We start from the raw sequence: 144,179 nt of genomic DNA, 5'->3' as shown, positions 1-144,179 counted from the left end.
CAAGGCCCTGTCTCTGTTTATATTACACTAGATCCTGTCACTGTTTATATTACACTAGATCCTGTCTCTGTTTATATTACACTAGATCCTGTCTCTGTTTATATTACACTAGATCCTGTCTCTGTTTATATTACACTAGACCCTGTCTCTGTTTATAGTACACTAGACCCTGTCTCTGTTTATATTACACTAGACCCTGTCTCTCTTTATATTACACTAGATCCTGTCACTGTTTATATTACACTAGATCCTGTCTCTGTTTATATTAGACTAGACCCTGCCTCTGTTTATATTACAGTAGACCCGTCTCTGTTTATATTACACAATGCCCTGTCTCTGTTTATATTACACTTGACCCTTTCTCTGTTTATATTACACTAGACCCTGTCTCTGTTTATATTACACTAGACATTGTCTCTGTTTATATTACACTAGACCCTGTCTCTGTTTATATTACACTGGGCCCTGTCTCTGTTAAGATTACACTAGACTCTGTCTCTGTTTATATTACACTAGACCCTGACTCTGCTTATATTAGACTAGACCCTGTCTCTGTTTATATTACACAACGCCCTGTCTCTGTTTATATTGGACTAGACACTGTCTCTGTTTATATTACACTAGACCCTCTCTCTGTTTATATTACACTAGATCCTGTCTCTGTTTATATTACACAAGACCCTGTCTCTGTTTATAGTACACTAGACCCTGTCTCTGTTTATATTACACTAGACCCTGTCTCTGTTTATATTACACTAGATCCTGTCTCTGTTTATATTACACTAGATCCTGTCTCTGTTTATATTAGACTAGACCCTGTCTCTGTTTATATTATAGTAGACCCGTCTCTGTTTATATTACACAATGCCCTGTCTCTGTTTATATTACACTAGACCCTTGCTCTGTTTATATTCCACTAGACCCTGTCTCTGTTTATATTACACGAGACCCTGTCTCTGTTTATATTACACTAGACCCTGTCTCTGTTTATATTACACTAGACCCTGTCTCTGCTTATATTACACTAGAACCTGTCTTTGTTTATATTACACTAGATCCTGTCTCTGTTTATATTACACTAGAACCTGTCACTGTTTGTATTACAGTAGATCCAGTCTCTGTTTATATTACACTAGCCCCTGTCTCTGTTTATATTACAGTAGATCCTGTCTCTGTTTATATTACACTAGATCCTGTCTCTGTTTATATTACACTAGATCCTGTCTCTGTTTATATTACACCAGATCCTGTGTCTGTTTATATTACACTAGACCCTGTCACTGTATATATTACACTAGAACCTGTCTCTGCATATATTACACTAGACCCTGGCTCTGATTATATTAGACTAGACCCTGCCTCTGTTTATATTACACAAGGCCCTGTCTCTGTTTATATTAGACTAGACACTGTCTCTGTTTATATTACACTGGACCCTGTCTCTGTTTATATTACACTAGATCCTGTCTCTGTTTATATTACACTAGACCCTGTCTCTGTTTATAGTAAACTAGACCCTGTCTCTGTTTATATTACACTAGACCCTGTCTCTGTTTATATTACACTAGATCCTGTCTCTGTTTATATTACACTAGATCCTGTCTCTATTTATATTAGACTAGACCCTGTCTCTGTTTATATTACAGTAGACCCGTCTCTGTTTATATTACACAATGCCCTGTCTCTGTTTATATTACACTAGACCCTGTCTCTGTTTATATCACACTAGACCCTGTCTCTGTTTATATTACACTAGACCCTGTCTCTGTTTATATTACACTAGACCCTGTCTCTGTTTATATTACACTAGAACCTGTCTTTGTTTATATTACACTAGGTCCTGTCTCTGTTTATATTACACTAGAACCTGTCACTGTTTGTATTACAGTAGATCCAGTCTCTGTTTATATTACACTAGCCCCTGTCTCTGTTTATATTACAGTAGATCCTGTCTCTGTTTATATTACACTAGATCCTGTCTCTGTTTATATTACACTAGATCCTGACTGTTTATATTACACGAGACCCTGTCACTGTTTATATTACACTAGACCCTGTCTCAGTATATAGTACACTAGATCCTGTCTCTGTTTATATTACACTAGACACTGTCTCTGTTTATATTACACTAGACCCTGTCTCTGTTTATATTACACTAGACCCTGTCTCTGTTTATATTACACTAGAACCTGTCTCTGTTTATATTACACTAGATTCTGTCTCTGCTTATATTACACTAGACCCTGTCTCTGTTTATAATACACTAGAACCTGTCTCTGTTTATATTAGACGAGATCCTGACTCTGTTTATATTACACTAGACCCTGTCACTCTTTATATTACACTAGACCCTGTCTCTGTTTATATTACACTAGACCCTGACTCTATTTATATTACACTTGGACCTGTCACTGTTTAAATTACACTAGACCCTGTCTCAGTTTATATTACACTAGATCCTGTCTCTGTTTATATTACACAAGACACTATCTCTGTTTATATTACACTAGACCCTGTCTCTGTTTATATTACACTAGACCCTGTCTCTGTTTATATTACACTAGATCCTGTCTCTGTTTATATTAAACTAGACCCTGCCTCTGTTTATATTACACTAGACCCTGTCTCTGTTTATATTACACTAGATCCTGTCTCTGATATATTACATTAGACCCTGTATCTGTTTATTTTACACAAGACCCTGTCTCTGTTTATATTATACTAGACCCTGACTCTGCTTATATTACACTAGACCCTGGCTCTGATTATATTACACAAGATCCTGTCTCTGTTTATATTACTCTAGATCCTGTCTCTGTTTATATTACATTAGACCCTGCCTCTGTTTATTTTACACTAGACCCTGTCTCTGTTTATATTACACTAGACCCTGACTCTGCTTATATTAGACGAGACCCTGTCTCTGTTTATATTACACAAGGCCCTGTCTCTGTTTATATGACTAGACCCTGTCTCTGTTTATATTACACTAGACCCTGTCTCTGTTTATATTACACTAGATCCTGTCTCTGTTTATATTACACTAGACCCTGTCTCTGTTTATAGTACACTAGACCCTGTCTCTGTTTATATTACACCAGATCCTGTCTCTGTTTATATTACACTAGATCCTGTCTCTGTTTATATTACACTAGATCCTGTCTCTGTTTATATTAGACTAGACCCTGTCTCTGTTTATATTACAGTAGACCCGTCTCTGTTTATATTACACAATGCCCTGTCTCTGTTTATATTACACTAGACCCTTTCTCTGTTTATATTCCAATAGACCCTGTCTCTGTTTATATTACACTAGACCCTGTCTCTGTTTATATTACACTAGACCATGTCTCTGCTTATATTACACAATACTCTGTCTCTGCTTATATTACACTAGAACCTGTCTTTGTTTATATTACACTAGATCCTGTCTCTGTTTATATTACACTAGAACCTGTCACTGTTTGTATTACAGTAGATCCAGTCTCTGTTTATATTACACTAGCCCCTGTCTCTGTTTATATTACAGTAGATCCTGTCTCTGTTTATATTACACTAGATCCTGTCTCTGTTTATATTACACTAGATCCTGTCTCTGTTTATATTACACCAGATCCTGTGTCTGTTTATATTACACTAGACCCTGTCACTGTATATATTACACTAGAACCTGTCTCTGCATATATTACACTAGACCCTGGCTCTGATTATATTAGACTAGACCCTGTCTCTGTTTATATTACACAAGGCCCTGTCTCTGTTTATTTTAGACTAGACACTGTCTCTGTTTATATTACACTAGACCCTGTCTCTGTTTATATTACACTAGATCCTGTCTCTGTTTATATTACACTAGACCCTGTCTCTGTTTATAGTACACTAGACCCTGTCTCTGTTTATATTACACTAGACCCTGTCTCTGTTTATATTACACTAGATCCTGTCACTGTTTATATTACACTAGATCCTGTCTCTGTTTATATTAGACTAGACCCTGTCTCTGTTTATATTACAGTAGACCCTTCTCTGTTTGTATTACACAATGCCCTGTCTCTGTTTATATTACACTAGACCCTGTCTCTGTTTATATTACACTAGACCCTGTCTCTGTTTATATTACACTAGACCCTGTCTCTGTTTATATTACACTAGACCCTGTCTCTGTTTATATTACACTAGGCCCTGTCTCTGTTTAGATTAAACTAGACTCTGTCTCTGTTTATATTACACTAGACCCTGACTCTGCTTATATTAGACTAGACCCTGTCTCTGTTTATATTACACAAGGCCCTGTCTCTGTTTATATTAGACTAGACACTGTCTCTGTTTATATTACACGAGACCCTCTCTCTGTTTATATTGCACTAGATCCTGTCTCTGTTTATATTACACTAGACACTGTCTCTGTTTATATTACACTAGACCCTGTCTCTGTTTATATTACACTAGAGCCTGTCTCTGATTATATTACACTAGATCCTGTCTCTGATATATTACATTAGACCCTGTCTCTGTTTATTTTACACTCGACCCTGTCTCTGTTTATATTACACTAGACCCTGACTCTGCTTATATTACACTAGACCCTGGCTCTAATTATATTACACGAGACCCTGTCTCTGTTTATATTACACTAGATCCTGTCTCTTTTTATATTACATTAGACCATTTCTCTGTTTATTTTACACTAGACCCTGTCTCTGTTTATATTACACTAGACCCTGACTCTGCTTATATTAGACTAGACCCTGTCTCTGTTTATATTACACAAGGCCCTGTCTCTGTTTATATTAGACTAGACACTGTCTCTGTTTATATTACACTAGAACCTGTCTCTGTTTATATTACACTAGATCCTGTCCCTGTTTATATTACACTAGACCCTGTCTCTGTTTATAGTACACTAGACCCTGTCTCTGTTTATATTACACTAGACCCTGTCTCTGTTTATATTACACTAGATCCTGTCTCTGTTTATATTACACTGGACCCTGTCTCTGTTTTTATTACACTAGACCCTGTCTCTGTTTATATTACACTAGACTCTGTCTCTGTTTATATTACACTAGACCCTGTCTCTGTTTATATTACACTAGACCCTGTCTCTGTTTATTTTAGACTAGACACTGTCTCTGTTTATTTTACACTAGACCCTGTCTCTGTTTATATTACACTAGATCCTGTCTCTGATTATATTACACTAGACTCTGTCTCTGTTTATAGTACACTAGACCCTGTCTCTGTTTATATTACACTAGACCCTGTCTCTGTTTATATTACACTAGATCCTGTCACTGTTTATATTACACTAGATCCTGTCTCTGTTTATATTAGACTAGACCCTGTCTCTGTTTATATTACAGTAGGCCCTTCTCTGTTTGTATTACACAATGCCCTGTCTCTGTTTATATTACACTAGACCCTGTCTCTGTTTATATTACACTAGACCCTGTCTCTGTTTATATTACACTAGACCCTGTCTCTGTTTATATTACACTAGACCCTGTCTCTGTTTATATTACACTAGGCCCTGTCTCTGTTTAGATTAAACTAGACTCTGTCTCTGTTTATATTACACTAGACCCTGACTCTGCTTATATTAGACTAGACCCTGTCTCTGTTTATATTACACAAGGCCCTGTCTCTGTTTATATTAGACTAGACACTGTCTCTGTTTATATTACACGAGACCCTCTCTCTGTTTATATTACACTAGATCCTGTCTCTGTTTATATTACACTAGACACTGTCTCTGTTTATATTACACTAGACCCTGTCTCTGTTTATATTACACTAGAGCCTGTCTCTGTTTATATTACACTAGATCCTGTCTCTGATATATTACATTAGACCCTGTCTCTGTTTATTTTACACTCGACCCTGTCTCTGTTTATATTACACTAGACCCTGACTCTGCTTATATTACACTAGACCCTGGCTCTGATTATATTACACGAGACCCTGTCTCTGTTTATATTACACTTGATCCTGTCTCTTTTTATATTACATTAGACCATTTCTCTGTTTATTTTACACTAGACCCTGTCTCTGTTTATATTACACTAGACCCTGACTCTGCTTATATTAGACTAGACCCTGTCTCTGTTTATATTACACAAGGCCCTGTCTCTGTTTATATTAGACTAGACACTGTCTCTGTTTATATTACACTAGAACCTGTCTCTGTTTATATTACACTAGATCCTGTCTCTGTTTATTTTACACTAGACCCTGTCTCTGTTTATATTACACTAGACCCTGTCTCTGTTTATATTACACTAGATCCTGTCTCTGTTTATATTACACTAGATCCTGTCTCTGTTTATATTAGACTAGACACTGTCTCTGTTTATATTACAGTAGACCCGTCTCTGTTTATATTACACAATGCCCTGTCTCTGTTTATATTACACTAGACCCTTTCTCTGTTTATATTCCAATAGACCCTGTCTCTGTTTATATTACACTAGACCATGTCTCTGTTTATATTACACAAGACCCTGTCTCTGTTTATATTACACGAGACCCTGTCTCTGCTTATATTACACTAGAACCTGTCTTTGTTTATATTACACTAGATCCTGTCTCTGTTTATATTACACTAGAACCTGTCACTGTTTGGATTACAGTCGATCCAGTCTCTGTTTATATTACATTAGCCCCTTTCTCTGTTTATATTACAGTAGATCCTGTCTCTGTTTATATTACACTAGATCCTGTCTCTGTTTATATTACACTAGATCCTGTCTCTGTTTATATTACACCAGATCCTGTGTCTGTTTATATTACACTAGACCCTGTCACTGTATATATTACACGAGAACCTGTCTCTGCATATATTACACTAGACCCTGGCTCCTATTATATTAGACTAGACCCTGTCTCTGTTTATATTACACAAGGCCCTGTCTCTGTTTATAGTACACTAGACCCTGTCTCTGTTTATATTACACGAGACCCTGTCTCTGTTTATATTACTGTAGACCCGTCTCTGTTTATATTACACAATGCCCTGTCTCTGTTTATATTACACTAGACCCTGTCTCTGTTTATATTACACTAGACCCTGTCTCTGTTTATATTACACTAGACCCTGTCTCTGTTTATATTACACTAGACCCTGTCTCTGTTTATATTACACTAGGCCCTGTCTCTGTTTAGATTACACTGGACTCTGTCTCTGTTTATATTACACTAGACCCTGACTCTGCTTATATTAGACTAGAACCTGTCTCTGTTTATATTACACAAGGCCCTGTCTCTGTTTATATTAGACTAGACACTGTCTCTGTTTATATTACACTAGACCCTCTCTCTGTTTATATTACACTAGATCCTGTCTCTGTTTATATTACATTAGACCCTGTCTCTGTTTATTTTACACGAGACCCTGTCTCTGTTTATATTACACTAGACCCTGACTCTGCTTATATTAGACTAGACCCTGTCTCTGTTTATATTACACAAGGCCCTGTCTCTGTTTATATTAGACTAGACACTGTCTCTGTTTATATTACACTAGACCCTGTCTCTGTTTATATTACACTAGATCCTGTCTCTGTTTATATTACACTAGACCCTGTCTCTGTTTATAGTACACTCGACCTTGTCTCTGTTTATATTACACTAGACCCTGTCTCTGTTTATATTACACTAGATCCTGTCTCTGTTTATATTACACTAGATCCTGTCTCTGTTTATATTAGACTAGACCCTGTCTCTGTTTATATTACAGTAGACCCTGTCCCTGTTTATATTACACTAGACCCTGACTCTATTTATATTACACTAGGCCCTGTCACTGTTTAAATTACACTAGACCCTGTCTCAGTTTATATTACACTAGATCCTGTCTCTGTTTATATTACACTAGACACTGTCTCTGTTTATATTACACTAGACCCTGTCTCTGTTTATATTACACTAGACCCTGTCTCTGTTTATATTACACTAGATCCTGTCTCTGATATATTACATGAGACCCTGTCTCTGTTTATTTTACACTCGACCCTGTCTCTGTTTATATTACACTAGACCCTGACTCTGCTTATATTACACTAGACCCTGGCTCTGATTATATTACGCTAGACCCTGTCTCTGTTTATATCACACTAGATCCTGTCTCTTTTTATATTACATTAGACCCTTTCTCTGGTTATTTTACACTAGACCCTGTCTCTGTTTATGTTACACTAGACCCTGACTCTGCTTATATTAGACTAGACCCTGTCTCTGTTTATATTACACAAGGCCCTGTCTCTGTTTATATTAGACTAGACACTGTCTCTGTTTATATTACACTAGACCCTGTCTCTGTTTATATTACACTAGATCCTGTCTCTGTTTATATTACACTAGACCCTGTCTCTGTTTATAGTACACTAGACCCTGTCTCTGTTTATAATACACTAGACCCTGTCTCTGTTTATATTACACTAGATCCTGTCTCTGTTTATATTACACTAGATCCTGTCTCTGTTTATATTAGACTAGACCCTGTCTCTGTTTATATTACAGTAGACCCATCTCTGTTTATATTACACAATGCCCTGTCTCTGTTTATATTACACTAGACCCTTTCTCTGTTTATATTCCACTAGACCCTGTCTCTGTTTATATTACACTAGACCCTGTCTCTGTTTATATTACACTAGACCCTGTCTCTGTTTATATTACACTAGACCCTGTCTCTGCTTATATTACACTAGAACCTGTCTTTGTTTATATTACACTAGATCCTGTCTCTGTTAATATTACACTAGAACCTGTCACTGTTTGTATTACAGTAGATCCAGTCTCTGTTTATATTACACTAGCCCCTGTCTCTGTTTATATTACAGTAGATCCTGTCTCTGTTTATATTACACGAGATCCTGTCTCTGTTTATATTACACTAGATCCTGTCTCTGTTTATATTACACCAGATCCTGTGTCTGTTTATATTACACTAGACCCTGTCACTGTATATATTACACTAGAACCTGTCTCTGCATATATTACACTAGACCCTGGCTCTGATTATATTAGACTAGACCCTGTCTCTGTTTATATTACACAAGGCCCTGTCTCTGTTTATATTAGACTAGACACTGTCTCTGTTTATATTACACTAGACCCTGTCTCTGTTTATATTACACTAGATCCTGTCACTGTTTATATTACACTAGACCCTGTCTCTGTTTATAGTACACTAGACCCTGTCTCTGTTTATATTACCCTAGACCCTGTCTCTGTTTATATTACTGTAGACCCGTCTCTGTTTATATTACACAATGCCCTGTCTCTGTTTATATTACACTCGACCCTGTCTCTGTTTATATTACACTAGACCCTGTCTCTGTTTATATTACACTAGACCCTGTCTCTGTTTATATTACACTAGACCCTGTCTCTGTTTATATTACACGAGGCCCTGTCTCTGTTTAGATTACACTAGACCCTGACTCTGCTTATATTAGACTAGACCCTGTCTCTGTTTATATTACACAAGGCCCTGTCTCTGTTTATATTAGACTAGACACTGTCTCTGTTTATATTACACTAGACCCTGTCTCTGTTTATATTACACTAGATCCTGTCTCTGTTTATATTACACTAGACCCTGTCTCTGTTTATAGTACACTAGACCCTGTCTCTGTTTATAATACACTAGACCCTGTCTCTGTTTATATTACACTAGATCCTGTCTCTGTTTATATTACACTCGATCCTGTCTCTGTTTATATTACACTAGACCCTGTCTCTGTTTATATTACACTCGACCCTGTCTCTGTTTATATTACACTAGACCCTGTCTCTGTTTATATTACACTAGACCCTGTCTCTGTTTATATTACACTAGATCCTGTCTCTGTTTATATTACACTAGATCCTGTCTCTGTTTATATTAGACTAGACCCTGTCTCTGTTTATATTACAGTATACCCTGTCCCTGTTTATATTACACTAGACCCTGACTCTATTTATATTACACTAGGCCCTGTCACTGTTTAAATTACACTAGACCCTGTCTCAGTTTATATTACACTAGATCCTGTCTCTGTTTATATTACACTAGACACTGTCTCTGTTTATATTACACTAGACCCTGTCTCTGTTTATATTACACTAGACCCTGTCTCTGTTTATATTACACTAGATCCTGTCTCTGATATATTACATGAGACCCTGTCTCTGATTATATTACGCTAGACCCTGTCTCTGTTTATATCACACTAGATCCTGTCTCTTTTTATATTACATTAGACCCTTTCTCTGGTTATTTTACACTAGACCCTGTCTCTGTTTATATTACACTAGACCCTGACTCTGCTTATATTAGACTAGACCCTGTCTCTGTTTATATTACACAAGGCCCTGTCTCTGTTTATATTAGACTAGACACTGTCTCTGTTTATATTACACTAGACCCTGTCTCTGTTTATATTACACTAGATCCTGTCTCTGTTTATATTACACTAGACCCTGTCTCTGTTTATAGTACACTAGACCCTGTCTCTGTTTATAATACACTAGACCCTGTCTCTGTTTATATTACACTAGATCCTGTCTCTGTTTATATTACACTAGATCCTGTCTCTGTTTATATTAGACTAGACCCTGTCTCTGTTTATATTACAGTAGACCCATCTCTGTTTATATTACACAATGCCCTGTCTCTGTTTATATTACACTAGACCCTTTCTCTGTTTATATTCCACTAGACCCTGTCTCTGTTTATATTACACTAGACCCCGTCTCTGTTTATATTACACTAGACCCTGTCTCTGTTTATATTACACTAGACCCTGTCTCTGCTTATATTACACTAGAACCTGTCTTTGTTTATATTACACTAGATCCTGTCTCTGTTTATATTACACTAGAACCTGTCACTGTTTGTATTACAGTAGATCCAGTCTCTGTTTATATTACACTAGCCCCTGTCTCTGTTTATATTACAGTAGATCCTGTCTCTGTTTATATTACACGAGATCCTGTCTCTGTTTATATTACACTAGATCCTGTCTCTGTTTATATTACACCAGATCCTGTGTCTGTTTATATTACACTAGACCCTGTCACCGTATATATTACACTAGAACCTGTCTCTGCATATATTACACTAGACCCTGGCTCTGATTATATTAGACTAGACCCTGTCTCTGTTTATATTACACAAGGCCCTGTCTCTGTTTATATTAGACTAGACACTGTCTCTGTTTATATTACACTAGACCCTGTCTCTGTTTATATTACACTAGATCCTGTCACTGTTTATATTACACTAGACCCTGTCTCTGTTTATAGTACACTAGACCCTGTCTCTGTTTATATTACACTAGACCCTGTCTCTGTTTATATTACTGTAGACCCGTCTCTGTTTATATTACACAATGCCCTGTCTCTGTTTATATTACACTCGACCCTGTCTCTGTTTATATTACACTAGACCCTGTCTCTGTTTATATTACACTAGACCCTGTCTCTGTTTATATTACACTAGACCCTGTCTCTGTTTATATTACACGAGGCCCTGTCTCTGTTTAGATTACACTAGACCCTGACTCTGCTTATATTAGACTAGACCCTGTCTCTGTTTATATTACACAAGGCCCTGTCTCTGTTTATATTAGACTAGACACTGTCTCTGTTTATATTACACTAGACCCTGTCTCTGTTTATATTACACTAGATCCTGTCTCTGTTTATATTACACTAGACCCTGTCTCTGTTTATAGTACACTAGACCCTGTCTCTGTTTATAATACACTAGACCCTGTCTCTGTTTATATTACACTAGATCCTGTCTCTGTTTATATTACACTAGATCCTGTCACTGTTTATATTAGACTAGACCCTGTCTCTGTTTATATTACAGTAGACCCATCTCTGTTTATATTACACAATGCCCTGTCTCTGTTTATATTACACTAGACCCTTTCTCTGTTTATATTCCACTAGACCCTGTCTCTGTTTATATTACACTAGACCCTGTCTCTGTTTATATTACACTAGACCCTGTCTCTGTTTATATTACACTAGACCCTGTCTCTGCTTATATTACACTAGAACCTGTCTTTGTTTATATTACACTAGATCCTGTCTCTGTTTATATTACACTAGAACCTGTCACTGTTTGTATTACAGTAGATCCAGTCTCTGTTTATATTACACTAGCCCCTGTCTCTGTTTATATTACAGTAGATCCTGTCTCTGTTTATATTACACGAGATCCTGTCTCTGTTTATATTACACTAGATCCTGTCTCTGTTTATATTACACCAGATCCTGTGTCTGTTTATATTACACTAGACCCTGTCACTGTATATATTACACTAGAACCTGTCTCTGCATATATTACACTAGACCCTGGCTCTGATTATATTAGACTAGACCCTGTCTCTGTTTATATTACACAAGGCCCTGTCTCTGTTTATATTAGACTAGACACTGTCTCTGTTTATATTACACTAGACCCTGTCTCTGTTTATATTACACTAGACCCTGTCTCTGTTTATATTACTGTAGACCCGTCTCTGTTTATATTACACAATGCCCTGTCTCTGTTTATATTACACTCGACCCTGTCTCTGTTTAGATTACACTGGACTCTGTCTCTGTTTATATTACACTAGACCCTGACTCTGCTTATATTAGACTAGACCCTGTCTCTGTTTATATTACACAAGGCCCTGTCTCTGTTTATATTAGACTAGACACTGTCTCTGTTTATATTACACTAGACCCTCTCTCTGTTTATATTACACTAGATCCTGTCTCTGTTTATATTACACTAGACCCTGTCTCTGTTTATAGTACACTAGACCCTGTCTCTGTTTATATTACACTAGACCCTGTCTCTGTTTATATTACACTAGATCCTGTCTCTGTTTATATTACACTAGATCCTGTCTCTGTTTATATTATACTAGACCCGTCTCTGTTTATATTACACAATGCCCTGTCTCTGTTTATATTACACTAGACCCTTGCTCTGTTTATATTCCACGAGACCCTGTCTCTGTTTATATTACACTAGACCCTGTCTCTGTTTATATTATACTAGACCCTGTCTCTGTTTATATTACACTAGACCCTGTCTCTGCATAAATTACACTAGAACCTGTCTTTGTTTATATTACACTAGATCCTGTCTCTGTTTATATTACACTAGAACCTGTCACTGTTTGTATTACAGTAGATCCAGTCTCTGTTTATATTACACTAGCCCCTGTCTCTGTTTATATTACACTAGATCCTGTCTCTGTTTATATTACACTAGATCCTGTCTCTGTTTATATTACTCTAGATCCTGTCTCTGTTTATATTACACCAGATCCTGTGTCTGTTTATATTACACTAGACCCTGTCACTGTATATATTACACTAGAACCTGTCTCTGCATATATTACACTAGACCCTGGCTCTGATTATATTAGACTAGACCCTGCCTCTGTTTATATTACACAAGGCCCTGTCTCTGTTTATATTAGACTAGACACTGTCTCTGTTTATATTACACTAGACCCTGTCTCTGTTTATATTACACTAGATCCTGTCTCTGTTTATATTACACTAGACCCTGTCTCTGTTTATAGTACACTAGACCCTGTCTCTCTTTATATTACACTAGACCCTGTCTCTGTTTATATTACACTAGATCCTGTCTCTGTTTATATTACACTAGATCCTGTCTCTGTTTATATTAGACTAGACCCTGTCTCTGTTTATATTACAGTAGACCCGTCTCTGTTTATATTACACAATGCCCTGTCTCTGTTTATATTACACTAGACCCTGTCTCTGTTTATATTACACTAGACCCTGTCTCTGTTTATATTACACTAGACCCTGTCTCTGTTTATATTACACTCGACCCTGTCTCTGTTTATATTACACTAGACCCTGTCTCTGCTTATATTACACTAGAACCTGTCTTTGTTTATATTACACTAGATCCTGTCTCTGTTTATATTACACTAGAACCTGTCACTGTTTGTATTACAGTAGATCCAGTCTCTGTTTATATTACACTAGACCCTGTCTCTGTTTATATTACACTAGACCCTGTCTCTGTTTATATTACACTAGACCCTGTCTCTGCTTATATTACACTAGAACCTGTCTTTGTTTATATTACACTAGATCCTGTCTCTGTTTATATTACACTTGAACCTGTCACTGTTTGTATTACAGTAGATCCAGTCTCTGTTTATATTACACTAGCCCCTGTCTCTGTTTATATTACAGTAGATCCTGTCTCTGTTTATATTACACTAGAGCCTGTCTCTGTTCATATTACACTAGATCCTGACTGTTTATATTACACGAGACCCTGTCACTGTTTATATTACACTAGACCCTGTCTCAGTATATAGTACACTAGATCCTGTCTCTGTTTATATTACACTAGACACTGTCTCTGTTTATATTACACTAGACCCTGTCTCTGTTTATATTACACTAGACCCTGTCTCTGTTTATATTACACTAGAACCTGTCTCTGTTTATATTACACTAGATTCTGTCTCTGCTTATATTACACTAGACCCTGTCTCTGTTTATAATACACTAGAACCTGTCTCTGTTTATATTAGACGAGATCCTGACTCTGTTTATATTACACCAGACCCTGTCACTCTTTATATTACACTAGACCCTGTCTCTGTTTATATTACACTAGACCCTGACTCTATTTATATTACACTAGGCCCTGTCACTGTTTAAATTACACTAGACCCTGTCTCAGTTTATATTACACTAGATCCTGTCTCTGTTTATATTACTCTAGATCCTGTCTCTGTTTATATTACACCAGATCCTGTGTCTGTTTATATTACACTAGACCCTGTCACTGTATATATTACACTAGAACCTGTCTCTGCATATATTACACTAGACCCTGGCTCTGATTATATTAGACTAGACCCTGCCTCTGTTTATATTACACAAGGCCCTGTCTCTGTTTATATTAGACTAGACACTGTCTCTGTTTATATTACACTAGACCCTGTCTCTGTTTATATTACACTAGATCCTGTCTCTGTTTATATTACACTAGACCCTGTCTCTGTTTATAGTACACTAGACCCTGTCTCTCTTTATATTACACTAGACCCTGTCTCTGTTTATATTACACTAGATCCTGTCTCTGTTTATATTACACTAGATCCTGTCTCTGTTTATATTAGACTAGACCCTGTCTCTGTTTATATTACAGTAGACCCGTCTCTGTTTATATTACACAATGCCCTGTCTCTGTTTATATTACACTAGACCCTGTCTCTGTTTATATTACACTAGACCCTGTCTCTGTTTATATTACACTAGACCCTGTCTCTGTTTATATTACACTCGACCCTGTCTCTGTTTATATTACACTAGACCCTGTCTCTGCTTATATTACACTAGAACCTGTCTTTGTTTATATTACACTAGATCCTGTCTCTGTTTATATTACACTAGAACCTGTCATTGTTTGTATTACAGTAGATCCAGTCTCTGTTTATATTACACTAGACCCTGTCTCTGTTTATATTACACTAGACCCTGTCTCTGTTTATATTACACTAGACCCTGTCTCTGCTTATATTACACTAGAACCTGTATTTGTTTATATTACACTAGATCCTGTCTCTGTTTATATTACACTTGAACCTGTCACTGTTTGTATTACAGTAGATCCTGTCTCTGTTTATATTACACTAGCCCCTGTCTCTGTTTATATTACAGTAGATCCTGTCTCTGTTTATATTACACTAGAGCCTGTCTCTGTTCATATTACACTAGATCCTGACTGTTTATATTACACGAGACCCTGTCACTGTTTATATTACACTAGACCCTGTCTCAGTATATAGTACACTAGATCCTGTCTCTGTTTATATTACACTAGACACTGTCTCTGTTTATATTACACTAGACCCTGTCTCTGTTTATATTACACTAGACCCTGTCTCTGTTTATATTACACTAGAACCTGTCTCTGTTTATATTACACTAGATTCTGTCTCTGCTTATATTACACTAGACCCTGTCTCTGTTTATAATACACTAGAACCTGTCTCTGTTTATATTAGACGAGATCCTGACTCTGTTTATATTACACCAGACCCTGTCACTCTTTATATTACACTAGACCCTGTCTCTGTTTATATTACACTAGACCCTGACTCTATTTATATTACACTAGGCCCTGTCACTGTTTAAATTACACTAGACCCTGTCTCAGTTTATATTACACTAGATCCTGTCTCTGTTTTTATTACACTAGACACTGTCTCTGTTTATATTACACTAGACCCTGTCTCTGTTTATATTACACTAGAACCTGTCTCTGTTTATATTACACTAGACCCTGTCTCTGCTTATATTACACTAGACCCTGGCTCTGATTATATTAGACTAGACCCTGTCTCTGTTTATATTACACAAGGCCCTGTCTCTGTTTATATTAGACTAGACACTGTCTCTGTTTATATTACACTAGACCCTGTCTCTGTTTATATTACACTAGATCCGGTCTCTGTTTATATTACACTAGACCCTGTCTCTGTTTATAGTACACTAGACCCTGTCTCTGTTCATATTACACTAGACCCTGTCTCTGTTTATATTACACTAGATCCTGTCTCTGTTTATATTACACTAGATCGTGTCTCTGTTTATATTAGACTAGACCCTGTCTCTGTTTATATTACAGTCGACCCGTCTCTGTTTATATTACACAATGCCCTGTCTCTGTTTATATTACACTAGACCCTGTCTCTGTTTATATTACACTAGACCCTGTCTCTGTTTATATTACACTAGACCCTGTCTCTGTTTATATTACACTAGACCCTGTCTCTGTTTATATTACACTAGTCCCTGTCTCTGCTTATATTACACTAGAACCTGTCTTTGTTTATATTACACTAGATCCTGTCTCTGTTTATATTACACTTGAACCTGTCACTGTTTGTATTACAGTAGATCCAGTCTCTGTTTATATTACACTAGCCCCTGTCTCTGTTTATATTACAGTAGATCCTGTCTCTGTTTATATTACACTAGAACCTGTCTCTGTTTATATTACACTAGATTCTGTCTCTGCTTATATTACACTAGACCCTGTCTCTGTTTATAATACACTAGAACCTGACTCTGTTTATATTAGACGAGATCCTGACTCTGTTTATATTACACTAGACCCTGTCACTCTTTATATTACACTAGACACTGTCTCTGTTTATATTACACTGGATCCTGTCTCTGTTTATATTACACTAGGTCCTGTCTCTGATTATATTACACTAGACCCTGCCTCTGTTTATATTAAACTAGACCCTGTCTCTGTTTATATTACACGAGACCCTGTCTCTGTTTATATTAAACTAGACCCTGTCTCTGTTTATATTAAACTAGACCCTGTCTATGTTCACATTACACTAGACCCTGTCTCTGTTTATATTACACTAGATCCTGTCTCTGATATATTACATTAGACCCTGTGTCTGTTTATATTACACTAGATCCTGTCTCTCATATATATTACATTATACCCTGTCTCTGCTTATATTACACTAGACCCTGACACTGTTTATTTTACACTAGACCCTGTCTCTGTTTATATTACACTAGACCCTGTCTCTGTTTATATTACACTAGACCCTGTCTCTGTTTATATTACACTAGACCCTGACTCTGCTTATATTAGACTAGAGCTGTCTCTGTTTATATTACACAAGGACCTGTCTCTGTTTATATTAGACTAGACCCTGTCTCTGTTTATATTAAACTAGACCCTGTCTCTGTTTATATTACACGAGATCCTGTCTCTGATATATTACATTAGAACCTGTCTCTGTTTATTTTACACTAGACTCTGTCTCTGTTTATATTACACTAGACCCTGACTCTGCTTATATTACACTCGGCCCTGTCTCTGTTTATATTACACTAGACCCTGTCTCTGTTTATATTACACTAGACCCTGACTCTGTTTATTTTACACTAGACCCTGTCTCTGTTTATATTACACTAGACCCTGTCTCCGTTTATATTACACTAGACCCTGACTCTGCTTATATTAGACTCGACCCTCTCTCTGTTTATATTACACTAGACCCTGAGTCTGCTTATATTACACTAGACCCTGACTCTGCTAATATTACACTAGACCCTGGCTCTGATTATATTACACTAGACCCTGTCTCTGTTTATATTACACTCGATCCTGTCTCTGTTTATATTACATTAGACCCTGTCTCTGTTTATTTTACACTAGACCCTGACTCTGCTTATATTACACGAGACGCTGTCTCTGTTTATATTACACAAGGCCCTGTCTCTGTTTATATTAGACTAGACCCTGTCTCTGTTTATATTACACTTGGCCCTGTCTCTGTTTATATTACACTAGACCCTGTCTCTGTTTTTATTTCACTAGACCCTGTCTCTGTTTATATTACACTAGACCCTGTCTCTGTATATATTACACTAGATCCTGTCTCTGTTTATATTACACAAGACCCTGTCTCTGTTTATATTACACTAGATCCTGTCTCTGTTTATATTACACTAGATCCTGTCTCTGTTTATATTACAGTAGACCCTGTCTTTGTTTATAGTACACTAGACCCTGTCTCTGTTTATATTACACTCGATCCTGTCTCTGTTTATATTACACTAGATCCTGATACTGTTTATATTACACTAGATCCTGTCTCTGTTTATATTACACTCGACCCTGTCTCTGTTTATATTACACTAGACCCTGTCTCTGTTTATATTGCACTAGAATCTCTCTCTGTTTATATTACACTCGGCCCTGTCTCTGTTTATATGACACTAGACACTGCCTCTGTTTATATTACACTAGATCCTGTCTCTGTTTATATTACACTAGGTCCTGTCTCTGATTATATTACACTAGAACCTGCCTCTGTTTTTATTAAACTAGACCCTGTCTCTGTTTATATTACACGAGACCCTGTCTCTGTTTATATTACACGAGACACTTTCTCTGTTTTTTTACACTAGACCCTGTCTCTGTTTATATTACACCAGATCCTGTCTCTGATATATTACATTAGACCCTGTCTCTGTTTATTTTACACTAGACCCTGTCTCTGTTTATATTACACTAGTCCCTGTCTCTATATATATTACACTAGGCCCTGTCTCTGTTTATATTACACTAGATCCTGTCTCTGTTTATATTACACTAGATCCTTTCTCTGTTTATATTACACTAGGTCCTGTCTCTGTTTATATTACACTAGATCCTGTCTCTGTTTATATTACACGAGACCATGTCTCTGTTTATAGTACACTAGACCCTGTCTCTGTTTATATTACACTAGATCCTGTCTCTGTTTATATTACACTAGACCCTGTCTCTGTTTATATTACATTAGACCCTGTCTCTGTTGATAGTACACTAGGCCCTGTCTCTGTTTATATTACACTAGATCCTGTCTCTGTTTATATTACACTAGACCCTGTCTCTGTTTATATTACACTAGACCCTGCCTCTGTTTATATTACAATAGGCTCTGTCTCTGTTATTTAATACACTAGACCCTGTCTCTGTTTATATTTCACTAGACCCAGATACTGTTTATATTACACTAGATCCTGTCTCTGTTTATATTACACTTGACCCTGTCTCTGTTTATATTACACGAGTCCCTGTCTCTGTTTATATTACACAAGGCCCTGTCTCTGTTTATATTAGACTAGACCCTGTCTCTGTTTATATTACAGTAGACCCTGTGTCTGTTTATATTACAGTAGACCCTGCCTCTCTCTATATTACACTAGACCCGTCTCTGTTTATATTACACAAGGCCCTGTCTCTCTTTATATAAGACTAGACCCTGTCTCTGTTTATATTACACTAGACCCTGTCTCTGTTTATATTACACTAGACCCTGTCTCTGTTTATATTACACTAGACCTTGTCTCTGTTTATATTACACTAGACCCTGTCTCTGTTTATATTACACTAGACCCTGTCTCTGTTTATATTACACTAGGCCCTGTCTCTGTTTATATTACACTAGATCCTGTCTCTGTTTATATTACACTAGACCCTGTCTCTGTTTATAGTACACTAGACCCTGTCTCTGTTTATATTACACTAGATCCTTTCTCTGTTTATATTACACTAGACCCTGTCTCTGTGTATAGTACACTAGACCCTGTCTCTGTTTATATTACACTAGACCCTGTCTCTGTTTATATTACACTAGACTCTGTCTCTGTTTATAATACACTAGACCCTGTCTCTGTTTATATTACACTAGACCCTGATACTGTTTATATTACACTAGATCCTCTCTCTGTTTATATTACACTTGACCCTGTCTCTGTTTATATTACACTAGACCCTGTCTCTGTTTATATTACACTAGACCCTGTCTCTGTTTATATTACACTAGACTCTCTCTCTGTTTATATTAGACTAGGCCCTGTCTCTGTTTATATTAGACTAGACACTGTCTCTGTTTATATTACACTAGATCCTGTCTCTGTTTATATTACACTAGCTCCTGTCTCTGATTATATTACACTTGACCCTGCCTCTGTTTATATTAAACTAGACCCTGTCTCTGTTTATATTACACTGGACCCTGTCTCTGTTTATACTACACTAGACCCTGTCTCCGTTTATATTACACAAGACCCTGTCTCTGTTTATATTACACTAGATCCTGTCTCTGATATATTACATTAGACCCTGTCTCTGTTTATTTTACACTAGACCCTGTCTCTGTTTATATTACACTGGACCCTGTCTCTGTATATATTACACTAGGCCCTGTCTCTGTTTATATTACACTAGATCCTGTCTCTGTTTATATTACACTAGATCCTTTCTCTTTTTATATTACACTCCGTCCTGTCTCTATTTATATTACACTAGACCATGTCCCTGTTTATAGTACACTAGACCCTGTCTTTGTTTATATTACACTAGATCCTGCCTCTGTTTATATTACATTAGACGCTGTCTCTGTTTATATTACATTAGACCCTGTCTCTGTTTATAGTACACTAGACCCTGTCTCTGTTTATATTACACTAGATCCTGTCTCTGTTTATATTACACTAGACCCTGTCTCTGTTTATATTACACTAGACCCTGTCTCTGTTTATATTACACTAGACTCTGTCTCTGTTATTTAATACACAAGACACTGTCTCTGTTTATATTTCACTAGACCCTGATACTGTTTATATTACACTAGATCCTGTCTCTGTTTATATTACACTTGACCCTGTCTCTGTTTATATTACACTAGTCCCTGTCTCTGTTTATATTACACAAGGCCCTGTCTCTGTTTATATTAGACAAGACCCTGTCTCTGTTTATATTACAGGAGACCCTGTGTCTGTTTATATTACAGTAGACCCTGCCTCTCTCTATATTACACTAGACCCTGTCTCTGTTTATATTACACAAGGCCCTGTCTCTCTTTATATTAGACTAGACCCTGTCTCTGTTTATATTACACTAGACCCTGTCTCGGTTTATATTAAACTAGACCCTGTCTCTGTTTATATTACACTCGACCCTGTCTCTGTTTATATTACACTAGACCCTGTCTCTGTTTATATTACACTAGACCCTGTCTCTGTTTATATTACACTAGGCCCTGTCTCTGTTTATATTACACTAGATCCTGTCTCTATTTATATTACACTAGACCCTGTCTCTGTTTATAGTACACTAGACCCTGTCTCTGTTTATATTACACTCGATCCTGTCTCTGTTTATGTTACACTAGACACTGTCTCTGTTTATGGTACACGAGACCCTGTCTCTGTTTATATTACACTAGACTCTGTCTCTGTTTATATTACACGAGACTCTGTCTCTGTTTATATTACACAAGGCCCTGTCTCTGTTTATATTAGACTAGACCCTGTCTCTGTTTAAATTACAGTAGACCCTGTGTCTGTTTATATTACAGTAGACCCTGCCTCTGATATATTACATTAGACCCTGTCTCTGTTTATATTACACTAGACCCTGACTCTGCTGATATTACTCTCGGCCCTGTCTCTGTTTATATTACACTAGACCCTGACTCTGCTTATATTACACTAGACCCTGACTCTGCTTATATTACACTAGGCCTTTCTCTGTTTATATTACACTAGATCCTGTCTCTGTTTATATTACATCAGACCCTGTCTCTGTTTATTTTACACTAGACCCTGTCTCTGTTTATATTACACTAGACCCTGTCTCCGTTTATATTACACTAGACCCTGACTCTGCTTATATTAGACTAGACCCTGTCTCTGTTTATATTACACTAGACCCTGAGTCTGCTTATATTACACTAGACCCTGAATCTGCTAATATTACACTAGACCCTGGCTCTGATTATATTACACTAGACCCTGTCTCTGTTTATATTACACTCGATCCTGTCTCTGTTTATATTACATTAGACCCTGTCTCTGTTTATTTTACACTAGACACTGACTCTTCTAAAATTACACTAGACGCTGTATCTGTTTATATTACACAAGGCCCTGTCTCTGTTTATATTAGACTAGACCCTGTCTCTGTTTATATTACACTTGGCCCTGTCTCTGTTTATATTACACTAGACCCTGTCTCTGTTTATATTTCACTAGACCCTGTCTCTGTTTATATTACACTAGACCCTGTCTCTGTATATATTACACTAGATCCTGTCTCTGTTTATATTACACAAGACCCTGTCTCTGTTTATATTACACTAGATCCTGTCTCTGTTTATATTACACTAGATCCTGTCTCTGTTTATATTACAGTAGACCCTGTCTTTGTTTATAGTACACTAGACCCTGTCTCTGTTTATATTACACTCGATCCTGTCTCTGTTTATATTGCACTAGATCCTGATACTGTTTATATTACACTAGATCCTGTCTCTGTTTATATTACACTCGACCCTGTCTCTGTTTATATTACACTAGACCCTGTCTCTGTTTATATTGCACTAGACTCACTCTCTGTTTATATTACACTCGGCCCTGTCTCTGTTTATATGACACTAGACACTGTCTCTGTTTATATTACACTAGATCCTGTCTCTGTTTATATTACACTAGGTCCTGTCTCTGATTATATTACACTGGACCCTGCCTCTGTTTTTATTAAACTAGACCCTGTCTCTGTTTATATTACTCGAGACCCTGTCTCTGTTTATATTACACTAGACACTTTCTCTGTTTTTTTACACTAGACCCTGTCTCTGTTTATATTACACCAGATCCTGTCTCTGATATATTACATTAGACCCTGTCTCTGTTTATTTTACACTAGACCCTGTCTCTGTTTATATTACACTAGTCCCTGTCTCTATATATATTACACTAGGCCCTGTCTCTGTTCATATTACACTCGATCCTGTCTCTGTTTATATTACACTAGACCCTGTCTCTGTTTATATTACACTAGACCCTGTCTCTGTTTATATTACACTAGACCCTGTCTCTGTTTATATTACACTAGACCCTGTCTCTGTTTATATTACACTAGTCCCTCTCTCTGCTTATATTACACTAGAACCTGTCTTTGTTTATATTACACTAGATCCTGTCTCTGTTTATATTACACTTGAACCTGTCACTGTTTGTATTACAGTAGATCCAGTCTCTGTTTATATTACACTAGCCCCTGTCTCTGTTTATATTACAGTAGATCCTGTCTCTGTTTATATTACACTAGAACCTGTCTCTGTTTATATTACACTAGATTCTGTCTCTGCTTATATTACACTAGACCCTGTCTCTGTTTATAATACACTAGAACCTGTCTCTGTTTATATTAGACGAGATCCTGACTCTGTTTATATTACACTAGACCCTGTCACTCTTTATATTACACTAGACACTGTCTCTGTTTATATTACACTGGATCCTGTCTCTGTTTATATTACACTAGGTCCTGTCTCTGATTATATTACACTAGACCCTGCCTCTGTTTATATTAAACTAGACCCTGTCTCTGTTTATATTACACGAGACCCTGTCTCTGTTTATATTAAACTAGACCCTGTCTCTGTTTATATTAAACTAGACCCTGTCTATGTTCACATTACACTAGACCCTGTCTCTGTTTATATTACACTAGATCCTGTCTCTGATATATTACATTAGACCCTGTGTCTGTTTATATTACACTAGATCCTGTCTCTCATATATATTACATTATACCCTGTCTCTGCTTATATTACACTAGACCCTGACACTGTTTATTTTACACTAGACCCTGTCTCTGTTTATATTACACTAGACCCTGTCTCTGTTTATATTACACTAGACCCTGTCTCTGTTTATATTACACTAGACCCTGACTCTGCTTATATTAGACTAGACCTGTCTCTGTTTATATTACACAAGGACCTGTCTCTGTTTATATTAGACTAGACCCTGTCTCTGTTTATATTAAACTAGACCCTGTCTCTGTTTATATTACACGAGATCCTGTCTCTGATATATTACATTAGAACCTGTCTCTGTTTATTTTACACTAGACTCTGTCTCTGTTTATATTACACTAGACCCTGACTCTGCTTATATTACACTCGGCCCTGTCTCTGTTTATATTACACTAGACCCTGTCTCTGTTTATATTACACTAGACCCTGACTCTGTTTATTTTACACTAGACCCTGTCTCTGTTTATATTACACTAGACCCTGTCTCCGTTTATATTACACTAGACCCTGACTCTGCTTATATTAGACTCGACCCTCTCTCTGTTTATATTACACTAGACCCTGAGTCTGCTTATATTACACTAGACCCTGACTCTGCTAATATTACACTAGACCCTGGCTCTGATTATATTACACTAGACCCTGTCTCTGTTTATATTACACTCGATCCTGTCTCTGTTTATATTACATTAGACCCTGTCTCTGTTTATTTTACACTAGACCCTGACTCTGCTTATATTACACGAGACGCTGTCTCTGTTTATATTACACAAGGCCCTGTCTCTGTTTATATTAGACTAGACCCTGTCTCTGTTTATATTACACTTGGCCCTGTCTCTGTTTATATTACACTAGACCCTGTCTCTGTTTTTATTTCACTAGACCCTGTCTCTGTTTATATTACACTAGACCCTGTCTCTGTATATATTACACTAGATCCTGTCTCTGTTTATATTACACAAGACCCTGTCTCTGTTTATATTACACTAGATCCTGTCTCTGTTTATATTACACTAGATCCTGTCTCTGTTTATATTACAGTAGACCCTGTCTTTGTTTATAGTACACTAGACCCTGTCTCTGTTTATATTACACTCGATCCTGTCTCTGTTTATATTACACTAGATCCTGATACTGTTTATATTACACTAGATCCTGTCTCTGTTTATATTACACTCGACCCTGTCTCTGTTTATATTACACTAGACCCTGTCTCTGTTTATATTGCACTAGAATCTCTCTCTGTTTATATTACACTCGGCCCTGTCTCTGTTTATATGACACTAGACACTGCCTCTGTTTATATTACACTAGATCCTGTCTCTGTTTATATTACACTAGGTCCTGTCTCTGATTATATTACACTAGAACCTGCCTCTGTTTTTATTAAACTAGACCCTGTCTCTGTTTATATTACACGAGACCCTGTCTCTGTTTATATTACACGAGACACTTTCTCTGTTTTTTTACACTAGACCCTGTCTCTGTTTATATTACACCAGATCCTGTCTCTGATATATTACATTAGACCCTGTCTCTGTTTATTTTACACTAGACCCTGTCTCTGTTTATATTACACTAGTCCCTGTCTCTATATATATTACACTAGGCCCTGTCTCTGTTTATATTACACTAGATCCTGTCTCTGTTTATATTACACTAGATCCTTTCTCTGTTTATATTACACTAGGTCCTGTCTCTGTTTATATTACACTAGATCCTGTCTCTGTTTATATTACACGAGACCATGTCTCTGTTTATAGTACACTAGACCCTGTCTCTGTTTATATTACACTAGATCCTGTCTCTGTTTATATTACACTAGACCCTGTCTCTGTTTATATTACATTAGACCCTGTCTCTGTTGATAGTACACTAGGCCCTGTCTCTGTTTATATTACACTAGATCCTGTCTCTGTTTATATTACACTAGACCCTGTCTCTGTTTATATTACACTAGACCCTGTCTCTGTTTATATTACAATAGGCTCTGTCTCTGTTATTTAATACACTAGACCCTGTCTCTGTTTATATTTCACTAGACCCAGATACTGTTTATATTACACTAGATCCTGTCTCTGTTTATATTACACTTGACCCTGTCTCTGTTTATATTACACGAGTCCCTGTCTCTGTTTATATTACACAAGGCCCTGTCTCTGTTTATATTAGACTAGACCCTGTCTCTGTTTATATTACAGTAGACCCTGTGTCTGTTTATATTACAGTAGACCCTGCCTCTCTCTATATTACACTAGACCCGTCTCTGTTTATATTACACAAGGCCCTGTCTCTCTTTATATTAGACTAGACCCTGTCTCTGTTTATATTACACTAGACCCTGTCTCTGTTTATATTACACTAGACCCTGTCTCTGTTTATATTACACTAGACCTTGTCTCTGTTTATATTACACTAGACCCTGTCTCTGTTTATATTACACTAGACCCTGTCTCTGTTTATATTACACTAGGCCCTGTCTCTGTTTATATTACACTAGATCCTGTCTCAGTTTATATTACACTAGACCCTGTCTCTGTTTATAGTACACTAGACCCTGTCTCTGTTTATATTACACTAGATCCTGTCTCTGTTTATATTACACTAGACCCTGTCTCTGTGTATAGTACACTAGACCCTGTCTCTGTTTATATTACACTAGACCCTGTCTCTGTTTATATTACACTAGACTCTGTCTCTGTTTATAATACACTAGACCCTGTCTCTGTTTATATTACACTAGACCCTGATACTGTTTATATTACACTAGATCCTCTCTCTGTTTATATTACACTTGACCCTGTCTCTGTTTATATTACACTAGACCCTGTCTCTGTTTATATTACACTAGACCCTGTCTCTGTTTATATTACACTAGACTCTCTCTCTGTTTATATTAGACTAGGCCCTGTCTCTGTTTATATTAGACTAGACACTGTCTCTGTTTATATTACACTAGATCCTGTCTCTGTTTATATTACACTAGCTCCTGTCTCTGATTATATTACACTTGACCCTGCCTCTGTTTATATTAAACTAGACCCTGTCTCTGTTTATATTGCACTGGACCCTGTCTCTGTTTATACTACACTAGACCCTGTCTCCGTTTATATTACACAAGACCCTGTCTCTGTTTATATTACACTAGATCCTGTCTCTGATATATTACACTAGACCCTGTCTCTGTTTATTTTACACTAGACCCTGTCTCTGTTTATATTACACTGGACCCTGTCTCTGTATATATTACACTAGGCCCTGTCTCTGTTTATATTACACTAGATCCTGTCTCTGTTTATATTACACTAGGTCCTGTCTCTGATTATATTACACTAGAACCTGCCTCTGTTTTTATTAAACTAGACCCTGTCTCTGTTTATATTACACGAGACCCTGTCTCTGTTTATATTACACGAGACACTTTCTCTGTTTTTTTACACTAGACCCTGTCTCTGTTTATATTACACCAGATCCTGTCTCTGATATATTACATTAGACCCTGTCTCTGTTTATTTTACACTAGACCCTGTCTCTGTTTATATTACACTAGTCCCTGTCTCTATATATATTACACTAGGCCCTGTCTCTGTTTATATTACACTAGATCCTGTCTCTGTTTATATTACACTAGATCCTTTCTCTGTTTATATTACACTAGGTCCTGTCTCTGTTTATATTACACTAGATCCTGTCTCTGTTTATATTACACGAGACCATGTCTCTGTTTATAGTACACTAGACCCTGTCTCTGTTTATATTACACTAGATCCTGTCTCTGTTTATATTACACTAGACCCTGTCTCTGTTTATATTACATTAGACCCTGTCTCTGTTGATAGTACACTAGGCCCTGTCTCTGTTTATATTACACTAGATCCTGTCTCTGTTTATATTACACTAGACCCTGTCTCTGTTTATATTACACTAGACCCTGTCTCTGTTTATATTACAATAGGCTCTGTCTCTGTTATTTAATACACTAGACCCTGTCTCTGTTTATATTTCACTAGACCCAGATACTGTTTATATTACACTAGATCCTGTCTCTGTTTATATTACACTTGACCCTGTCTCTGTTTATATTACACGAGTCCCTGTCTCTGTTTATATTACACAAGGCCCTGTCTCTGTTTATATTAGACTAGACCCTGTCTCTGTTTATATTACAGTAGACCCTGTGTCTGTTTATATTACAGCAGACCCTGCCTCTCTCTATATTACACTAGACCCGTCTCTGTTTATATTACACAAGGCCCTGTCTCTCTTTATATTAGACTAGACCCTGTCTCTGTTTATATTACACTAGACCCTGTCTCTGTTTATATTACACTAGACCCTGTCTCTGTTTATATTACACTAGACCTTGTCTCTGTTTATATTACACTAGACCCTGTCTCTGTTTATATTACACTAGACCCTGTCTCTGTTTATATTACACTAGGCCCTGTCTCTGTTTATATTACACTAGATCCTGTCTCTGTTTATATTACACTAGACCCTGTCTCTGTTTATAGTACACTAGACCCTGTCTCTGTTTATATTACACTAGATCCTGTCTCTGTTTATATTACACTAGACCCTGTCTCTGTGTATAGTACACTAGACCCTGTCTCTGTTTATATTACACTAGACCCTGTCTCTGTTTATATTACACTAGACTCTGTCTCTGTTTATAATACACTAGACCCTGTCTCTGTTTATATTACACTAGACCCTGATACTGTTTATATTACACTAGATCCTCTCTCTGTTTATATTACACTTGACCCTGTCTCTGTTTATATTACACTAGACCCTGTCTCTGTTTATATTACACTAGACCCTGTCTCTGTTTATATTACACTAGACTCTCTCTCTGTTTATATTAGACTAGGCCCTGTCTCTGTTTATATTAGACTAGACACTGTCTCTGTTTATATTACACTAGATCCTGTCTCTGTTTATATTACACTAGCTCCTGTCTCTGATTATATTACACTTGACCCTGCCTCTGTTTATATTAAACTAGACCCTGTCTCTGTTTATATTACACTGGACCCTGTCTCTGTTTATACTACACTAGACCCTGTCTCCGTTTATATTACACAAGACCCTGTCTCTGTTTATATTACACTAGATCCTGTCTCTGATATATTACACTAGACCCTGTCTCTGTTTATTTTACACTAGACCCTGTCTCTGTTTATATTACACTGGACCCTGTCTCTGTATATATTACACTAGGCCCTGTCTCTGTTTATATTACACTAGATCCTGTCTCTGTTTATATTACACTAGATCCTTTCTCTTTTTGTATTACACTCCGTCCTGTCTCTGTTTATATTACACTAGACCATGTCCCTGTTTATAGTACACTAGACCCTGTCTTTGTTTATATTACACTAGATCCTGCCTCTGTTTATATTACATTAGACGCTGTCTCTGTTTATATTACATTAGACCCTGTCTCTGTTTATAGTACACTAGACCCTGTCTCTGTTTATATTACACTAGATCCTGTCTCTGTTTATATTACACTAGACCCTGTCTCTGTTTATATTACACTAGACAATGTCTCTGTTTATATTACACTAGACTCTGTCTCTGTTATTTAATACACAAGACACTGTCTCTGTTTATATTTCACTAGACCCTGATACTGTTTATATTACACTAGATCCTGTCTCTGTTTATATTACACTTGACCCTGTCTCTGTTTATATTACACTAGTCCCTGTCTCTGTTTATATTACACAAGGCCCTGTCTCTGTTTATATTAGACAAGACCCTGTCTCTGTTTATATTACAGGAGACCCTGTGTCTGTTTATATTACAGTAGACCCTGCCTCTCTCTATATTACACTAGACCCTGTCTCTGTTTATATTACACAAGGCCCTGTCTCTCTTTATATTAGACTAGACCCTGTCTCTGTTTATATTACACTAGACCCTGTCTCGGTTTATATTAAACTAGACCCTGTCTCTGTTTATATTACACTCGACCCTGTCTCTGTTTATATTACACTAGACCCTGTCTCTGTTTATATTACACTAGACCCTGTCTCTGTTTATATTACACTAGGCCCTGTCTCTGTTTATATTACACTAGATCCTGTCTCTATTTATATTACACTAGACCCTGTCTCTGTTTATAGTACACTAGACCCTGTCTCTGTTTATATTACACTCGATCCTGTCTCTGTTTATGTTACACTAGACCCTGTCTCTGTTTATGGTACACGAGACCCTGTCTCTGTTTATATTACACTAGACTCTGTCTCTGTTTATATTACACGAGACTCTGTCTCTGTTTATATTACACAAGGCCCTGTCTCTGTTTATATTAGACTAGACCCTGTCTCTGTTTAAATTACAGTAGACCCTGTGTCTGTTTATATTACAGTAGACCCTGCCTCTGATATATTACATTAGACCCTGTCTCTGTTTATATTACACTAGACCCTGACTCTGCTGATATTACTCTCGGCCCTGTCTCTGTTTATATTACACTAGACCCTGACTCTGCTTATATTACACTAGACCCTGACTCTGCTTATATTACACTAGGCCTTTCTCTGTTTATATTACACTAGATCCTGTCTCTGTTTATATTACATTAGACCCTGTCTCTGTTTATTTTACACTAGACCCTGTCTCTGTTTATATTACACTAGACCCTGTCTCCGTTTATATTACACTAGACCCTGACTCTGCTTATATTAGACTAGACCCTGTCTCTGTTTATATTACACTAGACCCTGAGTCTGCTTATATTACACTAGACCCTGAATCTGCTAATATTACACTAGACCCTGGCTCTGATTATATTACACTAGACCCTGTCTCTGTTTATATTACACTCGATCCTGTCTCTGTTTATATTACATTAGACCCTGTCTCTGTTTATTTTACACTAGACACTGACTCTTCTAAAATTACACTAGACGCTGTATCTGTTTATATTACACAAGGCCCTGTCTCTGTTTATATTAGACTAGACCCTGTCTCTGTTTATATTACACTTGGCCCTGTCTCTGTTTATATTACACTAGACCCTGTCTCTGTTTATATTTCACTAGACCCTGTCTCTGTTTATATTACACTAGACCCTGTCTCTGTATATATTACACTAGATCCTGTCTCTGTTTATATTACACAAGACCCTGTCTCTGTTTATATTACACTAGATCCTGTCTCTGTTTATATTACACTAGATCCTGTCTCTGTTTATATTACAGTAGACCCTGTCTTTGTTTATAGTACACTAGACCCTGTCTCTGTTTATATTACACTCGATCCTGTCTCTGTTTATATTGCACTAGATCCTGATACTGTTTATATTACACTAGATCCTGTCTCTGTTTATATTACACTCGACCCTGTCTCTGTTTATATTACACTAGACCCTGTCTCTGTTTATATTGCACTAGACTCTCTCTCTGTTTATATTACACTCGGCCCTGTCTCTGTTTATATGACACTAGACACTGTCTCTGTTTATATTACACTAGATCCTGTCTCTGTTTATATTACACTAGGTCCTGTCTCTGATTATATTACACTGGACTCTGCCTCTGTTTTTATTAAACTAGACCCTGTCTCTGTTTATATTACTCGAGACCCTGTCTCTGTTTATATTACACTAGACTCTTTCTCTGTTTTTTTACACTAGACCCTGTCTCTGTTTATATTACACCAGATCCTGTCTCTGATATATTACATTAGACCCTGTCTCTGTTTATTTTACACTAGACCCTGTCTCTGTTTATATTACACTAGTCCCTGTCTCTATATATATTACACTAGGCCCTGTCTCTGTTCATATTACACTCGATCCTGTCTCTGTTTATATTACACTAGATCCTTTCTCTGTTTATATTACACTAGGTCCTGTCTCTGTTTATATTACACTAGATCCTGTCTCTGTTTATATTACACGAGACCATGTCTCTGTTCATAGTACACTAGACCCTGTCTCTGTTTATATTACACTAGATCCTGTCTCTGTTTATATTACACTAGACCCTGTCTCTGTTTATATTACATTAGACCCTGTCTCTGTTGATAGTACACTAGGCCCTGTCTCTGTTTATATTACACTAGATCCTGTCTCTGTTTATATTACACTAGACCCTGTCTCTGTTTATATTACACTAGACCCTGTCTCTGTTTATATTACAATAGGCTCTGTCTCTGTTATTTAATACACTAGACCCTGTCTCTGTTTATATTTCACTAGACCCTGATACTGTTTATATTACACTAGATCCTGTCTCTGTTTATATTACAGTTGACCCTGTCTCTGTTTATATTACACGAGTCCTTGTCTCTGTTTATATTACACAAGGCCCTGTCTCTGTTTATATTAGACTGGACCCTGTCTCTGTTTATATTACAGTAGACCCTGTGTCTGTTTATATTACAGTAGACCCTGCCTCTCTCTATATTACACTAGACCCGTCTCTGTTTATATTACACAAGGCCCTGTCTCTCTTTATATTAGACTAGACCCTGTCTCTGTTTATATTACACTAGACCCTGTCTCTGTTTATATTACACTAGACCCTGTCTCTGTTTATATTACACTAGACCTTGTCTCTGTTTATATTACACTAGACCCTGTCTCTGTTTATATTACACTAGACCCTGTCTCTGTTTATATTACACTAGGCCCTGTCTCTGTTTATATTACACTAGATCCTGTCTCTGTTTATATTACACTAGATCCTGTCTCTGTTTATATTACACTAGCTCCTGTCTCTGATTATATTACACTTGACCCTGCCTCTGTTTATATTAAACTAGACACTGTCTCTGTTTATATTACACTGGACCCTGTCTCTGTTTATACTACACTAGACCCTGTCTCTGTTTATATTACACAAGACCCTGTCTCTGTTTATATTACACTAGATCCTGTCTCTGATATATTACATTAGACCCTGTCTCTGTCTATTTTACACTAGACCCTGTCTCTGTTTATATTACACTGGACCCTGTCTCTGTATATATTACACTAGGCCCTGTCTCTGTTTATATTACACTAGATCCTGTCTCTGTTTATATTACACTAGATCCTTTCTCTGTTTATATTACACTCCGTCCTGTCTCTGTTTATATTACACTAGACCATGTCCCTGTTTATATTACACTAGACCCTGTCTTTGTTTATATTACACTAGATCCTGTCTCTGTTTATATTACATTAGACGCTGTCTCTGTTTATATTACACTAGACTCTGTCTCTGTTATTTAATACACTAGACCCTGTCTCTGTTTATATTTCACTAGACCCTGATACTGTTTATATTACACTAGATCCTGTCTCTGTTTATATTACACTTGACCCTGTCTCTGTTTATATTACACTAGTCCCTGTCTCTGTTTATATTACAGGAGACCCTGTGTCTGTTTATATTACAGTAGACCCTGCCTCTCTCTATATTACACTAGACCCTGTCTCTGTTTATATTACACAAGGCCCTGTCTCTCTTTATATTACACTAGACCCTGTCTCAGTTTATATTACACTAGACCCTGTCTCGGTTTATATTAAACTAGACCCTGTCTCTGTTTATATTACACTCGACCCTGTCTCTGTTTATATTACACTAGACCCTGTCTCTGTTTATATTACACTAGACCCTGTCTCTGTTTATATTACACTAGGCCCTGTCTCTGTTTATATTACACTAGATCCTGTCTCTGTTTGTATTACACTAGACCCTGTCTCTGTTTATAGTACACTAGACCCTGTCTCTGTTTATATTACACTCGATCCTGTCTCTGTTTATGTTACACTAGACCCTGTCTCTGTTTATGGTACACGAGACCCTGTCTCTGTTTATATTACACTAGACCCTGTCTCTGTTTATATTACACGAGACTCTGTCTCTGTTTATATTACACAAGGCCCTGTCTCTGTTTATATTAGACTAGACCCTGTCTCTGTTTAAATTACAGTAGACCCTGTGTCTGTTTATATTACAGTAGACCCTGCCTCTGATATATTACATTAGACCCTGTCTCTGTTTATATTACACTAGACCCTGACTCTGCTGATATTACTCTCGGCCCTGTCTCTGTTTATATTACACTAGACCCTGACTCTGCTTATATTACACTAGACCCTGGCTCTGATTATATTACACTAGACCCTGTCTCTGTTTATATTACACTAGATCCTGTCTCTGTTTATATTACATTAGACCCTGTCTCTGTTTATTTTACACCAGACCCTGTCTCTGTTTATATTACACTAGACCCTGACTCTGTTTATATTACACTAGACCCTGTCTCTGTTTATATTAAACTAGAACCTGTCTCTGTTTATATTAAACTAGACCCTGTCTCTGTTTATATTACACTAGACCCTGTCTCTGTTTATATTACACTAGACCCTGTCTCTGTTTATATTAAACTAGACCCTGTCTCTGTTTATATTACACTAGACCCTGTCTCTGTTTATATTAAACAAGACCCTGTCTCTGTTTATATTAAACTCGACCCTGTCTCTGTTTATATTACACCAGACCCTGTCTCTGTTTATATTACACTAGATCCTGTCTCTGATATATTACATTAGACCCTGTCGCTGTTTATATTACACTAGATCCTGTCTCTGATATATTACATTAGACGCTGTCTCTGCTTATATTACACTAGACCCTGACACTGTTTATTTTAAACTAGACCCTGTCTCTGTTTATATTACACTAGACCCTGTCTCTGTTTATATTGCACTAGACCCTGTCTCTGTTTATATTAAACAAGACCCTGTCTCTGTTTATATTAAACTAGACCCTGTCTCTGTTTATATTACACTAGACCCTCTCTCTGTTTATATTAAACAAGACCCTGTCTCTGTTTATATTAAACTAGACCCTGTCTCTGCTTATATTACACTAGACCCTGACACTGTTTATTTTACACTAGACCCTGTCTCTGTTTATATTACACTAGATCCTGTCTCTGTTTATATTGCACTAGATCCTTTCTCTGTTTATATTACACTACGTCCTGTCTCTGTTTATATTACACTAGACCATGTCTCTGTTTACAGTACACTAGACCCTGTCTTTGTTTATATTACACTAGATCCTGTCTCTGTTTATATTACACCAGACCCTGTCTCTGTTTATATTACATTAGACCCTGTCTCTGTTTATAGTACACTAGACCCTGTCTCTGTTTATATTACACTAGATCCTGTCTCTGTTTATATTACACTAGACCCTGTCTCTGTTTATATTACACTAGACCCTGTCTCTGTTTATATTACACGAGACTCTCTCTCTGTTATTTAATACACTAGACCCTGTCTCTGTTTATATTTCACCAGACCCTGATACTGTTTATATTACACTAGATTCTGTCTCTGTTTATATTACACTTGACCCTGTCTCTGTTTATATTACACTAGTCCCTGTCTCTGTTTATATTACTCAAGGCCCTGTCTCTGTTTATATTAGACTAGACCCTGTCTCTGTTTATATTACAGTAGACCTGTGTCTGTTTATATTACAGTAGACCCTGCATCTCTCTATATTACACTAGACACTGTCTCTGTTTTATTACACAAGGCCCTGTCTCTCTTTATATTAGACTAGACCCTGTCTCTGTTTATATTACACTAGACCCTGTCTCTGTTTATATTAAACTAGACCCTGTCTCTGTTTATATTACACTAGACCCTGTCTCTGTTTATATTACACTAGACCCTGTCTCTGTTTATAGTACACTAGACCTGTCTCTGTTTATATTACACTAGATCCTGTCTCTGTTTATGTTACACTAGACCCTGTCTCTGTTTATAGTACACTAGACCCTGTCTCTGTTTATATTACACTAGACCCTGTCTCTGTTTATATTACACGAGACTCTGTCTCTGTTTATATTACACAAGGCCCTGTCTCTGTTTATATTAGACTAGACCCTGTCTCTGTTTAAATTACAGTAGACCCTCTGTCTGTTTATATTACAGTAGACCCTGCCTCTGATATATTACATTAGACCCTGTCTCTGTTTATATTACACTAGACCCTGACTCTGCTTATATTACTCTCGGCCCTGTCTCTGTTTATATTACACGAGACCCTGACTCTGCTTATATTACACTAGACCCTGGCTCTGATTATATTACACTAGACCCTGTCTCTGTTTATATTACACTAGATCCTGTCTCTGTTTATATTACATTAGACCCTGTCTCTGTTTATTTTACACTAGACCCTGTCTCTGTTTATATTACACTAGACCCTGACACTGTTTATATTTCCCTAGACCCTGTCTCTGTTTGTATTAAACTAGACCCTGTCTCTTTTTATATTAAACTAGACCTGGTCTCTGTTTATATTACACTAGACCCTGTCTCTGTTTATATTACACTAGACCCGGTCTCTGTTTATATTAAACAAGACCCTGTCTCTGTTTATATTAAACTAGACCCTGTCTCTGTTTATATTACACAAGACCCTGTCTCTGTTTATATTAAACAAGACCCTGTCTCTGTTTATATTAAACTAGACCCTGTCTCTGTTTATATTACACTGGACCCTGTCTCTGTTTATATTACACTAGATCCTGTCTCTGATATATTACATTAGACCCTGTCTCTGTTTATATTACACTAGATCCTGTCTCTGATATATTACATTAGACCCTGTCTCTGCTTATATTACACTAGACCCTGACACTGTTTATTTTACACTAGACCCTGTCTCTGTTTATATTACACTAGACCCTGTCTCTGTTTATATTACACTAGACCCTGACTCTGCTTATATTAGACTAGACCCTGTCTCTGTTTATATTGCACAAGGCCCTGTCTCTGTTTATATTAGACTAGACCCTGTCTCTGTTTATATGAAACTAGACCCTGTCTCTGTTTATATTACACTAGATCCTGTCTCTGATATATTACATTAGACGCTGTCTCTGTTTATTTTACACTAGACCCTGTCTCTGTTTATTTTACACTATACCCTGACTCTGCTTATATTACACTAGGCCCTGTCTCTGTTTATATTACACTAGACCCTGTCTCTGTTTATATTACACTAGACCCTGACTCTGCTTATATTACACTAGGCCCTGTCTCTGTTTATATTACACTAGATCCTGTCTCTGTTTATATTACATTAGACCCTGTCTCTGTTTAATTTACACTAGACCCTGTCTCTGTTTATATTACACTAGACCCTGTCTCTGTTTATATTACACTAGACCCTGACTCTGCTTATATTAGACTAGACCCTGTCTCTGTTTATATTACACTAGACCCTGAGTCTGCTTATATTACACTAGACCCTGACTCTGCTTATATTACACTAGACCCTGGCTCTGATTATATTACACTAGACCCTGTCTCTGTTTATATTACACTCGATCCTGTCTCTGTTTATATTACACTAGACGCTGTCTCTGTTTATATTACACCAGACCCTGTCTCTGTTTATATTACACTAGACTCTGTCTCTGTTATTTAATACACTAGACCCTGTCTCTGTTTATATTTCACGAGACCCTGATACTGTTTATATTACACTAGATCCTGTCTCTGTTTATATTACACTTGACCCTGTCTCTGTTTATATTACACTAGTCCCTGTCTCTGTTTATATTACACAAGGCCCTGTCTCTGTTTATATTAGACTAGACCCTGTCTCTGTTTATATTACAGTAGACCCTGTGTCTGTTTATATTACATTAGACCCTGCCTCTCTCTATATTACACTAGACCCGTCTCTGTTTATATTACACAAGGCCCTGTCTCTCTTTATATTAGACTAGACCCTGTCTCTTTTTATATTACACTAGACCCTGTCTCTGTTTATATTACACTAGACCCTGTCTCTGTTTATATTACACTAGACCCTGTCTCTGTTTATATTACACTCGACCCTGTCTCTGTTTATATTACACTAGACCCTGTCTCTGTTTATATTACACTCGGCCCTGTCTCTATTTATATTACACTATATCCTGTCTCTTTTTATATTACACTACACCCTGTCTCTGTTTATATTACACTAGGACCTGTCTCTGTTTATATTACACTACACCCTGTCTCTGTTTATATTACACTAGATCCTGTCTCTGTTTATATTACACTACACCCTGTCTCTGTTTATATTACACTAGATCCTGTCTCTGTTTATATTACACTAGACCCTGTCTCTGTTTATATTACACTCGGCCCTGTCTCTGTTTATATTACACTATATCCTGTCTCTTTTTATATTACACTACACCCTGTCTCTGTTTATATTACACTAGGACCTGTCTCTGTTTATATTACACTAGACCCTGTCTCTGTTTATATTACACTAGACCCTGTCTCTGTTTATATTACACTAGGACCTGTCTGTTTATATTACACTCGACCCTGTCTCTGTTTATATTACACTAGATCCTGTCTCTGTTTATATTACACTAGACCCTGTCTCTGTTTATATTACACTAGACCCTGTCTCTGTTTATATTGCACTAGATCCTGTCTCTGTTTATATTACACTAGACCCTGTCTCTGTTTATATTACACTAGACCCTGTCTCTGTTTATATTACACTAGACTCTGTCTCTGTTTATAATACACTAGACCCTGTCTCTGTTTATATTACACTAGACCCTGATACTGTTTATATTACACTAGATCCTGTCTCTGTTTATATCACACTTGACCCTGTCTCTGTTTATATTACACTAGACCCTCTCTCTGTTTATATTTCACTCGTCCCTGTCTCTGTTTATATTACACTAGGACCTGTCTCTGTTTATATTACACTCGACCCTGTCTCTGTTTATATTACACTAGATCCTGTCTCTGATATATTACATTAGACCCTGTCTCTGTTTATTTTGCACTAGACCCTGTCTCTGTTTATATTACACTAGATCCTGTCTCTGATATATTACATTAGACCCTGTTTCTCTTTATTTTACACTAGACCCTGTCTCTGTTTATATTACACTAGACCCTGTCTTTGTTTATACTACACTAGACCCTGTCTCTGTTTATATTACAGTAGACCCTGTCTCTGTTTATATTACACGAGACTCTGTCTCTGTTTATAATACACTAGACCCTGTCTCTGTTTATATTACTCTAGACCCTGATACTGTTTATATTACACTAGATCCTGTCTCTGTTTATATTACACTAGACCCTGTCTCTGTTTATATTACACTAGATCCTGTCTCTGTTTATATTACACTAGACCCAGTCTCTGTTTATATTACACTAGACTCTCTCTCTGTTTATATTACACTAGGCCCTGTCTCTGTTTATATTACACTAGACACTGTCTCTGTTTATGTTACACTAGATCCTGTCTCTGTTTATATTACACTAGGTCCTGTCTCTGATTATATTACACTAGACCCTGCCTCTGTTTATATTAAACTAAACCCTGTCTCTGTTTATATTACACTAGACCCTGTCTCTGTTTATATTACACTAGACCCTGTCTCTGTTTATATTACACTAGACCCTGTCTCTGTTTATATTACACGAGATCCTGTCTCTGATATATTACATTAGACCCTGTCTCTGTTTATTTTACACTAGACCCTGTCTCTGTTTATATTACACTAGACACTTACTTTGCTTATATTACACTAGGCCCTGTCTCTGTTTATATTACACTAGACCCTGACTCTGTTTATATTACACTAGACCCTGTCTCTGTTTATATTAAACTAGACCCTGTCTCTGTTTATATTAAACTAGACCATGTCTCTGTCTATATTACACTAGACCCTGTCTCTGTTTATATTACACTAGACCCTGTCTCTGTTTATATTAAACTAGACCCTGTCTCTGTTTATATTAAACTAGACCCTGTCTCTGTTTATATTACACTAGACCCTGTCTCTGTTTATATTACACTAGATCCTGTCTCTGATATATTACATTAGACCCTGTCTCTGTTTATGTTACACTAGATCCTGTCTCTGATGTATTACATTAGACCCTGTCTCTGCTTATATTACACTAGACCCTGACACTGTTTATTTTACACTAGACCCTGTCTCTGTTTATATTACACTAGACCCTGTCTCTGTTTATATTACACTAGACCCTGACTCTGCTTATATTAGACTAGACCCTGTCTCTGTTTATATTACACTAGACCCTGTCTCTGTTTATATTACACTAGACCCTGACTCTGCTTATATTAGACTAGACCCTGTCTCTGTTTATATTAAACTAGACCCTGTCTCTGTTTATATTACACTAGATCCTGTCTCTGATATATTACATTAGACCCTGTCTCTGTTTATTTTACACTAGACCCTGTCTCTGTTTATATTACACTAGACCCTGACTCTGCTTATATTAGACTAGACCCTGTCTCTGTTTATATTACACAGGGCCCTGTCTCTGTTTATATTAGACTAGACCCTGTCTCTGTTTATATTAAACTAGACCCTGTCTCTGTTTATATTACACTAGATCCTGTCTCTGATATATTACATTAGACCCTGTCTCTGTTTATTTTACACTAGACCCTGTCTCTGTTTATATTACACGAGACCCTGACTCTGCTTATATTACACTAGGCCCTGTCTCTGTTTATATTACACTCGACCCTGTCTCTGTATATATTACACTAGGCCCTGTCTCTGTTTATATTACACTAGATCCTGTCGCTATTTATATTACACTAGGACCTGTCTCGGTTTATATTACACTTGACCCTGTCTCTGTTTATATTACACTAGATCCTGTCTCTGTTTATATTACACTGGATCCTGTCTCTGTTTATATTACACTAGGCCCTGTCTCTGTTTATATTACACTAGACATTGTCTCTGTTTATGTTACACTAGATCCTGTCTCTGTTTATATTACACTAGGTCCTGTCTCTGATTATATTACACTAGACCCTGCCTCTGTTTATATTAAACTAGACCCTGTCTCTGTTTATATTACACTAGACCCTGTCTCTGTTTATATTACACTAGACCCTGTCTCTGTTTATATTACACTAGGCCCTGTCTCTGTTTATATTACACTAGACACTGTCTCTGTTTATGTTACACTAGATCCTGTCTCTGTTTATATTACACTAGGTCCTGTCTCTGATTATATTACACGAGACCCTGCCTCTGTTTATATTAAACTAGACCCTGTCTCTGTTTATATTACACTAGACCCTGTCTCTGTTTATATTACACTAGACTCTCTCTCTGTTTATATTACACTAGGCCCTGTCTCTGTTTATATTACACTAGACACTGTCTCTGTTTATGTTACACTAGATCCTGTCTCTGTTTATATTACACTAGGTCCTGTCTCTGATTATATTACACTAGACCCTGCCTCTGTTTATATTAAACTAGACCCTGTCTCTGTTTATATTACACTAGACCCTGTCTCTGTTTATATTACACTAGACCCTGTCTCTGTTTATATTACACTAGACCCTGTCTCTGTTTATATTACACGAGATCCTGTCTCTGATATATTACATTAGACCCTGTCTCTGTTTATTTTACACTAGACCCTGTCTCTGTTTATATTACACTAGACACTTACTTTGCTTATATTACACTAGGCCCTGTCTCTGTTTATATTACACTAGACCCTGACTCTGTTTATATTACACTAGACCCTGTCTCTGTTTATATTAAACTAGACCCTGTCTCTGTTTATATTAAACTAGACCATGTCTCTGTCTATATTACACTAGACCCTGTCTCTGTTTATATTACACTAGACCCTGTCTCTGTTTATATTAAACTAGACCCTGTCTCTGTTTATATTAAACTAGACCCTGTCTCTGTTTATATTACACTAGACCCTGTCTCTGTTTATATTACACTAGATCCTGTCTCTGATATATTACATTAGACCCTGTCTCTGTTTATGTTACACTAGATCCTGTCTCTGATGTATTACATTAGACCCTGTCTCTGCTTATATTACACTAGACCCTGACACTGTTTATTTTACACTAGACCCTGTCTCTGTTTATATTACACTAGACCCTGTCTCTGTTTATATTACACTAGACCCTGACTCTGCTTATATTAGACTAGACCCTGTCTCTGTTTATATTACACAGGGCCCTGTCTCTGTTTATATTAGACTAGACCCTGTCTCTGTTTATATTAAACTAGACCCTGTCTCTGTTTATATTACACTAGATCCTGTCTCTGATATATTACATTAGACCCTGTCTCTGTTTATTTTACACTAGACCCTGTCTCTGTTTATATTACACGAGACCCTGACTCTGCTTATATTACACTAGGCCCTGTCTCTGTTTATATTACACTCGACCCTGTCTCTGTATATATTACACTAGGCCCTGTCTCTGTTTATATTACACTAGATCCTGTCGCTATTTATATTACACTAGGACCTGTCTCGGTTTATATTACACTTGACCCTGTCTCTGTTTATATTACACTAGATCCTGTCTCTGTTTATATTACACTGGATCCTGTCTCTGTTTATATTACACTAGACCCTGTCTTTGTTTATACTACACTAGACCCTGTCTCTGTTTATATTACACTAGATCCTGTCTCTGTTTATATTACAGTAGACCCTGTCTCTGTTTATATTACACTAGACCCTGTCTCTGTTTATATTACACGAGACTCTGTCTCTGTTTATAATACACTAGACCCTGTCTCTGTTTATATTACACGAGACCCTGATACTGTTTATATTACACTAGACCCTGTCTCTGTTTATATTACACTAGACTCTCTCTCTGTTTATATTACACTAGGCCCTGTCTCTGTTTATATTACACTAGGTCCTGTCTCTGATTATGTTACACTAGACCCTGCCTCTGTTTATATTAAACTAGACCCTGTCTCTGTTTATATTACACTAGACCCTGTCTCTGTTTATATTACACTAGACCCTGTCTCTGCTTATATTACACTAGACCCTGTCTCTGTTTATATTAAACTAGATCCTGTCTCTGATTTATTATATTAGACCCTGTCTCTGTTTCTTTTACACTAGACCCTGTCTCTGTTTATATTAAACTAGACACTTACTCTGCTTATATTACACTAGACCCTGTCTCTGTTTATATTACACTAGACCCTGTCTCTTTTTATATTACACTAGACCCTGTCTCTGTTTATATTACACTAGATCCTGTCTCTGATATATTACATTAGACCCTGTCTCTGTTTATTTTACACTAGACCCTGTCTCTGTTTATATTACACTAGACACTTACTTCGCTTATATTACACTAGGCCCTGTCTCTGTTTATATTACACTAGACCCTGACTCTCTTTATATTACACTAGACCCTGTCTCTGTTTATATTAAGCTAGACCCTGTCTCTGTTTATATTAAACTAGACCCTGTCTCTGTTTATATTACACTAGACCCTGTCTCTGTTTATATTACACTAGATCCTGTCTCTGATATATTACATTAGACCCTGTCTCTGTTTATATTACACTAGATCCTGTCTCTGATATATTACATTAGACCCTGTCTCTGCTTATATTACACTAGACCCTGACACTGTTTATTTTACACTAGACCCTGACTCTGCTTATATTAGACTAGACCCTGTCTCTGTTTATATTACACAAGGCCCTGTCTCTGTTTATATTAGACTAGACCCTGTCTCAGTTTATATTAAACTAGACCCTGTCTCTGTTTATAATACACTAGATCCTGTCTCTGATATATTACATTAGACCCTGTCTCTGTTTATTTTACACTAGACCCTCTCTCTATTTATATTACACTAGACCCTGACTCTGCTTATATTACACTAGGCCCTGTCTCTGTTTATATTACACTAGACCCTGTCTCTGTATATATTACACTAGGCCCTGTCTCTGTTTATATTACACTAGATCCTGTCGCTGTTTATATTACACTAGGACCTGTCTCTGTTTATATTACACTTGACCCTGTCTCTGTTTATATTACACTAGATCCTGTCTCTGTTTATATTACACTAGATCCTGTCTCTGTTTATATTACACTAGACCCTGTCTTTGTTTATACTACACTAGACCCTGTCTCTGTTTATATTACACTAGATCCTGTCTCTGTTGATATTACAGTAGACCCTGTCTCTGTTTATATTACACTAGACCCTGTCTCTGTTTATATTACACGAGACTCTGTCTCTGTTTATAATACACTAGACCCTGTCTCTGTTTATATTACACTAGACCCTGATACTGTTTATATTACACTAGATCCTGTCTCTGTTTATATTACACTAGACCCTGTCTCTGTTTATATTACACTAGATGCTGTCTCTCTTTATATTACACTAGACCCTGTCTCTGTTTATATTACACTAGACTCTCTCTCTGTTTATATTACACTAGACACTGTCTCTGTTTATGTTACACTAGATCCTGTCTCTGTTTATATTACACTAGGTCCTGTCACTGATTATATTACACTAGACCCTGCCTCTGTTTATATTAAACTAGACCCTGTCTCTGTTTATATTACACTAGACCCTGTCTCTGTTTATATTACACTAGACCCTGTCTCTGTTTATATTACACTAGACCCTGTCTCTGTTTATATTGCACTAGATCCTGTCTCTGATATATTACATTAGACCCTGTCTCTGTTTATTTTACACTAGACCCTGTCTCTGTTTATATTACACTAGACACTTACTCTGCTTATATTACACTAGGCCCTGTCTCTGTTTATATTACACTAGACCCTGACTCTGTTTATATTACACTAGACCCTGTCTCTGTTTATATTAAACTAGACCCTGTCTCTGTTTATATTAAACTAGACCCTGTCTCTGTTTATATTACACTAGACCCTGTCTCTGTTTATATTACACTAGACCCTGTCTCTGTTTATATTAAACTAGACCCTGTCACTGTTTATATTAAACTAGACCCTGTCTCTGTTTATATTACACTAGACCCTGTCTCTGTTTATATTACACTAGATCCTGTCTCTGATATATTACATTAGACCCTGTCTCTGTTTATATTACACTAGATCCTGTCTCTGATATATTACATTAGACCCTGTCTCTGCTTATATTACACTAGACCCTGACACTGTTTATTTTACACTAGACCCTGTCTCTGTTTATATTACACTAGACCCTGTCTCTGTTTATATTACACTAGACCCTGACTCTGCTTATATTAGACTAGACCCTGTCTCTGTTTATATTACACAACGCCCTGTCTCTGTTTATATTAGACTAGACCCTGTCTCTGTTTATATTAAACTAGACCCTGTCTCTGTTTATATTACACTAGATCCTGTCTCTGATATATTACATTAGACCCTGTCTCTGTTTATTTTACACTAGACCCTGTCTCTGTTTATATTACACGAGACCCTGACTCTGCTTACATTACACTAGGCCCTGTCTCTGTTTATATTACACTAGACCCTGTCTCTGTATATATTACACTAGGCCCTGTCTCTGTTTATATTACACTAGATCCTGTCGCTGTTTATATTACACTAGGACCTGTCTCTGTTTATATTACACTTGACCCTGTCTCTGTTTATATTACACTAGATCCTGTCTCTGTTTATATTACACTAGATCCTGTCTCTGTTTATATTACACTAGACCCTGTCTTTGTTTATACTACACTAGACCCTGTCTCTGTTTATATTACACTAGATCCTGTCTCTGTTTATATTACAGTAGACCCTGTCTCTGTTTATATTACACTAGACCCTGTCTCTGTTTATATTACACGAGACTCTGTCTCTGTTTATAATACACTAGACCCTGTCTCTGTTTATATTACACTAGACCCTGATACTGTTTATATTACACTAGATCCTGTCTCTGTTTATATTACACTAGACCCTGTCTCTGTTTATATTACACTAGACCCTGTCTCTGTTTATATTACACTAGACTCTCTCTCTGTTTATATTACACTAGGCCCTGTCTCTGTTTATATTACACTAGGTCCTGTCTCTGATTATATTACAGTAGACCCTGCCTCTGTTTATATTAAACTAGACCCTGTCTCTGTTTATATTACACTAGACCCTGTCTCTGTTTATATTACACTAGACCCTGTCTCTGCTTATATTACACTCGACCCTGTCTCTGTTTATATTACACTAGATCCTGTCTCTGATTTATTACATTAGACTCTGTCTCTGTTTATTTTACACTAGACCCTGTCTCTGTTTATATTAAACTAGACACTTACTCTGCTTATATTACACTAGGCCCTGTCTCTGTTTATATTACACTAGACCCTGACTCTGTTTATATTACACTAGACCCTGTCTCTGTTTATATTAAACTAGACCCTGTCTCTGTTTATATTAAACTAGACCCTGTCTCTGTTTATATTACACTAGACCCTGTCTCTGTTTATATTACACTAGACCCTGTCTCTGTTTATATTAAACTAGACCCTGTCTCTGTTTATATTAAACTAGACCCTGTCTCTGTTTATATTACACTAGACCCTGTCTCTGTTTATATTACACTAGATCCTGTCTCTGATATATTACATTAGACCCTGTCTCTGTTTATATTACACTAGATCCTGTCTCTGATATATTACATTAGACCCTGTCTCTGCTTATATTACACTAGGCCCTGTCTCTGTTTATATTTCACTAGACCCTGACTCTGTTTATATTACACTAGACCCTGTCTCTGTTTATATTAAACTAGACCCTGTCTCTGTTTATATTAAACTAGACCCTGTCTCTGTTTATATTACACTAGACCCTGTCTCTGTTTATATTACACTAGACCCTGTCTCTGTTTATATTAAACTAGACCCTGTCTCTGTTTATTTTACACTAGACCCTGTCTCTGTTTATATTACACTCGACCCTGTCTCTGTTTATATTACACTAGACCCTGACTCTGCTTATATTAGACGAGACCCTGTCTCTGTTTATATTACACAAGGCCCTGTCTCTGCTTATATTAGACTAGACCCTGTCTCTGTTTATATTAAACTAGACCCTGTCTCTGTTTATATTACACTAGACCCTGACTCTGCTTATATTAGACGAGACCCTGTCTCTGTTTATATTACACTAGACCCTGACTCTGCTTATATTACACAAGGCCCTGTCTCTGTTTATATTACACTAGACCCTGTCTCTGTTTATATTACACTAGACCCTGACTCTGCTTTTATTACACTAGGCCCTGTCTCTCTTTATATTACACTAGATCCTGTCTCTGTTTATATTACATTAGACACTGTCTCTGTTTATTTTACACTAGACCCTGTCTCCGTTTATATTACACTAGACCCTGTCTCTGTTTATATTACACTAGACCCTGACTCTGCTTATATTAGACTAGACCCTGTCTCTGTTTATATTAAACTAGACCCTGAGTCTGCTTATATTACACTACACCCTGACTCTGATTATATTACACTAGACCCTGTCTCTGTTTATATTACACTCGATCCTGTCTCTGTTTATATTACATTAGACCCTGTCTCTGTTTATTTTACACTAGACCCTGACTCTGCTTATATTACACTGGACGCTGTCTCTGTTTATATTACACAAGGCCCTGTCTCTGTTTATATTAGACTAGACCCTGTCTCTGTTTATATTACACTTGACCCTGTCTCTGTTTATATTACACTAGACCCTGTCTCTGTTAATATTTCACTAGACCCTGTCTCTGTTTATATTACACTAGACCCTGTCTCTGTATATATTACACTAGATCCTGTCTCTGTTTATATTACACAAGACCATGTCTCTGTTTATATTACACTCGATCCTGTCTCTGTTTATATTACACTGGATCCTGTCTCTGTTTATATTACACTAGACCCTGTCTTTGTTTATAGTACACTAGACCCTGTCTCTGTTTATATTACACTAGATCCTGTCTCTGTTTATATTACACTAGACCCTGATACTGTTTATATTACACTAGATCCTGTCTCTGTTATATTACACTAGACCCTGTCTCTGTTTATATTACACTAGACCCTGTCTCTGTTTATATTACTCTAGACTCTCTCTCTGTTTATATTACACTAGGCCCTGTCTCTGTTTATATTACACTAGACACTGTCTCTGTTTATATTACACTAGATCCTGTCTCTGTTTATATTACACTAGGTCCTGTCTCTGATTATATTACACTAGACCCTGCCTCTGTTTATATTAAACTAGACCTTGTCTCTGTTTATATTACACTAGACCCTGTCTCTATTTATATTACACTAGATCCTGTCTCTTTTTATATGACACTAGACCCTGTCTCTGTTTATAGTATACTAGACCCTGTCTCTGTTTATATTACACGAGATCCTGTCTCTGTTTATATTTCACTAGACCCTGATACTGTTTATTTTACACTAGATCCTGTCTCTGTTTATATTACACTTGACCCTGTCTCTGTTTATATTACACTAGTCCCTGTCTCTGTTTATATTACACAAGGCCCTGTCTCTGTTTATATTAGACTAGAACCTGTCTCTGTTTATATTACAGTAGACCCTGTGTCTGTTTATATTACAGTAGAACCTGCCTCTCTCTATATTACACTAGACCCGTCTCTGTTTATATTACACAAGGCCCTGTCTCTCTTTATATTAGACTAGACCCTGTCTCTTTTTATATTACACTAGACCCTGTCTCTGTTTATTTTACACTAGACCCTGTCTCTGTTTATATTACACTAGACCCTGTCTCTGTTTATATTACACTAGACCCTGTCTCTGTTTATATTACACTAGACCCTGTCTCTGTTTATATTACACTAGGCTCTGTCTCTATTTATATTACACTAGATCCTGTCTCTTTTTATATTACACTAGACCCTGTCTCTGTTTATATTACACTAGACCCTGACACTGTTTATATTACACTAGATCCTGTCTCTGTTTATATTACACTTGACCCTGTCTCTGTTTATATTACACTAGACCCTGTCTCTGTTTATATTACACTTCGACCTGTCTCTGTTTATATTACACTAGACCCTGTCTCTGTTTATATTACACTAGATCCTGTCTCTGTTTATATTACACGATACCCTCTCTCTGTTTATATTACACTAGATCCTGTCTCTGCTTGTATTACACTAGACCCTGTCTCTGTTTATATTACACTAGACCCTGTCTCTGTTTATATTACACTAGACCCTGTCTCTGTTTATATTACACTAGATCCTGTCTCTGTTTATATTACACTAGACCCTGTCTCTGTTTATATTACACTAGACCCTGCCTCTGTTTATATTAAACTAGACCTTGTCTCTGTTTATATTACACTAGACCCTGTCTCTGTTTATATTACACTAGATCCTGTCTCTGTTTATATTAAACTAGACCCTGTCTCTGTTTATTTTACACTAGACCCTGTCTCTGTTTATATTACACTCGACCCTGTCTCTGTTTATATTACACTAGACCCTGACTCTGCTTATATTAGACGAGACCCTGTCTCTGTTTATATTACACAAGGCCCTGTCTCTGCTTATATTAGACTAGACCCTGTCTCTGTTTATATTAAACTAGACCCTGTCTCTGTTTATATTACACTAGACCCTGACTCTGCTTATATTAGACGAGACCCTGTCTCTGTTTATATTACACTAGACCCTGACTCTGCTTATATTACACAAGGCCCTGTCTCTGTTTATATTACACTAGACCCTGTCTCTGTTTATATTACACTAGACCCTGACTCTGCTTTTATTACACTAGGCCCTGTCTCTCTTTATATTACACTAGATCCTGTCTCTGTTTATATTACATTAGACACTGTCTCTGTTTATTTTACACTAGACCCTGTCTCCGTTTATATTACACTAGACCCTGTCTCTGTTTATATTACACTAGACCCTGACTCTGCTTATATTAGACTAGACCCTGTCTCTGTTTATATTAAACTAGACCCTGAGTCTGCTTATATTACACTACACCCTGACTCTGCTTATATTACACTAGACCCTGGCTCTGATTATATTACACTAGACCCTGTCTCTGTTTATATTACACTCGATCCTGTCTCTGTTTATATTACATTAGACCCTGTCTCTGTTTATTTTACACTAGACCCTGACTCTGCTTATATTACACTGGACGCTGTCTCTGTTTATATTACACAAGGCCCTGTCTCTGTTTATATTAGACTAGACCCTGTCTCTGTTTATATTACACTTGACCCTGTCTCTGTTTATATTACACTAGACCCTGTCTCTGTTAATATTTCACTAGACCCTGTCTCTGTTTATATTACACTAGACCCTGTCTCTGTATATATTACACTAGATCCTGTCTCTGTTTATATTACACAAGACCATGTCTCTGTTTATATTACACTCGATCCTGTCTCTGTTTATATTACACTGGATCCTGTCTCTGTTTATATTACACTAGACCCTGTCTTTGTTTATAGTACACTAGACCCTGTCTCTGTTTATATTACACTAGATCCTGTCTCTGTTTATATTACACTAGACCCTGATACTGTTTATATTACACTAGATCCTGTCTCTGTTATATTACACTAGACCCTGTCTCTGTTTATATTACACTAGACCCTGTCTCTGTTTATATTACTCTAGACTCTCTCTCTGTTTATATTACACTAGGCCCTGTCTCTGTTTATATTACACTAGACACTGTCTCTGTTTATATTACACTAGATCCTGTCTCTGTTTATATTACACTAGGTCCTGTCTCTGATTATATTACACTAGACCCTGCCTCTGTTTATATTAAACTAGACCTTGTCTCTGTTTATATTACACTAGACCCTGTCTCTATTTATATTACACTAGATCCTGTCTCTTTTTATATGACACTAGACCCTGTCTCTGTTTATAGTATACTAGACCCTGTCTCTGTTTATATTACACGAGATCCTGTCTCTGTTTATATTTCACTAGACCCTGATACTGTTTATTTTACACTAGATCCTGTCTCTGTTTATATTACACTTGACCCTGTCTCTGTTTATATTACACTAGTCCCTGTCTCTGTTTATATTACACAAGGCCCTGTCTCTGTTTATATTAGACTAGAACCTGTCTCTGTTTATATTACAGTAGACCCTGTGTCTGTTTATATTACAGTAGAACCTGCCTCTCTCTATATTACACTAGACCCGTCTCTGTTTATATTACACAAGGCCCTGTCTCTCTTTATATTAGACTAGACCCTGTCTCTTTTTATATTACACTAGACCCTGTCTCTGTTTATTTTACACTAGACCCTGTCTCTGTTTATATTACACTAGACCCTGTCTCTGTTTATATTACACTAGACCCTGTCTCTGTTTATATTACACTAGACCCTGTCTCTGTTTATATTACACTAGGCTCTGTCTCTATTTATATTACACTAGATCCTGTCTCTTTTTATATTACACTAGACCCTGTCTCTGTTTATATTACACTAGACCCTGACACTGTTTATATTACACTAGATCCTGTCTCTGTTTATATTACACTTGACCCTGTCTCTGTTTATATTACACTAGACCCTGTCTCTGTTTATATGACACTAGATCCTGTCTCTGTTTATATTACGCTAGACCCTGTCTTTGTTTATACTACACTAGACTCTGTCTCTGTTTATATTACACTGGATCCTGTCTCTGTTTATATTACAGTAGACCCTGTCTCTGTTTATATTACAGTAGACCCTGTCTCTGTTTATATTACACTAGACTCTGCCTCTGTTTATAATACACTAGACCCTGTCTCTGTTTATATTACACTAGACCCTGATACTGTTTATATTACACTAGATCCTGTCTCTGTTTATATTACACTAGACCCTGTCTCTGTTTATATTACACTAGACCCTGTCTCTGTTTATATTACACTCGACTCTCTCTCTGTTTATATTACTCTAGGTCCTGTCTCTGTTTGTATTACACTAGACACTGTCTCTGTTTATATTACACTAGATCCTGTCTCTGTTTATATTACACTAGGTCCTGTCTCTGATTATATTACACTAGACCCTGCCTCTGTTTATATTACACCAAATCCTGTCTCTGTTTATATTACATTAGACCCTGTCTCTGTTTATTTTACACTAGACCCTATCTCTGTTTATATTACACGAGACCCTGACTCTGCTTATATTAGACTAGACCCTGTCTCTGTTTATATTACAGTAGACCCTGTGTCTTTTTATATTACAGTAGACCCTGCCTCTCTCTATATTACACTAGACCCGTCTCTGTTTATATTACACAAGGCCCTGTCTCTGTTTATATTAGACTAGACCCTGTCTCTGTTTATATTACACTAGACCCTGTCTCTGTTTATATTACACGAGACCCTGTCTCTGTTTATATTAAACTAGACCCTCTCTCTGTTTATATTACACTAGACCCTGTCTCTGTTTATATTACACTAGATCCTGTCTCTGATATATTACATTAGACCCTGTCTCTGTTTATTTTACACTAGACCCTGTCTCTGTTTATATTACACGAGACAGTTACTCTGCTTATATTACACTAGGCCCTGTCTCTGTTTATATTACACTAGACCCTGACTCTGTTCATATTACACTAGACCCTGTCTCTGTTTATATTAAACTAGACCCTGTCTCTGTTTATATTAAACTAGACCCTGTCTCTGTTTATATTACACTAGACCCTGTCTCTGTTTATATTACACTAGATCCTGTCGCTGTTTATATTACACTAGGACCTGTCTCTGTTTATATTACACTTGACCCTGTCTCTGTTTATATTACACTAGATCCTGTCTCTGTTTATATTACACTAGATCCTGTCTCTGTTTATATTAAACTAGACCCTGTCTTTGTTTATACTACACTAGACCCTGTCTCTGTTTATATTACACTAGATCCTGTCTCTGTTTATATTACAGTCGACCCTGTCTCTGTTTATATTGCACTAGACCCTGTCTCTGTTTATATTACACGAGACTCTGTCTCTGTTTATAATACACTAGACCCTGTCTCTGTTTATATTACACTAGACCCTGATACTGTTTATATCACACTAGATCCTGTCTCTGTTAATATTACACTAGACCCTGTCTCTGTTTATATTACACTAGACCCTGTCTCTGTTTACATTACACTAGACTCTCTCTCTCTTTATATTACACTAGGCCCTGTCTGTGTTTATATTACACTAGACACTGTCTCTGTTTATATTACACTAGATCCTGTCTCTGTTTATATTACACTAGGTCCTGTCTCTGATTATATTACACTAGACCCTGCCTCTGTTTATATTAAACTAGACCCTGTCTCTGTTTATATTACACTTGACCCTGTCTCTGTTTATATTACACTAGACCCTGTCTCTGTTTATATTACACTAGACCCTGTCTCTGTTTATATTACACTAGATCCTGTCTCTGATATATTACATTAGACCCTGTCTCTGTTTATTTTACACTAGACCCTGTCTCTGTTTATATTACACTAGACACTTACTTCACTTATATTACACTAGGCCCTGTCTCTGTTTATATTACACTAGACCCTGACTCTCTTTATATTACACTAGACCCTGTCTCTGTTTATATTAAACTAGACCCTGTCTCTGTTTATATTAAACTAGACCCTGTCTCTGTTTATATTACACTAGACCCTGTCTCTGTTTATATTACACTAGACCCTGTCTCTGTTTATATTAAACTAGACCCTGTCTCTGTTTATATTAAACTAGACCCTGTCTCTGTTTATATTACACTAGACCCTGTCTCTGTTTATATTACACTAGATCCTGTCTCTGATATATTACATTAGACCCTGTCTCTGTTTATATTACACTAGATCCTGTCTCTGATATATTACATTAGACCCTGTCTCTGCTTATATTACACTAGACCCTGACACTGTTTATTTTACACTAGACCCTGTCTCTGTTTATATTACACTAGACCCTGTCTCTGTTTATATTACACTAGACCCTGACTCTGCTTATATTAGACTAGACCCTGTCTCTGTTTATATTACACAAGGCCCTGTCTCTGTTTATATTAGACTAGACCCTGTCTCTGTTTATATTAAACTAGACCCTGTCTCTGTTTATATTACACTAGATCCTGTCTCTGATATATTACATTAGACCCTGTCTCTGTTTATTTTACACTAGACCCTGTCTCTGTTTATATTACATTAGACCCTGACTCTGCTTATATTACACTAGGCCCTGTCTCTGTTTATATTACACTAGACCCTGTCTCTGTATATATTACACTAGGCCCTGTCTCTGTTTATATTACACTAGATCCTGTCGCTGTTTATATTACACTAGGACCTGTCTCTGTTTATATTACACTTGACCCTGTCTCTGTTTATATTACACTAGATCCTGTCTCTGTTTATATTACACTAGACCCTGTCTTTGTTTATACTACACTAGACCCTGTCTCTGTTTATATTACACTAGATCCTGTCTCTGTTTATATTACAGTAGACCCTGTCTCTGTTTATATTACACTAGACCCTGTCTCTGTTTATATTACACGAGACTCTGTCTCTGTTTATAATACACTAGACCCTGTCTCTGTTTATATTACACTAGACCCTGATACTGTTAATATTACACTAGATCCTGTCTCTGTTTATATTACACTAGACCCTGTCTCTGTTTATATTACACTAGACTCTGTCTCTGTTTATATTACACTAGACTCTCTCTCTGTTTATATTACACTAGGCCCTGTCTCTGTTTATATTACACTAGGTCCTGTCTCTGATTATATTACACTAGACCCTGCCTCTGTTTATATTAAACTAGACCCTCTCTCTTTTTATATTACACTAGACCCTGTCTCTGTTTATATTACACTAGACCCTGTCTCTGCTTATATTACACTAGACCCTGTCTCTGTTTATATTACAGTAGATCCTGTCTCTGATTTATTACATTAGACCCTGTCTCTGTTTATTTACACTAGACCCTGTCTCTGTTTATATTAAACTCGACACTTACTCTGCTTATATTACACTAGGCCCTGTCTCTGTTTATATTACACTAGACCCTGACTCTGTTTATATTACACTGGACCCTGTCTCTGTTTATATTAAACTAGACCCTGTCTCTGTTTATATTAAACTGGACCCTGTCTCTGTTTATATTACACTAGACCCTGTCTCTGTTTATATTACACTAGACCCTGTCTCTGTTTATATTAAACTAGACCCTGTCTCTGTTTATATTAAACTAGACCCTGTCTCTGTTTATATTACACTAGACCCTGTCTCTGTTTATATTACACTAGATCCTGTCTCTGATATATTACATTAGACCCTGTCTCTGTTTATATTACACTAGATCCTGTCTCTGATATATTACATTAGACCCTGTCTCTGCTTATATTACACTAGACCCTGACACTGTTTATTTTACATTAGACCCTGTCTCTCTTTATATTACACTAGACCCTGTCTCTGTTTATATTACACTAGACCCTGACTCTGCTTATATTAGACGAGACCCTGTCTCTGTTTATATTGCACAAGGCCCTGTCTCTGTTTATATTAGACTAGACCCTGTCTCTGTTTATATTAAACTAGACCCTGTCTCTGTTTATATTACACTAGATCCTGTCTCTGATATATTATATTAGACCCTGTCTCTGTTTATTTTACACTAGACCCTGTCTCTGTTTATATTACACTAGACCCTGACTCTGCTTATATTACACTAGGCCCTGTCTCTGTTTATATTACACTAGACCCTGTCTCTGTTTATATTACACTAGACCCTGACTCTGCTTATATTACACTAGGCCCTGTCTCTGTTTATATTACACTAGATCCTGTCTCTGTTTATATTACATTAGACACTGTCTCTGTTTATTTTACACTAGACCCTGTCTCTGTTTATATTACACTAGACCCTGTCTCTGTTTATATTACACTAGACCCTGACTCTGCTTATATTAGACTAGGCCCTGTCTCTGTTTATATTACACTAGACCCTGAGTCTGCTTATATTACACTACACCCTGACTCTGCTTATATTACACTAGACCCTGGCTCTGATTATATTACACCAGACCCTGTCTCTGTTTATATTACACTCGATCCTGTCTCTGTTTATATTACATTAGACCCTGTCTCTGTTTATTTTACACTAGACCCTGACTCTGCTTATATTACACTAGACTCTGTCTCTGTTTATATTACACAAGGCCCTGTCTCTGTTTATATTAGACTAGACCCTGTCTCTGTTTATATTGCACTTGACCCTGTCTCTGTTTATATTACACTAGACCCTGTCTCTGTTAATATTTCACTAGACCCTGTCTCTGTTTATATTACACTAGACCCTGTCTCTGTATATATTACACTAGATCCTGTCTCTGTTTATATTACACAAGACCATGTCTCTGTTTATATTACACTAGATCCTGTCTCTGTTTATATTACACTGGATCCTGTCTCTGTTTATATTACACTAGACCCTGTCTTTGTTTATAGTACACTAGACACTGTCTCTGTTTATATTACACTAGATCCTGTCTCTGTTTATATTACACTAGACCCTGATACTGTTTATATTACACTAGATCCTGTCTCTGTTTATATTACACTAGACCCTGTCTCTGTTTATATTACACTTGACCCTGTCTCTGTTTATATTACACTAGACTCTCTCTCTGTTTATATTACACTAGGCCCTGTCTCTGTTTATATTACACTAGACACTGTCTCTGTTTATATTACACTAGATCCTGTCTCTGTTTATATTACACTAGGTCCTGTCTCTGATTATATTACACTAGACCCTGCCTCTGTTTATATTAAACTAGACCTTGTCTCTGTTTATATTACACTAGACCCTGTCTCTATTTATATTACACTACATCCTGTCTCTTTTTATATGACACTAGACCCTGTCTCTGTTTATAATATACTAGACCCTGTCTCTGTTTATATTACACGAGATCCTGTCTCTGTATATATTACACTAGGCCCTGTCTCTGTTTATATTACACTTGATCCTGTCTCTGTTTATATTACACTAGATCCTTTCTCTGTTTATATTACACTAGACTCTGTCTCTGTTATTTAATACACTAGACCCTGTCTCTGTTTATATTTCTCTAGACCCTGATACTGTTTATATTACACTAGATCCTGTCTCTGTTTATATTACACTTGACCCTGTCTCTGTTTGTATTACACTACTCCCTGTCTCTGTTTATATTACACAAGGCCCTGTCTCTGTTTATATTAGACTAGACCCTGTCTCTGTTTATATTACAGTAGACCCTGTGTCTGTTTGTATTACAGTAGACCCTGCCTCTCTCTATATTACACTAGACCCGTCTCTGTTTATATTACACAAGGCCCTGTCTCTCTTTATATTAGACTAGACCCTGTCTCTTTTTATATTACACTAGACCCTGTCTCTGTTTATATTACACTAGACCCTGTCTCTGTTTATATTACACTAGAACATGTCTCTGTTTATATTACACTAGACCCTGTCTCTGTTTATATTACACTAGACCCTGTCTCTGTTTATATTACACTAGGCCCTGTCTCTATTTATATTACACTAGATCCTGTCTCTTTTTATATTGCACTAGACCCTGTCTCTGTTTATATTACACGAGACCCTGATACTGTTTATATTACACTAGATCCTGTCTCTGTTTATATTACACTTGACCCTGTCTCTGTTTATATTACACTAGACCCTGTCTCTGTTTATATTACACTAGACCCTGTCTCTGTTTATATTACACTCGGACCTGTCTCTGTTTATATTACACTAGACCCTGTCTCTGTTTATATTACACTAGATCCTGTCTCTGTTTATATTACACGATACACTGTCTCTGTTTATATTACACTAGATCCTGTCTCTGCTTGTATTACACTAGACCCTGTCTCTGTTTATATTACACTAGACCCTGTCTCTGTTTATATTACACTCGGACCTGTCTGTTTATATTACACTAGACCCGGTCTCTGTTTATATTACACTAGATCCTGTCTCTGTTTATATTACACTAGACCCTGTCTCTGTTTATATTACACTAGACCCTGTCTCTGTTTATATTACACTAGATCCTGTCTCTGTTTATATTACACTAGACGCTGTCTCTGTTTATATTACACTAGACCCTGTCTCTGTTTATATTACACTAGACTCTGTCTCTGTTTATAATACACTAGACCCTGTCTCTGTTTATATTACACTAGACCCTGATACTGTTTATATTACACTAGATCCTGTCTCTGTTTATATCACACTTGACCTTGTCTCTGTTTATATTACACTAGACACTGTCTCTGTTTATATTACACTAGTCCCTGTCTCTGTTTATATTACACTAGGACCTGTCTCTGTTTATATTACACTAGACCCTGTCTCTGTTTATATTACACTAGATCCTGTCTCTGATATATTACATTAGACCCTGTCTCTGTTTATTTTGCACTAGACCCTGTCTCTGTTTATATTACACTAGATCCTGTCTCTGATATATTACATTAGACCCTGTCTCTCTTTATTTTACACTAGACCCTGTCTCTGTTTATATTACACTAGACCCTGTCTCTGTTTATATTTCACTCGACCCTGTCTCTGTTTATATTACACTAGACCCTGTCTCTGTATATATTACACTAGGCCCTTTCTCTGTTTATATTACACTAGATCCTGTCGCTGTTTATATTACACTAGGACCTGTCTCTGTTTATATTACACTAGACCCTGTCTCTGTTTATATTACACTAGATCCTGTCTCTGTTTATATTACACTAGATCCTGTCTCTGTTTATATTACACTAGACCCTGTCTTTGTTTATACTACACTGGACCCTGTCTCTGTTTATATTACACTAGATCCTGTCTCTGTTTATATTACAGTAGACCCTGTCTCTGTTTATATTACACTAGACCCTGTCTCTGTTTATATTACACTAGACTCTGTCTCTGTTTATAATACACTAGACCCTGTCTCTGTTTATATTACACTAGACCCTGATACTGTTTATATTACACTAGATCCTGTCTCTGTTTATATTACACTAGACCCTGTCTCTGTTTATATTACACTAGACCCTGTCTCTGTTTATATTACACTCGACTCTCTCTCTGTTTATATTTCACTAGGCCCTGTCTCTGTTTATATTACACTAGACACTGTCTCTGTTTATATTACACTAGATCCTGTCTCTGTTTATATTACACTAGGTCCTGTCTCTGATTATATTACACTAGACCCTGCCTCTGTTTATATTACACTAGATCCTGTCTCTGTTTATATTACATTAGACCCTGTCTCTGTTTATTTTACACTAGACCCTGTCTCTGTTTATATTACACGAGACCCTGACTCTGCTTATATTAGACTAGACCCTGTCTCTGTTTATATTACACTAGACCCTGTCTCTGTTTATATTACACTAGACTCTCTCTCTGTTTATATTACACTAGGCCCTGTCTCTGTTTATATTACACTAGACACTGTCTCTGTTTATATTACACTAGATCCTGTCTCTGTTTATATTACACTAGGTCCTGTCTCTGATTATATTTCACTAGACCCTGCCTCTGTTTATATTAAACTAGACCCTGTCTCTGTTTATATTACACTTGACCCTGTCTCTGTTTATATTACACTAGATCCTGTCTCTGATATATTACACTAGACCCTGTCTCTGTTTATATTACACTAGACCCTGTCTCTGTTTATATTACACTAGACCCTGACTCTGCTTATATTAGACTAGACCCTGTCTCTGTTTATATTACACAAGGCCCTGTCTCTGTTTATATTACACTAGACTCTCTCTCTGTTTATATTACACTAGGCCCTGTCTCTGTTTATATTACACTAGACACTGTCTCTGTTTATATTACACTAGATCCTGTCTTTGTTTATATTACACTAGGTCCTGTCTCTGATTATATTTCACTAGACCCTGTCTCTGTTAATATTAAACTAGACCCTGTCTCTGTTTATATTACACTTGACCCTGTCTCTGTTTATATTACACTAGATCCTGTCTCTGATATATTACACTAGACCCTGTCTCTGTTTATATTACACTAGACCCTGTCTCTGTTTATATTACACTAGACCCTGACTCTGCTTATATTAGACTAGACCCTGTCTCTGTTTATATTACACAAGGCCCTGTCTCTGTTTATATTAGACTAGACCCTGTCTCTGTTTATATTACACTAGACCCTGTCTCTGTTTATATTACACTAGATCCTGTCTCTGATATATTACATTAGACCCTGTCTCTGTTTATTTTACACTAGACCCTGTCTCTGTTTATATTACACTAGACCCTGACTCTGCTTATATTACACTAGACCCTGTCTCTGTATATATTACACTAGACCCTGACTCTGCTTATATTACACGAGACTCTGGCTCTGATTATATTACACTCGACCCTGTCTCTGTTTATATTACACTAGACCCTGTCTCTGTTTATATTACAGTAGACCCTGTCTCTGTTTATATTACACTAGACCCTGTCTCTGTATATATTACACTAGGCCCTGTCTCTGTTTATATTACACTAGATCCTGTCGCTGTTTATATTACACTAGATCCTGTCTCTTTTTATATTACACTAGATCCTGTCTCTGTTTATATTACACTAGACCCTGTCTTTGTTTATAGTACACTGGACCCTGTCTCTGTTTATATTACACTAGATCCTGTCTCTGTTTATATTACACTAGACCCTGTCTCTGTTTATATTACACTAGACCCTGTCTCTGTTTATATTACACAAGACTCTGTCTCTGTTTATAATACACTAGACCCTGTCTCTGTTTATATTACACGAGACCCTGATACTGTTTATATTACACTAGATCCTGTCTCTGTTTATATTACACTAGACCCTGTCTCTGTTTATATTACACTAGACCCTGTCTCTGTTTATATTACACTAGACCCTGTCTCTGTTTATATTATACTAGACCTTGTCTCTGTTTATATTACACTAGACCCTGTCTCTGTTTCTATTACACTAGACCCTGTCTCTGTTTATATTACACTAGACTCTCTCTCTGTTTATATTACACTAGGCCCTGTCTCTGTTTATATTACACGAGACACTGTCTCTGTTTATATTACACTAGATCCTGTCTCTGTTTATATTACACTAGGTCCTGTCTCTGATTATATTACACTAGACCCTGCCTCTGTTTATATTAAACTAGACCCTGTCTCTGTTTATATTACACTCGACCCTGTCTCTGTTTATATTAAACTAGACCCTGTCTCTGTTTATATTACACTAGACCCTGTCTCTGTTTATATTACACTAGATCCTGTCTCTGATATATTACACTAGACCGTCTCTGTTTATATTACACTAGACCCTGTCTCTGTTTATATTACACTAGACCCTGACTCTGCTTATATTAGACTAGACCCTGTCTCTGTTTATATTACACAAGGCCCTGTCTCTGTTTATATTAGACTAGACCCTGTCTCTGATTATATTAAACTAGACCCTGTCTCTGTTTATATTACACTTGACCCTGTCTCTGTTTATATTACACTAGATCCTGTCTCTGATATATTACACTAGACCCTGTCTCTGTTTATATTACACTAGACCCTGTCTCTGTTTATATTACACTAGACCCTGACTCTGCTTATATTAGACTAGACCCTGTCTCTGTTTATATTACACAAGGCCCTGTCTCTGTTTATATTAGACTAGACCCTGTCTCTGTTTATATTACACTAGACCCTGTCTCTGTTTATATTACACTAGACCCTGTCTCTGATATATTACACTAGACCCTGTCTCTGTTTATATTACACTAGACCCTGTCTCTGTTTATATTACACTAGACCCTGACTCTGCTTATATTAGACTAGACCCTGTCTCTGTTTATATTACACAAGGCCCTGTCTCTGTTTATATTAGACTAGACCCTGTCTCTGATTATATTAAACTAGACCCTGTCTCTGTTTATATTACACTTGACCCTGTCTCTGTTTATATTACACTAGATCCTGTCTCTGATATATTACACTAGACCCTGTCTCTGTTTATATTACACTAGACCCTGTCTCTGTTTATATTACACTAGACCCTGACTCTGCTTATATTAGACTAGACCCTGTCTCATTTATATTACACAAGGCCCTGTCTCTGTTTATATTAGACTAGACCCTGTCTCTGTTTATATTACACTAGACCCTGTCTCTGTTTATATTACACTAGATCCTGTCTCTGATATATTACATTAGACCCTGTCTCTGTTTATTTTACACTAGACCCTGTCTCTGTTTATATTACACTAGACCCTGACTCTGCTTATATTACACTAGACCCTGTCTCTGTATATATTACACTAGACCCTGACTCTGCTTATATTACACGAGACTTTGGCTCTGATTATATTACACTCGACCCTGTCTCTGTTTATATTACACTAGACCCTGTCTCTGTTTATATTACAGTAGACCCTGTCTCTGTTTATATTACACTAGACCCTGTCTCTGTATATATTACACTAGGCCCTGTCTCTGTTTATATTACACTAGATCCTGTCGCTGTTTATATTACACTAGATCCTGTCTCTTTTTATATTACACTAGATCCTGTCTCTGTTTATATTACACTAGACCCTGTCTTTGTTTATAGTACACTGGACCCTGTCTCTGTTTATATTACACTAGATCCTGTCTCTGTTTATATTACACTAGACCCTGTCTCTGTTTATATTACACTAGACCCTGTCTCTGTTTATATTACACAAGACTCTGTCTCTGTTTATAATACACTAGACCCTGTCTCTGTTTATATTACACGAGACCCTGATACTGTTTATATTACACTAGATCCTGTCTCTGTTTATATTACACTAGACCCTGTCTCTGTTTATATTACACTAGACCCTGTCTCTGTTTATATTACACTAGACCCTGTCTCTGTTTATATTATACTAGACCTTGTCTCTGTTTATATTACACTAGACCCTGTCTCTGTTTATATTACACTAGACCCTGTCTCTGTTTATATTATACTAGACTCTCTCTCTGTTTATATTACACTAGGCCCTGTCTCTGTTTATATTACACGAGACACTGTCTCTGTTTATATTACACTAGATCCTGTCTCTGTTTATATTACACTAGGTCCTGTCTCTGATTATATTACACTAGACCCTGCCTCTGTTTATATTAAACTAGACCCTGTCTCTGTTTATATTACACTCGACCCTGTCTCTGTTTATATTAAACTAGACCCTGTCTCTGTTTATATTACACTAGACCCTGTCTCTGTTTATATTACACTAGATCCTGTCTCTGATATATTACACTAGACCCTGTCTCTGTTTATATTACACTAGACCCTGTCTCTGTTTATATTACACTAGACCCTGACTCTGCTTATATTAGACTAGACCCTGTCTCTGTTTATATTACACAAGGCCCTGTCTCTGTTTATATTAGACTAGACCCTGTCTCTGATTATATTAAACTAGACCCTGTCTCTGTTTATATTACACTAGACCCTGTCTCTGTTTATATTACACTAGATCCTGTCTCTGATATATTACATTAGACCCTGTCTCTGTTTATTTTACACTAGACCCTGTCTCTGTTTATATTACACTAGACCCTGACTCTGCTTATATTACACTAGACCCTGTCTCTGTATATATTACACTAGACCCTGACTCTGCTTCTATTACACTAGACTCTGGCTCTGATTATATTACACTCGAACCTGTCTCTGTTTATATTACACTAGACCCTGTCTCTGTTTATATTACAGTAGACCCTGTCTCTGTTTATATTACACTAGACCCTGTCTCTGTATATATCACACTAGGCCCTGTCTCTGTTTATATTACACGAGATCCTGTCGCTGTTTATATTACACTAGATCCTGTCTCATTTTATATTACACTAGATCCTGTCTCTGTATATATTACACTAGACCCTGTCTTTGTATATAGTACACTGGACCCTGTCTCTGTTTATATTACACTAGATCCTGTCTCTGTTTATATTACACTAGACCCTGTCTCTGTTTATATTACACTAGATCCTGTCTCTGTTTATATTACACTAGACTCTGTCTCTGTTTATAATACACTAGACACTGTCTCTGTTTATATTACACGAGACCCTGATACTGTTTATATTACACTAGATCCTGTCTCTGTTTATATTACACTAGACCCTGTCTCTGTTTATATTACACTAGACCCTGTCTCTGTTTATATTACACTAGATCCTGTCTCTGTTTATATTACACTAGGTCCTGTCTCTGATTATATTACACTAGACCCTGCCTCTGTTTATATTAAACTCGACCCTGTCTCTGTTTATATTACACTAGACCCTGTCTCTGCTTATATTACACTAGACCCTGTCTCTCAAATTCAAATTCAAATTTCAAATTCAAATGCTTTATTGGCATGAAAGTTTACAGAGAACCATATTGCCAAAGCTTACATAGCAAAAAGGTACATTTTCAAACATTCTGTAGGTGTCAATCGATTTGACATTTGTTGGGTACATACAATATTACTTTTAAACCATATTAATTTTAAACAGTCTTTGTACTTCATTTGGTACGTTCAATATTAATTTTAAACAGTCTTAATTTTAAACAGTTCTCAGGTTGTGACATGTTGTTACATATTTGGCCCCAAGGTATGGTCTAACTCCTTCTCCCAGGACCAATCTCAATTTTGACAGGTCATCCAATTCCTTGAAATCTGGGGTAGTTTGGCTTAGCTTGTTGAATAATATGTTTCTTGATGTGTTGAATTTTTCGCATTTTAGGAGGAAATGCATTTCTGTTTCAACCTCGCTGGCCAGACATTGATCGCATATTCTATTCTCTCCAGGCTGCCAGGATTTCTTGTATCTGCCTTTTTCAATTTCCAGTTGGTGGTCGCTTAGTCTGTACCTGGTGAGGGTCTGTCTCTGTTTTGTGTCTCTGATGGTCGTGAGGTAGTCTGCCAGTTTATATTCTCTTTTTAGGGCCCGGTAATATTCTAATCTGCTTTGGCTTTCGGTTATTTTGTTCCAATGTTCCAGGTAGGTTTCTTTGCATTGTTTAATGATTTGGTTCACTTGGATTGGTGTTTGAACGGCTGTGTTGGTCTGGGGCTGGTCAGGGTCCGGCTGAGTACTTAGTTTCAGTAGCAGCTGACTCAGGGGACTCTTTTCTGGGTTTAGCTCTTGGGTCTGAAATGCTTTGAAATGAAGGGTGTCTGGGGAGCTAGATTTGAGGTGATTTAGGAAGTTTAGTGCTCGTTTTTGGATGTTTATTATCAGTGGGTATCTGCCTAGTTCGGCTCTGCATGCATTTGTTGGCGTTTTTCTTTGGATGCGAAGGATGCTTCGGCAGAATTCTGCATGTAGGGCTTCTATTGTGTGTTTTTCCCATTTAGTGTAGCTTTGGTGATTTAGCGGGCCCCATACTTCACTACCGTACAGTGCAATGGGCAGGATTATGCTGTCAAATATTTTGAGCCAGATTGTGATTGGGATTTGGATGTTGTAGAATTTTCTTTTTATTGCATATAGGGCTCTTCATATTACACTAGATCCTGTCTCTGTTTATATTACATTAGACCCTGTCTCTGTATTTTTTTACACTAGACCCTGTCTCTCTTTAAATTACACTAGACCCTGACTCTGCTTATATTACACTAGACCCTGTCTCTGTATATATTACACTAGACCCTGACTCTGCTTATATTACACTAGACTCTGGCTCTGATTATATTACACTAGACCCTGTCTCTGTTTATATTACACTAGACACTGTCTCTGTTTATATTACACTAGACCCGTCTCTGTTTATATTACACTAGACCCTGTCTCTGTTTATATTACACTCGACCCATCTCTGTTTATATTACACGAGACCCTGTCTCTGTTTATATTACACTAGATCCTGTCTCTGTTTATATTAGACTAGACCCTGACTCTGTTTATATTACACTAGATCCTGTCTCTGTTTATATTACATTAGATCCTGTCTCTGTTTATATTAGACTAGACCCTGTCTCTGTTTATATTATACTAGACCCTGTCTTTGTTTATATTACACTAGACCCTGTCTCTGTTTATATTTCACGAGATCCTGTCTCTGTTTATATTACACTAGATCCTGTCTCTGTTTATATTACACTAGATCCTGTCTCTGTTTATATTAGACTAGACCCTGTCTCTGTTTATATTACACTAGACCCTGTCTCTGTTTATATTATACTAGACCCTGTCTTTGTTTATATTACACTAGACCCTGTCTCTGTTTATATTATACTAGACCCTGTCTCTATTTATATTACACTAGACCCTGTCTCTGTTTATATTACACTAGGCCCTGTCTCTGTTTATATTACACTAGACCCTGTCTCTGTTTATATTACACAAGGCCCTGTCTCTGTTTATATTACACTAGATCCTGTCTCTGTTAATATTACACTAGATCCTGTCTCTGTTTATATTACACTAGATCCTGTCTCTGTTTATATTACACTGGACCCTGATACTGTTTATATTACACTAGATCCTGTCTCTGTTTATATTACATTAGACCCTGTCTCTGTTTATATTACACTAGACAATGTCTCTGTTTATATTACACTAGACTCTGTCTCTGTTTATAATACACTAGACCCTGTCTCTGTTTATATTACACTCGACCCTGATACTGTTTATATTACACTGGATCCTGTCTCTGTTTATATTACACTTGAGCCTGTCTCTGTTTATATTACACTAGACCCTGTCTCTGTTTATATTACACTAGTCCCTGTCTCTGTTTATATTACACTAGGACCTGTCTCTGATTATATTACACTAGACCCTGTCTCTGTTTATATTACACTAGATCCTGTCTCTGATATATTACATTAGACCCTGTCTCTGTTTATATTACACTAGACCCTGTCTCTGTTTATATTACACTCGACCCTGATACTGTTTATATTACACTGGATCCTGTCTCTGTTTATATTACACTTGAGCCTGTCTCTGTTTATATTACACTAGACCCTGTCTCTGTTTATATTACACTAGAGCCTGTCTCTGTTTATATTACACTAGACCCTGTCTCTGTTTATATTTCACTAGACCCTGTCTCTGTTTATATTACACTAGACCCTGTCTCTGTATATATTACACTAGGCCCTGTCTCTGTTTATATTACACTAGATCCTGTCGCTGTTTGTATTACACTAGACCCTGTCTCTGTTTATATTACACTAGGCCCTGTCTCTGTTTATATTACACTAGATCCTGTCTCTGTTAATATTACACTAGATCCTGTCTCTGTTTATATTACACTGGATCCTGTCTCTGTTTATATTACACTAGACCCTGATACTGTTTATATTACACTAGATCCTGTCTCTGTTTATATTACACTAGGCCCTGTCTCTGTTTATATTACACTAGATCCTGTCTCTGTTAATATTACACTAGATCCTGTCTCTGTTTATATTACACTAGATCCTGTCTCTGTTTATATTACACTAGACCCTGATACTGTTTATATTACACTAGATCCTGTCTCTGTTTATATTACACTAGACTCTGTCTCTGTTTATAATACACTCGACCCTGTCTCTGTTTATATTACACTAGACCCTGATACTGTTTATATTACACTAGATCCTGTCCCTGTTTATATTACACTTGACCCTGTCTCTGTTTATATTACACTAGACCCTGTCTCTGTTTATATTACACGAGTCCCTGTCTCTGTTTATATTACACTAGGACCTGTCTCTGTTTATATTACACTGGACCCTGTCTCTGTTTATATTACACTAGATCCTGTCTCTGATATATTACATTAGACCCTGTCTCTGTTTATTTTGCACTAGACCCTGTCTCTGTTTATATTACACTAGATCCTGTCTCTGATATATTGCATTAGACCCTGTCTCTCTTTATTTTACACTAGACCCTGTCTCTGTTTATATTACAGTCGACCCTGTCTCTGTTTATATTTCACTAGACCCTGTCTCTGTTTATATTACACGAGACCCTGTCTCTGTATATATTGCACTAGGCCCTGTCTCTGTTTATATTACACTAGATCCTGTCGCTGTTTATATTACACTAGGACCTGTCTCTGTTTATATTACACTAGACCCTGTCTCAGTTTATATTACACTAGATCCTGTCTCTGTTTATATTACACTAGATCCTGTCTCTGTTTATATTACACTAGACCCTGTCTTTGTTTATACAACACTAGACCCTGTCTCTGTTTATATTACACTAGATCCTGTCTCTGTTTATATTACAGTGGACCCTGTCTCTGTTTATATTACACAAGACCCTGTCTCTGTTTATATTACACTGGACTCTGTCTCTGTTTATAATACACTAGACCCTGTCTCTGTTTATATTACACTAGACCCTGATACTGTTTATATTACACTAGATCCTGTCTCTGTTTATATTACACTAGACCCTGTCTCTGTTTATATTACACTAGACCCTGTCTCTGTTTATATTACATTAGACTCTCTCTCTGTTTATATTACACTAGGCCCTGTCTCTGTTTATATTACACTAGACACTGTCTCCGCTTATATTACACTAGATCCTGTCTCTCTTTATATTACACTAGGTCCTGTCTCTGATTATATTACACTAGACCCTGCCTCTGTTTATATTAAACTAGACCCTGTCTCTGTTTATATTACACTAGACCCTGTCTCTGTTTATATTACACTAGACTCTGTCTCTGTTTAAAATACACTAGTCCCTGTCTCTGTTTATATTACACTAGACCCTGATACTGTTTATATTACACTAGATCCTGTCCCTGTTTATATTACACTTGACCCTGTCTCTGTTTATATTACACTAGACCCTGTCTCTGTATATATTACACTAGTCCCTGTCTCTGTTTATATTACAGTAGGACCTGTCTCTGTTTATATTACACTAGACCCTGTCTCTGTTTATATTACACTAGATCCTGTCTCTGATATATTACATTAGACCCTGTCTCTGTTTATTTTGCACTAGACCCTGTCTCTGTTTATATTACACTAGATCCTGTCTCTGATATATTACATTAGACCCTGTCTCTCTTTATTTTACACTAGACCCTGTCTCTGTTTATATTACACGAGACCATGTCTGTGTTTATATTTCACTAGACCCTGTCTCTGTTTATATTACACTAGACCCTGTCTCTGTTTATATTGCACTAGATCCTGTCTCTGTTTATATTACACTAGATCCTGTCTCTGTTTATATTACACTAGACCCTGTCTTTGTTTATACTACACTCAACCCTGTCTCTGTTTATATTACACTAGATCCTGTCTCTGTTTATATTACAGTAGACCCTGTCTCTGTTTATATTACACTAAACCCTGTCTCTGTTTATATTACACTAGACTCTGTCTCTGTTTATAATACACTAGACCCTGTCTCTGTTTATATTACACTAGACCCTGATACTGTTTATATTACACTAGATCCTGTCTCTGTGTATATTACACGAGACACTGTCTCTGTTTATATTACACTAGACCCTGTCTCTGTTTATATTACACTAGACTCTCTCTCTGTTTATATTACACTAGCCGCTGTCTCTGTTTATATTACACTAGACACTGTCTCTGTTTATATTACACTAGATCCTGTCTCTGTTTATATTACACTAGACCCTGTCTCTGTTTATATTACACTAGACTCTCTCTCTGTTTATATTACACTAGGCCCTGTCTCTGTTTATATTACACTAGACACTGTCTCTGTTTATATTACACTAGATCCTGTCTCTCTTTATATTACACTAGGTCCTGTCTCTGATTATATTACACTAGACCCTGCCTCTGTTTATATTAAACTAGACCCTGTCTCTGTTTATATTACACTAGACCCTGTCTCTGTTTATATTACACTAGACTCTGTCTCTGTTTATAATACACTAGACCCTGTCTCTGTTTATATTACACTAGACCCTGATACTGTTTATATTACACTAGATCCTGTCCCTGTTTATATTACACTTGACCCTGTCTCTGTTTATATTACACTAGACCCTGTCTCTGTATATATTACACTAGTCCCTGTCTCTGTTTATATTACAGTAGGACCTGTCTCTGTTTATATTACACTAGACCCTGTCTCTGTTTATATTACACTAGATCCTGTCTCTGATATATTACATTAGACCCTGTCTCTGTTTATTTTGCACGAGACGGGGGAATATATAATGGGAAATAAGGAAATGGCAGATCAACTAAATGCATACTTTGGGTCAGTCTTTACGAAGGAAGACACAAAAAACCTCCCTGGGATATCGGGAAAAATAGGGACATTGGCAAAGGAGGAACTGACGCAAATCAATATCTCTAAGGATATGGTGTTAAGGAAGCTAAAGGGATTGAAGGTGGACAAATCCCCAGGGCCTGATAACATGCATCCTAGGGTACTGAAGGAGGTGGCCCTAGAGATAGCGGATGCACTAAGGATGATTTTTCAGAATTCATTAGACTCGGGAACAGTGCCGATGGATTGGAGGGTAGCTAACGTTACCCCACTATTCAAAAAGGGGGGTAGGGAAAAAGCAGGTAATTACAGACCTGTAAGCCTTACATCAGTTGTGGGCAAAATGCTGGAGTCCATCATTAAGGATGAAATAGCGGAGCACTTAGCAAATGGGGACAGGATAGGACAGAGTCAACATGGATTTACAAAGGGTAAATCGTGCTTGACTAATCTATTGGAATTTTTTGAGGGAGTAACTGGTAGAATAGATGGGGGAGAGCCAGTAGATGTGGTGTACCTGGACTTCCAAAAGGCCTTCGATAAGGTCCCACATAAAAGATTAGCATGGAAAATTGAGGCTCATGGGATAAAGGGGAAAGTTTTGGCGTGGATAGGGAACTGGCTGTCAGATAGAAAACAGAGAGTTGGAATAAACGGCTCATTTTCTGAATGGCAGGCAGTAACAAGTGGGGTACCACAGGGATCTGTCCTGGGCCCCCAGCTGTTCACAATTTACATTAATGACCTGGATCAGGGAGTCGGATGCAGCATTTCCAAATTTGCAGACGACACTAAACTAGGAGGGGGGGTGGGCTCAGAGGAAGAGACCAGGAAGCTCCAGAGCGATTTGGACAGACTGGGCGATTGGGCGGATAAATGGCAGATGCACTATAATGTGGACAAGTGCGAAGTTATCCACCTTGGGTGCAGGAACGGGAGGGCAAATTATTATTTAAATGGCAATAGATTGGGAGAGGGGGAAGTACAGAGAGACCTGGGTGTTCTTGTACACCAGTCACTGAAGGCGAGCATGCAGGTGCAACAGGCGGTCAAGAAGGCAAACGGTATGCTGGCCTTCATAGCAAAAGGGTTAGAATACAGGAACAGGGATACCTTGCTGCAGCTGTACAGGGCACTGGTGAGACCACACCTCGAGTACTGTGTACAGTTTTGGTCGCCTCATCTGAGGAAGGATGTTCTTGCCATGGAGGGGGTGCAGCGGCGATTCACCAGGCTGATACCAGGAATGGCGGGAATGACCTATGAGGAGAGACTATGTAGTTTAGGGATGTACACACTGGAGTTTAGAAGATTGAGAGGGGACCTCATAGAAGTGTATAAAATTCTGACAGGTCTAGACAGACTGGATGCAGAAGGAATGTTTCCCTTGGCGGGTGAGAACAGAACTAGAGGACATAATTTAAGGATAAGGGCTAAACCATTTAGGACAGAGATGAGGGGGAATTTCTTCACTCAGAGAGTGGTGAACCTGTGGAACTCATTGCCACAGAGGGCAGTGTACGCCAGCTCATTAAATATATTTAAGAGGGAATTAGATATATTTCTACGGGCAAAAGGGGTTAAGGGTTACGGAGAGAAGGCGGGGACGGGATACTGAATTAAAGGATCAGCCATGATCTCATCGAATGGCGGAGCAGGCACGAAGGGCCGAATGGCCTACTCCTGCTCCTATCTTCTATGTATCTATGTATCTATGAGACCCTGTCTCTGTTTATATTACACTAGATCCTGTCTCTGATATATTACATTAGACCCTGTCTCTCTTTACTTTACACTAGACCCTGTCTCTGTTTATATTACACTAGACCCTGTCTGTGTTTATATTTCACTAGACCCTGTCTCTGTTGATATTACACTAGACCCTGTCTCTGTATGTATTACACTAGGCCCTGTCTCTGTTTATATTACACTAGATCCTGTCGCTGTTTATATTAAACTAGGACCTGTCTCTGTTTATATTACACGGGACCCTGTCTCTGTTTATATTGCACTAGATCCTGTCTCTGTTTATATTACACTAGATCCTGTCTCTGTTTAAATTACACTAGACCCTGTCTTTGTTTATACTACACTCAACCCTGTCTCTGTTTATATTACACTAGATCCTGTCTCTGTTTATATTACACTAGGACCTGTCTCTGATTATATTACACTAGACCCTGTCTCTGTTTATATTACACTGGACTCTGTCTCTGTTTATAATACACTAGACCCTGTCTCTGTTTATATTACACTAGACCCTGATACTGTTTATATTACACTAGATCCTGTCTCTGTGTATATTACACTAGACCCTGTCTCTGTTTATATTACACTAGACCCTGTCTCTGTTTATATTACACTAGACTCTCTCTCTGTTTATATTACATTAGCCGCTGTCTCTGTTTATATTACACTAGACACTGTCTCTGTTTATATTACACTAGATCCTGTCTCTGTTTATATTACACTAGGTCCTGTCTCTGATTATATTACACAAGACACTGCCTCTGTTTATATTAAACTAGACCCTGTCTCTGTTTATATTACACTAGACCCTGTCTCTGTTTATATTACACTGGACCCTGTCTCTGTTTATATTACACTAGACCCTGTCTCTGTTTATATTACACTAGATCCTGTCTCTGATATATTACATTAGACCCTGTCTCTGTTTATTTTACACTAGACCCTGTCTCTGTTTATATTACACTAGACACTTACTCTGCTTATATTACACTAGGCCCTGTCTCTGTTTATATTACACTCGACCCTGACTCTGCTTATATTACACTAGACCCTGGCTCTGATTATATTACACTAGACCCTGTCTCTGTTTATATTACACTAGATCCTGTCTCTGTTTATATTACATTAAACCCTGTCTCTGTTTATTTTACACTAGACCCTGTCTCTGTTTATACTACACTAGACCCTGACTCTGCTTATATTAGACTAGACCCTGTCTCTGTTTATGTTACATTAGACCCTGTCTCTGTTTAGTTTACACTAGACCCTGTCTCTGTTTATATTACACTAGACCCTGACTCTGCTTATATTAGACTAGACCCTGTCTCTGTTTATATTACATTAGACCCTGTCTCTGTTTATTTTACACTAGACCCTGTCTCTGTTTATATTACACAAGGCCCTGTCTCTGTTTATATTAGACTAGACCCTGTCTCTGTTTATATTACAGTAGACCCTGTGTCTGTTTATATTACAGTGGACCCTGCCTCTCTCTATATTACACAAGACCCGTCTCTGTTTATATTACACGAGACCCTGATACTGTTTATATTACACTAGATCCTGTCTCTGTTTATATTACACTAGACCCTGTCTCTGTTTATATTACACTTGACCCTGTCTCTGTTTATATTACACTAGATCCTGTCTCTGTTTATATTACACTAGGTCCTGTCTCTGATTATATTACACTAGACCCTGCCTCTGTTTATATTAAACTCGACCCTGTCTCTGTTTATATTACACTAGACCCTGTCTCTGTTTATATTACACTCGACCCTGTCTCTCAAATTCAAATTCAAATTTCAAATTCAAATGCTTTATTGGCATGAAAGTTTACAGAGAACCATATTGCCAAAGCTTACATAGCAAAAAGGTACATTTTCAAACATTCTGTAGGTGTCAATCGATTTGACATTTGTTGGGTACATACAATATTACTTTTAAACCATATTAATTTTAAACAGTCTTTGTACTTCATTTGGTACGTTCAATATTAATTTTAAACAGTCTTAATTTTAAACAGTCCTCAGGTTGTGACATGTTGTTACATATTTGGCCCCAAGGTATGGTCTCTCTCCTTCTCTCAGGACCAATCTCAATTTTGACAGGTCATCCAATTCCTTGAAATCTGGGGTTGTTTGGCTTAGCTTGTTGAATAATATGTTTCTTGATGTGTTGAACTTTTCGCATTTTAGGAGGAAATGCATTTCTGTTTCAACCTCGCCGGCCAGACATTGATCGCATATTCTATTCTCTCTAGGCTGCCAGGATTTCTTGTATCTGCCTTTTTCAATTTCCAGTTGGTGGTCGCTTAGTCTGTACCTGGTGAGGGTCTGTCTCTGTTTTGTGTCTCTGATGGTCGTGAGGTAGTCTGCCAGTTTATATTCTCTTTTTAGGGCCCGGTAACATTCTAATCTGCTTTGGCTTTCGGTTATTTTGTTCCAATGTTCCAGGTAGGTTTCTTTGCATTGTTTAATGATTTGGTTCACTCGGATTGGTGTTTGGACGGCTGTGTTGGTCTGGGGCTGGTCAGGGTCCGGCTGAGTACTTAGTTTCAGTAGCAGCTGACTCAGGGGACTCTTTTCTGGGTTTAGCTCTTGGGTCTGAAATGCTTTGAAATGAAGGGTGTCTGGGGAGCTAGATTTGAGGTGATTTAGGAAGTTTAGTGCTCGTTTTTGGATGTTTATTATCAGTGGGTATCTGCCTAGTTCGGCTCTGCATGCATTTGTTGGCGTTTTTCTTTGGATGCGAAGGATGCTTCGGCAGAATTCTGCATGTAGGGCTTCTATTGTGTGTTTTTCCCATTTAGTGTAGCTTTGGTGATTTAGCGGGCCCCATACTTCACTACCGTACAGTGCAATGGGCAGGATTATGCTGTCAAATATTTTGAGCCAGATTTTAATTGGGATTTGGATGTTGTAGAATTTTCTTTTTATTGCATATAGGGCTCTTTATATTACAATAGATCCTGTCTCTGTTTATATTACATTAGACCCTGTCTCTGTATTTTTTTACACTAGACCCTGTCTCTCTTTATATTACACTAGACCCTGACTCTGCTTAAATTACACTAGACCCTGTCTCTGTATATATTACACTAGACCCTGACTCTGCTTATATTACACTAGACTCTGGCTCTGATTATATTACACTAGACCCTGTCTCTGTTTATATTACACTAGACCCTGTCTCTGTTTATATTACACTAGACCCGTCTCTGTTTATATTACACTAGACCCTGTCTCTGCTTATATTACACTAGACCCTGGCTCTGATTATATTACACTAGACCCTGTCTCTGTTTATATTACACTAGATCCTGTCTCTGTTTATATTACATTAAACCCTGTCTCTGTTTATTTTACACTAGACCCTGTCTCTGTTTATACTACACTAGACCCTGACTCTGCTTATATTAGACTAGACCCTGTCTCTGTTTATGTTACATTAGACCCTGTCTCTGTTTAGTTTACACTAGACCCTGTCTCTGTTTATATTACACTAGACCCTGACTCTGCTTATATTAGACTAGACCCTGTCTCTGTTTATATTACATTAGACCCTGTCTCTGTTTATTTTACACTAGACCCTGTCTCTGTTTATATTACACAAGGCCCTGTCTCTGTTTATATTAGACTAGACCCTGTCTCTGTTTATATTACAGTAGACCCTGTGTCTGTTTATATTACAGTGGACCCTGCCTCTCTCTATATTACACAAGACCCGTCTCTGTTTATATTACACGAGACCCTGATACTGTTTATATTACACTAGATCCTGTCTCTGTTTATATTACACTAGACCCTGTCTCTGATTATATTACACTAGACCCTGTCTCTGATTATATTACACTAGACCCTGTCTCTGTTTATATTAGACTAGACCCTGTCTCTGTTTATATTACAGTAGACCCTGTGTCTGTTTATATTACAGTGGACCCTGCCTCTCTCTATATTACACAAGACCCGTCTCTGTTTATATTACACGAGACCCTGATACTGTTTATATTACACTAGATCCTGTCTCTGTTTATATTACACTAGGTCCTGTCTCTGATTATATTACACTAGACCCTGTCTCTGTATATATTACACTAGACCCTGACTCTGCTTATATTATACTAGACCCTGACTCTGAATATATTACACTAGACCCTGTCTCTGTTTATATTACACTAGACCCTGTCTCTGTTTATATTACACTAGACCCGTCTCTGTTTATATGACACTAGACCCTGTCTCTGTTTATATTACACTAGAACCTGTCTCTGTTTATATTACACTAGACCCTGTCTCTGTTTATATTACACTAGACCCTGATACTGTTTATATTACACTAGACCCTGTCTCTGTTTATATTACACTAGACCCTGTCTCTGTTTATATTACACTAGACCCTGTCTCTGTTTATATTACACGAGACCCTGTCTCTGTTTATATTACACTAGGACCTGTCTCTGTTTGTATTACACTAGATCCTGTCTCTGACATATCACATTAGACCCTGTCTCTGTTTATTTTACACTAGACCCTGTCTCTGTTTATATTACACTAGAATCTGACTCTGCTTATATTACACTAGACCCTGTCTCTGTTTTTATTACACTAGACCCTGACTCTGCTTATATTACTCTAGACCCTGGCTCTGATTATATTACACTAGATCCTGTCTCTGTTTATATTACAATAGACCCTGTCTCTGTTTATTTTACACTAGACTCTGTCTCTGTTTATAATACACTAGACCCTGTCTCTGTCTATATTACACGAGAGCCTGATACTGTTTATATTACACTCGACCCTGTCTCTGTTTAAATTACACTAGGCCCTGTCTCTGTTTATATTACACTAGACTCTCTCTCTGTTTATATTACACTAGGCCCTGTCTCTGTTTATATTACACTAGACACTGTCTCTGTTTATATTACACTAGATCCTGTCTCTGATATTACACTAGACCCTGCCTCTGTTTATATTAAACTAGACCCTGTCTCTGTTTATATTACACTAGACCCTGTCTCTGTTTATATTGCACTAGACCCTGTCTCTGTTTATATTACACTAGATCCTGTCTCTGTTTATATTACATTAGACCCTGTCTCTGTATTTTTTACACTAGACCCTGTCTCTCTTTATATTACACTAGACCCTGACTCTGCTTATATTACACTAGACCCTGTCTCTGAATATATTACACGAGACCCTGACTCTGCTTATATTATACTAGACCCTGGCTCTGATTATATTACACTAGACCCTGTCTCTGTTTATATTACACTAGACCCTGTCTCTGTTTATATTACACTAGACCCGTCTCTGTTTATATTACACTAGACCCTGTCTCTGTTTATATTACACGAGATCCTGTCTCTGTTTATATTACACTAGACCCTGTCTCTGTTTATATTACACTAGATCCTGTCTCTGTTTATATTAGACTCGACCCTGTCTCTGTTTATATTACACTAGACCCAGTCTCTGTTTATGTTATACTAGACCCTGTCTTTGTTTATATTACACTAGACCCTGTCTCTGTTTCTATTATACTAGACCCTGTCTCTGTTTATATTACACTAGACCCTGTCTCTGTTTATATTACACTAGAACCTGTCTCTGTTTATATTACACTAGACCCTGTCTCTGTTTATATAACACTAGGCCCTGTCTCTGTTTATATTACACTAGACCCTGTCTCTGTTTATATTACACTAGGCCCTGTCTTTGTTTATATTACACTAGATCCTGTCTCTGTTTATATTACACTAGGCCCTGTCTCTGTTTATATTACACTAGGCCCTGTCTCTGTTTATATTACACTAGATCCTGTCTCTGTTTATATTACACTAGGCCCTGTCTCTGTTTATATTACACTAGACCCTGTCTCTGTTTATATAACACTAGGCCCTGTCTCTGTTTATATTACACTAGACCCTGTCTCTGTTTATATTACACTAGGCCCTGTCTTTGTTTATATTACACGAGATCCTGTCTCTGTTTATATTACACTAGGCCCTGTCTCTGTTTATATTACACTAGGCCCTGTCTCTGTTTATATTACACTAGATCCTGTCTCTGTTTATATTACACTAGATCCTGTCTCTGTTTATATTACACTAGGCCCTGTCTCTGTTTATATTACACTAGACACTGTCTCTGTTTATATTACACTAGATCCTGTCTCTGTTAATATGACACTAGATCCTGTCTCTGTCTATATTACACTAGACACTGTCTCAGTTTATATTACACTAGTCCCTGTCTCTGTTTATATTACACTAGACCCTGTCTCTGTTTATATTACACAAGGCCCTGTCACTCTTTATATTAGACTAGACCCTGTCTCTGTTTATATTATACTAGATCCTGTCTCTGTTTATATTATACTACGTCCTGTCTCTGTTTATATTACACTAGATCCTGTCTCTGTTTATGTTACACTAGATCCTGTCTCTGTTTATATTACACTAGACCCTGTCTCTGTTTATAGTACACTAGACCCTGTCTCTGTTTATATTACACTAGATCCTGTCTCTGTTTATATTACAGTAGACCCTGCCTCTCTCTATATTACACTAGACCCGTCTCTGTTTATATTGCATAAGGCCCTGTCACTGTTTATATTAGACTAGACCCTGTCTCTGTTTATGTAACACTTGACCCTGTCTCTGTTTATATTACATTAGACCCTGTCTCTGTTTATATTACACTAGACCCTGTCTCTGTTTATATTACACTAGACCCTGTCTCTGTTTATATTACACTAGATCCTGTCTCTGTTTATATTACACTAGACTCTGTCTCTGTTTATAATACACTAGACCCTGTCTCTGTTTATATTACACTAGACCCTGATACTGTTTATATTACACTAGATCCTGTCTCTGTTTATATTACACTTGACCCTGTCTATGTTTATATTACACAACACCCTGTCTCTGTTTATATTACACCAGACCCTGTCTCTGTTTATATTACACTAGGACCTGTCTCTGTTTATATTACACTAGACCCTGTCTCTGTTTATATTACACTAGATCCTGTCTCTGATAAATTACATTAGACCCTGTCTCTGTTTATTTTACACTAGACCCTGTCTCTGTTTATATTACACTAGACCCTGACTCTGCTTATATTACACCAGACACTGGCTCTGATTATATTACACTAGACCCTGTCTCTGTTTATATTACACTAGATCCTGTCTCTGTTTATATTACAATAGACCCTGTCTCTGTTTATTTTACACTAGACCCGGACTCTGCTTATATTACACTAGACCCTGTCTCTGTTTATATTACACTAGGACCTGTCTCTGTTTATATTACACTAGACTCTCTCTGTGTTTATATTACACTCGGCCCTGTCTCTGTTTATATTACACTAGACACTGTCTCTGTTTATATTACACTAGACCCTGTCTCTGTTTATATTACACTAGGTCCTGTCTCTGATTATATTACACTAGACCCTGCCTCTGTTTATATTAAGCTAGACCCTGTCTCTCTTTATATTACACTCGACCCTGTCTCTGTTTATATTACACTAGACCCTGTCTCTTTTTATATTGCACGAGACCCTGTCTCTGTTTATATTACACTAGATCCTGTCTCTGTTTATATTACACTAGATCCTGTCTCTGTTTATATTACATGAGACCCTGTCTCTGTATTTTTTTCACTAGACCCTGTCTCTCTTTATATTACACGAGACCCTGACTCTGCTTATATTACACTAGACCCTGTCTCTGTATATATTACACTAGACCCTGACTCTGCTTCTATTATACGAGACCCTGGCTCTGATTATATTACACTAGACCCTGTCTCTGTTTATATTACACTAGACCCTGTCTCTGTTTATATTACACTAGACCCGTCTCTGTTTATATTACACTAGACCCTGTCTCTGTTTTCTTACACTAGATCCTGTCTCTGTTTATATTACACTAGACTCTGTCTCTGTTTATATTACACTCGATCCTGTCTCTGTTTATATTAGACTAGACCCTGTCTCTGTTTATATTACACTAGACCCTGTCTCTGTTTATATACTAGACCCTGTCTTTGTTTATATTACACTACACCCTGTCTCTGTTTATATTATACTAGACCCTGTCTCTGTTTATATTACACTAGACCCTGTCTCTGTTTATATTACACTAGACCCTGTCTCTGTTTATATTACACTAGACCCTGTCTCTGTTTATATTACACTGGGCCCTGTCTCTGTTTATATTACACTGGACCCTGTCTCTGTTTATATTACACTAGGCCCTGTCTCTGTTTATATTACACTGGATCCTGTCTCTGTTAATATTACGCTAGATCCTGTCTCTGTTTATATTACACTAGGCCCTGTCTCTGTTTATATTACACTAGGCCCTGTCTCTGTTTATATTACACGAGATCCTGTCTCTGTTTATATTACACTAGACCCTGTCTCTGTTTATATTACACAAGGTCCTGTCTCTCTTTATAATAGACTAGACCCTGTCTCTGTTTATATTATACTAGATCCTGTCTCTGTTTATATTATACTAGGTCCTGTCTCTGTTTATATTACACTAGGCCCTGTCTCTGTTTATATTACACTAGATCCTGTCTCTGTTTAAATTACACTAGACCCTGTCTCTGTTTATATTACACTAGATCCTGTCTCTGTTTATATGACACTAGATCCTGTCTCTGTTTATATTACACGAGACCCTGTCTCTGTTTATAGTACACTAGACCCTGTCTCTGTTTCTATTACACTAGATCCTGTCTCTGTTTATATTACAGTAGACCCTGCCTCTCTCTATATTACACCAGACCCGTCTCTGTTTATATTACATAAGGCCCTGTCTCTGTTTATATTAGACTAGACCCTGTCTCTGATTATGTTACACTTGACCCTGTCTCTGTTTATATTACACTTGACCCTGTCTCTGTTTATATTACACTAGACCCTGTCTCTGTTTATATTACACTAGGCCCTGTCTCTGTTTATATTACACTAGATCCTGTCTCTGTTAATATTACACCAGACCCTGTCTCTGTTTATATTACACAAGGCCGTGTCTCTCTTTATATTAGACTAGACCCTGTCTCTGTTTATATTATACTAGATCCTGTCTCTGTTTATATTATACTAGGTCCTGTCTCTGTTTATATTACACTAGGCCCTGTCTCTGTTTATATTACACTACACCCTGTCTCTGTTTATATTACACAAGGCCCTGTCTCTCTTGATATTAGACTAGACCCTGTCTCTGTTTATATTATACAAGATCCTGTCTCTGTTTATATTATACTAGGTCCTGTCTCTGTTTATATTACACTAGGCCCTGTCTCTGTTTATATTACACTAGATCCTGTCTCTGTTTATATTACACTAGACCCTGTCTCTGTTTATATTACACTAGATCCTGTCTCTGTTTATATGACACTAGATCCTGTCTCTGTTTATATTACAGTAGACCCTGCCTCTCTCTATATTACACTAGACCCGTCTCTGTTTATATTACATAAGGCCCTGTCTCTGTTTATATTAGACTAGACCCTGTCTCTGATTATGTTACACTTGACCCTGTCTCTGTTTATATTACACTAGACCCTGTCTCTGTTTATATTACACTAGACCCTGTCTCTGTTTATATTACACTAGACCCTGTCTCTGCTTATATTACACTCGACCCTGTCTCTGTTTATATTACACTAGCCTCTGTCTCTGTTTATAATACACGAGACCCTGACTCTGTTTATATTACACTAGACCCTGATACTGTTTATATTACACTAGATCCTGTCTCTGTTTATATTACACTTGACCCTGTCTCTGTTTATATTACACTACACCCTGTCTCTGTTTATATTACAATAGGCCCTGTCTCTTTTTATATTACACTTGGAACTGTCTCTGTTTATATTACATTAGACCCTGTCTCTGTTTATATTACACTAGATCCTATCTCTGATATATTACATTAGACCCTGTCTCTGTTTGTTTTACACTAGACCCTGTCTCTGTTTATATTACACTAGACCCTGACTCTGCTTATATTACACTACACCCTGGCTCTGATTATATTACACAAGACCCTGTCTCTGTTTAAATTACACTAGATCCTGTCTCTGTTTATATTACAATAGACCCTGTCTCTGTTTATTTTACACTAGACCCTGTCTCTGTTTATATTACACTAGACCCTGACTCTGCTTATATTACACGAGACCCTGTCTCTGTTTATATTACATAAGGCCCTGTCTCTGTTTATATTAGACTCGACCCTGTCTCTGTTTATATTACAGTAGACCCTATGTCTGTTTATATTGCAGTAGACCCTGCCTCTCTCTATATCACACTAGACCCGTCTCTGTTTATATTACTTAAGGCCCTGTCTCTGTTTATATTAGGCTAGACCCTGTCTCTGTTTATGTTACACTTGACCCTGTCTCTGTTTATATTACACTAGACCCTGTCTCTGTTTATATTACACTAGACCCTGTCTCTGTTTATATTACACTAGACTCTGTCTCTGTTTATAATACACGAGACCCTGTCTCTGTTTATAATACACTTGACCCTGTCTCTGTTTATATTACACTACACCCTGTCTCTGCTTATATTACACTAAACCCTGTCTCTGTTTATATTACACTAGGACTTGTCTCTGTTTATATTACACTAGACCCTGTCTCTGTTTATATTACACTAGATCCTGTCTCTGATATATTACATTAGACCCTGTCTCTGTTTATTTTACACTAGACCCTGTCTCTGTTTATATTACACTAGACCCTGACTCTGCTTATATTACACTAGATCCTGTCTCTGCTTATATTACACTAGATCCTGTCTCTGCTTATATTACAATAGACCCTGTCTCTGTTTATATTACACTAGATCCTGTCTCTGTTTATATTACAATAGACCCTGTCTCTGTTTATTTTGCACTAGACCCTGTCTCTGTTTATATTACACTAGACCCTGTCTCTGTTTATATTACACTAGACCCTGACTCTGTTTATATTACACTAGATCCTGTCGCTGTTTATATTACACTAGATCCTGTCTCATTTTATGTTACACTAGATCCTGTCTCTGTTTATATTACACTAGACCCTGTCTTTGTTTATAGTACACTAGACCCTGTCTCTGTTTATATTACACTAGATCCTGTCTCTGTTTATATTACACTAGACCCTGTCTCTGTTTATATTACACTTGACCCTGTCTCTGTTTATATTACACTCGACTCTGTCTCTGTTTATAATACACTAGACCCTGTCTCTGTTTATATTACACGAGACCCTGATACTGTTTATATTACACTAGATCCTGTCTCTGTTTATATTACACTAGACCCTGTCTCTGTTTATATTACACTAGATCCTGTCTCTGTTTATATTACACTAGGTCCTGTCTCTGATTATATTACACTAGACCCTGCCTCTGTTTATATTAAACTAGACCCTGTCTCTGTTTATATTACACTAGACCCTGTCTCTGTTTATATTACATTCGACCCTGTCTCTGTATTTTTTTACACTAGACCCTGTCTCTCTTTATATTACACGAGACCCTGACTCTGCTTATATTACACTAGACCCTGTCTCTGTATATATTACACTAGACCCTGACTCTGCTTATATTATACTAGACCCTGGCTCTGATTATATTACACTAGACCCTGTCTCTATTTATATTACACTAGACCCTGTCTCTGTTTATATTACACTAGACCCGTCTCTGTTTATATTACACTAGACCCTGCCTCTGTTTATATTACACTAGATCCTGTCTCTGTTTATATTACACTAGACCCTGTCTCTGTTTATATTACACTAGATCCTGTCTCTTTTTATATTAGACTAGACCCTGTCTCTGTTTATATTACACTAGACCCTGTCTCTGTTTATATACTAGACCCTGTCTTTGTTTATATTACACTAGACCCTCTCTCTGTTTATATTATACTAGACCTGTCTCTGTTTATATTACACTAGACCCTGTCTCTGTTTATATTACACTAGACCCTCTCTTTGTTTATAGTACACTCGACCCTGTCGCTGTTTATATTACACTAGATCCTGTCTCTGTTTATATTACACTAGATCCTGTCTCTGTTTATATTACAATAGACCCTGTCTCTGTTTATTTTACACTAGACCCTGTCTCTGTTTATATTGCACTAGACCCTGTCTCTGTTTATATTACACTAGACCCGTCTCTGTTTATATTACACTAGACCCTGTCTCTGTTTATATCACACTAGATCCTGTCTCTGTTTATATTACACTAGACCCTGTCTCTGTTTATATTACACTAGATCCTGTCTCTTTTTATATTAGACTAGACCCTGTCTCTGTTTATATTACACTAGACCCTGTCTCTGTTTATATACTAGACCCTGTCTTTGTTTATATTTCACTAGACCCTCTCTCTGTTTATATGATACTAGACCCTCTCTCTGTTTATATTACACTAGACCCTGTCTCTGTTTATATTACACTAGACCCTGTCTTTGTTTATAGTACACTAGACCCTGTCTCTGTTTATATTACACTAGATCCTGTCTCTGTTTATATTACACTAGATCCTGTCTCTGTTTATATTACAATAGACCCTGTCTCTGTTTATTTTACACTAGACCCTGTCTCTGTTTATATTGCACTAGACCCTGTCTCTGTTTATATTACACTCGACCCTGACTCTGCTTATATTACACTAGACCCGTCTCCGTTTATATTACATAAGGCCATGTCTCTGTTTATATTAGACAAGACCCTGTCTCTGTTTATATTACACTTGACCCTGTCTCTGTTTATATTACACTAGACCCTGTCTCTGTTTATATTACAGTAGACCCTGTCTCTGTTTATATTACACTCGACCCTGTCTCTGTATATATTACACTAGGCCCTGTCTCTGTTTATATTACACTAGATCCTGTCGCTGTTTATATTACACTAGATCCTGTCTCATTTTATATTACACTAGATCCTGTCTCTGTTTATATTACACTAGACCCTGTCTTTGTTTATGGTACACTAGACCCTGTCTCTGTTTATATTACACTAGATCCTGTCTCTGTTTATATTACACTAGACCCTGTCTCTGTTTATATTACACTAGACCCTGTCTCTGTTTATATTACACTAGACTCTGTCTCTGTTTATAATACACTAGACCCTGTCTCTGTTTATATTACACGAGACCCTGATACTGTTTATATTACACTCGATCCTGTCTCTGTTTATATTACACTAGAACCTGTCTCTGTTTATATTACACTAGACTCTGTCTCTGTTTATATTACACTAGATCCTGTCTCTGTTTATATTACACTAGGTCCTGTCTCTGATTATATTACACTGGACCCTGCCTCTGTTTATATTAAACTAGACCCTGTCTCTGTTTATATTACACTAGACCCTGTCTCTGTTTATATTACACTAGACCCTGTCTCTGTTTATATTACATTAGACCCTGTCTCTGTATTTTTTTACACTAGACCCTGTCTCTCTTTATATTACGCGAGACCCTGACTCTGCTTATATTACACTGGATCCTGTCTCTGATATATTACATTAGACCCTGTCTCTGTTTATTTTACACTAGACCCTGTCTCTGTTTATATTACACTAGACCCTGTCTCTGTTTATATTACATTAGACCCTGTCTCTGTATTTTTTTACACTGGACCCTGTCTCTCTTTATATTACACTAGACCCTGACTCTGCTTATATTACCCTAGACTCTGGCTCTGATTATATTACACTAGACCCTGTCTCTGTTTATATTACACTTGACCCTGTCTCTGTTTATATTACACTCGACCCATCTCTGTTTATATTACACTAGACCCTGTCTCTGTTTATATTACACGAGATCCTGTCTCTGTTTATATTAGACTCGACCCTGTCTCTGTTTATATTACACGAGACCCTGTCTCTGTTTATATTATACTAGACCCTGTCTTTGTTTATATTACACTAGACCCTGTCTCTGTTTATATTTCACTAGATCCTGTCTCTGTTTATATTACACTAGACCCTGTCTCTCTTTATATTACACTGGATCCTGTCTCTGTTTATATTAGACTAGACCCTGTCTCTGTTTATATTACACTAGACCATGTCTCTGTTTATATTATACTAGACCCTGTCTTTGTTTATATTACACTGGACCCTGTCTCTGTTTATATTATACTAGACCCTGTCTCTGTTTATATTACACTAGAGCCTGTCTCTGTTTATATTACACTCGGCCCTGTCTCTGTTTATATTGCACTAGACCCTGTCTCTGTTTATATTACACTGGCCCTGTGTCTGTTTATATTACACTCGATCCTCTCTCTGTTAATATTACACTAGATCCTGTCTCTGTTTATATTACACTAGATCCTGTCTCTGTTTATATTACACTAGGTCCTGTCTCTGATTATATTACACTGGACCCTGCCTCTGTTTATATTAAACTAGACCCTGTCTCTGTTTATATTACACTAGACCCTGTCTCTGTTTATATTACACTAGACCCTGTCTCTGTTTATATTACATTAGACCCTGCCTCTGTATTTTTTTACGCTAGACCCTGTCTCTCTTTATATTACACGAGACCCTGACTCTGCTTATATTACACAGGATCCTGTCTCTGATATATTACATTAGACCCTGTCTCTGTTTATTTTACACTAGACCCTGTCTCTGTTTATATTACACTAGACCCTGTCTCTGTTTATATTACATTAGAACCTGTCTCTGTATTTTTTTACACTGGACCCTGTCTCTCTTTATATTACACTAGACCCTGACTCTGCTTATATTACACTAGACTCTGGCTCTGATTATATTACACTAGACCCTGTCTCTGTTTATATTACACTAGACCCTGTCTCTGTTTATATTACACTAGACCCATCTCTGTTTATATTACACTAGACCCTGTCTCTGTTTATATTACACGAGATCCTGTCTCTGTTTATATTAGACTCGACCCTGTCTCTGTTTATATTACACGAGACCCTGTCTCTGTTTATATTATACTAGACCCTGTCTTTGTTTATATTACACTAGACCCTGTCTCTGTTTATATTTCACTAGATCCTGTCTCTGTTTATATTACACTAGACCCTGTCTCTGTTTATATTACACTGGATCCTGTCTCTGTTTATATTAGACTAGACCCTGTCTCTGTTTATATTACACTAGACCCTGTCTCTGTTTATATTATACTAGACCCTGTCTTTGTTTATATTACACTGGACACTGTCTCTGTTTATATTATACTAGACCCTGTCTCTGTTTATATTACACTAGACCCTGTCTCTGTTTCTATTACACTCGGCCCTGTCTCTGTTTATCTTACACTAGACCCTGTCTCTGTTTATATTACACTGGGCCCTGTGTCTGTTTATATTACACTCGATCCTCTCTCTGTTAATATTACACTAGATCCTGTCTCTGTTTATATTACACTAGATCCTGTCTCTGTTTATATTACACTAGATCCTGTCTCTGTTTATATTACACCAGGCTCTGTCTCTTTTTATATTACACGAGACAATGTCTCTGTTTATATTACACTAGATCCTGTCTCTGTTAATATTACACTAGATCCTGTCTCTGTTAATATTACACTCGACACTGTCTCAGTTTATATTACACTAGACCCTGTCTCTGTTTATATTACACTAGACTCTGTCTCTGTTTATATTATACTAGATCCTGTCTCTGTTTATATTACACTAGACCCTGTCTCGGTTTATATTACACTAGACCCGTCTCTGTTTATATTACACAAGGCCCTGTCTCTCTTTATATTAGACTAGACCCTGTCTCTGTTTATATGACACTAGACCCTGTCTCTGTTTATATTACACTAGACCCTGCCTCTGCTTATATTACACTAGATCCTGCCTCTGCTTATATTACACTAGACCCTGTCTCTGTTTATATTACACTAGACCCTGTCTCTGTTTATATTACACTAGACCCTGTCTCTGTTTATATTACATTAGACCCTGTCTCTGTTTATATTACACTAGACCCTGTCTCTGTTTATATTACACTGGACTCTGTCTCTGTTTATAATACACTAGACCCTGTCTCTGTTTATATTCCACTAGACCCTGATACTGTTTATATTACACTACACCCTGTCTCTGTTTATATTACACTAGACCCTGTCTCTGTTTATATTACACTAGGACCTGTCTCTGTTTATATTACACTCGACCCTGTCGCTGTTTATATTACACTAGATCCTGTCTCTGATAAATTACATTAGACCCTGTCTCTGTTTATTTTACACTAGACCCTTTCTCTGTTTATATTACACTAGACCCTGACTCTGCTTATATTACACTATACCCTGGCTCTGATTATATTACACTAGACCCTGTCTCTGTTTATATTACACTAGATCCTCTCTCTGTTTATATTACAATAGACCCTGTCTCTGATTATGTTACACTGGACCCTGACTCTGCTTATATTACACTAGACCCTGTCTCTGTTTATATTACACAAGGCCCTGTCTCTGTTTATATTAGTCTAGACCCTGTCTCTGTTTATACTACAGTAGATCCTATGTCTGTTTATATTACACTAGACCCTGACTCCGTTTATATTACATAAGGCCCTGTCTCTGTTTATATTAGACTAGACCCTGTCTCTGTTTATGTTACACTTGACCCTGTCTCTGTTTATATTACACTAGACCCTGTCTCTGTTTATATTACACTAGACCCTGTCTCTGTTTATATTACACTAGACCCTGTCTCTGTTTATATTACACTCGACTCTGTCTCTGTTTATAATACACTAGGCCCTGTCTCTGTTTATATTACACTAGAACCTGTCTCTGTTTATATAACACTAGACCCTGTCTCTGTTTATATTACACTAGACCCTGTCTCTGTTTATATTACACTAGACTCTGTCTCTGTTTATAATACACTAGACCCTGTCTCTGTTTATATTACACTCGACACTGATACTGTTTATATTACACTAGATCCTGTCTCTGTTTATATTACACTTGACCCTGTCTCTGTTTATATTACACGACACCCTGTCTCTGTTTATATTACACTAGACCCTGTCTCTGTTTATATTACACTAGGACCTTTCTCTGTTTATATTACACTAGGACCTGTCTCTGTTTATATTACACTAGACCCTCTCTCTGTTTATATTACACTAGATGCTGTCTCTGTTTATTTTACACTAGACCCTGTCTCTGTTTATTTTACACTAGACCCTGTCTCTGTTTATATTACACTAGACCCTGACTCTGCTTATATTACACTAGACCCTGTCTCTGTTTATATTACACTAGATCCTGTCTCTGTTTATATTACACTAGATCCTGTCTCTGTTTATATTACAATAGACCCTGTCTCTGTTTATATTACACTAGATCCTGTCTCTGTTTTTTTACAATAGACCCTGTCTCTGTTTATTTTACACGAGACCCTGTCTCTGTTTATATTACACGAGACCCTGACTCTGCTTATATTGCACTAGACCCGGTCTCTGTTTATATTACACAAGGCCCTGTCTCTGTTTATATTAGACTAGACTCTGTCTCTGTTTATATTACAGCAGACCCTATGTCTGTTTATATTACAGTAGACCCTGCCTCTCTCTATATTACACTAGACCCGTCTCTGTTTATATTACATAAGGCCCTGTCTCTGTTTATATTTGACTAGACCCTGTCTCTGTTTATGTTACACTTGACCCTGTCTCTGTTTATATTACACGAGACCCTGTCTCTGTTTATATTACACTAGACCCTGTCTCTGTTTATATTACACTAGACCCTGTCTCTGTATATATTACACTAGGCCCTGTCTCTGTTTATATTACACTAGATCCTGTCGCTGTTTATGTTACACTAGATCCTGTGTCTGTTTATATTAAACTAGACCCTGTCTCTGCTTATATTACACTAGACCCTGTCTCTGTTTATATTACACTAGACCCTGTCTCTGTTTATATTACACTAGATCCTGTCTCTGTTTATATTACATTAGACCCTGTCTCTGTATTTTTTTACACTAGACCCTGTCTCTGTATATATTACACTAGACCCTGACTCTGCTTATATTACACTAGACCCTGTCTCTGTTTATATTACACTAGATTCTGTCTCTGTTTATATTACATTAGACCCTGTCTCTGTATATATTACACTAGACCCTGACTCTGTTTATTTTACAATAGACCCTGTCCCTGTTTATATTATACTAGACGCTGTCTCTGTTTATATTACACTCGACCCTGTCTCTGTTTATATTACACTAGACCCTGTCTCTGTTTATATTACACTAGACCCATCTCTGTTTATATTACACAAGGCCCTGTCTCTGTTTATATTACAGTAGACCCTGTCTCTGTTTATTTTACACAAGACCCTGTCTCTGTTTATGTTACACTAGACCCGTCTCTGTTTATATTACACTAGACCCTGTCTCTGTTTATATTACACTAGACCCTGTCTCTGTTTACATTACACTAGATCCTGTCTCTGTTTATATTACACTAGACCCTGTCTCTGTTTATATTACACTAGATCCTGTCTCTGTTTATATTAGACTAGACCCTGTCTCTGTTTATATTACACTAGATCCTGTCTCTGTTTATTTTACACGAGACCCTGTCTCTGTTTATATTACACTAGATCCTGTCTCTGTTTATATTAGACTAGACCCTGTCTCTGTTTATATTACACTAGACCCTGTCTCTGTTTATATTACACTAGACCCTGTCTCTGTTTATATTACACTAGATCCTGTCTCTGTTTATTTTACACTAGATCCTGTCTCTGTTTATATTACACTAGATCCTGTCTCTGTTTATATTAGACGAGACCCTGTCTCTGTTTATATTACACTAGGCCCTGTCTCTGTTTATATTATACTAGACCCTGTCTCTGTTTATATTACACTGGGCCCTGTCTCTGTTTATATTACACTAGATCCTGTCTCTGTTTATATTACACTAGACACTGTCTCTGTTTATATTACACTAAATCCTGTCTGTGTTTATATTACACTAGATCCTGTCTCTGTCTATATTACACTAGACACTGTCTCAGTTTATATTACACTAGACCCTGTCTCTGTTTATATTACACTAGACGCTGTCTCTGTTTATATTATACTAGATCCTGTCTCTGTTTATATTACACTAGACCCTGTCTCTGTTTATATTACACTAGACCCTGTCTCTGTTTATGTTACACTAGACCCTGTCTCTGTTTATATTACACTAGACCCTGTCTCTGTTTATATTACATTCGACCCTGTCTCTGTTTATATTACACTAGACCCTGTCTCTGTTTATATTACACTAGATCCTGTCTCTGTTTATATTACACTAGAACCTGTCACTGTTTATATTACAGTAGAGCCAGTCTCTGTTTATATTACACTAGACCCTGTCTCTGTTTTTATTACACTGGAGCCTGTCTCTGTTTATATTACACTGGATCCTGTCTTTGTTTATATTACACCAGATCCTGTCTCTGTTTATATTACACTAGACCCTGTCACTGTATATATTACACTAGACCCTGTCTCTCTTTATATTACACTAGATCCTGACTCTGTTTATATTACACAAGACCCTGTCACTTGTGGTCTGTGTAATAATTCTCATTATAACACACAGAGTTAACAGTGGCGACGAGTACGATCTTACCCTGCGGCAGAGATACATCCAAGGCAGTTTAACGGGTGTCGAGAGGAGGCATCCGCCCTCATCATTCTGCTGAGAAAAGACTCGGGTCTGCAGAGCAAAGGATGAATTCTGACTCGAAGCCTTCCATCAGCCAGAGGCAGTGATCATCCCTTCTATCACGGTGGTGGGTAAGCCGATCAGCGACGAGCAGCAAGTCGGCCACGTTGACTGTGAGTAGGGGAGAAAATAACAAAAAAAAACGGAGGATATAAGGGCGGAGAACTCGACCACGGCCGGGGGAAAGAGCCGGACAGAAGTCGGGACCAGAGGCGCTGAGACTGGGGCAGCGTAAGGCACGGAAGCCGTGGTGAATGCAAACGCAGCCAGTGCGAAAGACCGGGCTGCAAGCGGGCTGGGAGACGCAACAGCATCGAGAGAGAGCTCGACCACGACCGGTGAAAAAGGCCGGGCAGCTACCGAGGCCGCGAGGGCAGCGACCGGGTCGGCGTAAGGCGCGGGAGGAAATAAAAAAAAAACGCGGAGAACTCAGCCGCAGCCGGGGGGAAAGGACCGGACTGCAAGAGGGGCTGGGAGGCATGATTTGAAAACCACTGGGGGAGGGCGAACGCAGCAATACGGCAATCGCCATTACAGCCAGCGGGGGAGAAAGGCAAACGCGGGAAGCCGCCATTTTCAGAGGCGGGGGAAGAAGACAAGCGCGGGAAACCGCCATTTTGTAAAAGAAAAAAAAAAATTCTTTTGTTTCTCAAGAAGATCACGAGGATGCCTAAGCGTGGTAACATCAACGATTTCGATCCCGATGTTGAAGATTGGGCCACGTATGTAGAACGCATAGAGATATATTGTAAGGCAAATAAAATATCAGATGAAGATAAAGCACTAACCTTACTAAACTCAATGGGTGCGAAGACATACGGGCTATTGAAGCATCTTCTATCACCAGCTAAACCGGCGGATCAGACTTTCGCTTATATTGTTGCTGTCCTGAAGAATCATTTGAACCCCACACCGCTGATGTTAGCGGAACGATTTAAATTTTATGCGAGAACGCAACTGAAAGAGGAAAGCAACGCGGAGTATTTAATTGAACTGTGCAAGCTAGCGAAATACTGTCAGTTTGGGGAAAGCCTGACAGAGGCACTGAGAGACAAATTCGTGTGTGGATTGTCGAAAGAAGGAACGCAAAAGCGGTTGCTTGAAGAGAATGATCTTACACTTGATAAGGCTGTCACTATTGCAGCATCGCACGAAGCCGCAGCGAGAGGCACCACGGAAATGCAGCTGAAGGCAGCGGTACTCAGCGTAGATCAAATGGCTTTGGGTACAACGAAATGTTACCGTTGTGGGAAGACAACACACGATCAGAACCAATGCTCGTTTAAAAACCAGGAATGTAGAAAATGTGGCAAGCTTGGTCACAAAGCTAAAGTATGCCGATCAGGAAAGAAGACCAGCAACAAAAAGTCACCACAGGAAAAGTGCAGAAAGGTACATAAGGTGGCTGAGAAGAGTTCGGATGAACAGAATTCGGATTCAGACTCCAACAGCAAGGAACTGGGTAGTCTGAGAATTCACAACGTGAGTAAGGAAGCTGACCGACAAACTATCTGGGTCACACTGCAGATAGCAGGAGTCCAAGTGAAGATGGAATTGGACACCGGATCGGCGTTGACGGTCATGAATAAGCACGATTACAAAAGGTTATTCAAACATATTCCCCTACGGGATACGGAGATAGTATTGCAGACATACACGGGGCAAAAAGTATACCCCATTGGAAAGATAAAAGTCAAGGTGATACACAAGGGCAAAGAACACCAAGGAATGGACTTATATGTACTACCTGAGGGAGGTCCACCACTTCTGGGACGGGAGTGGATCAGGAAAATAAATATGGACTGGCACTCCCTAAATGCAATAACGGTAGATTCTGGAAAAAAAGATGTCAAACCTGAACGATTGTCCAGAATATTGGATGAGGCTAAAGAGGTGTTCCAACAGGGACTGGGAACACTGAGAGGAATTAAGGCAAAAATCAAGATTGCAGAACATGCAAACCCAAAATTTTTCAAAGCTAGACCGGTACCGTATGCGATACGACCTGCTGTGGAAGCTGAGCTGGAAGGGCTGGAACGTTCAGGAGTACTGTCTAAGGTGGACTGGAGTGAGTGGGCCACGCCCATTGTTCCCGTCATGAAGCGTTCATCGAGTAACAAGCCAGGGGAACCGGGGAAGGTCCGCATCTGTGGAGACTTCAAGATCACAGTTAATCCGGTGCTTCACACGGTGCAATATCTGCTTCCGCGGATTGAGGATATCTTTGCTTCATTGTCTGGCGGGAAACGCTTCACCAAGATAGACCTGGTGCAAGTGTACTTACAGATGGAAGTTGAGGAAGAGTCACGCCAGTATCTCACAATCAGCACGCACAGAGGCTTGTATCGATATAATAGACTGGTTTTTGGAGTGGCTTCGGCTCCGGCAATTTGGCAGAGGGCCATGGAGCAGGTATTACAGGGAATTCCAAGCACTCAATGTTACTTGGACGATATCCTGATTACAGGAGATGACGATGAGGAACACCTTGCAAATTTGAAACTGGTGCTCACCAGGTTGAAGGAATATGGCCTTCGAGTTAATCGCCAGAAATGTGAGTTCTTTCAGAAACGGATCTCGTACTGTGGTCATGTCATTGACCAGGAGGGGCTGCACAAGTCACCTGACAAGATCGAAGCTGTTGTGAAGGCTCCCGCTCTGGAAAATGTATCCCAGTTGAGATCGTTCCTAGGGTTGATTAACTATTACCATAAGTTTCTGCCAAATCTATCCACGGTGCTGCACCCGCTGAATGCTCTTTTGCAGAATGAAGTACCATGGAAGTGGAGCGAGGACTGTAAGAAGGCCTTTCGCGAAAGCAAGACATTGATCACCTCAGAGGAAGTGTTGGCTCACTTCAACACAATGCTACCTATTCGATTAGCTTGTGATGCTTCTCCTGATGGTATTGGAGCAGTACTCTCACACAAGTTGCCAAATGGCTCGGAAAGGCCAGTCGCATTTGCATCCAGATCATTGACCTCCGCTGAGCGCAACTATGCTCAGATAGATAGGGAGGCTCTCAGCCTGGTGTGGGGAGTAAAGAAGTTTAATCATTACCTGCAGGGCCAGAAGCTTACACTGCTGACAGACAACCAGCCGTTGGTATCCATATTCAACCCTAAAAAGGGTGTTCCCATTATGACAGCGCAAAGGATACAGAGGTGGTCGCTTTTCCTAGGGGCACACCAATATGACATAGAGTACAAAGGAACAAAACAGCATGGGAATGCTGACGGGTTATCGTGGCTACCGTTGCCAACGGTAGAAGAGGCGCATGCAGTGGACCCAGTGGAGATATTCCACTCGACCATAATGAAATGTCTACCGGTGACAAATTCTACCATTGAAAAGGAAACGCGAAATGACCCGACTCTCTCACGAGTCTACAATTTAACGGTGAAGGGATGGCCAGCACATGGCGAACCACTGTTGCCAGCATTCTCACAAAGAAGAGAACAGCTGTCAGTGTGCCGAGGAACCTTGATGTGTGGATCCAGAGTGGTGATTCCACCCAAACTCAAGGATAAAGAGCTAAAGGAGCTTCACGAGGGGCATCTGGGTGAAGTGAAAATGAAGAACTTAGCCAGAGCATTTGTGTGGTGGCCAGGTATCGATAGAGACATTGAAGAAATGACCAAGAGCTGTCTAGGATGCCAGAAGGTCCAAAACGCCCCACCACAAGCCCCTCTACATCCATGGGAGTGGCCCTCATCTCCATGGCAAAGGGTACATATCGACTTTGCTGGTCCATTTATGGACTCAATGTTCTTAATCGCGGTGGATGCACACTCCAAGTGGCCGGAGGTAATAAAGATGTCCTCCACCACCACGGAAAAAACCATCACAGTATAAAGGACCATATTCGCCAGGAATGGGCTGCCTGAACAGATCTGTTCTGATAATGGACCGCAATTTGTATCCGAAGAATTCAGGAAGTTCTTAAAAAACAATGGGGTTAAGCACTACACGTCCGCCCCATACCATCCCGCCACCAATGGATTGGCTGAAAGGTTTGTCCAGACCTTCAAGAAGGCCATAAAGGCCATGGGTAATGAAGACATAAATCTACAACATAAGGTAGATAACTTCTTGTTTGCGTACAGGAATGCAACACATGTGGTTACAAACCAAACCCCCGCCATGATGTTTTTCAATAGAAGACTAAGATGCCGGCTGGATTTGATCAAGCCAAATGTCAGAAGGGACGTAGAGAACTGGCAATTTCAAAGCATGAATGAAAGGCCAACTAGAACCCTCCAGATAGGTCAACCAGTTTTGGCCCGGGACTACCGTACCTAGAAATGGCAGCCTGGAACTATCTGAACATGACTAGGACCGCTGATGTATACCGTGGACATTGGAGAAAGCATAATAAGGCACCATGCTGACCAGATCATAGAGTCATCCGAAAAAGGACCACCTACACCACAACTCTATACGCCTAGTGACGAAGCAGAGATACCCATAGTATCTACCTCCGATCCGGTGATACTGGAACCAGATGAACCCGACACTAGCATTGAAGCCGAATCGACCTTGCCAAAAGAACCTACTACACCACCGAGGCGTTATCTGGACTGAGTCAGGAAGCCTCCAGAGAGACTGAATTTGTAATTGATTGACTTCAGCAAATGTGTATATTATTGTTCTTGTAAAAATGATTACTTAAAATGTTATGTACTATTTATCTAAAAGGGGAGGAATTGTAGTGTATGTACCTTTAAGAGGAACTATGTTTTTGAAGCCCTTGTATACTGTAGTACCAGTAGTGACCACTCGGGTATATAAGCCTGTGTAGCGTCTTGTGTTGTTAGTTCACCTCCAGACTTTGTTCAGTAAACACTTGTTAAATCAACTCCTGCATTCCGTGTCTCCATTAACACACGGATCTAACAGGGTTGAAATGAGCCAACACCTCTTTCGATGTGATCAATGCTTTGCTCTTCTGGAAAGCTCATTTACATTCATCACTCCACTTCCATGGTACCCCCGTTTGCAGTGGGGTGTTCAGTGGGTGTAGAACGGTCGACAAATTCGGCAAGAACTTATGGTAGTTGTTCACCAGCCCGAGGAACGACCTCAGTTGTGACACATTTTCCGGTGCTGGAGCCTTGACTGCTGCCTCAATCTTTTCAGGGGACTTATGTAACCCCTCTTTATCAATAACGTGGCCACAATACAAGATCTGCTCCTGGAAAAACTCGCATTTGTGGCGATTAGCTCGAAGCCCATATTCCTTCAATCTAGTGAGCACCTGCTCCAGGTTGGCGAGATGATCACTGTCATTTTCGCCCGTGACCAGGATGTCGTCCAAATAACACTGGGTCCCTGGAATCCCTTACAGGACTTGTTCCATTGCCCTTTGCCAAATAGCCGGAGCTGATGCTACCCCGAACACCAGCCGGTTGTATTGGTAGAGACCTTTATGAGTGTTGATCGTGAGGTACTTTTTCGAGGCTTCTTCTACCTCCATTTGCAGGTACGCCTGGGCCAGATCAATCTTAGTGAAGCGTTTCCCTCGAGGTAGCGAGGCGAAAATATCTTCAATCCGCGGAAGCGGATATTGTACAGTGTGAAGGACTGGGTTCACTGTCACCTTAAAGTCCCGACAGATGCGAACCTTCTTTGGTTCCCAGGCGTATTACTCAATGACCTCTTCATTACAGGAACGATGGGTGTAGCCCACTCGCTCCAGTCCACTTTGGACAGTACTCCTGAACGTTCCAAACATTCCAGATCTGCTTCGATGGCTGGGCGGATTGCATAAGGTACCGGTCTGGCCTTCAAAAACTTTGGGCTTGCATTTTCCTCTATTTTGATCATCGTTGTTATGCCTTTTAGTGTTCCGAGTCCCTGCTGGAACACTTCTTGTGTGTCAGTTACCATTTTTGACAGTCGTCCAGGTGTGACGTCGTCATCCTTTTTGGCATCTACAGTCAGTGCTTGTATGGAATGCCAATCTAGCTGTATCTTCCGGATCCATTCACGTCCTAGTAGTGGTGGTCCTCCATCTGGCAATACATATAGGTCCATTTTTGGTGTTTCCTTGCCGTTATATATAATGTTCACCCTTATTTTTCCTTTGGGGTAGACTTTTTGCCCCGTTTACATCTTCAAGACAATCTTTGTATCTCTCAAGGGTATATGTGAGAATAGCCGCTTGTAGTCCCTTCGGTTTATGACTGTTAGGGCTGATCCTGTGTCCAATTCCATTTTCACTTGGACTCCTGCTATCTTGAGCGTGACCCAGATAGTTTGGTGATCCTCCGTTTTGATCACATTATGTAGTTTCAGACAACCCAGCTCCTTGCTTCCAGAGTCTGTATCGCTCTTCTGTTCGCCTGAACTACTCTCCGTCACCTTATGTACCTTCTTGTACTTCTCCTGTGGAGATTTCTTGCTGCTGGTTTTCTTTCCCGACCTGCAGACTCTTGCTATGTGTCCTACTTTCCAACACCGTCTGCACACTTTGTCCTTGAACCAGCAATCATTATGGTCGTGTGTTGTTCTGCCGCAGCAATAGCACTTCACTGTTCCGTATGACATTTCATTTGTGCCATATTCCTGTGGTCTCCGTTGTATCTCTGCAGCGCCCCGTGCGGCTGCTTCGTGTGATACTGCAATGCTGAAAGCCTTGTCTAGTGTAAGATCCTTTTCTGATAGAAGCCGTTTCTGGGTTCCTTCACTTTGAAGCCCATACACAAACTTGTCCCTTAAAGTATCTGCTAGTCCCGTTCCAAACTGGCAGTGTTTCGATAGCTTGCGCAGTTCCATTAAATACTCAGCATTACTTTCATCTTTATGCTGGTTCCTTTTGTGAAACTTAAATCTTTCTGCTATCAGCAGCGGTGTGGGCTTTAAATGGTCCTGTAGGATTGAGACTATGTTTTCAAAATTCTTTTCTACTGGCTTCTCTGGGGTTACTAGGTTTCGTAGTAAGCCATATGTTTTTGCACCCATTGAATTCAACAATACCAGCGCTTTCTTGTCATCTGGCACTTCATTCGCCTTGCAGTATACTTCTATGCGTTCGACATATGTCGTCCAATCTTCGACTTCATTGTCGAACGCTGTGATACTGCCACTCTTTGGCATTTTTGGGTGTGGTTAAACTGGCTTAAAATGGCGTCTCCCGCGCTTTCCTTTCGTCCCCGCTGTGGCTTAAAATGGCATCTCCCGCGCTTTCCTTTCTTCCCCACAGCGGCATAAAATGGCGTCTCCCGCGCTGCTGTCAACGCCGCTCTCAGCGGTCCTCCTGGCAAATGGCGACGCCCTGTGGGTTTCGTGCGCTGCTGCCAATGCCGCTCTCTGCGGTCCTCGTGGCAATGGCAGCGCCTCGCATTTTCCTGCGCGCCTCTCTCCCCCGTTGACGCTGCTCGGCCCTTGAACACCGGCTGCGCTCTGCTCTCTCTCGCCTCTCTCCCCCGTTGACGCCGCTCGGTCCTGAACACCGGCTGCGCTCTGCTCTCTCTCGTTGACGCTGCTCAGCCCTTGAACACCGGCTGCGCCCCGTGCGCTCTGCCCTCTCTCTCTCCCCCGTCGACGCTGCTCGGCATTTTTCTGTGCCGCTCGGTCGGCTCTAGCCACCGCTGTCTGGGAAGGGTCTGCACAGTACCTGTTGCCAGCCCGTTTTGCTGGACCACCGTGGCTGGAAAGCCAAGCCTGGCTCTCGAAAGCCTCCCGTGCGATGCCCGTGCTTCTGGACTCGACCTCCTTCCACTGTTCTCCAGGAGCGAATCCCTGGGAGGTGATGCAGAGTTGCAGGTAGGTTCGAATCTTTCTCGTCGCCAATGTTAGATCCGGGTATCTTAATGTTGTGTCCTTCAATAATCAGACAAAGACTGCAGGGAACGTTCAACAGGTGTTTACTGTATGAGGGTTCAAACTGCAACTGACTGTACAGAGCACTACTCAGGGTTTATATACAGGTGTGGTCACTGCCGGTACTACAGGATACGGGAGCTGTAAAAAGTAGTTCTCCCCCTTAAAGGTACACAGATTACAGTTTATATTACATGAGACCCTGTCTCTTTTTATATTACACCAGAACATGTCTCTGTATATATTACACTAGGCCCTGTCTCTGTTTATATTACACTAGACCCTGTCTCTGTTTATTTTACACTAGACGCTGACTCCGTTTATATTACACTAGGCCCTGTCTCTGTTTATATTACACTAGGCCCTGTCTCTGTTTATATTACACCAGACCCTGTCTCTGTTTATATTACACTAGACCCTGTCTCTGTTTATATTACACTAGACCCTGTCTCTGTTTATGTTACACTAGACGCTGACTCCGTTTATATTAGACTAGACCCTGTCTCTGTTTATATTACACTAGGCCCTGTCTCTGTTTATATTACACTAGACCCTGTCTCTGTTTATATTACACTAGACCCTGTCTCTGTTTATATTACACTAGACGCTGACTCCGTTTATATTACACTAGGCCCTGTCTCTGTTTATATTACACTAAACCCTGCCTCTGTTTATATTACACTAAACCCTGCCTCTGTTTATGTTACACTAGACACTGACTCCGTTTATATTACACTAGACCATCTCTCAGTTATTACTGCACTAGACTATGTTTGAAATATATTATACTATAACCTGTCCCTGTTCATAGTGCACTAGACATTGCCTAAAATATTACTGCAATTGATGCTTTCTCTGTTTATTGTACAATAGACCCTGTCCCAGTTATTACTACACTTGACCATGGGTCTGTTAGATAGACAGACAGATAATAGCGTCATAGAGTTATACAGCACAGAAAGAGGCCCTTTGGCCAATCGTGTCCACGCCGGCCACCAAGCCCTGTCTATTCTAATCCCATTTTCCAGCACTTGGTCTGTAGCCTTGTATGCTATGGCATTTCAAGAGCTCATCTAAATGTTTCTTGAATGTTGTGAGGGTTCCTGCCTCTACCACCCTTTCAGGCAGTGAGTTCCAGATTCCAACCACCCTCTGGGTGAAAAAGTTTTACCTTAAATCCCCTCTAAACCTCCTGCCCCTTACCTTAAAACTATGCCCCCTGGTTATTAACCCCTCTACTAAGGGGAAATGTTCCTTTCTATCTACCCTATCTATGCCCCTCATACTTTTGTACACCTCAATCAGGTCACCCCTCAGCCATCTCTGCTCTAAGGAAAGCAACCCCAGCCTGTCCAGTCTCTCTTCATAGCTGAAGCGCTCCAGCCCAGGTAGCATCCTGGTGAATCTCCTCTGCACCCTCTCCAATGCAATCACATCCCTCCTATAATGTGGTGAGCAGAACTGCACATGGTATTCCAGCTGTGGCCTAACTAGCGTTTTGTACAACAAACGGGCCCTGCTCTTTCCCTGGTTATCCGCTTGCCATTAATAATCTCCCTGCTCTTATATTCTATGCCTCGGCTAATGAAGGCAAGTATCCCATATGCCTTCTTAACCCTTATCTACCTGTCCTGCTGCCTTCAGAGATCAATGTACATGCACACCAAGGTCCCTCTGATCCTCTGTCCTTCCTTGGATCCTACCATTCATTGTGTATTCCCTTGCCTTGTTAGTCCTCCCAAAATGCATTACCTCACAATTTACATAAGAACATAAGAAATAGGAGCAGGAGTAGGCCAATTGGCCCCTCGAGCCTGCTCCGCCATTCAATAAGATCATGGCTGATCTGATCCTAACCGCCAATCCACTATGACAGGACTATCTCCTGAATCTAACAGCATTAGACACACGAAAACAGGAGCAGGATCAGGCTACATGGCCCCTGGGCCCGCTCCGCTACCCACAGGGCCATGACCTATCCGAACCTAGACTCATGTCCAAATTCCTGCCCGCTCCCCGTAACCCTTAATTCCCTTTTCTACTAGGAAACTGTCTATTTCTGTTTTAAATTTATGTAATGATGTAGCTTCGACAGCTTTTTGGGGCAGCATATTCCATGGACCTACCACCCTCTGAGTGAAGTAGTTTCTCCTCATCTCAGTTTTGAAAGAGCAGCCCCTTATTCTAAGACTATGCCCCCTAGTTCTAGTTTCACCCATCATCTGGAACATCCTCCCTGCATCCACCCGATCCAACCCCTTCATAATCTTATATGTTTCAATAAGATCGCCTCTCATTCTTCTGAACTCCAATGAGTAGAGTCCCAATCTACTCAACCTCTCCTCATATGTCCATCCCCTCATCCCCGGGATTAATCGAGTGAACCTTCTTTGTACTGACTCGAGAGCAAATATGTCCTTTCTTAAGTATGGACACCAAAACTGTATGCAGTATTCCAGGTGCGGTCTCACCAATACCTTGTACAACTGAAGCAATACCTCCCTATTTTTATATTCTATCCCCCTAGCAATGAAAGCCAACATTCCATTGGCCTTCTTAATCACTTGCTGCACCTGCATACTAACCTTTTGAGTTTCGTGCACCAGGACCCCCAGATCCCTTTGTACTTCAGTACTTTCAAGTTTCTTGCCATTAAGATAATAACTTGCTCTACGATTTTTTCTGCCAAAGTGCATAACCTCACACTTTCCAGTATTGTATTCCATCTGCCAAATCTCTGCCCACTTACTTAGCCTGTCTATGTCCCCTTGCAGGTTTTTTATGTCCTCCTCACTCACTACTTTCCCTCCCATCTTAGTATCATCTGCAAACTTTGACGTGTTACACTCGGTCCCCTCCTCCAAATCGTTAATATAGATTGTAAAGAGTTGGGGACCCAGCACTGACCCCTGCGGAACACCACTGGTTACTGATTGCCAGTCTGAATAGGAACCATTTATCCCAACTCTCTGTCTTCTGTTAGATAGCCAATCCTCTATCCATGCCAGAATATTACCCCCAATCCCGTGATTTTTTATCTTAAGCAATAATCTTTTGTGTGGCACCTTGTCAAATGCCTTTTGGAAGTCTAAATACACTACGTCCACTGGTTCACCTTTATCCACCCTATATGTTACTTCCTCAAAGAACTCCAGCAAATTTGTCAAACATGACTTCCCCTTCATAAAACCATGCTGACTTTGTCTTATTAAATTATGATTATCCAAATGTCCTGTTACTGTCTCCTTAATAATGGACTCCAAAATTTTACCTACCACAGATGTTAGGCTAACCGGTCTATAGTTTCCAGCCTTCTGTCTACTGCCCTTTTTAAATAAGGGTGTTACATTAGCAGTTTTCCAGTCTGCCGGGACCTTTGCTGAGTCCAGGGAGTTTTGGAAGATTATTACCAATGCATCCACAATCCCTACCGCCACTTCCCTCAAAACCCTGGGATGTAAGCCATCAGGTCCAGGTGATTTATCCGCCTTGAGTCCCATTATTTTACCAAGTACTACTTCCTTAGTGATTTTAATCGTATTTAGCTCCTCCCCCCCTATAGCCCCCTGCTTGTCAAGTGTTGGGATATTCTTGGTGTCCTCTACTGTAAAGACTGATGTAAAATATTCATTCAGTGTTTTTGCCATCTCCATATTTCCCACCATTAATTTCCCGGTCTCATCCTCTAAGGGACCAACATTTACTTTAGCCACCCTTTTTCTTTTTATATAACTATAAAAACTCTTACTATCTGTCTTTATATTTTTTGCTAATTTACTTTCATAATGTATCTTCCCTTTCTTAATCAATCTTTTTGTTATTTTTTGCTGTCTTTTAAAGTTTTCCCAATCCTCTATCCTCCCACTAGATTTGGCTACCTTATATGCCCTTGTTTTTAGTCGAATACTATCCTTAATTTCTTTACTTAGCCACGGATGGCTGTCTTTTCTTTTACACCCTTTTTTTCTCAGTGGAATATACTTTTTTTGGAATTTGTAAAATAACTCCTTAAATGTACACCACTGATCATGTATCGTCTTATCCTTTAACCTATTTTCCCAATCCACTTTACTCAATTCCGCTCTCATACTTTCATAGTCTCCTTTATTCAAGCTTAGCATGCTTGTTTGAGATACAGCCTCCTCACCCTCTAACTGAATATGGAATTCAACCATGTTATGGTCACTCATTCCAAGGGGATCCTTTACTAGGACATTTTTAATTAATCCTGTCTCGTTACACAGGACCAGATCTAAGGTTGCTTGCCCCCTGGTTGGTTCAGTTACATACTGCTCAAGAAACCCATCCCTAATACACTCAATGAACTCATCCTCAAGGCAGCCCTGCCCAATTTGATTCGTCCAATTTATATGATAGTTAAAATCCCCCATAATTATAGATGTTCCCTTATTTCAAGCCTCAACTATTTCCTGATTGATACTCCGTCCAACCAAGTTGCGACTGTTCGGAGGCCTATATACTACACCCACTAGTGTTTTTTTCCCCTTATTATTCCTTATCTCCACCCAAACTGTTTCATTATCCTGATCCTTTGACCCAATATCATTTCTCTGTATTACAGTGATTCCTTCCTTTATTAACATAGCCACCCCACCTCCCCTTCCTTCCTGCCTGTCCTTCCTGATTGTTAAAGAACCTGGTATGTTTAATTCCCAGGCATTGTCACCCTGCAGCCATGTTTCTGTAATGGCCACAAGATCATACCCATATGTAGCTATTTGTGCCTTTAACTCGTCTATTTTGTTACGAATGCTACGTGCATTCAGATAGAGAACTTTCAAATATGTTTTGTGGCACTTAGTTCCTGCTATTGCCCTTTTTATTACTTTACCTTTTACTCCACACCTTCTACCCCTTCCTGACACGCTCTGGTTTTTAATTTCCCCACTGCTACCTAAGTCTATGACCTTCTCTGTTGTCGTTTGTATTATTTGCTCTCTGGGAACCTCCCCCCCACTAGTTAGTTTAAAGCCCTCTCTACAGCCCTAGTTATATGATCCGCCAGGACTCTAGTCCCAGCACTGGCCAAGTGAAGCCCGTCCCAACGGAACAGCTCCCTCCTGTCCCAGTACTGGTGCCAGTGTCCCAGGAAGCAAAACCCATTTCTCCCACACCAGTCTTTGAGCCACGCATTTAACTCTCTTATTTTATTTGTCCTAGCCAAATTCGCTCGTGGCTCAGGTAATAATCCAGAGATTATTACCCTTGTGGTTCTGCTTTTTAATTTGGCCCCTAGCTGCTCAAACTCCCTCAGCAGAACCTCCTTCCTTGTCCTATCTATGTCGTTGGTACCAACATGGACCACGACAACTGGATCCTCCCCCTCCCACTCCAAGTTTCTGTCCAGCCCAGAGGAGATGTCCTTAACCCTGGCACCGGGTAGGCAACACAGCCTGCGGGACTCTCGCTCTTGGCTGCAGAGAACTCTATCTATCCCCCTAATAATACTATCCCCTACCACTACAACATTTCTATTTACTCCCCCCTCTTGAATGGCCCCCCTCTCCACGGTGCTGTGGCCAGGTTGCTCATCCTCCCTGCAGCCCCTGCTTCCGTCTCCACAGGGAGTAAGAAGCTCGAACCTGTTGGACAAGAGCAAGGGCTGCGGCTCCTCCAACACTACCTTCTGGATCCCCGTACCTGCCTCACTCGTGGTCACACCGTCCAGTCCCTGACCATGGGCTACATCTGAATTAATTAACTTCATAGGTGTGACCACCTCCTGAAACACAGAGTCCAGGTACTTCTCCCCCTCCCTGATGTGTCGCAGTATCTGAAGCTCAGACTCCAGCTCATCAACACGGAGCTGGAGATCCTGTAGCAGCAGACACTTGTCACAGATGTAATCACCGTTAGCCTCAATGGGGTCTACCGGCTCCCACATCTCGCAACAGTAACACATCATCTGCTCCATTCTATGTAATTAATTATAATTTTTTTTTATTTAATTAGATTAAATCAATCCCTCTAAATTACACCAGTTTAATGGTTAACCAACTGTCTCCCTTACAGCACAGACCCTAGAAAAGAACCGCCGAATTTAAGCTTGTAATAAAAAGAGGAAATACTCACCAACCAATCCAACCAATCACCTACCTGCTTCCTGGTGACGTCACTCTTGGATTATTTTTTACCTCTCTCCTCTGCTGTTGATTTGGTATGCCTCTGGTCGCTGCTGCTGGTTTTTATGCCGGTTATAGCTCCTCCTCCTGACCTCGCTGCTCACTCCTAGGTCCGATGCTGGTCTCGGGCCTCTGGTCGCTGCCGCTGGTTTTTATGCCGGTTATAGCTCCTCCTCCTGACCTCGCTGCTCACTCCTAGGTCCGATGCTGGTCTCGGGCCTCTGGTCGCTGCTGCTGGTTTTTATGCCGGTTATAGCTCCTCCTCCTGACCTCGCTGCTCACTCCTAGGTCCGATGCTGGTCGGTTAAGGGTTAAATTCAGGGTTAAATTCCATTTGCCACTGTTCTGCCCATCTAACCATCCCGTCTATATCGTCCTGTAGCCTGAGGCTTCCCTCCTCGCCATTTACCACTCCACCAATTTTCATGTCATCTGCGAACTTACTGATCATACCTCTTACATTCATATCTAAATCAATAACGTACACTACAAACAGCAAAGGACCCAGCACTGATCCCTGTGGTACACCACTGGACACAGGTTTCCAGTCACAAAAACAACCTTCGACCATCACCCTCTGCCTCCTGCCACAAAGCCAACTTTGGATCCAATGTGCCAAATTGCCCTGGATCCCATGGGCTCTTACATTCTTGATCAGTCTCCCATGTGGGACTTTGTCAAAAGCCTTACTGAAGTCCATGTAGAGTACATCAACTCCACTACCCTCATCCACACACCTAGTCACCCCCTCGAAAAATTCAAACAAATTTGTCAAACATGATCTCCCCCTGACAATGCCATGCTGACTATCCCTGATCAATCACTGCCTCGCCAAGTGGAGACTAATTCTGTCCCACAGAATTTTTTCCAATAATTTCCCTACCACAGATGTTAGGCTCACTGGCCTGTAATTCCCTGGTTTATCCCTGCTCCCCTTCTTGAGCAATGGTACTATGTTAGCTGTTCTCCAATCCTCTGGCACCTCCCCTGTGGCCAGAGAGGTTCTGAAAATTTCTGTCAGAGCCCCTGCAATTTCCTCCCTTGCCTCACACAGCAGCCTGGGATATATCCCGTCAGGGCCTGGGGATTTATCCACTTTTAAGCCCGCTAAAACCACTAGTACCTCCTCCCTCTCAATAATAATTTGTTCAAGTAAATCACAATCCCCCTGCCTGATTTCTATGCCTGCATCGTCCTTCTCCATAGTGAACACAGATGCAAAATATTCATTTAAAACCTCACCTACATCTTCCGGCTCTACACACAGATTGCCACTTTGGTCCCTAAAGGGCCCTGCTCTTTCCCTGGTTATCCTCTTGCTCTTAATATACTTATAAAACACCTTGGGATTTTCTGTTATTTTGCCCGCCAGTGTTTTTTCATGCCCCCTCTTCGCTCTCCTAATTTCTTTTTTAAGTACCCCCTGCACTTTCTTTACTCCTCTAGGGCTTCCACTGGTTTTAGTCCATTGTATCTGCCAAACACCTCCCTTTTTTTCCTAATCCATTCTTGTATATCCCTTGACATCCAGGGTTCCCTGGGCTTGTTGGTCCCACCCTTGATCTTTATGGGAACATATTGGTGTTGTATTCTCTCTATTTTCTTTCTGAAAGACTCCCACTGCTCTAATGTGTATTTTGCTACAAGTAGCTGATCCCAGTCCACTTTGGCCAGATCCTGTCTTATCATATTAAAATCGTCCTTCCCCCAATTTAGAACCTTTATTTCTGGTCCATCATTGTCTTTTGTCCTTAAATCTCACCGCATTATGGTCACTGTCACCAAAATGCTCTCCTACTGACACTTCTACCACTTGCCCGGCTACATTCCCTAGAATTAGGTCCAGTACCGCCCCCCTCTCTCGTAGGGCTTTCTCCATGCTGGGTCAAAAAGCTCTCCTGGATGCACTTTAAGAATTCCACAACCTCTAAGCCTTTCACACTCTGACTATCCCAGTTAATATTGGGGAAGTTGAATTCCCCTATATTATTACCCTATTATTTCTACACTTCTCTGATATTTGCCTACATATATGTTCCTCTATCTCCCCCTGACTGTTTGGGAGCCTATAGTACACTCCCAGCAAAGTGCTTGCCCCCTTTTTGTTTTTAAGTTCCACCCATATGGCCTCATTAGAGGAACCTGCTAAGATATCATCCCTCCTTACAGCAACAATTGACTCCTTGATTAATATTGTGACATCCTCTCCTCTTTTGCACCCCCCTCTCTCTCGCCTGAAGATTCTATACCCCGGAATATTGAGCTGCCAGTCCTGCCCCTCCCTCAACCATGTCTCTGAGATAGCAATAATATCATAGGGTGTTAGGAGGTAAATTAAAAAATAGGACCTCATAGGTAGTAATCTCAGGATTGCTACCAGTGCCATGTGCTAGTCAGAATAGAAATAGAAGGATATTTCAGATGAATATGTGGATAGAGGAATGGTGCAAGGAGGAGGGATTCCAATTCCTGGGACATTGGAACCGGTTCTGGGGGAGGTGCGACAAGTACAAACTGGAAGGTGTGCACCTGGGCGGGACTGGGACCGATGTTCTAAGGGGACTGTTTACTCGTGCTCTGGGGGAGGGTTTAAACTAAAATTGCAGGGGGTTGGGAACATGTGCAGCGAGACAGAGGAAAGGGAATCAAGGATAGAAACAAAAGACAGGAAGGAGAAAAGCAAAAGTGGAAGGCAGCAAAATCAAGGGTATAAATCAAACAGGGCTACAGTAAATAATAATTCTAAAAGGACTAAGAGTGTTAAAAAAAACAAGCCTGAAGGCTTTGTGTCTTAATGCAAGAAGCATTCGTAATAAGGTGGATGAATTAGCTGCGCAAATAGATGTAAACGGATATGATGTAATTGGAATTACGGAGACATGGCTCCAGGGGGACCAAGGCTGGGAATTCAACATCCAGGAGTATTCAATAATCAGGAAGGACAGGCAAAAAGGAAAAGGAGGTGGGGTAGCATTGCTGGTTAAAGAGATTAACACAATAGTGAGGAAGGATATTAGCTCTGATGATGTGGAATCTGTATGGGTAGAGCTGAGAATTATCAAGGGGCAGAAAAAGTTCGTGGGAGTTGTATACAGACCGCCAAAAAATGCTGAGGTTGGGGATGGCATTAAATGGGAAATTAGAGACGCGTGCAAGAAGGGCACAGCAGTTATCATGGGTGACTTTAATCTGCATATATATTGGGCTAACCAAATTAGTGACAATACTATGGAGGACGAATTCCTGGAGTGTATACGGGATGGTTTCCTGGACCAATATGTTGAGGAACCAACTGGAGATCAGGCCATCTTAGGCTGGGTATTAGGTAATGAGAAAAGATTAATTAGCAATCTTGTTGTGCGAGGCCCCTAGGGGAAGAGCAATCATAATATGATAGAATTCTTCATTAAGATGGAGAGTGAAGTAGTTGACTCAGAGACTAGGGCCTAGAAATTCATTTTGGGGCGGCCAGCTCGCTCGCGCCCAAAAGTTAGCGCTGGGCGGGGAGCCATTAGCGATCGTCAGATATTCAGTGTTTGCACCCCAATTCGGAACCGGGCGCTATACCAGGGTGTGCCCGCCTCCGCTTGGGACACTGACACTGAATTTCAGCGCTCTTGGTGCCACTGCGCCAGCCGCTGCGGAGTGGCAGGCTGCGGTACTGCACGCCTCCTCCTTCTCTTAAGGGGGAGCTGCCTGCAACGGGGAGATCGCCGCTGGAGAGTGCCGGCAAATGAGCCCGGCACCACGGAGAAGTGCCGGGTTCACGGAAAGCAGCCGGCAATGCCGCGGGGGGGGGGGGTGGAGGAGGCCGGGGAAGGAGGTGCGGGCAGGCGGCCGCCGAAAAAGCGGCCGGCCGCACCTTCCCCTTTAAAGCGCCCCACTAAGGCCACAGCACAGCCCCGTTTTCTGGTCGCTGTTTGCGGCCGCTTCGGAGGAGGCGGCCGCTACTAAATATGGGGATCGGGCCGGAACCGAGGCACTGCGCACACCGATGACCTCATTGGTGCCGGCGCAGCGCAAACGGCTACCGCCGCCAATACCGCTGCGCTGAATATCAGCGCAAACTCATTTTTGGCGCAGAAGCCCTCTTTAGGCGGTAACTGGCCGCAAAGCTGGCAGCGCCTTAATGAATTTCTAGGCCTAGGATCCTAAATTTAAATAAAGGAAACTATGATGGTATGAGGCGCATGGATGAACTACAGAATTTCTTCCTCCCTGTTCGGCATAAAAATAAATCAAAAAAGGTGACTCAACCGTGGCTAACAAGGGAAATTAGGGATAGCATAAGATCCAAGGAGAGGACATATAATTTGGCCAGAAAAAGCAGCAAACCTGAAGACTGGGAGCTGTTTAGGATTCAGCAAAGGAGGACAAAGGGATTAATTAAGAGGGGGAAAATAGATTATGAGAGTAAGCTTTCAGGGAACATAAAAACTGACTGTGAAAGCTTCTATAGATATGCGAAGAGAAAAAGATTGGTGAAGTCAAGCATAGGTCCCTTGCAGTCAGAATCAGGGGAATTTATAATGAGGAACAAAGAAATGGCAGACCAATTAAATACATACTTTGGTTTTGTCTTCAAAAAGGAGGACACAAATAATCTCCCAGCGATGTCGGGGAACATAGGCCTAGAAATTCAGTATAGCCACTTTTGGGGCGGCAAAGTTGGGCGGCCGCTAAAGTTTGCGCCCGGCGCAAAGTCGCGCCACCCTCGCCGATATTCAGTCGCATCGCCCCAAGAGGTTGCTGCTGCGCTAAAACAGGTGATGCACGACTATCTTTAGGCGCTAAGCCGGCGGTGCTGAGCGATACCCCCGAGGCCGGGCGCAGCGCCGGTGCGGCGAGTTGTTGATTGATGGCAGACACTCTGGTGCCGGTCAGCTCTTAAAGGGGGAGGGTGGCTTTGTTTGCCTGCCACGCCCTGCACACTGCAGCCCTCAACCTAGGCCTGACCACTTCAGCTTCATCTGCACAACGCCCAGGGCTATGGAGAAGGCCAGGGAGAGAGCGCAGCGCTTCAGCGACGGTGACCTGAGGGTGCTGATTGGCGGAGTGGAGCGCAGGCACCATGTTCTGTTCCCAGAAGGTGGCAAGAGGCCGCTGCCCAGCGCCTACCGGAAAGCCTGGAGGGAGGTCTCAAACAGGGTGTCTTCCAACAGCGTGGTTGCCAGGACTCCTGTGCAATGCTGGAAGAAGTTCAACGACCTCACTCGGGTTGTCAGGGTGAGTACTCTTTCCAGTGTCCTCATCCCTGCATGTGCACCTAACTTTATGGGCAAAGGGACCTGAAAGCCCTAATGGCCAGCCCTCATCCAGCACCTATGGGACTGTCATGAAAATCACTTGCACATTCAGCACTTTACAAACTGTACAAGCTATTCGACCATGGGAGGCATTGCAGACAAGATCAGAGCTTCACACTGTCAGGGCCAGTCCACCATGGGAGGCATTGCAGACAAGATCAGGGCTTCACACTGTACAAGCTATTCGACCATGGGAGGCATTGCAGACAGGATCAGGGCTTCACACTGTACTTAGAGGCCGTCCTTTCTCTTGCAGGCCATGGTGGCGCACAACCGGCAGAAATGAACTGAGACCGGGGGAGGCCGTCCTGACGTCAAAGAGCTCTCCGACCTCGACCAGCATGTGGAGCGCATTATGGCAGGCCGGCTGATTGGCCCCGTCACCAGTGGAAATGCCAGCCCTGTTCTGGGCACCAATGGTAAGGGCATCACCTTTTTGACCTCTCTCGTTCCACTTGCGCCTCAGATCAGCATCCTTTGCCACTGTCCGACCAATGCAGTGAATGGCAGCACTCATGCCTCCCTCGCTGCCGCCTTGTCCTCAGTCTAAAGCTACTCTTGTGCCTTCCTGCTTTCAGATGGTGAATCGCCAGGTGAGGAGGCGGGCCATCAAGCTGCCACTGTCAGCGCTTCCGAATTAGAGGAGGAGGAAGAGGAAGCCGGCCCATCAGTGCCAGCCTCAGCCGCGCCAGCCCATGGCGATGAAGGGGACACGTCTTCCCTGGAGGGGAGCCGGGGGGAAGGGTCGGAGGAGAGTGAAGCTCCGGGGCCCAGCGGGCTGCAGCAACGCGGGAGGGGTGGGGAAGCTCGGCGGACTTCTCCCCAGAGGGTGAGTGCGGCCTCCAGTCCTGCGACGGTGAGCACAGAGGAGGTGCGGCTCCTGGAGGAAATGGCCGTCCAGGCTGAGCGCAGGCACACTGAGCTCATGGCTGCAGTGGCAAGGATGCCTGACTCCATTGAGTCTTTGTCAAGGAGTGTGTGGTAAACCACTGTTATTGTATCCTACTGTTATCGTTATTGCATATTGTTACCTCTGGTTGGCGCTGTGTACCAATGCATGCCTCAGCTGGCTCCGCCCACATGACCAGGTATAAAGGTGGGTGTTTCGGCAACCCACTTCCTTCTTGGAACCAGTTGGCCACGAGAGGCATGCTCTGTTCTTTAGTTAATAAAAACCTTTTCATTACTTTCCTAATTCATCGCCTTTTATGGAGTAATTGATAAGCGTATCAATTTTATTAACTAAAAGTAAAATGTTGACACCTGAACAGCAACGACAGCAGACGTTGCTGCGAGCCCTCAGACCAGCATGCCTGGACCTCGACCCTCAAGCAGCGGGTTCATCGACCAATTTCAAACACTGGCTGAGCTGCTTTGCATCCTTCCTAGAAGCCTCCGCCGTGACATCGGAGGAGAACAAACTAAAAGTTTTGACCGCCCAGGTGAGCCCTCAAGTATATACACTCATCCGGGACGCTACTACGTACACGGCGGCCCTCGACCTACTAAATGGACAATACACGCGCCCAGTGAACACGATTTACGCCAGACACCTCTTGGGATCCTGCAGGCAGCAACCGGGGGAATCGGTAGAGGCATTTTTATGGGCGTTACAGACACTCTGCAGGGACTGCGACTGTAAGGAGGTAACGGCTGCGGGGCACGCGGAGGGTCTTACCTGTGATGCCTTCGTTAGGGGCCTCCAGTCCGACTACTCCCGGCAGAGACTGCTCGAAAGCAAGGAGCTCGACCTGAAGACGGCCGTAGCCCTTGCGCTCTCGTTAGATGCGGCCCACCGAAACCTCGAAGCATACTCACATAATGGCGCCACGCCATGGCCATCGCGACCTTGGGACATGGGACCGCCGCCCCCGGTACCAACTGCTGCAGCGATGTCCTGAAATCAACCGGGACCGCCGCCCCCGGTACCAACTGCAGCGATGCCCCGTAACCAGGCCCAAAAATGCTATTTCTGTGGCCAGTTAAAACACCCTAGAGCACGCTGCCCAGCTAAGACCGCTACCTGCTCGGGCTGCGGGAAGAAAGGCCATTACGCCAATGCCTGCAGGGGGAAACCCGCGAACGCCAGCAGCGCCGCGTGCGAACCGTGGGGGCAGCCATCTTATCTGCCATTTTGTGCACCTCCGGCCACGTGGGGACCTGAATCATGGCCGCCGCCATTTTGCCCGCCGCACTCAACCACCATCTTGTCTCAGGACTCGACCACCGTCTCGTCGGACGACCATATCGACTCACTAAGCCATACACTGGCCTCCGTTACGCTGGATCAAGCCCTGCCTCATCATCTGTCCATGTCCCTGATGGACATCACGGTAAACGGCCGCGCCACCACTTGCCTATTTGACAGCGGGAGCACAGAGAGTTTTATTCACCCCGACACGGTACGTAGCCACTCCCTCACGGTCCTGCCAACGCGCCATCGGATTTCTATGGCGTCTAAGTCCCATTCAATGGACGTCGGTGGCTACTGTGTGGTGACCCTTTCGGTTAGGGGCACAGAATATAAAAATTTTAAACTTCTTGTCCTGCCCCGTCTTTGCGCTGCCGTGCTGCTAGGGTGGGATTTTCAGTGCCACCTTAAAAGTGTCACATTAGCATACGGTGGACCCCTCCCCCCACTCACAGTCTGCAACCAACACCTTTTAAATCACCCGCCGCACACCACTTGCAGCCTTTCCACACTCAAAGTCCCCCCCCTCCCTTGTTCGCTAACCTCACCCGCGACTGTAAACCCATCGCTACCAAGAGCAGGCGGTACAGCGCCGGGGACAGAGCTTTTATTAGCTCTGAGGTGGAGCGGCTCCTGAAGGAGGGCATTATCGAAGGGAGCACCAGCCCCTGGCGAGCCCAGGTTGTAGTCGTTAAAACCACCGATAAACACCGCCTGGTCATTGACTACAGCCAAACCATAAACCGGTACACTCAGCTGGACGCATACCCCCTTCCTCGCATATCTGATATGGTCAATCAGATTGAGCAATACAGAGTATTCTCCACCATTGACCTTAAGTCAGCATACCACCAACTCCCCATCCGCCATGAGGACCGCCAGTATACTGCCTTCGAGGCGAACGGCCGCCTCTACCACTTCCTTAGGGTTCCCTTCGGCGTCACCAATGGGGTTTCGGTCTTCCAAAGGGAGATGGACCGGATGGTTGACCAGAACACGCTGCAGGCCACCTTTCCCTACCTGGATAACGTCACCATCTGCGGCCACGACCAGCAGGACCATGACGTTAATCTAGAAAAATTCCTCCGTACGGCCCAGCGGCTGAACCTAACGTACAATAAGGAGAAATGTATGTTTCGCACCAAACGCCTTGCCATTCTCGGCTGCGTAGTGGAGAACGGAGTCATCGGGCCCGACCCCGACAGAATGCGCCCCCTTATGGAGCTCCCCCTCCCCCACTGCCAAAAAGCACTGAAGAGATGCCTGGGGTTTTTCTCTTACTATGCTCAGTGGGTGCCCCACTATGCGGACAAAGCCAGACCCCTCATCAAATCCACCTCCTTCCCCCTGACACCAGAGGCATGTGCAGCCTTCACTCTTATCAAGAGCGATATTGCAAAGGCCACAATGCACGCAATGGATGAGTCCATCCCCTTCCAAGTGGAGAGCGATGCATCCGACTTCGCCCTAGCTGCGACCCTTAACCAGGCGGGGAGACCCGTGGCCTTTTTCTCAAGGACCCTCCAGGGCCCCGAGATTCGACACTCCTCTGTCGAAAAGGAGGCCCAGGCTATTGCGGAAGCGGTGCGTCACTGGAGGCATTACCTGGCTGGAAAACGGTTTACCCTTCTCACTGACCAGCGTTCAGTTGCTTTTATGTTCAATAATAAGCAGAGGGGCAAAATCAAGAACGACAAGATCTTGAGGTGGAGAATTGAACTCTCCACCTACAATTACGATATCTTGTACCGGCCCGGGAAACTCAATGAGCCCCCAGATGCCCTATCACGTGGTACATGCGCCAACGCGCAGGTTAATAGACTGCAGTCCCTCCACAATGACCTCTGCCACCCGGGGGTCACCAGGTTCTTCCATTTCATCAAATCCCGTAACCTGCCCTACTCCATCGAGGAGGTCAGGACCATGACCAGGAACTGCCAAACCTGTGCCGAGTGCAAACCGCATTTTTATAGGCCAGACAGAGCAAGCCTGATCAAGGCCACTCGCCCCTTCGAGCGCCTGAGCGTCGATTTTAAAGGGCCCCTCCCCTCCTCTGACTGCAACGTGTACTTCCTCAACATAATTGATGAGTACTCCCGTTTCCCGTTCGCCATCCCTTGCCCAGACATGACCAGTACCACGGTCATCAAATGTCTGAATGACCTCTTCGCCCTGTTCGGGTTCCCTAGCTATATGCATAGCGACAGGGGCTCATCTTTCATGAGCGACGAACTTCATCAGTACCTGCTCGCGAGAGGTATTGCTACGAGCAGGACCACCAGCTACAACCCCCGGGGGAACGGCCAGGTGGAAAGAGAGAACGCGACGGTTTGGAAGGCCGTCCTCTTAGCCTTAAAATCTAAGGGCCTTCCGACCTCTCGCTGGCAGGAGGTCCTCCCTGCGGCGCTCCACTCCATCCGGTCACTGCTTTGTACTGCCACTAATGCCACCCCTCATGAGCAAATGTTCGTTATCCCCAGGAAGTCCACATCGGGAACCTCGCTACCGACATGGCTGACTTCTCCTGGGCCCGTCCTACTGCGGAGGCACGTGAGGACCCATAAAACAGACCCCCTGGTCGAGAGGGTGAACGTCCTACACGCCAACCCCCAGTATGCCTACGTGGCATACCCAGACGGGCGGGAGGACACGGTCTCCATACGAGACCTCGCACCCTCGGGTGCCCCTGAATTACCACCGTTATCCCCCACCACTTCTCCCAACCCAACCCCTGTAGACGGCATGCCGGAGCCCCAGGACCCTTCGATGACCACCCAGACACCAGATTCGACGTTGGATACTGCACCACCGCCGCCGCCACCACGATGATCAGGACGTCATACAAGGCCTCCTGATAGACTTACCTACACGAACTTGTAGTACACTTCACCCCGCCGGACTAAATTTTAAACAAGGGGTGAATGTGGTAAACCACTGTTATTGTATCCTACTGTTATCGTTATTGCATATTGTTACCTCTGGTTGGCGCTGTGTACCAATGCATGCCTCAGCTGGCTCCGCCCACATGACCAGGTATAAAGGTGGGTGTTTCGGCAACCCACTTCCTTCTTGGAACCAGTTGGCCACTGGAGGCATGCTCTGTTCTTTAGTTAATAAAAACCTTTTCATTACTTTCCTAATTCATTGCCTTTTATGGAGTAATTGATAAGCGTATCAGAGTGTGCAGCAATTTGGAGCAGCACAGGCCAGGAGTCTACAGGACTTCGCGGCAGCACAGGCGGCTTCGAGCCAAGTGCTCAGTCGTGCCGTCCATTCACTGGCTGTTGTCATGCGGACACAGACCAGGGCCACACGGGCACTAACTGCTGCCACCCTCGCTGGATCAGCCAGGCATCGCCAGGGCACTCGCCGCGCAGCAGCAGCCCAGCAGTCTGTTCTTCAGCTGTTTGCTGCGCATGCTGCAGTGCTGGCCCGTGCGAGTGCCAATGTATCAGGCGACCAGCGAGCACCTGCGATCTGCCAGGTTGGCACCATTCCTGCAGCCGACACTGCCACTCCGCCATTGCAGCTGCCATGAGCCGCTGGACAGACTGCTGCCGCCCAAGCAGAGTTGGAGCAGTCAGCAGGCGGCCCCTCCAGGGCCAGAGCTGGTGCAGGCCGACCCCCAAGGGCATCTGCTGTCTCGCCATCTGACCCTCAGCAGCCTTCCCCCAGCCATGCTGCAGCCACTGGGCTCCTATTGAGGAAAAGCTGCAGGGCGGGCAGGGGCCAGGCAAGGACGCGAAAGGCATCGCCCTCGCAGGGCAAAAAGTAGAAGGTCTGCACAAATGCCTGGTGCTTTTTCTAAGGCCGAGACTGGTGTAGTTGTGTTTTTGTAAGGCCGAGACTGGTGTCTTTCTTTGTTTTTGTAAGGCCGAGACTGGTGTCTTTCTTTCTTTTTGTAAGGCCGAGACTGTTAGTTTTGTGTTTTTGGAGGGGGCTTCTCCACATGAAGTTGTAATGTGGGAAGGGCAGAGGTTTGCAATAAATTAATGTTCTTAAATTGCACTGTGCATGGTTTTTTTGTCAAGTCCTGGTTGCACTGCTCGGCTGAGGGCTTGTGGAGCGGTTACATTCATATGCTGACATTGCCACAAGCCATTCCCTGAGAGGGGGCCTAGAACCGACATTCAATAAGCCGGCGACGGGCGGCCCTTGCACTTTCTGCCTCCCTCCTGTGCTGGTCCTCCTCCTCCTCCTCCTCAGGTGGTCCTCCAATCTCTGGTGGCAGTGGCTGAGTCCTGCGGATAGCCAGGTTGTGCAGCATGCAGCAAACGACCACGAAATGGGAGACTCGCTCCGGCGAATATTGTAGGGCTCCACCGGAACGATCCAGACAGCGGAACCGTTGCTTCAGGACACCGATTGTTTGCTCGATGATGTTCCTGGTTGCTTGATGGCTATCGTTGTATCCCTCTTCAGCAGGGGTGCTGGGCACACGGAGCGGGGTCATCAGCCAGGTACACAAAGGATAGCCTTTGTCCCCGAGAAGCCATCCTCGTGGGTGAGGCTGGGCCTGGAACATGTCTGCCACAGAAGTCTGGCGCAGGATGAAGGCATCGTGGCTGCTGCCTGGAAAGCGGGCATTGACAGCTAGGATGAGCTGCCTGTGGTCACACACCAGCTGGACGTTGAGCGAATGGTAGCCCTTCCGGTTGTGGTAATCCTCGGAATTCTCCAGAGGTGCCCGCAAAGCCACATGCGTGCAGTCAATGGCGCCCTGCACCATGGGGAAGCCCGCGAATGCTGCAAAGCCCATTGCACGCTGTTGCTGATTGGCAAGAGCCATGGAGAAGGAGATAAACTGACGTCTCCTTTTGAAAAGGGCATTGGTCACCTGGCGGATGCAGCAATGCACGGCGAACTGGGAGATGTTGGAAATGTCCCCAGTAGCGGATTGGAAGGGGCCGGTGGCATAGAAGTTGAGAGCCACCGTCACCTTCACTGCCACCGACAGAGACGTCCTGCTCCTCAGCTGTGGCTGCAGATCACCGCCAAGCAGGTGGCAGATCTCTGTGACCACCTCCCTTCGGAATCGCAGCCTCCGAACACACTGCTCGTCAGACATGTTGAGATAGGAGAACTGCTGGCGGTATACCCTGGGTGGGTAAGGCCTCCTTTCCCGACGCCTGTTGCCCCCTCTCCATCTAGCCAGGGCTGCCACTCTCTCACGGCATCTGTGAGCCCTTTGGATGCAATGGAGAAAGCCAGCGTTTGCACCCATTGCAGCCCCCATAATATGTTAGCAAACAATGATATGTCAATGAAGGCAAAGACAAGTGGAAAGCTGTGGCCTGAAGCCACAAGTACCTGTCCGAGTGTTGAGCCAAAGCAGAAAGATCTCTACCTTGGTCTCTCGGCAAAGATCCGTCTCTCAAGAAGGAGTGCTGCGAAATGGCAGCCTTTTATAGTGCAGGAGGAGTGCCCTTTAATTTGTGCCCCCCGCGCCCCACATCGACTGAGCACCGTTCCACTCTACCAGTCGCTAGGGGCGCCGTGCGCACAATGGGGCATCGCGACTGAATTTCCTGTTGGGAGCGCACAAAGGGCGTTGCACGAGGAAATGACGTCAGGATCTGCGCGCGCAGCTAAGCGCGCGCAAAGACTTTGCGCCGCCGCTAAATCGTGAGTGAAGTTGGGGAGAGGCGCAGATCGCGCTGCACCCGGCCGCTAGCTGCCTAGCGCCCGACATCTACTCCTCCTAAGGCGCTACCGGCTGGCGCAACCAACTGAATTTCTAGGCCATAGGGTCTATTAAGAGGGAGGAATTGAATGAAATCAGTATTTGTAGGGAAATGATGTTTGGGAAATAGTTCCTATGGATTGCAGGGTAGCTAATGTAACCCCACTATTTAAAAAAGGTGGTAGAGAGAAAACGGGGAATTATAGACCGGTAAGCCTGACATCAGTTGTGGGGAAAATGCTAGAGTCCATTATAAAAGATGTAGTAGCAGAGCACTTGGAAAACAGTGACAGGATCAGACAAATTCAACATGGATTTACAAAAGGAAAATCATGCTTGACTAATCTACTGGAATTTTTTGAGGATGTAACTGGTAGAATAGATAAGGGAGAACCAGTGGATGTGGTGTATTTGGACTTTCAGAAGGCTTTCGATAAGGTCTCACATAAGAGATTGGCGTGCAAAGTTAAAGCACATGGGATTGGGGGTAAGATACTGACTTGGATAGAGAACTGGTTGGCAGACAGCAAGCAAAGCGTTGGAATAGACGGGTCTTTTGCCGAGTGGCAGGCAGTGACTAGTGGGGTACCGCAGGGATCGGTGCTAGGACCCCAGCTATTCACAATATATATTAATGATCTAGACGAGGGAACTAGATGTAATATCTCCAAGTTTGCAGTCGACACAAAGCTGTGTGGGCATGTGTGCTGTGAGGAGGATGCAGAGAAACTCCAGTATGATTTGGACAGGTTGGGTGATTGGGCAGATGCATTGCAGATGCAGCATAATGTGGTTAGATGTGAGGTTATGCACTTTGGTGGCAAAAACAGGAAGACAGATTATTATCTGGATGGCAATAGATTGGGAAAAGGGGAAGTGCAACGAGACCTGGGTGTCCTTGTGCACCAGTCGCTGAAGGTAAGCATGCAGGGGCAGCAGGCGGTTAAGAAGGCAAATGGTATTTTGGCCTTCATAGCGAGAGGATTCGAGTACAGGAGCAAGGATGTCTTGCTGCAGTTGTACAGGGCCTTGGTGAGACCACACCTTGAGTATTGTGTGCAGTTTTGGTCGCCTTATCTGAGGAAGGATGTTCTTGCCATGGAGGGAGTACAGTGAAGATTCACCAGACTAATACCTGGGATGGCAGGAATGACGTATGAAGAGAGATTGGGTCGATTAGGCTTATATTCGCTAGAGTTTAGAAGAATGAGAGGGAATCTCATTGAAACTTATAAAATTCTAACAGGACTAGACAGACTAGATGCAGGAAGGGTGTTCCCGATGGCGGGGAATCCAGAAAATGGGGTCACAGTCTAAGTGTAAGGGGTAAGCCATTTAGGATTGAGATGAGGAGGAATTTCTTCACTCAGAAAGTGGTGAACCTGTGGTATTCTCTACCACAGAAGGCAGTTGAGGCCAACTTATTAAACATATTCAAGAAGGAGTTAGATATATTTCTTAAGGCTAAAGGGATCGATGGATATGGGGAGAAAGCAGGGACAGGGAACTGAATTTGGATTATCAGCCATAATCTCATTAAATGATGGAACAGGCTCGAGGGGCCGAATGGCCTACCCCTGTTCCTATCTTCTATGTTTCTATACTCCCATGTGTTCATCAACATCTTCAATTCATCTGCCTTACTCGCAAGACTCCTTGCATTAAAATAAATGCCATCCACCTTGCCATATTCCTTTGTGCCGTTACATATATGATCTGCCTTCCAGGCTGACTTGATTGTTCCTCTATATTTGGCTGTACATCACCCCCTGCTATAGCTCCACTCCATATCCCATCCCCCTGCCAAGTTAGCAAGAGCCAAGTCCGTGGCAACTCCCCCAACAGTAGTAGCAAACCTCCCTGCAAGGATGTTGGTCCCGTTCTGGTTCAGGTGCAACCCGTCCAACTTGTACAGGTCCCACCTTCCCCAGAAGCAGACCCAGTGATCCAGGAAACGAAAGCCCTCCCTCCTGCACCAACTCTTTAGCCACGCATTCATCTGCTCTATCCTCCTATTCCTATACTCACTAGCACGTGGCACCGGGAGTAATCCAGAGATTACAACCTTTGAGGTCCTGCTTTTTAATCTGCTTCCTAGCTCCCTAAATTCTAGTTGCAGGACCTCATTCTTCTTTCTACTTATGTCGTTGGCACCAATGTGAACCAGGCCTTCTGACTGTTCGCCCTCCCCCTTGAGAATGCCCTATTCAGTCACATCCTTGACCCTGGCACCAGGGCGGCAACATACCATCCTGGAGTCACGTCTGCGCCCACAGAAACGTCTATCTGTTCCCCTTACTATAGAATCCCCTGTCACTATTGCTCACCCACTCTTATTCCTCCCCTCCTATGCAGCTGAGCCACTCTTGGCTTGGCTCTTGCTGCATTCCCCTGAGAAACCATCTCCCCCATCAGAATCCAAATCGGAAAATCTGTTGGAGAGGGAGATGGACCCAGGGGGCTCATGCACTACCTTCCTAGTTCTTTTACTGTCTGGCGTCATAGAGGGATAGATGAACATTGATATAAGTAAAGATATATATTTGCGTGTGTGAGAGGATGCAAACTTTTTTTTACTTAGAAGCGCGTTTATTCTTGTTAATAGCTGCCAGCGGCTGTGTGTAATTTCTAATTGATCTAGTTAATGTCGGTAATATTTGTGATGAAAGGATGGGGTGAATCTTGGATCAATCTCCCGGAGATGAACTGGGATTGAGGGACAGGACTAAAGGTGAGCAATAGTGCACTGCACTTTGCACTACTGAGTGGCAAACTCTGTGTGTTAAAGTTTACTAATTCACACGTGTGTTGTCCTGTGCCAATTGCTCACAGTTTTTAATGTTCAGGATTGTTTTCCTGCAGTATTTTCTATTGAGCTTTCACGTCACCCACTGATTGTGTGACAGAGCCTGGAACCGTGACCTCACAGCACCGCCGGCTGGGTGGCCACAGGGTCCTAATGTCCACCGGGTTCACTAATTCACATCTGGTTAAGAGGAAAACTGAAAAGATCACAAAGTGTTTGCTTTATATATGTGTGTGATGTGTGTGTACATAATGCATTTTTGTTAATGTTTGCAAGTGCAACCCACAAAAAAATGATTATGTTCACCAGTTATTGTTCTCCATTTTCTTTTCTTTTATTCAACATCTAATTGCAGACAGTTTAATATTTTAACATTTATTGATAACCCATTCTCTTGCGGGCTCTTGTTTACAAAGGGATGTCACACTGACCATTCCATCACCAAGGTGAGCCTGTCTGTCCGCAGTATTCAGTTGGAAAGGGGATTGAATCACACCGAGGATAATGAGCAGCTACCCACCAGTCTCTGTGGTTTATTGTCAGGTGATCACCTCAGCATCACACAGAGTCACCTGATAATTACATCCAGTGTGTGGTGATTGCTGCAAGTGATGGTAAAATGAAACTGTACCTATACCTGGAATGAGGTTAATAAATCTTTAAATCTCTGACTTATTATTCCCCCGTTCGGAAAGGAATGAAACTTTTGCTGCTCTCCAGAGAATTGCACACTATTTCTGTTTCCACAATCTTCCATTTCTTGACAAATACCTTCACTGTTTCACCCCAACATCTTCCAGTATTTTTGGACACATACTACCAGGGCCTGCTGATTCCCCCATATCCAGGGCCTTTGCCCTTTAAACGTGGAGATGCATTTTATATTTCACCACGACAGGGAATGAGCAGAGTTTTTATCGCAAGCCTGTGATTTTCCTTCCATTACAGATGGGAAATTGGCCATGGGGGTTGGGGGAATGTAAGGTGGAATTTCGTTCACCGCCCGGTATCCGACATGCCCAATATTCAGTGCTATTGAAGTCCATGGAGTGGAATATTGAGCGGGAGTGTATCATGGGCAGTCGATGCCACACCGCCTGTTCTGTGTCCCCAGCCCAACAGGTCTGATTTCAGGCCATTCTGGTAAGGTCACATCGGGCACTCCGAGTGGCAGAGGGTCAGAGGTCGCACAGATGTTGCTCTGGCGATCAAGTGACACTGATGACGCTGCAGTGTTTTGGTGATTATGGGCTAAAAATTGAATAGTGCCTCAATTGAGGCGCTAACTTCGCTGCCCGGAAAAATTAGCACCCCCGTGCCGGAAATTGAGTGGTTGCACCCCAAGAGGGAAGCGGGGCGCTACTGGAAGCGCCCCGCAACCCTCGTGGGGCACTGCGAGTGAATATCATGGCGCTACGTGCCGCAGCGCCACACGCTGCGGCACGTCGCGCCGCGATATTGCAGGCCTTCCTCCCCTTCTTAAAGAGGAGGGGCCTTGTGCAGCATGAACTGGGGCCCAGCTGGGCCCCCGGGGATCGAGAGTGCAGGCAAAAGAGCCCGGCACCCAAGAGAAGTGCCGTGCTCTTGGAGCGCAGCCGGCACTCCGCGAGGGGGGTTCAGGAGGCCGGGGACGGGAGCGCAGGCAGGTGCTGGCGGGCGGCCAGCAACAAAAATGGCCGCCCCACGCCTCACATTTAAATTGCGTCTCCCCGGCCGCAGGTACGCCCTCCTGACCCTGTCGGACATAGCGTCCGGCGGTAAATCAGGGGCCGCTCCCGAAGATCGCGGCCGGGGCATGAGCCGATCGCTGCGCACACCAATGATGTCATCGCCAGCGGCGCAGCGCTACCGGTTGGTGCCACCACTAACCTCCCGCTGAATTTTGCAGGAGGCGTGGGCAGTGCCGCGCCCGGGCGCTAGTTGGTTTGCGCCCCACTTAGCACCCTCTTAAGGCGCTAACGGGTGGTGCAACCAACTGAATCTTTCCCCCTATGTGTTGCTGACGAGAAGGCGGCAAAGTGGAAAACTGTAATGCAATATACAGGAACGTATACATATAGTAACATATTGCTGGGGTAGTGGAGTTACACAGTCCCGTTCAACACTCCCAGGGCAGGTAAAGCACGGGTTAGATAGACAGTAAAGCTGCCTCTACAGAGTCCCATCACACACTCCCAGGGCAGGTACAGCACGGGTTAGATACAGAGTAAAGCCTCCTCTACACTGTCCCATCAAACACTCCATGGGCAGGTACAGCACGGGTTAGATACAGAGTAAAGCTCCCTCTACACTGTCCCATCAAACACGGTGGCATAGTGGTTAGCACTGTTGCCTCACAGCGCCAGGGACACGGGTTCGAATCCGGCCTCGGGTGACTGTCTGTGTGGAGTTTGCACATTCTCCCCGTGGTTGCGTGGGTTTCCTCCGGGTGCTCCGGTTTCCTCCCACAGTCCAAAGATGTGCGGGTTAGGATGATTGGCTATGATAAAATTGACCCTTAGTGTCAGGGGGATTAAATACGCGGGGATAGGGTGGGGTATGTGTTGGTGTAGGGGTTACGGGGATCGGGTGGGATATGTGTCGGTGCAGGCTCGATGGGCCGAAATGGCCTCTATCTGCACTGTGGGGTTTCTGTGATTTCTGTGAAACACACCCAGGGCAGGTACAGCACGGGTTAGATACAGAGTAAAGCTCCCTCTGCACTGCCCCATCAAACACTCGCAGGGCAGATACAGCACGGGTTAGATACAGAGTAAAGCTCCCTCTACACTGTCCCATCAAACACTTCCAGGGTAGGTACAGCACGGGTTAGATACAGAATAAAGCTCCCTCTACACTGTCCCATCAAACACACCCAGGGCAGGTTCAGCACGGGTTAGATGCAGAGTAAAGCTCCCTTTACACTGCCCCATCGAACACTCCCAGGGCAGGTACAGCACGGGTTAGATACAGAGTAAAGCTCGCTCTACACTGTCCCATCAAAACTCCCAGCTCAGTTAATGCACAGGTCACATTTTAGATTAACGCTCCCTCTGAGCACTCCAATCAATTTGACTTTGACATCTTGTTTTGTGGTAAAGACAATGATCCATCCTTGAGAGGAAAGACTGAAGGTGTAAATAGGAGAGAGAGGCAGAGAGGGAGAGGATACAGGAAATCCCCAGATACACATTGTGATGTCACTATGTACGGAGACTTGTGGGAATCTTTCCCCATTCTGAACATGGATATCATCTTTACTTTATTCTCCTATAACTTAGAGAAATGTCCCAAAAACTATTGTTGCTGGAATCCGTTGAGACATTTGCATTTCTCTCTTTATTTCTGTTCTGTGTTGGTGGGGAAACATTTATTGTGTTTCTGTCGCTCAATACTCTAATCTGGGACTTCTATTTCTGTGTTTATTTACATAAACGCCTCACTGGTTTCCATGAAGTGTTCTTGGCAGCAAAACCAGATCAACAAAGTCAATTATTGATTCGTTTCAACTCACAACAAGGGTTTATTTTAAGAATATTGACAGTTGGTACAAAATGAATAGAAATATCACGAACAGTGACGTTGGATTCAGTTTTGTTCAATTACAACAGATGTGATTTATAACAGAGGAAAAAATATTAAAATTAATAATTCAATTCTGAAAGCTCTGCTGCCGAAATCAGTGGGACATCTCTGAACAGGCTGGTGTTCCACTGGATGTCCATTTAGTGGAAACTTCAACCCATTGAAACTAAACAAGTTAAAGCAGTGAGCAGAGGAGTGTCCTACAGTCGCAGTAATATCGGAGCTTTTAACAAATCGCAACTGGGATTTTAATATTTTGACATTTAGAAAGAACTTGCATTTATATAGCGCCTTTCACTGCCTCAGGTTATCCCAAATCGCTTTACAGTCAATGAAATACTTTGGAACTATAGTCACTGTTGCAAAGTAGGAAATGCTGCAGCCAATTTGCGCACAGCAAGATCCCACACTCAGCGAGGTGATATTGACAAAAATATCTGTGTTTAGTGATTTTGGTTGAGGGATAAATATTAACCAGGGCACCCGGGCGAACTCCCGGCTCTTCTTTAAAATAGTGCCATAAGATCTTTTATATTCACCTGAGAGGGCAGATGGTGTCTCGGTTTAACGTCTCATCTGAAAGGTGGCTCCTCCGGCAGTGCAGCGCTCCCTCAGCACTGCACTGGGAGTGTCGGCCTAGATTATGGGCTCATGTCTCTGGTATGGGCTTGAACCTATGAACTCCTCACTCCGAGGCGAGAGTGATCCCACTGAGCCGAGTCTGTTAACATATCACAGCTTGTATTTTAAAATGTTGCCATTTATCTCAGTGTGTCTAAAGTTCAGGGCCTGAGCCCAGTCTTACACTGATCCGTTTAATTGTCAGGGCCTGGTTCTCTTATCTTGCCTGGGATGTTAATCCCGCACTGTTGTAAAGGTGCACGGGATTGTCACTGGCTCCATAGAGAAGCGTCAGAGATTCCGCAAAGGAACATCTGGAAGTGCCCGAGGCAGAAGGACTCACAGAACTTGAGTTTTACTCTGCGTGAGGTTCACCATCAGAGCAGCTGGGAGCTGGGATTGTTCTCCTTAGAGCCGAGAATGTTCAGGGAGGTTTAATAGAGGTGTTCAAAATCATGTGGGGTTTTGATCGAGTAAACAGGGAGAAACTCCATCCATCCCTCCCTCCCACCATCCCTCCTTCCATCCCTCCCTCCCTCCCTCCATCCATCCTCCCTTCGCTCCCTCCCTCAGCCCAGCCGAATCTTATTTTTTCTTTGCAGGGTTTCTACTTCCATCGATGAGGATTCCCCAGTTGGAGTTTTCTGCTGCCAATTCCTTCATCGGGCTTTCATAGATATTAACAAATAAGAGAGAGTGATTGTAAATATACATATTTAATCCCCGTAAAAATCAAAACAAAAAACTGACAAGAAGAAACTGTGACCTTCCCGGAGAGGGAGTTAGCTGGGAACGGGCACTCGGGAGAAATTCTAGTTCAGAACAGGCCGCGTATTTTTCCTTTAATAAAAAAAATGTATGGGAAAAATAAAAAAGTATTGTTTGCTGAAACCGTCGACTTTCAGCTGCTCTTTTTGTCCTTCCCCTTCTCGCTGTTGAGGACGGGCCCGGGTCCGACCGGAGCTCGCTGCCGCAGTGTGTAGGGAAGGGAGGACACAAGCTGTCACTCCATGGAGAGACTGGAGAAACTGGGGCTGTTCTCCTTAGAGCAGAGCAGGCTCAGGGGAGATTGACCAGAATGGTACCGTGGTGAATGACTAGAAACACTAGTTCAGCCCCAGCTGGAGCATTGTGTCCAATTGTGGGCCCCGCACTTTAGAGAGGACGGGCAGACTGTGGAGAGGATACAGAGGAGATTTACTAGAATGGTACCAGGGGTGAGGGGCTTCAGTTAATGTGAAGAGACTGGAGAAGATGGGGTTGTTCTCCTTAGAGGAGAGATGGTGAAGGGGAGATTCACTAGAATGGTACCAGGTGTGAGGGGCTTCAGTTAATGTGAAGAGACTGGAGAAGATGGGGTTGTTCTCCTTAGAGGAGAGATGGTGAAGGGGAGATTCACTAGAATGGTACCAGGGGTGAGGGGCTTCAGTTAATGTGAAGAGACTGGAGAAGATGGGGTTGTTCTCCTTAGAGGAGAGAAGGTGAAGGGGAGATTTACTAGAATGGTAACAGGGGTGAGGGGCTTCAGTTAATGTGAAGAGACTGGAGAAGATGGGGTTGTTCTCCTTAGAGGAGAGATGGTGAAGGGGAGATTTAATAGAGGTGTCCAAAATCATGAAGGGTTTCGATAGAGTAAGTAAAGAGACACTGTTTCCAATGGCTGAAGGGTCGATAACCAGAGGGCACAGATTTAAGGTGAATGGAGAATGACCCAGAGGCGATATGAGGGAAAATGTTTTTACACAACGAGCGGTTGGGATTTGGAATACACTGCCTGATAGGGTGGTGGATACAGATTCAATAGTAACCTTCAAAAAGGAATTGGATAAATACTTGAAGGAGAAAGAACTGCAGGGATATGGGGAAAAGCGGGAGGGTGGGGCTGACTGGATTGCTCTTCGAAAGAGCCGGCACAGACTCGATGGCCTGAATTACCTCCTTCTGTGCGAGAAAGGCAGAGTGTTTCCTAAATGGTGAAAGACTGAGGAATGCAGATGCTCAAAGGGACCTGGGTGTCCTTGTACATGAGTCACTGAAAGAGAATGTGCAGGTGCAGCAAACCATTAGGAAGGCAAATGGTATGCTGGCCTTCATTACAAGAGGATTTGAGTACAGGACTAAAGAAGACTTACTCCAATTATATAGGGCCTTGGTGAGACCACACCTGGAGTACTGTGTACAATTTTGGTCTCCTTACCTTAGGAAGGATATACTTGCCACAGAGGGAGTGCAACGAAGGTTCACGAGATTGATTCCTGGGATGGCGGGACTGTCGTATGAGAAGAGATTGAGTAAACTAGGCCTGTATTCTCTTGAATTCAGAAGAATGAGAGGGGATCTCATTGAAGCATACACAATTATTACAGGGCTTGATCGGGTGGATGCTGGGAGGATGTTTCCCTTGGCTGGGGAGTCTAGAATCAGGGGTCACAGCCTCAGGATAAAGGGTCGGCCATTCAGGACTGAGATGGGAAGAAATGTCTTCACACAGAGGGTGGTGAATCTTTGGAATTCTCTACCCCAGAGGGCTGTGGAGGCTCAGTCATTGGGGATATTCACAACAGAAGCCGATAGATTTCTGACCAGTAAGGGCATCAAGGGATGTGGGGATACGGCCGGTGAATGGAGTTGAGGTCGATGATCAGCCATGATCTCATTGAATGGTGGAGCAGGCTCGAGGGGCCGAATGGCCACTCCTGCTCCTATTTCTTATGCTCTTATTTTATGATTCTATGAAAATGTTTCCACTGGCAGGAGATGTTCCGAATAAGTCCCTTCACTTCCTCATATTGTACCAAAGAACATTAATAGTTTGCTGCACAGAAAGAGGCCATTTGGCCCATCGCGTCTGTGCTGGAACAACCCAAAGATACTTACACTGATCCGCTCTCTCCACAGAGCCTTGCCTCAAAAATATTGTTCCACCGTTCCCTTAAAAGATGCAGTGGTCTCTGTCTCAGACACCACCCAACTCACTGAACCTCCCTCCTCCCTCTCTCTCTCAGACAGCACCGAACTCACTGAACATCCCTCCTCTCTCCCTGTCTCAGACAGCACCGAACTCACTGAACCTCCCTCCTCCCTCTCTCTGTCTCAGACAGCACCTAACTCACTGAACCTCCCTCCACCGTCTCTCTGTCTCAGACAGCACCTAACTCACTTAACCTCCCTCCTCCCTCTCTCTGTCTCAGACACCACCCAACTCACTGAACCTCCCTCCTCCCTCTCTCTCTCAGACAGCACCGAACTCACTGAACATCCCTCCTCTCTCCCTGTCTCAGACAGCACCGAACTCACTGAACCTCCCTCCTCCCTCTCTCTGTCTCAGACAGCACCTAACTCACTGAACCTCCCTCCACCGTCTCTCTGTCTCAGACAGCACCTAACTCACTTAACCTCCCTCCTCCCTCTCTCTGTCTCAGACAGCACCTAACTCACTGAACCTCCCTCCTCCCTCTCTCTCTGTGTCAGACAGCACCTAACTCACTGAACCTCCCTCCTCCCTCTCTCTGTCTCAGACAGCACCTAACTCACTGAACCTCCCTCCTCCCTCTCTCTGTCTCAGACAGCACCTAACTCACTGAACCTCCCTCCTCCCGCTCTCTGTCTCAGACAGCACCTAACTCACTGAACCTCCCTCCTCCCTCTCTCTGTCTCAGACAGCAGTTAACTCACTGAACCTCCCTCCTCCCGCTCTCTCTCAGACAGCACCTAACTCACTGAACCTCCCTCCTCCCTCTCTCTCTGTCTCAGACAGCACCGAACTCACTGAACCTCCCTCCTCCCTCTCTCTGTCTCAGACAGCACATAACTCACTGAACCTCCCTCCACCCTCTCTCTGTCTCAGAAAGCACCTAACTCACTGAACATCCCTCCTCCCTCTCTCTCTCAGACAGCACCTAACTCACTGAACATCCCTCCTCCCTCTCTCTCTCAGACAGCACCTAACTCACTGAACCTCCCTCCTCCCTCTCTCTGTCTCAGACAGCATCTAACTCACTGAACCTCCCTCCTCCCTCTCTCTGTCTCAGACAGCACCTAGCTCACTGAACCTCCCTCCTCCCTCTCTCAGACAGCACCTGACTCACTGAACCTCCCACCTCCCTCTCTGTCTCAGACAGCACCTAACTCACTGAACCTCCCTCCTCCCTCTCTGTCTCAGTCAGCACCTAACTCACTGAACCTCCCTCCACCCTCTCTCTGTCTCAGACAGCACGTAACTCACTGAACCTCCCTCCTCCCTCTCTCTGTCTCAGACAGCACCTAACTCACTGAACCTCTCTCCTCCCTCTCTCTGTCTCAGACAGCACCTAACTCAGTGAACCTCCATCCTCCCTCTCTCTCAGACAGCACCTAACACACTGAACCTCCCTCCTCCCTCTCTCTGTCTCAGACAGCACCTAACTCGCTGAACCTCCATCCTCCCTCTCTCTGACAGCACCTAACACACTGAACCTCCCTCCTCCCTCTCTCTGTCTCAGACAGCACCAAACTCACTGAACCTCCCTCCTCCCTCTATCTGTCTCAGACAGCACCTAACTCACTTAACCTCCCTCTATCTGTCTCTGACAGCACCGAACTCACTGAACATCCCTCCTCCCTCTCTCTCTCAGACAGCACCTAACTCACTGAACCTCCCTCCTCCCTCTCTCTCTCTGACAGCACCTAACTCACTGAACCTCCCTCCTCCCTCTCTAAGTCTGTCTCAGACAGCACATAACTCACTGAACCTCCCTCCTCCCTCCCTCTCTCTGTCTCAGACAGCACTTAACTCACTGAAACTCCCTCCTCCCCCTCTGTCCCAGACAGCAACGAACTCACTGAACCTCCCTCCTCCCTCTCTCTCTCAGACAGCACCTAACACAGTGAACCTACCTCCTCCCTCTCTCTGTCTCAGACAGCACCTAACTCACTGAACCTCCATCCTCCCTCTCTCTCGCTCAGACAGCACCTAACTCACTGAACCTCCCTCCTCCCTCTCTCTCTCTCAGACAGCACCTAACTCACTGAACCTCCCTCCTCCCTCTCTCTGTCTCAGACAGCACCTAACTCACTGAACCTCCCTCCTCCCTCTCTCTGTCTCAGACAGCACCTAACTCACTGAACCTCCCTCCTCCCTCTCTCTGTCTCAGACAGCACCTAACTCACTGAACCTCCCTCGTCCTCTCTCAGACAGCACCTAGCTCACTGAACCTCCCTCCTCCCTCTCACTGTCTCAGACAGCACGTAACTCACTGAACCTCCCTCCTCCCTCTCTCGCTCAGACAGCAGCTAACTCACTGAACCTCCCTCCTCCCTCTCACTGTCTCAGACAGCACGTAACTCACTGAACCTCCCTCCTCCCTCTCTCTCTTTCAGACAGCATCTAACTCACTGAACCTCTCTCCTCCCTCTCTGTCTCAGACAGCACCTAACTCACTGAACCTCCCTACTCCCGCTCTGTCTCAGACAGCACCTAACTCACTGAACCTCCCTCCTCCCTCTCTCTGTCTCAGACAGCACCTAACTCACTGAACCTCTCTCCCTGAACCTCTCTCCTCCCTCTCTCTGTCTCAGGCAGCACCTAACTCACTGAACCTCCCTCCTCCCTCTCTGTCTCAGACAGCACCTAACACACTGAACCTCCATCCTCCCTCTCTCTCTCTCTCAGACAGCACCTAACTCACTGAACCTCTCTCCTCCCTCTGTCTGTCTCAGACAGCACCTAACTCGCTGAACCTCCATCCTCCCTCTCTCTCAGACAGCACCTAACACACTGAACCTCCCTCCTCCCTCTCTCTGTCTCAGACAGCACCTAACTCACTGAACCTCCCTCCTCCCTCTCTCTGTCTCAGACAGCACCTAACACACTGAACCTCCATCCTCCCTCTCTCTGTCTCAGACAGCACCTAACACACTGAATCTCTCTCCTCCCTCTCTCTGTCTCAGACAGCACCTAACTCACTGAACCTCCCTCCTCCCTCTCTCTGTCTCAGACAGCGCCTAACACACTGAAACTCCATCCTCCCTCTCTCTCAGACAGCACCGAACACACTGACCCGCCCTCCTCCCTCTCTCTGTCTCAGACAGCACCAAACTCACTGAACCTCCCTCCACCTGTCTCAGACAGCACCTAACTCACTGACCCTCCCTCTATCTGTCTCTGACAGCACCTAACTCACTGAACATCCCTCCTCCCTCTCTCTCTCAGACAGCACCTAACTCACTGAACCTCCCTCCTCCCTCTCTCTGTCTCAGACAGCACCTAACTCACTGAACCTCCATCCTCCCTCTCTCTCTTTCAGACAGCATCTAACTCACTGAACCTCTCTCCTCCCTCTCTGTCTCAGACAGCACCTAACTCACTGAACCTCCCTACTCCCGCTCTGTCTCAGACAGCACCTAACTCACTGAACCTCCCTCCTCCCTCTCTCTGTCTCAGACAGCACCTAACTCACTGAACCTCTCTCCCTGAACCTCTCTCCTCCCTCTCTCTGTCTCAGACAGCACCTAACTCACTGAACCTCCCTCCTCCCTCTCTTTCTGACAGCACCTAACACACTGAACCTCCATCCTCCCTCTCTCTCTCTCTCAGACAGCACCTAACTCAATGAACCTCTCTCCTCCCTCTGTCTGTCTCAGACAGCACCTAACTCGCTGAACCTCCATCCGCCCTCTCTCTCAGACAGCACCTAACACACTGAACCTCCCTCCTCCCTCTCTCTGTCTCAGACAGCACCTAACTCACTGAACCTCCCTCCTCCCTCTCTCTGTCTCAGACAGCACCTAACACACTGAACCTCCATCCTCCCTCTCTCTGTCTCAGACAGCGCCTAACACACTGAACCTCTCTCCTCCCTCTCTCTGTCTCAGACAGCACCTATCTCACTGAACCTCCCTCCTCCCTCTCTCTGTCTCAGACAGCGCCTAACACACTGAAACTCCATCCTCCCTCTCTCTCAGACAGCACCGAACACACTGACCCGCCCTCCTCCCTCTCTCTGTCTCAGACAGCACCAAACTTACTGAACCTCCCTCCACCTGTCTCAGGCAGCACCTAACTCACTGACCCTCCCTCTATCTGTCTCTGACAGCACCTAACTCACTGAACATCCCTCCTCCCTCTATCTCTCAGACAGCACCTAACTCACTGAACCTCCCTCCTCCCTCTCTCTGTCTCAGACAGCACCTAACTCACGGAACCTCCATCCTCCCTCTCTCTCAGACAGCACCTAAGTCACTGAACCTCCATCCTCCCTCTCTCTCAGACAGCACCTAACACACTGAACCTCCCTCCTCCCTCTGTCTCGAACAGCACCCAACTCACTGAACCTCTCTCCTCCCTCTCTGTGTCTGAGACAGCACCTAACTCACTGAACCTCCCTCCTCCCTCTCTCTGTCTCAGACAGCACCTAACTCACTGAACCTCCATCCTCCCTCCTTCTCAGACAGCACCTAACTCACTGAACCTCCATCCTCCCTCTCTCTCAGACAGCACCTAACTCACTGAACTTCCATACTCCCTCTCTCTCTGACAACATCTAACTCACTGAACCTCCCTCCTCCCTCTCTCTGTCTCAGACAGCACCTAACTCACTGAACCTCCCTCCTCCCTCTCTCTCTCTCAGACAGCACCTAACTCACTGAACCTCCCTCCTCCCTCTCTCTGTCACAGACAGCACCTAACTCACTGAACCTCCCTCCTCCCTCTCTCTGTCTCAGACAGCACCTAACTCACTGAACCTCCCTCCTCCCTCTCTCTCTCAGACAGCACCTAGCTCACTGAACCTCCCTCCTCCCTCTCTCTGTCTCAGACAGCACCTAACTCACTGATCCTCCCTCGTCCTCTCTCAGACAACATCTAACTCACTGAAACTCCCTCCTCCCTCTCTGTCTCAGACAGCACCTAACTCACTGAACCTCTCTCCTCCCTCTCTCTGTCTCAGACAGCACCTAACTCACTGAACCTCCGTCCTCCCTCTCTGTCTCAGACTGCACCAAACTCACTGAACCTCCCTCCTCCCTCTCTCTCTCTCAGACAGCACCTAACTCACTGAACCTCTCTCCTCCCTCTCTGTCTCAGACAGCACCTAACACATTGAACCTCCATCCTCCCTCTCTCTCAGACAGCACCTGACACACTGAACCTCCCTCCTCCCTCTCTGTCTCAGACAGCACCTAACTCGCTGAACCTCCATCCTCCCTCTCTCTGACAGCACCTAACTCACTGAACCTCTCTCCTCCCTCTCTGTCTCTGACAGCACCTAACTCACTGAACATCCCTCCTCCCTCTCTCTCTCAGACAGCACCTAACTCACTGAACCTCCCTCCTCCCTCTCTCTCTCTGACAGCACCTAACTCACTGAACCTCCCTCCTCCCTCTCTAAGTCTGTCTCAGACAGCACCTAACTCACTGAACCTCCCTCCCTCTCTCTGTCTCAGACAGCACTTAACTCACTGAAACTCCCTCCTCGCCCTCTGTCTCAGACAGCAACTAACTCACTGAACCTCCCTCCTCCCTCTCTCTGTCTCAGACAGCACCTAACACACTGAACCTCCCTCCTCCCTCTCTCTGTCTCAGACAGCACCTAACTCACTGAACCTCCATCCTCCCTCTCTCTCGCTCAGACAGCACCTAACTCACTGAACCTCCCTCCTCCCTCTCTCTCTCTCAGACAGCACCTAACTCACTGAACCTCCCTCCTCCCTCTCTCTGTCTCACACAGCACCTAGCTCACTGAACCTCCCTCCTCCCTCTCTCTGTCTCAGACAGCACCTAACTCACTGAACCTCCCTCGTCCTCTCTCAGACAGCACCTAACTCACTGAACCTCCCTCCTCCCTCTCTCTCTCTCAGGCAGCAGCTAACTCACTGAACCTCCCTCCTCCCTCTCACTGTCTCAGACAGCACGTAACTCACTGAAGCTCCCTCCTCCCTCTCTCTCTTTCAGACAGCATCTAACTCACTGAACCTCTCTCCTCCCCCTCTCTCAGACAACATCTAACTCACTGAAACTCCCTCCTCCCTCTCTGTCTCAGACAGCACCTAACTCACTGAACCTCCCTCCTCCCGCTCTGTCTCAGACAGCACCTAACTCACTGAACCTCCCTCCTCACTCTCTCTCTCTGACAGCACCTAACGCACTGAACCTCCCTCCTCCCTCTCTCTCTCAGACAGCACCTAACTCACTGAACCTCCCTCCTCCCTCTCTGTCTCAGACAGCACCTAACTCACTGAACCTCCCTCCTCCCTCTCTCTCTCTCTGACAGCACCTAACTCACTGAACCTCTCTCCTCCCTCTCTGTCTCAGACAGCACCTAACTCACTGAACCTCCCTCCTCCCTCTCTCTCTCAGAAAGCACCTAACTCGCTGAACCTCCATCCTCCCTCTCTCTCAGACAGCACCTAACACACTGAACCACCCTCCTCCCTCTGTCTCGAACAGCACCCAACTCACTGAACCTCTCTCCTCCCTCTCTGTCTCAGACAGCACCTAACTCACTGAACCTCCCTCCTCCCTCTCTCTGTCTCAGACAGCACCGAACACACTGAACCTCCATCCTCCCTCTCTCTCAGACAGCACCTAACACACTGACCCTCCCTCCTCCCTCTCTGTCTCAGACAGCAGCAAACTCACTGAACCTCCCTCCACCTGTCTCAGACAGCATCTAACTCACTGAACCTCCCTCTATCTGTCTCTGACAGCACCTAACTCACTGAACATCCCTCCTCCCTCTTTCTCTCAGACAGCACCTAACTCACTGAACCTCCCTCCTCCCTCTCTCTGTCTCAGACAGCAGCTAACTCACTTAACCTCCATCCTCCCTCTCTCTCAGACAGGACCTAAGTCACTGAACCTCCATCCTCCCTCTCTCTCAGACAGCACCTAACATACTGAACCTCCCTCCTCCCTCTGTCTCGAACAGCACCCAACTCACTGAACCTCTCTCCTCCCTCTCTCTGTCTGAGACAGCAACTAACTCACTGAACCTCCCTCCTCCCTCTCTCTGTCTCAGACAGCACCTAACTCACTGAACCTCCATCCTCCCTCTCTCTCAGACAGCACCTAACTCACTGAACCTCCATCCTCCCTCTCTCTCAGACAGCACCTAACTCACTGAACTTCCCTCCTCCCTCTCTCTCTGACAACATCTAACTCACTGAACCTCCCTCCTCCCTCTCTCTGTCTCAGACAGCACCTAACTCACTGAACCTCCCTCCTCCCTCTCTCTGTCTCAGACAGCACCCAACTCACTGAACCTCCCTCCTCCCTCTCTCTCTCAGACAGCACCTAACTCACTGAACCTCCCTCCTCCCTCTCTCTCTCAGACAGCACCTAAATCACTGAACCTCCCTCCTCCCTCTCTCTGTCTCAGGCAGCACCTAACTCACTGAACCTCCCTCCTCCCTCTCTCTGTCTCAGACAGCACCTAACTCACTGAACCTCCCTCCTCCCTCTCTGTCTCAGACAGCACCTAACTCACTGAACCTCCCTCCTCCCTCTCTCTGTATCAGACAGCACCAAACTCACTGAACCTCCCTCCTCCCTCTCTTGGTCTCAGACAGCACCTAACTCACTGAACCTCCCTCCTCCCTCCTCCCTCTCTCAGACAGCACCTAACTCACTGAACGTCCCTCCTCCCTCTCTCTGTCTCAGACAGCACCTAACTCACTGAACCTCCCTCCTCCCTCTCTCTCTCTCATTCATCACCTAACTCGCTGAACCTCCCTCCTCCCTCTCTCTGTATCAGACAGCACCTAACTCACTGAACCTCCCTCCTCCCTCTCTCTGTCTCAGACAGTACCTAACTCACTGAACCTCCCTCCCTGTCTCTCAGACAGCACCTAACTCACTGAACCTCCCTCCTCCCTCTCTCTCTCTCAGACAGCACCTAACTCACTGAAACTCCCACCTCCCTCTCTCTGTCTCAGACAGCACCTAACTCACTGAACGTCCCTCTACCCTCTTTCTCATACAGCACCTAACTCACTGAACCTCCCACCTCCCTCTCTCTCTCTCTCAGACAGCACCTAACACGCTGAACCTCCCTCCTCCCTCTCTCTCTCAGACAGCACCTAACTCACTGAACCTCCCTCCTCCCTCTCTGTCTCAGAAAGTACCTAACTCACTGAACCTCCCTCCTCCCTCTCACTCTCTCAGACAGCACCTAACTCACTGAACCTCCCTCCTCCCTCTATCTGTCCGATACAGCACCTAACTCACTGAACCTCCCTCCTCCCTCTCTGTCTCAGACAGCACCTAACTCACTGAACCTCCCTCCTCCCTCTCTCTGTCTCAGACAGCACCTAACTCACTGAACCTCCCTCCTCCCTCTCTCTGTCTCAGACAGCACCTAACTCACTGAACCTCCCTCATCCCTCTCTGTCTCAGACAGCACCTAACACACTGAACCTCCCTCCTCCCTCCCTCCCTGTCTCAGAGAGCACCTAACTCACTGAACCTTCCTCCTCCCTCTCTGTCTCAGACAGCACCTAACTCACTGAACCTCCCTCCCTCTCTCTGACAGCACCTAACTCATTTCAATTCAATTCAAATCGCTTTATTGGCATGACAAGTTACATCTTATGTTGCCAAAGCATCGGAAAACATTCGTGTTTGTTCACAAAAATACAGATCTATCCATACAGTGTATAAAGAGATATATCCCTGAGTTTATAAATATACTTTCATATAATTTATATGTACTCTTTTCTTATATTTAGTGGTTGTCCCTCTGTTTATGGCAAGCTGTAACATAGTGTGCCGCTAGTGTTACACAATTTCTCTCTTCCCCATGTAGGTATGGGAGTTTTTGGTCGTCGTTCAAATTTCTGAATTCTTGGCATATCTTTGTGAATTTCGGGTAGAAATTCTCCCTTATGCCCTGATATTTTCTACAAGCTGTGAGGAAGTGCATCTCTGTCTCCACCACTCCCTGACTGCAGTGAGAGCATATCCTGTCCTCTCTTGGTAGCCGGGTCTGTCTGTGTCTACCTTTTTCGATCACCAGGCTATGTTCACTAAGTCTGTACCTTGTCAAGGTTTTTCTCAGTTTGCTATCCTTTACTATGGTCAGGTAATCAGCTATGTTGTATTGTCTGTTTAGGGCCAAGTAGCAATTGAGTTTGCTTTGGGTTTTTGTTGTTTCTGCCCAATATGAGATATTTTTCCTTTTGCTTAGTGACGATTGTGTTGGGTCGAATTCTTTGTGTTATGCTGTCACTGTCCTGGGGCTGGTTATTGTTAGTAGTGTTATTAGTTACTTCACTGAGTCCCAGGACTAGTTGACTGAGGGTATTCTTCTTTATGGTCCTCTCTTGGCATTTCAGGGCTTCGTAGTGGTAGCATTGGGGGTTGCTCATTTCTAGGTGTTTCCAAAATTTGGTGGCTCTTTTTTGGATAGTGATTATTAGTGGATATTGGCCGAGTTCTGCCCTGCATGCATTGTTTACGGTTTTCCTTTGAGTCCGGAGGATACTTTTACAGAATTCTGCATGTAGGATTTCAATTGGGTGTTTGTCCCATTTTGCAAATTCTTGTTGTGTTAGCGGTCCCCACACCTCACTGCCATAGAGTGCAATTGGTTCAATGACTGATTTGAAAATTTTGAGCCAGATGCTAATTGGGATTTCTATTTGGATTGATTTTTTAATGGCATAGAAAGCCCTTCTTGCTTTCTCTTTCAGTTCATTCACAGCCAGTTTGGAATTTCCCATAGAACTGATTTTTAAGCCCAAGTATGTGTAGTTAGTGGTTTGTTCAATTTTGGTTGTTCCTTGTGTGAAGTTTATTTTGGGTCCCTGATGTCTGGATCTTTGCTGGAACACAAGGACTTCGGTTTTTTTTGGGATTTATTGTCAGGGCCCAAGTCTGGCAGTACGACTCCAGCAGATCTAGGTTCTGCTGTAGACCCTCCTTAGTTGGTGACAGCAGAACCAGGTCGTCTGCATAGAGGAGGAATCTAACCTTGGATTCATATAGGGTGAGGCCGGGTGCTGTAGATTGTTCAAGTAGTTTTGCCAATTCATTTATGTAAATATTAAAAAGTGTCGGTGAGATTGGCGAGCCCTGCGTCACCCCCCGCTCCTGTGGGAAGTATTTTGTTTGTTTGTCTCCAATTTTAACTGCACATTTGTTGTTTGTATACATTGATTTAATTACATAATATGTTTTTCCCCCTACCCCGCTTTCGATAAGTTTCAGGAATAAACCGTCATGCCAGATGGAGTCTGACTGAACCTCCCTCCTCCCTCTCTCTCTGTCTCAGACAGCACCTAAGTCACTGAACCTCCCTCCTCTCTCTCACTGTCTCAGACAGCACCCTCCTCCCTCTCTCTCTCTCAGACAGTACCTAACTCACTGAACCTCCCTCCTCCCTCCCTGTCTCTCAGACAGCACCTAACTCACTGAACCTCCCACCTCCCTCTCTCTGTATCAGACAGCACCGATCTCACTGAACCTCCCACCTCCCTCTCTCTCTGTCTCAGACAGCACCTAACTCACTGAACCTCCCTCTACCCTCTCTCTTACAGCACCTAACTCACTGAACCTCCCACCTCCCTCTGTCTCTCACAGACAGCACCTAACTTACTGAACCTCCCTTCTCCCTCTCTCTCTCAGACAACACCCAACTCACTGAACCACCCTCCTCCCTCTCTCTGTCTCAGACAGCACCTAACTCACTGAACCTCCCTCCTCCCTCTCTCTGTCTCAGACAGCACCTAACTCACTGAACCTCCCTCCTCCCTCTCTCTGTCTCCGACAGCACCTAACTCACTGAACCTCCCTCCTCCCTCTCTCTCTCTCAGACAGCACCTAACACACTGAACCTCACTCCTCCCTCTCTGTCTCAGACAGCACCTAACTCACTGAACCACCCTCCTCCCTCTCTCTGTCTCAGACAGCACCTAACTCGCTGAACCTCCCTCCTCCCTCTCTCTGTCTCAGACAGCACCTAACTCACTGAACCTCCCACCTCCCTCTCTGTCTCAGACAGCACCTAACTCACTGCACCTCCCTCCTCCCTCTCTCTGACAGCACCTAACTCGCTGAACCTCCCTCCTCCCTCTCTCTGTCTCAGACAGCACCTAACTCACTGAACCTCCCTCCTCCCTCTCTGTCTCAGACAGCACCTAACTCACTGAACCTTCCTCCTCCCTCTCTCTGTCTCAGACAGCTCCTAACTCACTGAACCTCCCTCCTCCCTCTCTCTGTCTCAGGCAGCACCTAACTCACTGAACCTCCCTCCTCCCTCTCTCTGTCTCAGACAGCACCTAACTCACTGAACCTCCCTGCTCCCTCTCTCTGTCTCAGAAAGCACCTAACTCACTGAACCTCCATCTTCCCTCTCTCTCTCTGACAGCACCTAACTCACTGAACCTCCCTCCTTCCTCTCTGTCTCAGACAGCTCCTAACTCACTGAACCTCCCTCCTCCCTCTCTCTCAGACAGCACCTAACTCACTGATCCTCCCTCCTCCCTCCTCTCTGTCTCAGACAGCACCTAACTCACTGAACCTCCCTCCTCCCTCTCTCTCTCAGACAGCACCTAACTCACTGAACCTCCCTCCTCGCTCACTCTGTCCCAAACAGCACCTAACTCACTGAACCTCCCTCCTCCCTCTCTCTGTCTCAGACAGCACCTAACTCACTTAAAGCCCTTCTATTTTCTAATAACTCTTTGGTGAAAAAGCATTTTTAACTTCCCCTCGTTTGTCCCAGCGATCAGCCCTCTGCCCATCTCCCTCTTTAGTGAATGTGTGAAACCCAAGTAAGCTCGTGTGTTTTATTGTTTAAAATGAGAATGGAGGTGAATACAATGTTGAGATGAGAAGCCACCTGTGTTGTGGTTCTTGGTGCTGTCAGGGCGAGGCCGCTCTCAGACAGGAAGCCTGTTCATGGTGATAACATCAAACTGATGCCTGATTTCATTCTCAGGCAGCACAATCTCCTGTTTCTCTGCTGCCGGTTCAAACCGCACATCTCACTTCTGAGCAGAAAATAAATCCAGGGGCCACAATCTGGTGGGAACATCTGACAGGGCGGCCGATATCTGGCACAGAGTCAGCGCCGAGCCACAGATTGTGGTGACATTTACAAATGAGCCTGTTTGTGTTCAGAGTCTCCATTCCCGGCCAGGACTGATGCCGGGAGCTGGTAGTTTGGTCACTTTCATTATATATGAGGACATTGTTCCTTACTCAGCAAGTCGTTGTGAACTTGAATACACTGCCTGAAAGTGTGGTGGAAGCAGGTTCAATAATAACTTTCAAAAGGAATTGTACACATACATTATGGAAAAACAATTACTGGGCTATGGGTAAAGAGTGGGGGAGTGGGACTAATTGGAGAGAATTACTGGGCTATGGGGAAAGAGCAGGAGAGTGGGACTAATTGGAGAACATTACTGGGCTATGGGGAAAGAGCGGGGGAGTGGGACTAATTGGAGAGAATTACTGGGCTATGGGGAAAGAGCGGGGGAGTGGGACTAATTGGAGAAAATTACTGGGCTATGGGAAAAGAGCGGGGGAGTGGGACTTATTGGAGAGCATTACTGGGCTATGGGGAAAGAGCGGGGGAGTGGGACTAATTGGAGAACATTACTGGGCTATGGGGAAAGAGCGGGGGAGTGGGACTTATTGGAGAGCATTACTGGGCTATGGGGAAAGAGCGGGGGAGTAGGACTAATTGGAGATCATTACTGGGCTATGGGGAAAGAGCAGGGGAGTGGGACTAATTGGAGAGCGTTACTGAGCTATGGGGAAAGAGCGGGGGAGTGGGACTAATTGGAGAGTATTACTGAGCTATGGGGAAAGAGCGCGGGAGTGGGACTAATTGGAGAGTATTACTGAGCTATGGGGAAAGAGCAGGGGGTTTGGACTATTTGGAGAGAATTACTGGGCTATGGAGAAAGAGCGGGGGAGTGGGACTAATTGGAGAGCATGACTGGGCTATGGGGAAAGAGCGGGGGAGTGGGACCAATTGGAGAACATTACTGGGCAATGGGGAAAGAGCGGGGGAGTGGGACTAATTGGAGAGAATTACTGGGCTATGGGGAAAGAGTGGGGGAGTGGGACTAATTGGAGAGAATTACTGGGCTATGGGGAAAGAGTGGGGGAGTGGGACTAATTGGAGAGAATTACTGGGCTATGGGGAAAGAGCAGGGGAGTGGGACTATTTGGAGAACATTACTGGGCTATGGGGAAAGAGCGGGGGAGTGGGACTAATTGGAGAGCATTACTGGGCTATGGGGAAAGAGCGGGGGAGTGGGACTAATTGGACAACTTTACTGGGCTATGGGGAAAGAGCGGGGGAGTGGGACTAATTGCAGAGAATTACTGGGCTATGGGGAAAGAGTGGGGGAGTGGAACTAATTGGAGAGAATTACTGGGCTACGGGGAAAGAGCGGGGGAGTGGGACTAATTGGAGAGAATTACTGGGCTATGGGGAAAGAGCGGGGGAGTGGGACTAATTGGAGAGCATTACTGGGTTATGGGGAAAGATCGGGGGAGTGGGACTAATTGGAGAGCATTACTGGGCTACGGGGAAAGAGCGGGGGAGTGGGACTAATTGGAGAGCATTACTGGGCTATGGGGAAAGAGCAGGGGAGTGGGACTAATTGGAGAACATGACTGGGCTATGGGGAAAGAGCGGGGGAGCGGAACTAATTGGAGAACATTACAGGGCTATGGGGAAAGAGCGGGGGAGTGGGACTAATTGGAGAACATTACAGGGCTATGGGGAAAGAGCGGGGGAGTGGGACTAATTGGAGAGTATTACTGGGCTATGGGGAAAGAGCGGGGGAGTGGGACTAATTGGAGAGCATTACTGGGCTATGGGGAAAGAGCGGGGGAGTGGGACTAATTGGAGAGTATTACTGGGCTATGGGGAAAGAGCGGGGGAGTGGGACTAATTGGAGAGCATTACTGGGCTATGGGGAAAGAGCGGGGGAGTGGGATTATTTGGAGAGCATTACTGGGCAATGGGGAAAGAGCGGGGGAGTGGGACTAATTGGAGAACATTACTGGGCTATGGGGAAAGAGCGGGGGAGTGGGACTAATAGGAGGGTATTACTGGGCTATGGGGAAAGAGCGGGGGAGTGGGACTAATTGGAGAACTTTACTGGGCTATGGGGAAAGAGCGGGGGAGTGGGACTAATTGGAGAACATTACTGGGCTGTGGGGAAAGAGTGGGGGAGTGGGACTAATTGGAGAGAATTACTGGGCTATGGGGAAAGAGCGGGGGAGTGGGACTAATTGGAGAGCAGTATTGGCTATGGGGAAAGAGCGGGGGAGTGGGACTAATTGGAGAGCATTACTGGGCTATGGGGAAAGAGTGGGGGAGTGGGACTAATTGGAGAACATTACAGGGCTATGGGGAAAGAGTGGGGGAGTGGGACTAATTGGAGAGAATTACTGGGCTATGGGGAAAGAGCGGGGGAGTGGGACTAATTGGAGAACATTACTGGGCTATGGGGAAAGAGTGGGGGAGTGGGACTAATTGGAGAGCATTACTGGGATATGGGGAAAGAGTGGGGCAGTGGGACTAATTGGAGAGCATTACTGGGCTATGGGGAAAGAGCGGGGGAGTGAGACTAATTGGAGAGCATTACTGGGCTTTGGGGAAAGAGCAGGGGAGTGGGACTAATTGGTGAGAATTACTGGGCTTTGGGGAAAGAGCGGGGGAGTGGGACTAACTGGAGAGAATTACTGGGCTATGGGGAAAGAGCGGGGGAGTGAGACTAATTGGAGAGCATTACTGGGCTATGGGGAAAGAGCGGGGGAGTGGGACTAATTGGAGAGAATTACTGGGCTATGGGGAAAGAGCGGGGGAGTGGGACTAATTGGAGAGGATAACTGGGCTTTGGGGAAAGAGCGGGGGAGTGGGACTAATTGGAGAGAATTACTGGGCTATGGGGAAAGAGCGGGGGAGTGGGACCAATGGGCGAGCATTACTGGGCTATGGGGAAAGAGAGGGGAGTGGGACTAATTGGAGAGCATTACTGGGCTATGGGGAAAGAGCGTGGCAGTGGGACTAATTGGAGAGCATTACTGGGCTATGGGGAAAGAGCGGGGGAGTGGGACTAATTGGAGAGCGTTACTGGGCTATGGGGAAAGAGCGGGGGAGTGGGACTAATTGGAGAGCGTTACT

The sequence above is a fragment of the Somniosus microcephalus genome, chromosome 4 (genome assembly GCF_052327205.1).
Source record: "Somniosus microcephalus isolate GS21.2 chromosome 4, FLI_Smic_1.0, whole genome shotgun sequence".
In the NCBI taxonomy this organism is placed as follows: Eukaryota; Metazoa; Chordata; class Chondrichthyes; order Squaliformes; family Somniosidae; genus Somniosus; species Somniosus microcephalus.
Note: the sequence above shows the minus strand (reverse complement) of the source record.